This window comes from Hemicordylus capensis, chromosome 2, assembly GCF_027244095.1.
Source record: "Hemicordylus capensis ecotype Gifberg chromosome 2, rHemCap1.1.pri, whole genome shotgun sequence".
In the NCBI taxonomy this organism is placed as follows: domain Eukaryota; kingdom Metazoa; phylum Chordata; class Lepidosauria; order Squamata; family Cordylidae; genus Hemicordylus; species Hemicordylus capensis.
In genome coordinates, this window is record NC_069658.1 from 343487695 (window position 1) to 343631873 (window position 144179).

Sequence of the window (144179 nt, forward strand, 5' to 3'; positions counted from 1 at the left end):
AAATGTTCAAGGGGGTGTATACTTTCTATAGGCACCTTTATTTTAAGGCTTTGCTGTTTCTCTTAACATGCTTTTCATGCCCCAGCATTAACTTCTGGCAGTTTCCCTTGAGAAGGGAAACTGAAGGAACAAGCCATTTGTTTTGCAATGCTCTGTCACACTGAGGGCCAAAACCCAGACTAGCACCATACTGGCAAAAGAGCATTTTCTGCAATGCGCAAAAGAGAGAGGTCATTTTTGCTGATCCCTCCTTCCCTCTGCAGCTGCCTCCATCTCCACAAAATATGTTCCTGGGGGTAACCCAACTCTGCAGAGGGAAGGTGAGGAAAAATGAGCAAAAGCCATTCTTCTCCACTGTGCAACAGAAAATGTTCTTCTGCCAATGTGACATTAATCTCGATGTTCATCACTGTATAGAGAATATTACAATGCTATTTTATTTCCAATTATCAAAAAGCCAACACAATTTATAATGGTTAGGAATATGAAAAACTAGAAATATTTTTATTTATTCAACATATTTTTATACTGCCCAAAACTTTATACCTTCAAAATGATTCATGTTATACTGATCCTACAGTGTGTTAAGTTTTGTATGCAGAGTTGTTGGGGTGTGTTTTTACTTTTAAAGCAAAAAGGTGGCCTCACACATCAAGTGGTCTTCTCACTATTGGAATCAGTCTGAGAACAGAAGGGAGAAAATTAATCTTCTTTTCTGTCATGAAATGGGAAGGGAATTTAAAGAATCAGCTTCAGCTTCATTCAGCAGCAAAGATGATGCAGGACTCTGATGTTCAGTTCAGGTGGTATTTCAAACATCACAACCACTTGTTTAATACACTAGCAAAATATTTATTTTTATAATGACAAAACAGAAGTGAAAGATTTCTTTTTGGTGTGCCACAGTAATTGCAGTTAAAGAAAAAGGGGATTAATGGGCTCTTTACATTTCAATGACCAAAAAACAGGATCAAATTTCAACTGTTCAACATTTAAACAAGTGTAAAACTTATAACCACCCCCCGACATATATAAAGAATTATTGTTTTAAAATCTATAAAAAGTAAAAAATATACACTCAGAAGATCTAACTCTTATTCAATCTTTAATATAAAACTGTAAACATTTATTTACACAATGAAAATGTGTAGAATAGAAAACTGAGCACCCTTTTCAATCGAGTTATGGGGTTTTTTTGGAAGGCAGTAGATATCGAACAGTGACATTTTCACCCCTTTGCAACTGTCCATAACTACAGTTTATAAATAAAGCCAAGGCAGCAGGCTAGATAAAGCTCAGGGGAACCACATCTTATTGCTCTGAAACGGCAGAAAATGGAAAGCCCAAGTGCATATATTAATTTATGAATTGCTACAAGTAGGGATGTGCACGAAATGCGATTTGGAGTCGGAATCATGGCATATCCCTTTAACACTACGGTATTACATATCCCCCTTAACATGGAGGAGAGCAGGTCCATACCTGCTCTTCTGCTGCACACCGCCACTTCTATAATCATGACATTCCCCATAGCTATCAAAATGTGCCAGCAGCACTCACCCCTAGCTTCCCCCATGCAACGCTGGCACGCACATGGCTGCTGCACATGCTGATCGCTGGGAGCGGAGGCCATTGCGAGCCAGCATTGCATGGGGGCAGCTCTGGGAGGGAACCACTGGTGCGCACTGTTGCTGGGGCAGGGAGCACCGTGATTATGGAAGTGGCAGTGTGCAGCGGCGGAGAAGGTATGCACCTGCTCTCTTTCATGTTAAAGAGGATGTGTAATCCCTCCATTTTAAAGAGATGTGCCGTGATTTGGACTACGAATCACATTTCATGCACATCCCTAGCGACAAGTGACTGAAGGGCAGCACTTGGCCCTTCCCCATGCAATCTCCATGGTCAATGATCACTAAACAGCACCTGAATATTGTTCCACCAAAGCTACATTTTAAAGATCTGGACAGTTTTACATGATCAGAACCAAGGTGGCTATTGTGTGTTAGAATTTAAATCCAAGTTTGAAAGGGGTTTGTTTACACATGCTAGTCCAAGAATATTCTAGGTCAATTAACTTGATCTGAATAGAAATTAAACAGCACAGATAACATGCACACAACAGTGAAGCAATTTCCGCTGTGTGCGCGCATGCACACACACACCCGACCCCTGGGCAAACCTTCACTGTCTCCTGGTTTCCAGATTCCTTCTTCCTCCAGCAGCCAACTAGGCTGTATGCCACACTTGTCCCTCAAGCCCCTGGAACAGCTTATCTGAAGGTGGGGGCTCAAGAGACTGTAGCAAGGAGGAAGGGGTGGGAAAAATGTATTGCGCAAGTACCACCCTCATGTGTCCACAAATGACAAAGCCCTATACATTAAGAAAAAGATAGGGAGGAGATACATGCCATCAGTATTTTACTGGGCATCAAAATCTGATTGTAGTATTATAAACACAAGGAATTGCATTTTGAGTAAAATTCTAGTTGGGACATCCACATAGAATATCATAAATTCCATCAAACCTATTTTCATTTTCAGTGTGCCTAATGGGGAAAATCAGCAGAATCCAGACAACAGTTAAGAAATATGGAGGTCCTAAGCACCTCCAATACGAAAAGAAGGCACACTGGTGCAAAATTCCCAAAATGTCTACAAAACAAAGTAAAAATCTGCCCCCACCCCCTTACCAGTTCCCTGGCCAAAAGAGCAGCTACAAGGATTAAATGGAGATTTTCCTGATGACATTCAACTTGGACCAATCATTTGATTAAACCAGGCTCACTGAACAATTCAACTCAATTGCTGACTTATGGACAAGATTAGTAAATTTAACCCTAATCTAATTTACTAACAATATCAGTGATAATGTTTCATTTATTAAATTATTAACCTCCTAGAAAATGTTTTTAAAAAGCATACAAACAATGCAATTTGCTTTAATTTGGACATCCAGCAAGGGAACCACACATCAACCAACAACTTTACCATTTATCTCCCATCAACAGTCCATTATGATACAATACAAAAATTTGTTTAGCACAGCATATATAACTTGCTCATGAGTGGCAATCATAACACAGAACTAATGACCATGTGTAATTCGGGAAAAGATTAAATAAAAAGTAGTGTTAAAGCAGATTCTTTTTCCCCCCAAAGTGCACATTTGAGAAAAAACACTGCAGTTACAGTAAAAGATTTTCCTTCCTATTATTCAACTGTTTTGTCCTTTAACTGTTCCCCATCCTAAAATATTCCAGATGCAACTCTTACGTTCTCATGAACAAATGCATCTGTTGTAAAGGAAATTATTTGTTTCTCGGGTATGGGTTTGATGAAATAAGTAAGGATGCTTATAAGTGGAGGTAAACAGTACTGTTCATTAAAGAACAAAAACAAGAGAGTGGGGAAGAGAGAGGTATCTGTGCATCTAAAACAACTTTTAAATTTATTACCTTTATAAACTAAAGGTTAAGGCAAAAGGTGGCTTGTTGGCAAGCAGAAGAATTTTTGGTAAAATGTCAAGGACAGTTCTCCCCTTTCCTTGCCCTGTATAGGACTGAACTACACATCCAGGAGTGGATCTTCAATGATTATGATGGAATAGCAGCATCTGCTTCACTGGAAAGAAGTTTAGGTATTTCAAGAGAGATGAAGCCATACAGTTTTGAGCTATCTCCCCTGGCTCCCTCTGCCATTATTGCAAAGGCGTCAGTTAAGCAACAACTTTCAGGGCACAAGGCTTCCTTCATATGCCTGACCAAAAGTAGCAGGTCCTGTGCTTATTGGTACAGCATATGTGGGATATGACCAAAAGAACAAAACCCAAACAATTGTTAATTATAAATGCCCTGTGAACTGCAGAGAAATAAGCTGTGATCGATCACATATGAATTGATATATATGATTTCATATATGAATGCTGGAAAGCAGATAGAAAAGTGCACACACTTGATCTTACGTCTGATTCTCTGATTGGGGGTGAGGGGACCTCTAAAAAACCAAAAGCTCAGTTGTCCTCCTCAGCAGAGTGCAAATTGCTTAGCCATAAAGCCAATTAAGACTGAGGTCCCCAGTTTATGTGTATAGGAAACAACTGCTGGACAGGTTTTAAAACTTCACAATCTCCAGCACAGAAAGCAATTAGCTATTATTACTGTGAAATCACACATCTTACTGGCTGAAAATGCAAGCACTATCATTGGTGATCAGAAGACTGTCTTCTCAAAACTAGAGAGGATTCTGCAAAGAAACAGGGTTGTGCATTCTCGCCTCATAGAAGGATGGCAGGTGCTACTTTTACTAGATGGCAGACCAAGTTAGAATCAAGAAGCTGTTGAGTACTAAGCTGCAGGAAAGACTGCCTTAACACTGAATATTTGTAGTCTTTCTTACTTGTTTACTTTCTACACCATCAAATGGGTCTGCAATCAAGTTTTTGATTTCAAAACACGATAAAAGTGAGATTTCTGATGGGCTGGCTAGGATGCACACCAAACAGACTGAGACTGTTTTCATGTGCAGTGTTCCTGACATGCTACAAAAATGAACAAACTTATTTCCTATCCAACTGGTGTGTCATTCTCACATGTTAAGCCCAGAAGGGAGCAGCTCCAATATATTCCCACTAGTGCCTGTGGATCTGCTCAATGCCACAGGTATTTGGTCCAAGGATAGTTTATAATTATTTATTTAAAAAAAAAAAAAAAAGATCCAGGAACCCACCCTCCCAAAAACCTTATTTTAATGATTCCCTAACAACTCATCCAAGTCATTCATCCACTCTTCTGAAGTCCTGTTTTTCAACAAAGAGTCTATGATGTCCGTATCCCCTGTTAAGCTCTGCAGTCCATTGTTACCAGATTGGTTGCTGTAGGCAAAGGGCAGTTCTTGACCGGCTGTCCTCACTGGGTAACCTTGACTACAGTGCAAATTGGCTCTGTTGGGTAGTTGCTGATTTTGATTCTGGCTGAAAGTAGTCAGGTCTGGGACAGCTTGACTCATGCCCGGCAAGACCTGTTGTGATGGGACCGGCTGTTGGGTAGGAGGATTTGTCCTCTGCTGAGCACTTATGGATGACAACATCTGTCCAGAGACAGCAGAGTTCATGGAGGCCATTGGCCTGCTGGTGTTGAGGCTTACCTGAGGCATCCCTTGCGCAAACTGCTGATTGGTCATCTTTAGGTGAGTCTGCTGCATATGGAAAGTGGAGCTGGCAGTAAATGTTCCTAAACCACTATTTCCTTGTGCCTGGTTGTTCATGTTTGACCTACCTTGGTGCTGCCATGAAGGGTTTTGAGCTCCAATAGCTGTTGGCATTCTTGCCATCTGGGGCTTGGATAAAGTAGAATTCAGTGCTCCTTTACTATGTTGATGAGAAATGCTTGCATTTCCTAGGCTGCTCTGTCCATATCCAGCAGGAAGAGCAGTGCCCTGAGCCAAGCCGGGTTGTCTTTGCATCTGTGGCTGTCCATTGGCACTTGGATTTGCATGCTGCGGAACCATCTGTGTCATACCAGGTGCCATGTTATACAAACCACCTCTCTGAATGTTCTGCATGCTGGTATATTGAGTCACACCTCGATCCTGCTGAGCAGAATTTGATGAGACAGAACTGTGCCCTGCTCCAATCTGGATCATGTTCTGGGTTTGAGGAAACATGCGTGGACTGCTGGAGTTCGACTGGCCTAAATTATTTACCCCTGCCATAGCTGGAGATGAGCCTGTAATACAAGAGATTTTCCATATTATAAGTACTGACCCAATGCCTGACATTATTACATGTGTATGAAGCATACATTACATTACATTACATTACATTACATGTGTATGAAGCATACAACATTCTATAGTCATATTTTAGTATTCACAGCAGAGATGGACATTCCAGCTTCAGCTCTACAATAGGTCTGATAATACTTTACTATGCTGCCAAGTTCTGGCTGTTACAGGCAGAGCTTGGTCTAGATCACTGTCAAAAAGCTATCCCTCCAGGACTAACATCTAAGGACCCAAAAGCCACTTCCAGAATACTGGGAGCACACAGACAACACAATGCAAGAGAAGAGGGAGAGCAAGATACACTGAGCCTCAAGAAGATGGTGTGATCCCACTGTTTTAAAAGCCCACTCTTGATCCCACTTCCCTCATTTAACACAAGGTGACAGATGTCGGCTCCTGGGCTTCCCTTGCTGCCTTTAAGAGGCAATGAAAGACCGTGCTGTTTATCTAGGACTTTGACCCTTAAGAAGTGCTTCTTTCTCTATTTTTGTTGCTTCTGTTGCTGTATTTTATTGTTTGTATTGATTGTATTAATTTGATTTTTATGGATGTTATAACTGTATTTTTATCTTCTGTGAACTGCCTTGGGATAAAGTTTATGAAAGGCGGTATACACATTTAACTTTAAATATAAACAAACAAACGTAGATTCTTGCTCTAACCTTTTTTAGAAATATAAGTCATCATCCTAATATACAACTATATGTTTTATTGGCAATATGCCTTTTCCATCCACATAATTCCACAGCTCCTGGGTGAATGATGCCCTTCACACAAGATTAACCACAAGGATGTTGAGTAAACAGCACATTATGGTGCAAGGACAGAATCAAGTTTGTCACCTATGAACATCGTTAGCTTCTGCTCCAAATACATCTGGCTGTTTAAAATTTATTCCAGACATATGGTCAATTCAGATTGTGACTTTCATTTACAATGTGTCAAGATATTCTCAACTATGAAACTTTACATTGGAAAGTGTTATTAAATACAACTGTAATTATTTTCTCGACTGTAGCAGCCATTTTTCCAGATGCCAGAACCATGGGAATAGTTAACAGTGATCTTACACTGTGTTGCTTCATGAACACGTGCCCAATCACAGACTAGGACTGTTCACATGGAGGGGAAATTATCTGTGTGAATCAGCCCATAGCTACTAAGATATGTGGGCTCCCTGTTGGTGGGGGTAGGTGGGAAGACAGCGAGCGAGCGCGCACACACACATGCACTTTTAACATATAGGAGAAAGGGCACGGACCAAAACACTAATGACCCCCCAAAAAGCCATGAAAAGACAAAAGTTTACTACAACACTGGAAGACGCACTTTGATAGCAGTGGAGGGAGAAGGGGCACTGAGATCTGGGCAGCCTGCCCTATTATTTATCCTTATGCACATTCAGTAGGGCTGTTATTGTCTGCTGCTAGAAACAGAAGAAACTGCTGGGCAAAAGAGAGAGCACTAGACAAGAAGCAGAGTCTCATGACCACGTTTGTTTACCACTACCACCAAATGAGGGCAGGGAGAGAGAAACAACAACGGTGGTACTAGGCCCTGCCTGACTCAGTTGGCAGATGGCCATGTTGGGACATCAAAAAGAGAACCAGGGGGGCTCTTCTCTTTAGTAGTGCTTGCAGTAATGGGAGTATTAGTAATGTTCCGGGGGGAAATGCAATCCAACATTTGTGTGCTCTGGGGTAAAAGTAATTCCTCTGTGGAATGCAGCTTTAAAAAATACACACCTAAACCAAGAATACAGGGTTAAGAATCATGGTAACCAAACAGCATTTGTATTAACTAATGACCAAGTCCAGAGATTTTGAAGAAATTAGCTTGTGTATACACACAGCCCCCCTCCCAGGGACACTTTCACACACAAAAAATGCCACAGTCACATTTACCTGTGAACTGCCCGACCTGCTGTTGGTATGGATTCTGGGTCTGGTCTTGGTACTGAGGTGGAGGTCGGGTCAGATGCCTCTGGAGCTGCTGCTCCTGATGGTGCCTTTGCTTCTCCTAGAGCAGAGCAGATGCAAGGTTGTTAGAACACACAGTCTAAACATCATGACCAAAGTCTTCAATGATTACTGTGGCTTTAATACAATTTAAAGCCAATTCAAGAAGAAGAAAACGCTACTTCTTTATAGGTTAGGAAATAATGTGTAATTCTTTGTTCTTTAAAACAGAATACAACAGAATGTATCACACAATGTTGTGGACAGAAAAGGAAAAAATATATGACTATAATAGTGAAATACAGTCAACTATAAAGCAATGCCATGCTTATAAGAATTTAAAAACAAAGTTCAATATTTCCACCTGCATAGAAGAGATCACCCTTCAACAGCAATTGGCTTGTGGATCAAATATTCTTGTCTGCTACATCTACCCATTCAGGAGGTGGCACGGGAACATGCTATTTTGAAGTATTTAACCACATTGAAATCTTCCCTCTCACATCATTTTACTCAAGGGAAGTAGGAAGAGTGTGCCATTTTCATCCTGAGTTCATTCATCATGCTTCAGCACAGTGAGCACATCCCTTTGGGATTCCAAAAATATACTGCTCATCCCCTTAAATAGATTTAATGGAGACATGGCAGCACACTACGAGAATGACTCAGTTGTATGTTGTTAGATCTCCTCACAAGCAAATTTACTTGTTACGGAGGTTCATTTTTGGACCATCTGGACACACCTACACAAGTTGTCTGGCATGGAGTGTTTGGTGCACACGTGTACTCTGGGTCCAGGGAAAAGCCATGTTTACACTAAGGCAAAGGAGTAGCTTAAGGAATGAGGCACAGAGGAAAGCACAGTACTGACTCCCTGTAAAAGTCTGAAAAAGACCCCCACCTCACCCAGAAACACTCAAAAGAGTCACCCCTGTATAGCCACTCTGAGCCATTTCCCGAGACCCAGCTCGCCACAGAGGCCCAACTCTCCATAGACTAGAAATCTCCAATACACTCCAACGTTGCTTCACTGTCTCCTCCAGATCGCAATCTCATTGAATCACCTTCTCAGGACCCCTTTAAGCCCAGAGGCAAAGAGGATGCCTCCCAGATAAAGTTAAGAATATCAAGATTGATTTGCCTCCTTAATATCCCTCCCCAAATCCAGTTTGAATCACCTGGTCAGGCAAACATCCTTTTTGGATTTTTCAATTCCAACTGTTTGGTTTTAATTTGTCTTTGGTCCTCCTCAGGAAATGTTCCCAGGTATGCTCTTTGAGATCCTGGAATCAACCCTCTAAAATATGCCCCGCCCCCATATTGGCACAATCTTTCGGATTCATTCTCAAGACTGTCTTCCTTCTGGGCTTTTCATCCGTCCCCAGCATCCTTCCTTTGGAATCCTGGCTTGCTTGTGCTTCACCAGACGGGTAGTTTAGGAAGCCACAGCCCCTCCCTTCCATGCCTCTGGGAGCTTATTGTTTGTCTTCCCCCAGACGCTCTTCCCACCCTCTATATTAATGGGTGTGGGGCGGGGAGAGTGAGTGAGTGAGTGAGTGAGTGAGTGTGCATGCACGTGTGCGTGCGAATGAAGGTACAATCAGCTAGATCAGGACCAGGGCTTCCCTCAAGCAGGCAAATTTCCCCAGCCAGCAACCTCTCTTTAAGGGCCAGTGGGCCTCAGCTTTTTCTGCCAAGTGCATTCCCTGAATGATAAACTCCTTTTAAATTGAAAATAGTTCTCCATTCCAACCCTGGCGCTCACCTGACAAGCCAGGGAGTACCTCTCTCCAGACCAGCCCAGAAATGATCACTTCCACCCTCTTTACTGGCCCCCAAAATCAGAGCATAGCTGGAAAGCCAAGCCACAGCCTGGCCCCAGAATTAGGGAGCCGTTTCTCCTGACATTCCCTGTTTAGTTTGAGTGGATTTCTCTCTCAGATTTGCCCCACTCTTTCCCCTGGAAGTCCAGCAGGACCAGTTTTGATCTTGTGCCCAAGTCTTTTCGGGTGTCTTAGAGTCTAATTCAGTGCTTCCGTCTCCCCCCAAGGAGTTGGGCTGCGGTGTCTTCCCAATGCCAGTTAGTCTGCTCTGTCTTTCAACTACTTCTCTTGACCCTTTCTTGTTTGTGACTTGTCTCTGCAGTCCCCTCCAACTTTGCTCCACTTGCCCTCAGGGAGTCCAGATGGGCTCAGGCTGTCATGGCTCCCCAAGCTTTGCCAGTGTATCTGGCCACTGGTCTGGGTACCCATGTGGTCCTCTAGTCTGACCCACACTCTCTTGTTCCCCTGATGTTGTCTCTATGTTTGTCTTATTCCCTTCCTCCAGTCCCTGGATTCCCTCTGTGTCCCTGGACTTGTTTGGATTCAAGATCTTTTCACCTTCCATTCTGTACTGACCCTTCTTGCTCTCTCTTAACTCAATTCAAGCTGGATGCTGTTAACCCTGTCTTCTCTTTGGCCTCCCTTCCCTGCTCCCCCTCTCCAGGCCTTCCTGGGCCAGAAACCCAAAGCTAGTCGGGTTCCCTTCTTAAGAACACCCAGCTGGCCCTGTGGAAGTCCAGATGGACTCAACTTGCTCTCGCTTCCTGGACTTGTTCAGAAATGCATTGCCAGTTGGTCTGGTCCCACATGTGGCCATCTAATCTGACCCACATGGTCTTCCTCCATCTAATGTTGCTCTGTACATGCTCTGTTCTTTTCTCTGGTTTCCTGACAGACTCTTTGCCACTCTAGGGACCGGAGTTCACCCAGGTTCAATGTCTAGCTTCCTCCTCTGTCATCCTGGACCTGTGTACTGACCCTTGCTGCTTGTATGCCTGATTTCTCTCTCTAACCCTGCTTGTCTTGTCTTCCCCTTTTCCCTTCCCCTACAGACTGCATGTAGTGTAAGCACATGTGTAGCTAGCTACATGTATTCATTTAATTAGCCAGGTAATCAAAGGTGCAGGGCAAGCAACAGCACCTAGACATGTGTGTTTCATCTTAAATGTCCAGTGTGATGTGAGGAGGACCCTCATGGCCAAATCATTCAAGCCTCATTCTCTCTATTCAATACAATCTATTATTATACAGTTCCTGATTGTTCAGCCAGTTTAAAACAAAACCTGTTAATTACTTCACTAACAGGTAATTAAAACCTGTTAATTACTTCACTAAGAGCTGGGGCAACTTGTTACACTCTCATGGTTGAGAATTCTGAATGCCCCCCGCCCAAAGCTGAACTGAAGGGAATTGGAGTCCCATGCAAGGAAGAAGGAGCTTCCGGCTACCTTTCCCCATCAGTTATCTCCACTTTTCTCTCTCCTTAGCACTAATTTTGCCTAGGACTGTGGAGGGCAGAGAAAATTTAAGGGATGCTAATAGTGCTGAGGGAAAACAAACATGAAAATAAAGAACAGATAAAGAAAGGTGACGGGCCGAGCTCCGGCTCCTGCATGTGGGATACCATCTCCTCCAGCTTGTAGCAGGAAAAGCCAGGAAAAGAATTCTCAGGCAGACAGAACTGGGCTGCTCTAATGGTGAGTATAACATGCAGCCTGGCCATAGCAAAGCAGTATTTAACATAAGCAGTTAAACAAGGGCTTTGCTTCTATCGAAACAATAAGACTGACACAAAAATAAAATACTATGCTATCTCATTCTGATGCCCCTTACCTGCTCAGCAAGAAGTTGCCTACGTCCCATTAGAAACTGTTTCTGTTGCTCCATTAACAAATGCTTTTGTTGCTGTTCCCGCTGATCTAGCAGCATTTGGTGCTGCTTCATTACAGCTGCTTGTTGCTGATTGTTGAGATAGGCTGTGTTACCATGGTTACCTGCCATGGAAACATTGGGAGGCTGTGCATTCACACCAGGGCCAGGAACAGAAACAGGAATGCGAGGAACACTCGCAGAAGGATTCTGATCCTACAAAAGCAGAGACAATGTTGGATAGTTTACTTCAAACACATAGTATTAAGTCTATGTTTCTGTTTTTAAGGGAGAACATAAGATACACATAGTAGCATAGCTGTTTGTCAAAAAATGAAGTGAGGTTCAGTGCTGCTTTGATTCCAACCGACATTCTCTTGATCAGAACACCACCTCCCTTATGCATTGGCACAAAGCAGAACTGGACAAAAATAATGCTTTAAATAGTAAGTCATATTTTCATACACTATGAAGTCAAGAAGAAAACACATACATTTCTTGCCTTTCAAGTACCTTTTAACACTGATTTATAGCTTAAGGCAAACTAGATGTGAACTTGAGTGGCCAAGATGACAAATGAATACAATTCCTTCTTATTACATTCTTGGAGATTTACTCAGCTTCAGATCTGCGGAGACTAAAAGCTGCTCTTGATGATGCAGTCACTATACATACCGGCAGGTACACAGAAACAAAAACCACACATCAGAGCCTGTTCCCAGACTAGCCAATATACAGAAAATGGCTCAGTGTGTGGAGCATCTGCCACCCAGAGGCAGTTTTAAGGAAGCTCATTGTGAGAAGTAACCCAAAAGGTTCCTATATTAGATATGAAAAGGAGTCATTAAACAGTGGTAATACCCCCTATCCCAATGTGCAGGAAAACCCAAAAGACAGAGCAGAAACACAGCACACACCCTTTCCATCACAGCACAGGAATTCACCTCCCCTTCCTGTTGCCCTCTCACTGAGACCCTAGCCTAGCATAACAGGTTACAAATAGGAGAAAGGGCATATGCAGACATTTCTGGCTATGTGTTTAAGGAGGGGATGAAATACAGAAGTACATTACTTGATCTTTTCTTATTACATGCTCCGTATATTTACCAGGCAGGCAAGAAATAGGATGCTCAATCAAATTCCACACTGAATAAAGCAGAGATGGGGATTTCTTTGCCCTCCTAGGTTCTAGAAGGTTTAAGGCAGGGTAGGCAACCTTGGCTCTCCAGTTATTGTTGAACTACAATTCCCATCATCTTCAGTCACAATTTATTTTGGCTGGGAATGATGGGAGTTGTAATTCAACAACAGCTGGAGAACCAAGGTTGTCTACCCCTGGTTTAAGGGATCAAATAGCACCAGTAATATTAGTTCTGGCCCCCGGTTTGAGAGGGCCCTAAGCAAACTGCCCTCCATGGGTTCGCTCCTACTGAATGGCCCTGAGAGAATCACTCTGCTGCTGCCACCACCACACAAAAGTAAAAGGGAACAGAGATTATCTCCGGGACCAGAAATAGGCTCTTTTGAGGGTCCTGGGCAGCTGCCCAACAATGTCAACCCGACAGCATTCCCAAGTTATATAACAGTTCCAACACGAACTGTTTTGGTCACATCCATAGTCACAACCTCCAACTACAGTCAACTTCCCATGCAATTAATAAGGACCCAAAGGAGAACAAACCTCAATCCTAGGCAAGCCAATTCAAACAGAAGGTCTTTTTAAATACAAATTGTCTTCTTACAGTATTTAAATATATTGTATTTCACAGATCTTGAAGAATTTTAAGTTACCTTTAAACCTCAATTTAATGGCAGACTGAAACATAGTGAACATTTTAAATCAGAATCTATCTATCATGAAGTTACTTATTTAGAGGAAACTAGGAACAGCATATTTATCTCCCAATGAAAGACTAGTATGGTTATCATTGTCATTCTCCTCTTTACAATAAACCCCAACACATGCAATTAAACATGTACCTAGTTTACACAACTGCGCCATATATTCTCACCCTCTCTCATTTACAATAGCTTACTACTACTATAGGCACTTACCTGACTGTGTGGTACTAGAGGTCTATAAGCAATATTTCCAGGTTTCTGCTTCATTACAAACATCCCATTCTGCTCATCATTCATATGGGGTAATGTGGGTTGTTGACGCTGCTGTGGCATATATGCCAACATAGGAGTCTTGTTCTGTCCAGGTATAGTCACTCCCTGACCACATTCTTTGTAATGGGAAAGAGGTTTCGTGTTCCCATAGTCTAGTACAGAGCTTTGACTAGATACAGAAGTCTGGTTCAAGCTGTTTGGCTGATGACTTAGCATATTTCCACCATGGAAATTGCCTCCAGCCCTGGGAGAACTCTTGTTTGGCATATTGGACATCATGAGTTTCTGGTTACTGAAGTCCTGCTGGTAAACTGAAGGACTAGTTGGATTTTCAATAGTGTATGGGACAGCTAATGGACTGTGAGATGGTCCAGACTGCTGCCAGCTGGAAATCTGGTTGGGTTGGTGGACCTGTTGTTGGTTCTGTAACAGCTGATCTCGCTTCTGCTTGGCAGCGATCTGCTGGAGCTGTTTAGCAGATGACATCTCTTTGGCACTCCCCGTACTCTGTCCAGATAGCAATGAACTAGATAGAGGTCTCTGCACGTTTTGAGGCTGGTTTGATGACTGCATCATTGACTGGTTGGGATTTTCAGTCACTGACTGATTGGAAGGCTGAAACATACTTTGAGAATTACCAGCGGCTGGAGAAGCAGCACTAACAGGTACGGAAGAGGTCCCCATGTATGTTGTGCCAGAAGAAGAAGAAGATCTGACTTGTGGAGATCCCATCTGCTCTTGCTCAAAGTCTGCTGGGGAAAATTCAGTCTTTATAATGATGTCTTGTGGTAATGGAGTTTGTGCAGCTGAATTTGAAGGATCAACATCCTTCTTCTCCTCAAAGTCTTCAGTAAATAGATCTTTCATGTCTTCATCAGGCACTGATCTGTTAAGTTCATCAATGAGTTCCTTCCACTCTTGCTCATTAAGGTTAAGATCAGACATCAAGTTGTTCTGAGATATAGAACTTCCTGCTCCGGCAATCATACAAGGAAGGTCATCTGGTTCTTGTTTGAGCTCCTTGTTAATAGCTATAGCGAATGAGTCATCAGCATCATTGCTTCCATTCAACTGAAGGTTAGGGTCTGGCAGACACTTTTTGCTAATACCATCTAGCCCCATGGAATGTTTTCCATTAAGCTGTAAAGTGTCTCCACTGGAAGATTTGCTGTCAAGCTGGTGCCGAGGTGAAACAGGAGGAATTCCATTGGAAGAGCCACTCAATCCACCAAGACCATCATCATGGCGCAATTTCTTGGGCACAGAAAACATGTCCCCATAGCCATTCTGCTGGTCGCCATTCTGAGGGGAAACTGAACTATCAAGTTTCCTTTTCACTGTCTCATGAAGCTGCTGAAAAAGAAACACAATTTAAATTAGTTTTTATGCCTCCCAGAATGTGATTATCTTTGTTTTCTAGGCTAGCAGTCAGTCTATTAAGTTAACATTCAAGAGCAGCCTTGGACATATTTCTGAGAACACAGATGCTTCCTCAACCCTGCTTTACCCACCTGGGCTCCATCTCCTCATGCCTCCACCCTTGCTCCAGTGCTACGGAGTGTATTAAATGAACTTGCAGCCTAGGAACCCATGAAATGGTAACCTAAGCAGTTATGAACCTGACAGCTTGCTAGATGGGAGATCACTGAAGCCGCATGTAAGAGCAGGAATGAAAATAAACAGTCTTATACAAGTCCCCTTGTTGTCTTAAAGCCATTTGGGGAATCGTCTCCCCAGGGAAGCTCATGCAGCACCTACTTTGTTATCCTTTCAGCACAAGAAAAAAAATTTATTTTATTTTTCCACACTTCATTCCTTAGTGAATTGTTTTAGTCCTGCTTTCATCTGCTGTCCTCTCTTACACTGTATTATGATTGGCTGATGTGTTGTACTGTTTTAACTTGACAACTGCACTGGAAATATTTTATCAGAAGTGGCATATAAATTCTTTTTTAAAATGGGCTAGTGGTTGCTAGAGACTAGAAGAGAGTGCTATACATGCAGCCCCCACAGTGCTGCCTTATGGTTAAGAACAGTAGTACATCACTCCCCTTGTCACTCTCGTAGCCTTAAGGGGTTCCTCACCCCTTGCAGCTAGAAGAGAAAGCACCATATTCATTCATTCATTCATTCATTCATTTGATTTCTATACTGCCCTTCCAAAAATGGCTCAGGGCGGTTTGCACAGAGAAATAATAAATAAATAAGATAAGATGGCTCCCTGTCACCAAAGAGCTCACAATCTAAAAAGAAACATAAGATAGACACCAGAGGCATTGTGTTGGGGGTGGATAGGGCTAGTTACTCTGCCCCTGCTAAATAAAGAATATCACCACGTTAAAAGGTGTCTCTTTGCCAAGTTAGCAGGTGTTATGAGCAACTGCCACAGAACAGCGCATGTAGCAAGGAGGCTGCATGTGATATTAGTGCAGTTTCATTCATTCATTCATTCAATTTCTACACCGCCCTTCCAAAAATGGCTCAGGGCGGTTTACACAGAGAAATAATAAATAAATAAGATGGATCCCTGTCCCCAAAGGGCTGAAAAATGAAACACAAGATAGACACCAGCAACAGTCACTGGAGGTTCTGTGCTGGGGGTGGACAGGGCCAGTTACTCTCCCCCCCTGCTAAATAAAGAGAATCACCACGTTAAAAGGTGCCTCTTTGCCAAGTTAGCAGGGGTTAGCAGTTTGTCAACAAGATACTCAGCTACTACTCACCCCAGTGAAGAAACAAATTGTATGGTGTCCAAAATCTGCCTCTCAAGTACCATATATTAGATCATCCAGATCTAATAGATTGCCTATTAGATAACTAATTAGCAGATACTTACAAGTATAATTCACTTCTGAAATTCCAATTTCTAAAAAAAGAGGGGGGGGAACTACACAGAATAATGAAGCCTTTTAGTCTTCAAAATTTTTGCTCTAAAAGTATAGCATGCAATTAAAACAAATTGCTTTGCAGCAGATGTGTGTATTCTCAGAAACTGAAAAACTCTTGAGCAGTATTTGTAGCTGGGAAAGATGGGAATAGTTCAGCAACATCTGGAGAACCCTAGGTTGGGAACCACTGCTCTAGACCAATGTTTTTCAACGTTTTTGGAGTCATGGACTGGTACATTCATTGTGAGCAGTTTCCTGGACCAGCAGTTAGTAAAATGTAAAGTGGTCACACACCCCATAACAATTTCAAGCCGGGTGGGGGACACACTGCTGCTGGGAGGTCTCCAGAGCTCATTTCTAGGCAGGCAGCACTCGCTGCTGGGATAACACTCATTTAGCTTCCTCGAAATGAACTTTATCCCAGCAGCGAGGGCTGCCTGCCTAGAAATGAGCTCTGGAGAGCTCCCAGCAGCAGTGGCCCCCACCAGCTCGAAACTGTTTTGTGGGGGGATTAATTCCTCATGGACCAGCACTCAACTCCTCACGGACCGGAACCAGTCCACGGACTGATGATTGAGAAATACTGCTCTAGACCATCAATTATAGCTATGTCTACTTCTGAAGTTTGGCTCTAATGCACACACTGCTACATAATCTCAAAACAACACTAGACCTGAAAATTCTATCAAGGTACATACAATTGCACCTATTCGTTTCAGATGGCTTCAAACCTGACAAAGACATTGAAGAGCAAACTGAATTCAGGAGAATATATTGCACAACCACAATGGAAGGCTGTCCTGAAAACCATTTCCTCATAATATATTGACCTATGACTTTGGCTTCTTCAACAGAAAATTGTATTTCATATTCCCTGTTCTAAAACATTATTTTGTGCACTTTTCAAACTGACAAATGCTGAAATGCAGCTGTTCATAAGTTACTGTACCCTGCATGTTTTGGAAGCACTCATTCTATTTGGAATGAGTCATTGACAGAATCACTTTAGTCTTGCCTTTGAAGCTATAATTCCTATTCAGTCAACTTATTTTGGGACACATTCTTACAACTTGATCACTTCCAAAACCACTACTCATAGATTTCAACGTTGTTTGTAGCAATACAAAGGAAACTGTATCCACCACTAAGTTCCACCTATAATTGATTACTGCTTTAGAGAGCTTCTAGATCTATCCATGAAAAAATCCATAATAAAAACATTTCCATGATCAAGTAATTCAGTTCAAGTACTTGGTTACTTAAAAATCTTTGAGATAAAATGAATATGGTATAGTGTTTTAGTGTTTGACCTGTATATTTTGTAAAAACATGGCAAATCAGATCACATTTTATTTAGGGCATCACAAAAATTACATTTGCAAAATTTTCTGAGAAAAATGTCTTATGTAAATTTTGTACAAATAATTTCCACACACACACAATTTCCCCCAACTGCAAAATTTCCAGTAAACCTCCATCAATGATGAATAAAAATTATATACCATAGTCTAGAGAAATTCATCACAATGTGGCAACCATTTCTAGCACTGTGCTCCAACGAAATAATAATATTATACTCGCTTGTCTAATTCTTGCCTATATGAAAACACAGTTTGTTTTTCTTTTTTCCTTTTAAGGTTGATGGCTGTTTTATTTCTCCACTAGGTTTGACTTTTTTTCATCATATAAAGTCAACTATATTCACTTAGTGATGGTTTGGGGAGGAGGAGAGGCTTGCTAACTCAGAAGATATGAGAACTGCTGACTTTAAAGGATTATACACTCGAGATCTTATGTTGAATCACCAATCAGGGAGGGATATGGGGTTTCTGTGTGTGGCATGCTATGGTATTATCTTTACAATGAGTTAAATTAGTCATGACTAACTTAATCTGGATCCTGCCCAATATATACAAGAAAGTGTAAAAGCACTTTTTTTGTGGGGGGACAACATTCCTGACCCACTACAAATAATTTGAGAGAGCAGCTTTTACTATGTATCTTTGGGTTTATCTAGAAGGGACTATAAATTCACTGGTCAATGTTCCTGTATAACATGATGGATGAATTCAAAAGAACATTTCCCCCCAAGGCAATAGGTTTTGTGCTCACCTGAGCACACATGAACTCTTACTTTCTAGTGCCCTCTAGAAATAACTAGAGGGAACAGCTTCAAATTATATTTAACTTTATAAGCACAAAATGTTTGTTCCCTAGTTCCTCAAAATTACAATACTAATACTATAGAATCTCCTTGCCTATGCATCTATCATGAATAAGAATTCTCTGTCAAACACAATGAGGTTATCATGGGATCTTAGAATGTGAAATAGAATGTCTGCTTCATATAAACAACAAAGAGACTTGTGACACCTTAAAAACAAATAGATGTATTGTGACATAAGCTTTCATGAACACCCTCTTCATCAAATGCATGAAGTATACTCTTTGAATGACAGATTATAGACGTGTGTGCACACACACTAGATATAGACAAGAAAAGTGTAAAAACGGTGGTACCAAATAGTAGGCCCATGCACATAGGAAATTGTTGGGAGGGATCAACATGATCACTCAAAATAATAGTCAATTTTTCCAACATTCCGTCGGGCAAAAGAGAAACTACATTCTCTTTCATCTAGTTAAACAGCCAGCCCAGTGCCTCTCAATGGAGAGGTGCTATAATGGACATTTAAAAATTAAACAGCCCTTCTGGTACCTCTCAGCTGAGTGGCACCATGCAACAAATGGTGACCCACTTTTCAGCTGGCTGCAGTCAGCAGAGAAGTGGATTGGCATTTGCAAGGTTGGGATGAAAAAGGGGGGAAATCAAACCCCCTTTACCTTTTACATCCTAATCCTGCAAATGACAATTCACTTCTCTGCTGGCTACAGCCAGCTGAGAAGCAAGTTATCATCTGCATGGTGCCTCTCAGCTGAGAGGTGCTGTGCACGCCATATGAAAATTAAATTGCCAGTGCGCTGCCTCAACGTGATCAGACAGACAATGTTGGAACTTAAATAAAGTTCCACCATGACAGGAGAATTTTAATCAGAGTTCTGGAGGTCAAGGGTCCCTCCTGTGGTGGTGGAACTCCTTCAGATAACGCTTGTTGGGGCTGACATATCTGTCAGACCAATAGCTGTCAAATACATGGCAAAAGGTAGGATATATTGTACAAGACAGCTGCTTTTGTTGCAACAGATTAACATGGCTATCCCTCTGGAAGTTATCTCCATATAACCTGATAAAGAACTTTAGCACAAATAACACACTAGGAACATTGGTCCATCTAGCTCAGTATTGTCTACATAGACTGGCAGCGGCTTCTCCAAGGCTGCAGGCAGGAATCTCTCTCAGCTCTATCTTGGAGATGCCAGGGAGGGAACTTGGAACCTAGATGCTCTTCTCAGAGCGGCTCCATCCCCTAAGGGGAATATCTTACAATGCTCACACATCTAGTCTCCCATTCATATGCAACCAGGTTAAACCCTGCTTAGCTAAGGGGACAAGTCACTTGCTACCTAAAGACCAGCTCTCCTCTCCTAGCCCTACAGCTCAGGGATGGTGCACAGTAGTGGTGTTGTCCAAAACCACCTGCACTACTTTCCCTTCAACAAGAAGTCAGGAGGATTTTAGAGCTAGAAACAGTGCCAGAAGATCCAAGCAGTTTAGGTGAAGGCATTGCTGCCTCTCTGTCAATTTGTTGCTTATTTTGTAACCTTGGCAATGCATTTCCTATCCACTTAAGGAGGCATCTGATGTTGCCCACCAGTGTGGGCATGGGGGGCTGAAAGGATATCCTTACCTTCAAGTTTCTGCTCTCTATCCACCATAGCAAAACATCATACACTGTGTCTGGAATTATCAGCTTCAGTTATGATTGATTCTGTGACTGGTGATTGTACACTCTCAGGAACTATGTCTGCAGTGGCCAGGGGCAGAGCCACCATTGGGCCAACGGGTTCTAAGAACCTGGGCCACGCCCAATCAGGGCCCCCGACACTCCCCCTGCGTCTGACATCAGACGCGCGGTGTGTGTGTGTGTGTGTGCTAGTTTAGCTCCTGAGCGGGGGCCACATGACCCCGTCGGGAGTTGAACTTCAACTCCTGAACGGAGCCTCAAGGCTCCATTTGGGAGCCAGACCACGCACCCTGTATCTGAGGTCAGTCTGGGGGCATGGCTAGCCCGCGTCTGACCTCAGACGCGGGGTCAGTGGGGCAGTCGCCACGGCCACACACGGGCTGCCGTCGGTCCCGCTCCGCACCTGGCAGTGGCCACATCCTCAGTTTCACATAGAGCACAGTGGCTGTACATGATGCCATTAGATCTAGCAATATCCATTGTAGCATTTGTTTCACGTTTGCATCAAGTACCATTTGTTTCGTGTTTGCATAAATTCTGCTGTCTGCATAATTCTTAGTTTCTACCTACCTAACCCTGCAGGTAGGCCCTTTTATCTTTCCACATCCAATATTGCTCCAATGAATTTTATTCCTTTCACTGGTGTCAATTGGGGTTTTTTTGTAATTGATTCTTACCCTAGGATCTTCCAACAGTGAAGTCATACTGTCTAAATTTGCCTATACTTCTCCTGGCATTTCTACTGTCATCAAGCAGTCATCTAAATATGGAAATATCTCCATACCGTCCCCTATTAAGTAAGCCACTACTGTGGCCACACACTTTGAGATAACCCAAATGAGAACACCTTGTACTGATATACCGGATGTCCCACTGTGAACTTAGGAATTTCCTGTGTTTGGGGGCGTATCTGAATATGGAAGTACCACATTATTGAGGTCACAAACCTCCGGCTTCCCACAAGTAATGGTAATACTGCGTGAATAGAAATAATTCTGAATTTTGTCATTTTCACAAATTTGATCAGTCAGATCCTGAATTGGGTGGATACTTCCATTTTTCTTGAGAATCTGGATGTATCTGAAGTAGGAAACCCACCCCCTGGATCATCTTGTTTTGGTAGTGCCTCTATAGCATTTTTCTCCCGTAAAGATACTACCACCTCTAAAAGAGTTGGGGTAGGGTGTGTATACTTCACTCCCTGGAATCTTGGTGTGGAGTGGAATTCTATTGCATAGCCTTGTTTAATTATGGCCAACACCCATTCGTCCACTGTGATTAACTTCCAATTCTTTTGGTACTCTGCCAAATTCTGGATCTTTGTTGTGTATTATGTTGTGCCATTTGTTTCACTGTTGTGCTATCAAGTTGTCACAGATGTTGTTTTTGATTGTCTTGTGTCTTTGGTGAGACATCACTTGCTTTAACTTCTGTGAGTAGTTGTGCCTTGGATTTCTGTTCCCTTTCCCTCTTGTCCTGTGACGATTTATATTGTTGGTTATACTTTTTGTAGTTTTAGGAATAAGTTTGCTTATTTCTAGAACAATATCCTTGTTGACTTAATATTGCAAATGATTTTGCAGTAAATTTTGATTTTTTCCAACTTTTTAAAGGTTTCATCTGTTTCTGAACTGAATAATCCCTCACCATCGAAAGGCAAGTCTTCAGTTTTCTCTGCAGATATGAGGATTGTAATTTTAAATATGTATTGCTAAGTAAGATGTGGAACAGAATCTTCAATCCATACCATCTAAATTCCTTCACTCTTTGTCTACAGGTGCAGAATGTTCTTGACTAGATAATGAGGAGGAATGACAGGTTGCTTACCTGTAACTTGAGTTCTTCTAGTGGTCATCTGTGCTCTTATACGAATGGGCTTTGTGCCTGGGCAGAGACCACATCGGAGCTTCCAAGCTAGAGTTCTTAACTTTTGACAGTAACCCTGCCCCCTCAGTAAATAGGCAGCCGCGCGGGCTTCCCTCTCCAGTCTTCTGAGTCCGCAATCTGAAAGAGACTAACAGAAAAGACATGAGAAGAGGGGAGGATGGGTGGGCATGTAAGAGCACAGATGACCACTAGAAGAACTCAAGTTACAGGTAAGCAACCTGTTGTTCTTCGACAGGTCTCTGTGCTTTACACGAATGGGCACATAGCAAGCTGCACCCACGCCATGCTCACCTGGAGGAGGGATCAGGCGAAGATGGATTGTAGCACTGCCCTGCCAAACGTTGTGTCTTTTCTGGCTTGGACACCCAGGGCGTAGTGTTGTATGAATGAGTGCTTTGATGCCCACGCAGCCGCCTGGCAGATGACGGGTCTGGATAGAGGTGAGTGAGTCCCTTAAGGAAACGCTTGACAGTAGAGTGTTTGAACCATTATGGTGTGGAGGGTGGAGAGTTAGCCACTATGGCTGCGAGGTGAACCCGCAAGGAAGGCATCTTAAGTCCGGCCTCCTTGAGAGATAGCAAATATGAACAGACATGTTCTACAGAGACGGAGTGTATAGGAGTCTCCCTGTCTTTTAGGAAGTTTTGAAAGCATGTCCACTTATGGGAATAGGAGGTGACAGTAGAAGGTTTACGCGAGGCCTGGACTATTCGTTGCAGGTCTGCAGGCAGGTTGGGACTATGTGCCAAGCTGTGAGATGGAGGCGCTGTAAATCTGGATGGAGAAGGCGACTGCCTTGCAGGGAGAGGAGGTGAGGCACGTGCGGGAATCGGTGGTACCGATGGTTGGATAGGCAGAGGAGTCGGGGAAACCAGGGCCTCCTGGGCCACCATGGGGCAATGAGTATGCAACACAGGCGGTCCTGGGAGATCTTCTGAAGGACTCGAGGAAGTAGAGGAATTGGAGAAAAGGCATAGACCAGGAGTCTGGTCCAAGTAATGGCAAACGCATCCCCCAGGGAATTGAGTCTGATCCCGGACCTGGAGCAATATTGGTGGCATTGCACATTTGCCTTCGACGCGAAAAGGTCTATTTCTGGGAGGAACCAGCGGTGGAGGAGAGAGTGGAGCGTGGGGGGATGTAGTTGCCATTCGTGTGATGTTGTTTGAGTCCTGCTTAGCCTGTCCACCAGAACCACATTTCCATGGCCAGGAACAGGAGAGAGCTGGAGGAGGTACCGCCCTGTCTGTTCAGGTAAGCTTTGGCGGTAGTATTGTCTGTTTGGACGAAGATGTGGAAGCCTCATATCAGGTGGAGGAAGGCTCTCAGGGCCTTGAAGATAGCTAACAGTTTGAGATAATTGATGTGGTGGGCAGCTTCGGCTGGGGACCAGATGCCGTGGATGTTGTGACTGTTGGCGTGGGCACCCCAACCTTCCATGGATGCTTCCATGGTGAGTATAAGAGCAGGACGCGGGGGCTGGAAGGGGAGCCGACGCTGAGGTTGGCAAGGTCCGTCCACCACAGCAGGGAGTGTAGGACCCGAGGCGGGATCCTTAGGGTGCTGACAAGGAAGTCCCTGTGTGGAGAGAACACTGAAAGGAACCAGTGTTGAAGAGTCCTGGCCTGTAGACGGACATGAGGGAGGACGTAGGTGGTGGAAGCCATTTGTCCTAATAGGCACTGAATTGTTTGTGCTGACTGACGTGGGTGGTAGAGGAGGTGGGATGACAAGTCCAGGATGGCTTGAGTTCTGAGCTGAGGCAAGAAGATTGACTGAATGGAATCGAAGAGGATTCCCAGAAATTCCATTGTTCTGGAAGGGGTGAGCTTCAACTTTTCGTAGTTCACCTGGAGGGCCAGGTTGGAAAGGAGATTGGTGACCGTGTGAAGGTCTGCAAGCAGAGACTGCGGATTGTCGGCTACCACAAGTCAGTCGTCGAGGAACGGAAAAATTTGAATGTTCTGTTGTTGCAGGGCTGCCACCACCAGGGCTATGCATTTGGTGAAAGCCCAGGGTGCAAATGCCAGTCCAAAGGGGAGGGCGCAAAATTGGTAAGTGTTGTCCGCTATTTGGAAGCGGAGGAAACAACGGTGCTGGGGTCTGATGGTGAAGTGATAATATGCATCCTTGAGGTCTATAGAGACGAACCACTGGTTTCTGTGCAGAAGAGAGATAATAGTGGGAATAGTGAGCATCCGGAACCTCCGGTACGTGATGTAGTTCAGCTCTCAGAAATCCAGGATAGGGCGAAGGGAGCCGTCCGGCTTGGGGACGGTGAAATAACGGGAGTGGAAACCCGGGGACTGTGGATTGTGAACCAGTTCTATTGCAGATTTTGAAAGTAGAGAGTCAACTTCCGCCAAGAGAGCCGGGGTGGGCGGAGTGGGTAACAGAGGGTTGTATGGGGGGGCGGATACAAATTCTATAGCATAACCGACCCTCACGATGGTCAGAGCCCAGGAGTCCATGGTGATATTTTCCGAGGTGGGAATGAAAGGGGAGAGTCTGGTGCCCCAGTGGGGAGGAGGGTACAAGTCATTGTCTTTTGGCTGGGGGCTGAGATCCTTTGGATTGCTGCTGTAGTTTGGATCCGGCGAAGTGAACAAGCTTTCTGTAAGGTTGGTACCTGGCGGAATGAAAGGACTTGTCTTGAGGTTGATAGTATTGATTGGAAGAGTATGGTTGTTGCTGCCATTTTTGCGGTTTATAATGACGGGATGTGGACTGTTGAAAACCCATGCAACGGGCCGTGTTATGAAGTTTCCACACCTTTTGAAGAGTATCATCTGTTTTCTCTCCGAATAGGGAGGAGCCATCAAAAGGGAGATCCTCCACCCTGGATCTAGCGTCAAGCGTGAGGCCAGAAGATCGGAGCCAGGCGTGGAGATGGAGGGCGACAGAGGTCGCCATCAGCTTAGCGCCCCCTTCCGTGGAGTGGAGAATTGCATGGAGCAATATGTTACCAAAAAAAAAGACTGATATCTGGCGTAGTAGGCCTGGTAATTTGTAATCCTTGTTAATAAAGAGGCAATAGAATACAAACGCCTTCCATACGTATCCAATTTCTTTCCTTCCTTGTCGGGTGGGATGGAGGAGGAAGACTCCACAATAGAATCAGTAGACAGGTGTTTTTTCAGTAAGGAGTCATCCTGATCTGTCAAGGTGTGAACTTTGTAGAAGGAGACAAGCCGCTTAGATGTTTGGGGAAGAGAGGAAGGCTTGGTCCAAGAGGCCTTGGCCACCTTGAGAATGGATGGGTTCAATGGGAGTGATACTGATGGGCAGGCATAATCTTCGATCAACTGGAAAAGGGGGTCAGGTTCGGATTTATCCCCGAGAGAGTTAGACTCCCAAGGAGGCCGCCATGCGCGAGACAAAGTCTGTGTAAATTCGGAAATCTTCCGATGGAGAATTAGGCCTAGGATCCAACAGCAGAGGCGGTGGCGAGGAGCCCAATGATATTCTGCCGGATAAGGATGACTCTGGGCCCTCCTCATCCGAGGACGAATCCGACGAGTCTGTAGAGACTGGAGGTGGAAGTGGTTGGATTTGGAGCAGAGGAGCTGGTCTGGAGTCCGGGGCAATGGTGGCCGTAGGTGCCTGTACAGGTGAATTTCTAGGTGGAACCCGTGGTTGTAAGAGAGATGTAGTTTGGGGTGGAGGTGGAGAAGGAAGAGTTGTCAGTCCCGAAAGAGGATTTGTGATCGAAGCCAAAGTCGAGTAAGGCGGTACCGAAGGGCGAGGAGATGCAGAGCGCCAAAGGGGCAGCTCCACAGTGGTCGAGGCCCGATGGCATTGGCGAACCTCCTGATGAGTGTAGAAATAGTCCACTTCTTCCTCCACTTGCCTGGCGTAGCGCTCGTCCAGAGCAGCTTCAAGGTCCTGATTGGCCCAGCAGCATGGTTGCTCTGGAGGGAGTTCCTCGAGTTCAGAGTCATGCTCAGACTTGTACACAGGATCGTGAGGACTAGAACCGTAGACCACTTCGGTATCTAAAATAGTCTCTGTTTGTAAAGTACAGGATCGATGGTCGGTATCATGCGTCAACTTCTGCTTCTTTGTTGGTGGTTTGGAAGGGGCGCAGCAGTCCTTCTTTCTCTATTTCTTTTTGGTTGGCTGGACAGAGCGTGGCTCAATCAATGCCGCTGTCAAAATAACACTGCCACTGAACTCCTCAATACCTGAGCCACAGGATCGACCGTTATATTCACCTCGGGAGTGGTCACCAAGACTCCTGGAGGGAACGAAACGGGCTGTAAGCCCCGGGCTGCAGGAGAGGCATTGGACGAGGCCTGCATAGTGGGCAGTTTGTCCGAGTCCGTACCTTTGAACGCTTGTCCCCAAAGCCAAGAACAAAGCTGAGAGGCCCAATTTTTGTGTGCCTGTTTGGTAAAGGCCACACAATGCAGACAAGAGCCAACCTTATGGGATTCACCCAGGCAGAAAAGGCAGAGTTTGTGGCTGTCAGTCGAAGGGATTTTAGATTTGCAGCGACCACACTGCTTAAAGTTTGTAGTCTTTGCCATAGGCCGAAGAAGATACCGAAGAAAAAACAGAGGCAAGAAGCCGTATCACGCCAGGCCCGAAGGCCACGACGGGATGGAAAACGAAACTTCGAAGGAAGGAGGGGGGTACCGGGGAAGAAATAAAAATGCTAATGAAGGGGAGTACTGAACATAGGGGGAAAGGTGATAAAGCAGTACTTAGCAAAGATCTAGCAAGGAGTTGCTCAACGATGTGTCTTTGATCACGGACGAAGAAAGACTGGAGAGGGAAGCCCGCACAGCCACCTATATACCGAGGGGGCAGGGTTACCGCGAAAAGTTAAGAACTCTAGCTTGGAAGCTCTGATGTGGTCTCTGCGCAGGCGCAAAGCCCATTCATGTACAGCACAGACACCATGTCGAAGAAGCACAGTTAACCACCAAAGAATTTGAATGCAGGTGTCTGAAGAGGTATGTGCAATTGTATTCCTTTATCTTATACATATTCTTCATTTATTTATTTATTTTGGTTGTTGATGCTACAGATGAAGGTTTAGGCCATGCCTGTTCTGAAGTTTGCAGCAGCACTGGCAGCATCGGTAAAGATGCAGACTGTGATGCTACTGATGTCACTGGATCCTGGATTGGTTCTGTGTCTTGCTTTATGTCTAGTCCAAACACCTTTGCCATATCAAGCACTAAGATTGTAATTGCACATCTCTTCAGTTGATATCAACAAAGTTTTTTTAAGCACAGTCTCATCTGGCAAGGGTTCTGAGATATTTTCCATGGATAGTTATTCCTCCTCTGATCCTGAAGTGGTATCTGTTTCAATCTCAGAAGATTCTTTGTTTTCTTCCTCAATCTCTTCATGAGTTGCGGTCTCTTGTGGTGTTGGTACCGTCACATCAGTAGTCATCCTTGTGGTTGTGGATACCACCAATCTTGGTGGCGGCTGTGGTGGTGGTGGCGGCAGCACCTGCTTCTCTTGCATTAAATTTGCTGTAATTTGAGGTTCCTCATGAATTATCTCATATGGTTTCATTATTGTATGCATGGACTTCTCTTGTGATCTTGTTATGGTGTGCGATGCAACATGTAGTATCTCTAAAAGCTTTAAAAATATTGTCTCTTCTGAAGCGTCAACATTGCTAGCATAGCAGATCAGCCGTATAGGTTGATGTTCATATCTCCTATAACAGGGTTTCTTAATCTTGGGCCCCCAGATGTTGGACTACAACTCCCATCATTCCCAGACATGGCCTTTGTGGCTGAGGATGATGGGAGCTGTAGTCCAAAAACATCTGGGGGCCCAAGGTTAAGAAACCCTGTCCTATAATGTGACACCACATAGTAGCTCACTGCCAACTATGGAACATACAATTTCTTGTATCTTGCAAATTGTTTCTTGTGATAATGTACTCTAGGTGGTGTGCTAAGGGGAAGAAAAGTGTCTTGGAGGAATATGTGATTTGTAGCATGACTGTATTTTCCATTGACATTCATGCCTCCAAGCATACTCCCTTCCTATCTCCTCCTCTCTTGGTGATCTTTGTGGTGCTGGCAACAGGGGTGGGGTTTTAAGTATTGTAATAACTTCATCTTCTACCTCCATTTCCCCCTGGAATGAGTGAGACTCAATGCTTATGGAGATGCAATGTGATCTCCATAAACTGCATGCCCCACTCCCTAATCGAGAGAATACGTCTAGTTCCCTGTGTTGTGCTCAGCATCGATGTTGGAGCCGTCAAACAATAGAGGGTTAACATTGGCTTTGCCATTGACATGAGCAAGGGAATTGATGTTGCTGTTCCTAATACTGGATGTGAATTTCAGAAGTCAGAGTGACTGTTGGTGTTGTTTTCTGTCCATGTCACCATCAAAGTGAAGACTGCCTCCCTACTTGCACATGAAGTCAAAGGGACGGTTGTCAATGCCGAAGATTGTGCTGGTGGTGTTGACTGCAAATCAGTAAGCATTACATTGTTACCTCTCTCTTTCAGCAAGCACCACTTCTTCTGTGTTTGCTGAGTATGAGTCATGAGATCTCTTTTTAAATGTAGTTTTCACTCTCTCCCACCCCCACCCCCCGTATTCTGTCGACATCGATTGCGCTGTCGACAGGATAAGCTTAAACACTGAGCACTCTTACTGTTGATATCAACTGAGATGATGCCATCACCATGGACTGTTCTGGTACCTGTGGGGAAGCACCTGCTGAGGCTAATAATGACTACAGTCCTGGTGTTCATGGGACACAGGTTGTTGGGCCCGATTCAGACTGGCATAGCTTTTGTAGGCTCTAGTGTTCGAGTGTAAAAAGCATCCCGCAGCCTCAGCTCCCTGCTTTTCGAGTACATCACTCATCAGTGTGAATACACACTGGATCACATCAACCATTAAAAAGAAGAGAGAACCTGTGCCACCTCCTGAGCAAATCCCTCAATAGATGATAGCACCTGTTTTAGAATTACACAAAACACCATCTCCTACAGTGTCAGGGGTGAGAACTCTTTATCATCAAAGAGCCCTTGGGAGGGTTCTCTCCCAGTTAGTCATACATTTCTGAAAAAGATAGCAAGCAAAGACTGTCAACAATATTTAAGATAAGTCACAGTACTCTTCATTCACTATTCTGAGCAAGACAGTGTGTTCATGCTTTTGGTCACCATACAGAAGAGCATTAGGGTAATAATGGTGATTTGCACTAAGCTGTTTTATTTGAGGGCAGTCTGCACTGATTTGAGCTGTAACCCTTAAACTAAAAGGGGCTTAGACAAATTCATGGAGGATAGGTCTATCAATGGCTACTAGTCTGGTGGCTATAGGCCACCTTCAGCCTCAGAGGCAGGATACTGCTAAATACTGGTTGCAGGGGAGCAACAGCAGGAGAGAAGACATGCCCTCAGCTCTTGCCTGTGGGCTTCCCAGAGGCATCTGTTGGGCCACTGTGTGAAACAGGATGCTGGACTAGATAGGCCTTGTTCTTATGAATGGTCATTTGACAAGATATTTTGCTACTCTGATCTTTGTTCACAAAACAATACAACTTGCAAAGGGTTCTCACTGCAGTGATGAGGAGAGGAGAGCTGGTCTTGTGGTAGCAAGCATGACTTGTCCCCATAGCTAAGCAGGGTCTGCCCTGGTTGTATATGAATGGGAGACTTGATGTGTGAGCACTGCAAGATATTCCCCTCAGGGGATGAAGCCGCTCTGGTAAGAGCAGAAGGTTTCAAGTTCCCTCCCTGGCTTCTCCAAGATAGGGCTGATGAGAGAGATTCCTGCCTGCAACCTTGGAGAAGCCGCTGCCAGTCTGTGAAGACAATACTGAGCTAGATAGACCAATGGTCTGACTCAGTATATGGCCATTTCCTATGTGCATCAAAACCTTTACATGGACATGTGTCACAGCTGTTGATGGAACTGCCTTGAGGATGATTGTTTGACACTCCCAGTTCAGGCGAATGTGGGGGATTTAGTTCAAAAGGGGAGACAGTTCCAATCCGCCTTAATTTGTGCAAGCATATGAACTCAAGAAAATCAGCTTGAGAGAAAGGTTTTAATTAACAAAAAGGAGTTTATTGACAGAAATAATAAGAGCAATAGACTAAGTTACTAGGTGATCCAAATGTAAAAGCAATACAAATATGTTTTTTAAAAACAGACTATTAGAAGGCACATTGAGCTTAAAGTTCCAGATTGTGTATAAATTCCCAGGCAGGCTAGAGAGAGGTACTTTAAGATAGAGGGGCAAGGTTTCAGAAATAAGAGAAAGGGATAGATTCAACCCTGAAGGAGCCGGGCAAGAGGCTGTATCACCTGTCCTCAAGAAGATCCAACTCGGGTAGCTGGAGACTAGTGTCCACCCAGGGAGATGAAGTGGAAAGCATGAGAGTTGAAGGAGTCATTAAGGTTGTTCAAGAGGAAAATTCCAGCGTGCTGCAAGCTGGATAGATCGGCAGGGGGAGCGATCTCAAACCAGACACAATAAGCTGAGCCTAGGCGTGAGGGCAGTGAATTGGCCAGGCAGGTAGTCATTTCAGCTTGGGTGGCCCCAATGATGAGGAAAATACCAAGGTGGTTTGCTGGAGTTCTTGTTGCAGTCTGATGGGGCCCCAAGTGAGAGGCACAAGTGAACACTGGGATGTTTCACAGTGGGAGTCCCAAGTATAATACACAATAAGCTGGAAGAAGCACACTGAGTCATGGAGTTAGGGATACTTATATCCTAAAATGCGCCTTGGGGGCACTCTGCTGTTGTCATGCTCTGCTGGATAGGGGAGTCCATACAGGCTCTTTCAGAATGCATTGTGTCTGATTTCCCTTCCTGGGAGAGAAGGTATGTGAATCGCCTGTTGTATTAAAGGCCGATTGTAATGAAATTTAGAGTATGCAGGTGTGTCAAAAGAGTATCCTGTGTTGGGACTGATGCTCCCAATAATTCTATCAAAAGTTTCAATGGGCACCTCTTCAAAGTTACGTCACTGACTCATCCCTATTGTAATGGAGGCTGCTGTTGCACTTGTCTTATCTGCCTTCCCTTCCTGGCCTAATTGCTTCGTTAGCAACAGGTGTTCTCTCTCTTGTGAGAGATGAGGGGAGTTTAGATTTCATTCCAAGGCCGAAATGACCTTGAATGCCAGACACTTGCAGTAGCTAGTTCTGAAGTCTGCTTAGCTGGGGCCCCCTCATAGAAAGAGGGAGTGTGAATCTAGACCCTTTTCCAATTTATGGTGCTTTTAGCCAAATCTGGGGTGACCAGTCCACTGCCAACCAAGTGACTTGTCCCCATGTATAACATAGACTGGGAGCTCACTTTGCAGAGCAGCTCCTGAGCATAGCAAAGGTGCAATCTCCAAGCCTGCAGATGCAGTTACAACCAGGGAGGCTTCTGAGAGCAGGCAGAATAAGCTCAGCTGCTAACACAGCTTACAGTTTACATATGGTTTTCCTACATGGCACCAACATCTTATAGGAAAAACATCTTGTGCGGAGTGGCTCTGATAAAGCAGTTTGACTTCAGCAAAAATGTTGTGGAACAAGTGGCTTCTGAAGTATGATCAATTCAGATGGCATATTCACAGACTCATTTATGCAAATATGAAGTAGAATCCTGGTGCCATCTTGATGCAGCTTCAGCCAAGACAGCAAAAATTCAAGGACCTTATCAAGCCTCATGTAGGCTGCCAAACACAACTCATGGGCTGCATTTAGCTTGGGGAGGCCTGATTTAAATAGAAGAGGTAAGTTTGACAAATGCAGCATTTCCCATCATAATACTATGATCATTACAGAGACTGAAGTTGACAAATATTCCCTTCTACACAACTCTTAGAAGAAAAACGTTTCTTATTTCGCATCACAAAACCACCTAGCAAACTGTGTACCATGAATTCAGCCTTAATTTATCTACCACATGAACCAACAATTATTACTAGCTCTAAAGTACCCAGCCAGAAAATGTAAAATTTTACTTGCAATTACTCTTAGGTTATCTAGAACACTGTGGACATCAGAACAGCAATCCATGCTGACCTGCTTTGCACGTACTTAAACCTTATATTTATTTGACTTTTTAACTTTTGCTAAGAATCATATCAGGAAAGCTATGCAAAACGGACAAAACCTATACTTTAACATGTGCAGTGCTCTCAAAAGAGAAGTTTACAAAAGCCTGGCCAATGAGTCAGACAACAGCCCCACCAAAAGTAGTCTCAAGGCAAGAAAAACCTGTTCTCAGATGAAATCTCAAAAGAAAGAGACTGAAAAAAATCAGTACTATCTGCCAACATACTGAGTACTACAAATCTAAAATTTTATTTATTTAGTACATTATTATACTGCCCCATACACAAGTCCTTGGGCAGTTCACAATCTAAAAACTATTGAACTAATAAAGGCTATTGGACAATTACACTGAATTACAAATTAGTGAAATTATGTTTCTGGCAGCATCTGCACATTTAATTTCCTAGTAAACCTTTCTGAAAAAGATTCTAGTAACCAACTGCTGGAACACTAAAAAAGAAAAGAAAAGGGAAATATAGGACAAGAGGTTTAATGGTAATCAAAATGCATTTGTTTAATGGCAGTACTCTCCTTGTCAATTATTACATGAACTACAAGGCAGGTTTAATTTGTAGGATATTATGAACAAAAATATTTTAAATTCCATATTATTAGGGCAAATCTCAATGAATGGTAATATTGCACAAACATATTTTCAGAACTGTGCTAATAAGTTTATCATCTGTGCACAAAACAAACCATCTACCCCATCTCAAAGACAAAATCAGTTTAACCAACAGATTTTCATGAAGGGGCATTATTATTGAGAGAAAGCTTATTTGGTACAGTTGCACCTATACAGCATCTGTCTTAGGAAAGTAAGTTAATTCTGCAGAAAGTTTTCTGCTGAATCAGTAGTACTGTACCGTGTATAACAAAAAAATCTGGCTTATCCACCTCAGTTTTAACTCAACAGCAATACCAGTAACTCCTAGTTTATAACCCAGAAGAATTTACTACAATCAAAAGTGTTTAAACTTTCAAGAACACAGCAATATTGTGCCAGGAAAATACAGAGTCATGAAAGAAAAAACAAATGTATCTCAACTGGTTTTGCAATAGGTTAACTACATCATTAGTAGAAACATTACTGACCCACTGAAAGCACTTGTGGGTGTAAGCCCCAAAAGTACTCTGCTGACATTCCTGTCCTCCCATCATACCAAGTCCCAATAAACCACAGGCATTCCTGGGAGCTACCCTTCAGCCATGCAGTTTCCACTGCTCCTGCAATGTTCCTGGCTCTAACCAGCTGCAAAATCCCCCAACCAGGAATGGTGAACTACTTGAGGAAACTGCATTGACTATGCAGCACCCGATTCCCAGGTATGCCCAACATTTGCCCAGGTGTGGCTGCCTCTGCTGGGGGAGGAACTGAGGTGGGCAACAGCACTCTGTAGGGGAGACTACTCTACTGATAGATTTAGGTATTGCCATTTCCCTGGTCAAAAAACATGTATGCATATGACCAGTGGGGTTTTTTGGCCATTTAATGGCACAGTGGGGAAATGACTTGACTAGCAAGCCAGAGGTTGCCAGTTCAAATCCCGGCTGGTATGTTTCCCAGACTACGGGAAACACCTATATTGGGCAGCAGCGATACAGGAAGATGCTGCATGGGAGATGGCAATGGTAAACCTCTCCTGTATTCTACCAAAGACAACCACAGGGCTCTGTGGGCACCAGGAGTTGACACCAACTCAACGGCACATTCCAGTACTGAGTACCGGCACCTACTGGCACTTTGTCCTGCCTGGGATCACAGTGGCAGGGAGGGCTTTGCCTTCGTTCCTTGCAGGGACCAAAGGTGAAGCCCTCCCTACTGCTGCGATCCCTGGCAGGGAGTGAGTTTTTGAGCGCCATGCTGGGCGCTTTCAGCACTTCGGCACACCCTCTGCTCAGACTGGACATCACATCTCATGCCCTCATGGTGTGAACACCATGGGCTATCAAATTTCCTCGCTTTTTGGAGCTGCCACATTAATAACTATCCCTATAAACTTAAGGGTTCCCCCCCACACACACACTTTAATTGAATTTGCTTGCTCTTTAAAACGGAGGATTCTATATGTGCCACACTCAGTATAACTGTGATTAGAATACAGAAAGTGAATAATACTGCTTTATCATTCCCAAGTATAATAAACAGGCAAACATCAGTGCTTGGTTTTAAAACAAGTCATAACTTTATTTGTCAAAAATGGGAAATATAGTTGGCAAGATTGAAACATAATGATCATTTTTATAGCTGGAGCATTACTTGCTTCCACCATGCTTGCTGCTCTATGTCTAACAGCTGAATGGCAGACATAAACTCAGTCAGTGGAGTTCCCCCCAACATTTGGAGATGGGAACTGCACCCACTGAAGTTCTGACTACCAAGCAGCTGAAACACAGGCAGAATACCAATAGGTGTTGCCTCATATGCTAGGCAAAGTTGCACTCGGTGAATGCCTGACTGTCATTCAACTGTTAAAAAGTCCTGAGCCCTCTGATCCTTATAAGGAACTCAGCTCCCCAGAAGAAACAAAGTTGGAGGGTGATAAAAGCTGTACAGGAGCACAGAGGCCTACCAGTTCTGGTAAAATGAAGCAAAATAGAAGCAGCCACAGCTAAGAAGCCAAGGCCTATGTGACTGAGCCTGTTTCTCCTATCTATCCCAAGACACGAGTCAAACTATTCAAGTGTAATGCTTACCCTTTATTTTATAGATATTTCAGCTTCTTGGGGGTTAGGGTAGATTTCAACAGCCAGCCCTGACAGAGGCCCTTCATAGCTGTTTCCAGGACTAAAAACAACAGGCGAGGCTGTTTGTTCCCCCTTCTTTATCTTACCACTCACTCCTTTCCCTCTACCCTTTTCTCCTCACGGACATTCTGAATGAGCTGAGCATGTCAGAATTGGACATGACCCTACAATCTATTTTCTCATAGAAATTCAAAACATATGCTCTGGCAAACCCATGAAAGCACATTGCACAGAAGTCACCATTAAAGACACCTTTCTCAAATAACTGAGTCAGTCTGAGCATCCCTATTTAGATGCAGAATATCCCAATATAAAGATAGAGGGCGAAAGGACCCAAATGTAATCTTGAGGTTTCATGTCCACTTTTCAACTTCTGCTCCTCATAACCTAGCCAATTTCCCCCATGGATTCAATAAAAAACTGACACACTTGTTCAGTAGGCGATTCTGAGCTTAAAGATGTCCCTTCTAGCACCAATAGTGCAAAGGGTATATTTTGAGAAGCCACAGAAGGCTGGGGGAGGTGGGAGGTGAATGTGACAGAATGATGTTTTACCTCTCCACCCATAATACACAGGCACTCCTGTGCTTGTGTAATGTAGTTTCTCTTGTCAGAAATTTATCCCATGCAATGACAAATTCCTAAGCACTACAGCAACATTATTTAAATCTTTAAAAGGATCATTAAAGCAAACCATTTATAATATGCCCAGCAGATAATGTAAAGTCCAAATTAGGTTTAGTCAGGTTTTCTGAACTTTATGCTTCCCCTTTGACAAGGAGATTGAAATGGCAGCATCCCCTGGAAACAAGAGATGTGGAGTGAAAACCATTTTTGTGGAAAGATTTTCCAAAACAAAAAATTCCAGAAATTTTCTCATACTTAATTTATTATACTTAAATGGAAAATCCCAAATATTTTCCACTTCTAGAATTTCTATTTGAAAAACATTAGTGATACAGTGAGGGGAAATTAATATGGTGGTGATTTTTAAAAACTGTATAAATAAGTCAAATAACATGCCAAATCAAATCACAACCTATTAATGCATTGCAAAGAGCATCTGCGCCTCAAGTTCTCCCCTCGCCTGCCTGTCGCTTTCTTCCCTGGCCGCTGCCATTTTTCTCCCCACCCCACACCATCTTTCCCACCTTGCACACAAGCCTGTTTGCCAGTGCTGCCACTTTCCTCTACCCTGCTGGTAGCTCACTCACAAACTCTCACGAGAGATGCCACACATGGGATTAGAGACAGGTACGCCTTAGAGAAATATATATAAAGATAGTTTGAGGGGGGAAATAATGTAAATTTTATCCAAATGAGGGGGAAGTCTGCATAATAATTTTTTCCCCCAGAAAAAAATTCAAATTCAAATTTGCCTGAAAATAAGCAGCGGAAAATGAAATTTACAACTACAAGGTTTAAGGAAAAATGTTGAGCTACAATATATTCATGAAAGGTAAACAGAGGATGTACTATCCCTCAAATATTCCTAAGTAGGTTGGCCTGGAAATACAGTACCAGTGAAAGGAATACTTTACTGGAGATCAAGATATGACTGCTCTTTAAAGTTTTTATTTTCGTATAATAAAACCTCTATAAAATAAAGTCACCTAATCTTGCTTGTAGCTGTTTTCCTCTTCTTAAAAAACAACAAAAACTGCAAGTTAAGGACTCACATTTAGGAGAGTGCCAGAGCACAGCAAATTCTCATAACCTCTGTGTAGTCAATTATCACTTGCCATGGCCAGAAAAGATTAAGGAGCCCCATCTTTTCTGAGTATATGTTCTATCCAGTCAACATCTAAACAGAGGAATGACTAATGGAACAGGCACACTAAACTTCTGACTCTGCTCAATGCAAAGATCATAGCAAATTAAAATGCCATAGAAAGTGGATACTTATTTTGGCTTATCTTTTCATATCTGAGTTTACAGGGAATATCAGGACCTTTTTAGACTTATTTCTCAGATACAGTAATAGCACTATAGCAATAACACTTACATTTATATACCGCTCTATAGCTGAAGCTCTCTAAGCGGTTTACAATGATTTAGCATATTGCCCCCCAACATTCTGGGTACTCATTTTACCGACCTCGGAAGGATGGAAGGCTGAGTCAACCTTGAGCCCCTGGTCAGGATCGAACTTGTAACCTTCTGGTTACAGGGCGGCAGTTTTACCACTGCGCCACCAGGGGCTCATAGGCATACAGGTCTGAACTGCCTGACAACTTACTTCAGTTGGATAGCAGACCCAGTTACTATTAGGTACCCCAAGAAGAAAGTAAAAGGGAAACCTAGTAAAGAGCTATTCATACAGTAAAATCCTTTTGTTTTGCAAATCAGCTGGTGACAGCTTCCTATGCAAACAGGTTCCATTCATATTTAGAGTGCACTTCAAAACTACATTGCTGTTAAGATCCCACATTTATAATGCAAGCTAATGAGCCAATCCACATTCAGGACAATCTGAAGAAAAACCAGCATCAAAAGCATTCTATGCTTTCAATTGACCTATCTGAACAAATGGCTGAGATTCTAAGCAAAATTTATCTGATTTAATGCGAGCTGAGTAACTTGCCTAGGGAGCAAGAGGTTGCTGGTTTGAATCCCACCCTGGTATGTTTCCCAGACTATGGGAAACACCTATATCGGGCAGCAGAGATATAGGAAGATGCTGAAAGGCATCATCTCATACTGTGTGGGAGATGGCAATGGTAAATCCCTCCTGTATTCTACCAAAGACAACCACAGGGCTCTGTGGTCATCTGGAGTCAACACCAACTCGATGGCACAACTTTACCTTTTTAAAAAGTGTTAATTCTTAAAACAGTTTCAAAACAAGAAAAATTTGTATTTAAAAAGTGGTTACATTTACCAAGCTATAACAATGATCTCAAATAAAAACATCCTGCATCCAATGTTGTGTTCTCAAATACAGTATACTTTGCTCTTATCCCTAAATATGAGATAACATGAGATGGGGAAATTTAAATGCAAGCCTATATGCAGTTAACTGGAAGATCCAGTGAGAAAATGATCTACTACTGCTAAAACTGATGATTGAACACACTTATATGCAAACTTGGGAAACAGATTAGAATCAGTAGTCTTCCCAAAGCATGGTCTTGGATAAAATCCAATTAAATGTTAATTTGAAAGCATTAGAAAAATATATCAAACTGTATTGTTATCTAACTCCATATAGGTTAAAGCACATTTATAATTTACCAAGTAACTGCTGGCACTGTAAAAACTCAACATGCCAATCTCTTGAACATTTTCTGGTTATGCACAGTGAATAAAAATTTTCTGGAAACAGACACTTGGTGCAGTTAATAAATAACTGGATATATTTTATTCAATGTAATGCCAACATTTTAATTTTGAATTGTTTTAAAAATGCTATTGCCAGTTATGATGTTGGATTAATATGACTACTAGCTGGACTACTAGTTCTCCCCACCTGGCCACCTGCCCTTGCCACCTTTCCTGTCCTCCCCACCATCGTTTCCTCCCACCCACCCCGCCTTCTCCCCCCTCCAGTCCCACCCACCCCTGCCTTCTCTCCACTCCCGCTTGCCGGCACCCGTTGGAGCCATCATTTTCCCGCCCACCATTTCCTTTCTTCCTCCCCGCACCTGTCTCTGCTGCAGTTTCCTTCCTTCCTCCACCGTCATTTCCTCCCCACCCACCTGCTGGCGGCCACCATTAACTCTCAGGCCTGCCAGCCGCCGCCATTTTCTTCCCCTCTGTCCCCATGCCTAACCTATCCAGCAGCTCTCCAAACTCTCACGAGAGCTGCCACACATGGGATTTGCCATGGGTATGCCTTAGCGAATTATATATGAAGAAGAAAGATTTTAATGGCTGCAATGAAAGTGTATATTGTTTGTTAGGGTAAAAAACCAACAGCTAATAATTAATAGATTGCTGCAAATGAGTTTAGGGTGGCTATATTATTGAAACTGAAGAAGGGATTCAGTCCAATAGGTTGCTGGTGGGGAAATCTATTAATTAACTATATATTGCGACAAGTACAATGATAATGTTCAACCACATCCACTGTTTTCTATATTGTAATTACTTTCTAATTGCTTTTGTACTAATTTCAGTATTTGAATAATAAAGAACTACAAATGAAAGAATGGAGGATATCTCTGAAATATAGTGTCATTGTTTCAGGGCAAGGTTCTCTCTTTAGGACTGGATGAAACATCACTCAAAAGGACAAAATTATATTATGTTAGATAATGATATTATTTAGAATATTTACATACTGCTTTTCAAGGAAAAAAAATTTCAAAGTACACAGCAAAAGAAAAAAAATATGGTGTTATGTCCCAAAAGGCTTCATAATTCAAAAATGTATTAGAATTACATACATCATTCAAACACTCACTTGAGGAAACAACTCTGTTATGTGTTTCTTGTGGGGTTCCCCCCTTTCCCACCAGAGCTGTAAAATGAAGCACAAACTGACATGGCCCAAGTCTATGCTGTAACAATTTTAGTTACTAACAACTTTATAGCATTCCACATCTCCAAGTGTATCTTGAGTGATATTTTGAGATTTCAACACAGAAGCTACAAGTCTTCACATTTCAACAGCAGGTCAAAACTTTTATGTAGTTTGGGAGAGGCCATAGCTCAGTAGCAGAACATATTATTCAAGTGTACTAGGTTCAATCACTAATACTTCTGGTTCAAGAATCTCATGAAGTAGGACACAGAATACCTCTGTTTTATACCCTGGAGCAGGGTTTCTTAACCTTGGGCCTCCATGTTTTTGGACTACAACTCTCACCATCCTCAGCCACAAACGCCATGTCTGGCGGGGGGATGAGAGTTGCAGTCCAACAACATCTGGGGGCCCACGGTTAAGAAACCCTGCCCTGGAGCAGTCGCTAGCTTGAATTGACAGAACAATGGGATATAGGAAGCTGCCTTGTACCAAGTTAGACCATTGCTCCATCTAGCTCAGTACTGTCTTCACTTACTGGTAACAGCTCTTCAAGGTTACAGACAGGAATCTTTCCCAGCCCTATCTGGAGATGCCAGGGACTGACCTGGGACCTTCTGAATGCAAAGCAAATCCTCTACCATTCAGTTACAGCTCCATCCCTAAGAAATACCAACTACACAGGTCCAAATCTGTATAAAATAGTTCTTTAAATTCTTACTTTTGTTGCTGTAGCCTGAATTTTTTAAAATTGTAATCAAGACCTACCGTACCCAAGGCAAAAGCAAACATCTCTAAGTGAACATGGAATGAACACACACCACTATTTGGGGGGAAACACAGTTTGCTGTAGTCTTTGGGTTTTTAACATTGCTCTCTGATATTTTGTGAAAACTGATGTTAATTATTGAATAATACAACTTGCCCTAGGCTCACTCTGTTGGCCATTCAGCAAGTCTTGGGGGGGGGGAATCAATAAAACCCACTCTGATGTAAAAAAAGGTTTCTTAGCACATCAAATCCTGCAGTTTGTGAGGGACAAAGAATAAATCTTCTACATACTCTGGAATCTTACTGCTCACATAATGTATTGATTCATAATGATCAATTGCTTAGACAGCTTAACCAGCCTAGCCTGCCTGTTCTATATATCTAGAACAAACTGTGTAGTGTACATGGACATACACACACACCATATATGCTATCAAGTTATATCCACCCGACCTCTATTAGAGGCTTTACATATACATATATACAAAAGAGAGACATTGGTTCTCTGTATGCAGTGGGTGACCTTGGGCCGGACACATACATTCAGTCTAACTTGCAGGATTGCTGAATTAAAATGCAGTAACCCCCATGTACACCATCCTAAGCTTTTTGGAGAATGAGTATGATGTACTCAAACCGCCTAGAGACTTCAGTAGTGGGTGGTATACTCAGTAGTGGTGGTATACACATTTATTAAATAAATACATATAAATGTGAAACAAATAAAAAGGGTCTTGTAGGAGAGGAGAGCTGGTCTTGTGGTAGCAAGCATGACTTGTCCCCTTAGCTAAGCAGGGTCCACCCTGGTTGCATTTGAATGGGAGACTAAATGTGAGCACTGTAAGATATTCCCCTCAAGGGATGGAGCTGCTCTGGGAAGAGCATCTAGGTTCCAAGTTCCCTCGCTGGCATCTTCAGGATAGGACTGAGAGATTCCTGCCTGCAACCTTGGAGAAGCTGCTGCCAGTCTGTGTAGCCAATGCCGAACTAGATGGACTAATGGTCTGACTCAGTATATGAGTCTGCCTATGTTCCATGGTTTGCTGACAAATTACGATCTGCACCAGGTGTGAGTAGAGCACTGACATTTCACCATCCCCAAGCCCTATATAGATTCAATTACCTGCTTACATGCATCACATTAAAATTAGTGACACATTTAGCTGCAAAATGAAATAAGAGTCATGATATCCATTTTGGAAAAGAGATTTAAAGAACATTTAAAAAATCTATTTCTTTTTACCTTATGGGAATACAATTGGGAGTGTATGACTTACTGCTTTTCTTACTCATTCTCCTAGAGGGCCCCTTTTTAACTATCTGGGAATTTTTAGTGTACCTAAGTTTAGATTATGATAATGTTTGAAGGGACTGGAACACACTATGCCTAAAAACAATGAAAGCAAATAATAATAATGATCAAGTTTTCCTTTTGTACGAAGTTGAGAAAGAGGAGAAAGACCAACAGATCTCCTCCTACTTTATCCCGTCTGGGGAATTCAGATATAGGGGAAACAGTTATCTCAAATGTTACATCTACAAGTATTCAACTTCAGAGGAAAGTTCGATGTTTCAAAGCACAACTGCTCGGCGCACCGACACTAGTTCTCATCACCAAGAACTGCTAATACTACTATACAGGATGAGTCCACCACAGGTCTTTTTAAAGGGGCGATGCACATGTTTCAAAACCAAAGCAAGCTCCAGGGCCACCTGGGTCCCTATCAGCTGAGACCTTACCGCGATAAGAGCACTACTGCGGCCGTGCTGCTGCTGCTGCTGTTCACCGCCCGCGGTGTCGGCATCCAGGCCGTTGATTCCGGGCCTGTCGGAAGAAGCAGAGGTAGAGCCCACGGCACCCGGGGCTGGAGCGGGGAGAGCAGGCTGCGACGGGGCCGTTGGCTGGGGTGCTGCCGGCGGAGGCGGCTGGCGGTGCTTCCCGGCCCGCTTGGCCTTGGCCTGCAAACAGCGCTGGTGAAGGGCGAAGGTTTGCTGGCGCTCCAGTTCCAGGCGCTCAGGAGACACGGCCTGGTAGCGGGACTCACAGGCGCTGTGATGCCGCCGGCACAGCTCGATCCGCCGGCGGAGCCGCTCCATCACCGCGCTATGCCGCGGCACCACGAACTCCGCCATCGGGCAAGGGGGCAGAACCATGAGCCGAGAACTGGGTTGGGGGAGAGAAGAAGCAGGACTCCGCACCAAGCAGGCTGCTCTTCACACCGCCATAGCTGGCGGCTCGGGACGGGACACCGGGCGGGCAGTCTTCAAGCAACTTTCTTCGCCCTCCTCTGCTGCTGCCGCTGCCGCCCTTCCCAGGCGGGGGCGCCGCACTTGCCACCGCACGCGACCGAGCTCCGTTTCCTGGTTCAAGCCTGGAGCGCCGCGACCAGCCTTCTCTCCCCTCCCCTGCCCTCAGCTCAGGCCCAGAGCCACCCAAGCCTCCCGCTTCCCATTGTTATCCGCGCCTCAGTCGCCGCCATCTTGAAATTGTTTCTCTCCCTCCGCCTCCCGGAGAGCAAGCCCAATTCACAGGGGGCGGGCTTTCCTAGTTGCTGGCTGACGTCACAGCTTACGCACTCCTTGCTGGTGGGAGTTGACAGACACTCGAACGAATCAGCAGGGCTTTAGGACGGAAGAGAAAGGAAGAGTGGGGGGGGGGAATATTCTCTCCCTCTACCCCTCCCCCGCCATCTCTTCACTGCCCCTTCCCCCACGACCTTTCCGGAAGAGCATAAAAGGCGGAGCTTCGTGCTTGACAAATGGTGCCCTACTTCTCGTTGCCTATATTGTTGATAGCACCTCCCCATTTTAATAAAACGTTCAAGCAGCTCAGAGTTTTACACTTAGGAGGATTTTAGTAGATACCGTCCGAACTCTTTAAAGGCGTTTTCCCTCTCGAACCGTGTCGTTAAAAGGCGTTTTTAAAATTCGGTTTTGGGCCTTTAGTCAACCTACAATTAACTTTACATGTAACACCACCCTGCCATGCTGTTTTTTGGCGTCCTCTTTTCATGCAAACCAGGGGTCAAAAAAACCTCACCCCGAACAGGCGGATTTTGACCTGTTTAAGAAAGGTTAAGTAATAGTTATCAAAAATATAAACGATCTAATGATAGCTAAAACTAAATAGGAATATTACAGATGGTTGCCAACTGTGACAGAAGCTATTCCGCTACTGTCAGGGGCGTAACAAGGCTGGAGTGGGCCCAGAGACAAAATTTTAAAATGGGCCCCTCGCTGATAAACACACACACACTTCACAATATATAGTCATGTGACTTGCATCTGGGGGGCCCCTCGAGGCGTGGGGGCCCCCAGGCAGCCACCTCCCCTTGCCTAATAGTAGTTACGCCCCTGGCTACTACAGTATTCCCCTCCCACCCCCATTTTTCACATTATCAAGCTGTTAAATAGGGACTTAGATTTGAGACATCAGACCTGTCCTGGAGGGCTGACACTACAGGCACTAGAGTTCTAGCCATTTCTTTTCATTTTGCTTGATGAAGCAGAACTACAGGTTCCATTGATTTTCTCAGGTGTGCAGATTTAGGCTAGCACAGCAATTTCTCTCAGCATTCTCAGAAGTGAATGCTATATAGAGTAAGGCCTGGTTATCATGAATGTTGCATAAATTAAACTCCATGTTACCTATATGAAATATATGTTTACAAACATTTATATGCGGCCAGATATTACATAGATTAATTATTTCCAAGCAATTTTTTGTAGCCAGTAATACTTTTGCAAAAGAATGGCTTGTATACTCTTGGAGAATTATGGTGCACCAGCAGAAGCTCTTTGCTCTCACCACAGGAGACCTGCACCTATGCACTGACCATTCCGCACATGAAGTTCACCTCTGGCAAGCAGGAACTCCCAATTCTGCAAAATGTTAGGATAATGTTATGACAGGCTGAAAGCCCCCATCCCCCCACCTGGATGAAAGGTCTTTTTAAAAAAAATTTAAAAAAATGCTTACAAGTTCAACTTCCTTAATCTAAGCAAGGAGATGCAACTCATAGAACTGCAATTCTTCACTTTGACAGTCAACACTGTAGTGCATTTCAAAACAATATATTGCAAAACAAACAAACACTACACTATATAGGCATGATATTCTTCCAGTATTGGTTAGTTTCAGTTTCCTTAAGGACCTAGTGAATCTTCTGCCCTTTAAATTCAGCCTTACTACCAAAGATCAAAACATTATAGTAGACTAGACAATACATAAAGTGATTTAAGTTTCTTTATTAATCAGAGTAAGCTTACATTTGTTTATAACTTAACCAATATATTTATATACTACATCTTCAGTGTTCCCCCCCCCCTTAAATAACAGTCAGGACTTTTCTTGTAGAAAAAGTCACAGCCTTGGTTACCAACACTCAAGGGGTTTGAATCTGAAACTTGAATTGAGGCAATACTGGCATTTAGAAAACTAAGGGGAGAGAAGGCAGAAGGGTGCCAAGAAATGAGTCCTTAGCACCATATTTACTGCCACAGATTGTGGAGTCAAGCGCTGAAGAACCAGGATACCTTTCCCCATTAATGACTAGTTGCATGAGACTCCCTTGTCATCTGTAACATTTGAGATTGTCAGTACATTTTATATCACAATTTCAACTTATGCAGTGTAAATATTATTTAAGACCACTTGTTCATTGAAAAGTATTATCTTGTTTAAAAGCATCTACCTTTCACCCACACTAAATCACCCACAGATTACTTAAATGTCTTCCTAAACAGATAGTCTTAATATCCCATTCAAGTCATCCTGATGTTTTCTTTCAGTAGGAAGATTTCTTTTTAAAAATCTTCATAAGAGCACTAATGCAGTCTAGGTCTAGCTTCCCACTCCACCCCAACCCATTATCAATTCGATGGTGTCTGCATAAAATATATGTTCTATTAGCTTAATACAAAACATGTTTTCTCTGAAGTCTTTTAAAAAATTAATCCTCAAGGTCATGCAGAATTAGAACCTCAGAAACAATCGATTTTGTAATCTATGCAAATTCTTGCTTTATTCTGAAATAACTGATGCAACAGTCCTCTCCCAAAGTGGCATATTTCTTAGTATGGGTTCACAGACACCGGGCTCAAGGTTTTTAAAGTGGTACATTTCAAGCAATGACTTTTAAAAGTGTTGTTGTAGTGCCTTTTCAAATTTCACTGACATCAAAAAAAGCCAAAACATGCAGACAGGAAAGCTTTCTGAAGAGGTCCTGTGGAAGCCAGAAAATATATTCCCTTGGGTTTAATTATGTGTCACCTCAAGAGTTTCAGTCTGAAAAGGAAATTAGAATTTCATTCCTCACAGTATTCTGGAAAAAGGGGAACACGTGTTCCACAGGGTAGGGGAGGGGGATTGTTGTAGTAGCTTAGTCACAAGACAGATAGAACTAACAACTATATTAATATTGTACAAATTGAGGTGTTAAATGGCAAATGCAAATCTCTGTATGTAGGGAAATAGACTAGAGGCCACTATGAACAGCAGTTCCATTATAATCTGCTGTCAAAAGTTTAGGTCAGTGACTAAAAGGATCAAATTAAAACAAGCAATGCCTAGAAACTCCGCTTCCAATGAGCTAAGCAGCACTATTTTGGAAAGGTCAGGTATTAGAAAGTTTTACAAGGTAAATAAAGGTTTCAAAAAGTGAAGTGGTCCACAAGTACACGTTACATTTGTTTGAAAAACGCTATGCACTAGCCAATTTGAAAAATTCTGTGGGGCATTTGTGGTCACAAATCTGATCAGGACAATCCTACCTCACAGGCAGCAAAAGCTCTCTCAGTCACCAGTCAGTCCTAAAATGTTTTCAGAATTCACTTGAGAATATTTTATCCAGAAGTAAAAAACCTAGAGTGCTTTTATTCAGTGCACATAAAGCAACTCTGTTTTTTAAATGCTTAAACAGAGGGCAACAGGTAATAAAACATTCACTCTCTCCTCTTACTTCATGTCTTCCAATACAGCGTTAAGGAATTACAGTTATCCTTATATAGAGTAAACACTCTATATTCCACACAAAAAGGCTTCCAAATTGCTAGATACTCAATGCAGCACATTAAAAAAAATTTATTCAGCTGGAATTGGAACCCCCTACATTCACAATAGTTTGATACATGAAGAGCAGGTGGAGACTCAAATTATTACATATATCCAGTAAGTCTTTACATGCTCCTTCCTCAGCCACAAATACTGACGTATGCTTTTGGTGCAAGTCTTCAGGATCAGCTTGCCTGAGCTTTGCTCACTTCATCTCTGCGCACGAGCGTACGTACAATGGCAACGATGAGAAAGTTAGCAACACTGTTTTCTCCACAGTGTTTGGACCTCAAAGAAAGTACATTTTAGACACGCAACTTAACAGTGAGCTGAGCGTATGTATTCTACAGCAGTGAAGCTGTATTCTGAAGGAACTGCATAGTAGCAGAGGAAGCTGGAAGAGGAGGAGGGAGTTTAAAAACCACAGGAAAAAATATAGAAAACAATCCCAACACAATGAAAACAATTCAAGGACTAAAGCAACAAGACATTCAGTCTTAGTTTTAGTACCCTAAATCAAAAGCTGCTCCCAGATTCAGGCCACTTGAATACTGTTTCAACTGGGCAGTACCCATGACCAATGTACATATTTCATGGCCTCACCATGTTTTTTCTCCAGTGAGAAAGAAGGAAAGTTATTTGAGCACTTGATATAGCTTCTTAAATGGATTAAACTTTCTTCATCATCCTCTCTCTCTGACTGAAGTGGAAATATTAATGTAGTTGGTAAGTTTGCTTTAACATGATCAAATGAAGAGAAATACGTGGTGTATAAGAATGTCCATGTTTGTAAAAAAAAAAAATTATAAAAACTGCATATCACCTAGCATTTTTCTAAGCTTTGCTGTTCATATCCATTGATAGATGAATACATTAATTTAAAGCCAAGGTTTTAGGACTGGCAATTCTATCATTCTATTTAGAAAGAAATTTTTTTTTAAAAAAATGTTAGTTCTTGTAACATTCCAGAAATTCATAGCTCGGTTGTGTTAAATGCATTCTCTTTCTACAGGAATACTCTATTTAAAAAACACAATTGCGAATATTTGACTGCTAAACACTCATTTACATTGAAGAGTATCTGACAGGAACCTGTGGATGGTGAAGTCTTGAGGTTTTTCTGAGTTTCAGCAAAAGGTATCCAAGGTCCTCTCCCAAAATCATGTTGGGGAAAATTAAACAGATCAAGTTCTTAGGATATTTTAATCTTTTCTTGGTCTTCTGTTTCTGGGGGAACTATTCACAGTTTCTTCTTCCTATAAAAACAAGCCACATTTTAATATAAATAAAGCACTAACCCATGTGAATTTCTTCTCTAGAAAAAGCTTTAAGTTCATTTGTTTGCTGCAACATGCACTTGCAGCTCGAATTCTGCATCCTGCTACAACTGTAAATCCCACTGCTACACTGACATATGAAGTCGTGTGTTTGTCTCTTCAACTGCCAGTCAAACCAAACTTAACAGTAGCTGCACATGCAGTTCTTCTCCAACAGACTTAGGAATTTTTCAAATGGACGCAACTTCTATTTACACATTTTCAAGGTACAGAACCATGTTTATTACTAGGACACAGGTCAGATGACAAAATCAAACCGACATTTTCCGTAGATTAACATCCGATGTAATCTTGAAGTGTGCTAGTAGATGTAACATTCAACTCAGCAACTGTCAAATCCACACATTCAAACTTTTTTTTTTAACTTAAGGTTACATTGGCCTCTCAGAATTCACATAATTGGCCACACAGGCTAAGGTCCACGGGCTATAGGAAGGAGGCCCATGGAAGATGTTGCAGTTGCGATTCAGGACTTATGAAAAATAATGTTACAGTAGATCACAAGCTCCCTCTCCCCCCAAGTGCAAAGCTTTGCAATTAAATGTTTACCTGTATAATGCGTTTACTATCTTCCTCCTCCTCCTCCTCCTCCTCCTGACTGTCGCCATCTGCATCACCATCACTCCTCTGCTTCTCTTCTAAAGTATATATAAGTTTGATTATTACAAAATGTAACTTGCCTTTCCTGGCCTCATGTTTCCTGCAGACCACATCCATCCATCCATTCATCCTCCAATGATGCCAGCTTCCAATTATAATTTTGCAACTTTTCACCTAAAGCTTTAGTGATTTCTGGGCCACTGAATAGGGTTTATTTTGTTTACCTGGCTTCTCATCATTTATTTCCTCTTCTTCTTCTTCATCATCATCTTCTTCTTCATCTTCTGCTTCTCCCTTGTCCTTCTCCTCCACCTTCTCCTCCTCATTTACATCAGGTTGAGGGGCATCAGTCTTCTTATATTCTGCAGCACTTGGTTGTTTCTGAAATAATTGTCAAAGGAGTTCCACAGTTAAGTTTATCAGATGGTTCACTTCTGTTTTGATCCTACCAAATGTTTTGAAACTTGGGAGGGCTTCAAGCCATTTCCAAAGCACATACCTTTCCAGAGCAACAGAAGAGGACAACAAGAAACACAGGCAGAGCTACAGTTAAGATGTAGACTACCCAAAGCCAGGGACGCTCTTCAGCTGCTGACATCATCTGACCCACAATGCCAGGCTAGAAGATAAACAAAAACTTTAAGTAGCAAGTATTCATTATCATGCAATCAGGCAGGACAGCTGCCAAAGAAGTCTAACAGTCAGTATGTTCATATTTCTCTCAATTACCACAGGGAACTCAGAATCTGACTACATGAAATAATATATTTTAAGTGTGAATTAGTGCATTAGCAGATATATTAGTCACAACCAAATTTCTAAAATCTCTATAGTATCAAAATTCACAAATAGTGATTTCTAACAAAACTATTTCAATATGGTTTAATAGCGCTTGCTCTAAGCGAGTTAATGAGCTTTGCAGAATATTAACCACAGAGATTTGCCAATAATGGCTTACCACTACAATTGTGTGGATAACACTACAGGTCTTTGAATAAAAGACTTTCAACTCAAAAGATCTACTTTTTGAGCAAAAGCAAGACCATCCTTTTGCCCAGGCCTCTAATCTGTAAAAACAGAACACACTTACCTAGCCCAAAGGGATTTAGGAAAGAGTTTATTTAGTAGCATACATAAACTTCCTAAAAGTCATACCATGCAATAACACACTTAAACACTGCCCTAGGTTTTCTTTTGAACAACCAACAAATATTTATATACCACTTTTCAACAAATGTTTCCAAAGCAGTTTACAAAGGGCTCAAATCTAAAAAGAAACATAAGACAGACACCAGCAACAGTCACTGGAGGTACTATGCTGGGGGTGGATAGAGCCACAGTTACTCTCCCCCTGCTAAATAAAGAGAATCACCATGTTAAAAATGTGTCTCTTTGCCAAGTTAGCAGGGGAACAAAGACACAACCAAGAATTTGTTGAAAAGAAACACAGAATGGGAAGAATTAGCAAGTACTGGATTATGTTTTTTTGCTGATTTGCATCAAAACTATACAAAGAAGCCAGTTTTCAATTCTCACCTCAGCAGCACCATCAGCTGCCTTCTTCAGACCCCATCCATCATTACCCCAGTCATCTGCCACTGCCCGATCCGTACAGATGATGAAGTTATCAAAGAATATGTCGGAAGTCATAGACCATAACTCAAGTCCCAAAGCACTAAAAGGAGTCATTTTGAAAGGCTCCAAGTCTTCAAAGAAGTCTGGGTTTGGAATTTTCCTTGGCTTCCAAATACCCTGGAGAACACACAGATATCACTCAGTCAGTTGTAACACAGGCATTCATTTTCATCGCTCCTTCAGAGACTCTTGAATGGATCTGAATACTCTGACAAATCACTACAGGTGCATATTCAGTGAACAACATTCAGACTAGTTAGATACTAACTAAGCACAATCAAAATTAATGAGACAAATTGGTCATGAGCAATAAGTCCCATTAATTTCAATGAGACTTAATCATGACTAACTTAGCCTAGATGTTGCCCAGTATGTATTGATGAGATTAGTATTTTCCAATGATACTTTTTCCAGTCCATATCTACTTTTTACCCACATTTGCAGCAATTTTCTGCCCATATCTCAATAGGGGAACACAGGATTTGCATGCACAAGGTCCCAGGTTCAATCCCTAGTATCTCCAACTAAAAGGGCCTCACACAGCAGCACTGGGAAATACCTCTTATGAGACCCTAGGGAACTCTGCCAACAACAATAGATAATACAGGACTAAATGCATCAGTGGTATAATTCAGTTTCATATTTTCAGGTGATTATTATTATTATTTTTTTAAAAAAACTAAATCAACCAAAATCCCTCCCCCCTAAAAAATGCAGCGTTAAGCATACTTTAAGTATTTTATTCTAGCCATTCCTTACATTTAGAGGTTACATATTCCTTACATAAGGTTTAGACGCAATGGCGGTCTAAAAGAAACTGAGGAAGACACGCCCAACTGCCTTGTTTAATGGAAGCACAATCACATGCAGGGCAGTTGGAGGCGGCATGAGGAGCTAATCAAGCGGTCCGTGAGGTCCCTGCACAGGCACAGAACCCCATTCTTTATTATTCTTATTATTCTTATTATTATTACATTTATATCCCGCTCTTCCTCCAAGGAGCCCAGAGCGGTGTACTACATACTTGAGTTTCTCTTTCACAACAACCCTGTGAAGTAGCTTAGGCTGAGAGAGAAGTGACTGGCCCAGAGTCACCCAGCTAGTTTCATGAGCCAGTAACTTTATGAATGCAACGGATCACTATCCAGATTATCTAGTTAAATCTGAGTAACTGAATAAACTGGTACAAATTAAAATATACAGAGTCTTAGAAGCAGAGTTGATAATATAAGGAAATCTACCTGGTAGTTAGGATTATCAATCATGGGAGGCTTCCATTTGCCTTTATAATTGGGATTGTCAATTGTAGGTCGTTGCCAAGCACCACAGCCAGGAGCCGACTCGCATTTGGGATTTGCGATCTGAGGTGCCTCCCATTCTCCATCCATATCTTCATCCCTGGGGGGTTGGAAGGAGAGAAGCCCATTTTAGGACTCTACTTTCTATGTTTCTCTCTTTTTAATATACAAAGAAAATTAGGAATGCATTTAACAAAAGAAAAGTTTTAAGGGTAATTATTCTAGTGTTGAAAAGCAACACAAAATATTAAGGAACTATGCTAGAAATCCATCTTTGTAGCATAAAAGCCAGGAACTGGAAATCAGAAGTGGACATTTTACCATTGTCACATCTGTCAGTGGCTCGTAACCTAAAAATGCTTTCAATTCATTCATAGCATAAGAATCAGACAACCTTTGTGCTACAATCTAAAGTTAAAATTTAGATGTAAGCTATCTAAATCAGGGGTGTCAAACTCAATCGGGTGGTGGGTCGTATTTGATGCTGATGCACTTCCAGAAGGCCACACAGACTCACACCACCTTCTGTTGCCTCGTATCAGCTACTATCCTCCCCCTCCTCCTCTCTTTCTCTTCCTTTCTTTCTCCCTTGCCCTGCCATTTAAATTAGCTGAATGCACTACTTTTACACCAGGATATGCTCGGGAAAATTAATTTTTTTGGGAAGAAATTCTGAATATCATAATTCCTGATTGCCTACAGATATCAAATTTTGCATACACAATCCTGCCAGTGAAATTAGCTAAATGCACTACTTTTTACACCAGAATTTCTCAGGGAAAATTTAAATACTTGTTTTTATTGAATAAAACTGAACATAACCAACATAGTTAACTGTTAATGTCCTCAGATTTTTAACACTCAATAAGATCAATAATTTCAAAGCAACATCATACCCCAAGAAAAGTGGAACCTCTCTTCCCCTCTCCTTTAACCTCCACTCACCATTATTTCTTCCTTCTCCTCCCTCCTCAGTCTTTTCCTCCCACCCACCCACAAGATAAAGTGTCCCACGCCGTCTTCGGTTTTGTTATTGTCGTCATCTTCCTCCCCTCCGCCCTTTATCTCTGGCTCCTCCTCTTCTGGGATAGCACTCTTTGCACTGAAAAGCCCAAGGGAGGAGGAGGAGGAGGAGAGAAGAAGGAAGCAACTCAGCTTCCAGTGCCACGCATGGGGTATTGGGGAGAAAGAGAAATACCAGAACTGGTGGAGGTGGTGGAGAGGCAGGCCAGGGAAGGGGAGAGAAGAGAAGGAAACCTGCTGGTCGGTTAGAAATAAGTATATGTGCCACCTCTTCACAGCCTCACGCGAGCCAGTCAGCTGACCTCCATGGGCCTGATCTGGCCCATGGGCCAACAGTTTGACACACCTGATATAAATCATAAAAATATTGGCTTCTTGAAGAAATAAGTTACAGCAAGCACCTGATTTAGTGAGGATATAATATTTTCAGACCTGTTCCACTTACTCCACTAGGGTTGCTAGATCAGCAGCATGGAAAATCTTTTCATCTATAAATCAGCTGACGGCGAGATAGGGCAAGAGGAAGTACTCAATTGCCACACTCTGCCACTGAAGTGGCTGTTGAAAAGGACATCTCTTTGGCCAAGCTGCCACTTAGCAGCACTCAAATATCTCCCACCTCACTGTCTACAAGCAAAAGGAATTTTTAATTCTGATCTGGCAACTCTATATATGCTACACATCAGCTTAGGTGCATAACTGAGCAAAAAGACTTTACGCTCATCTATTATCTAATTCCACCATTGCTGCCATCCCCAAACATAGATTGTTTTCTTTTTATCATGATTTCAAAGAACAATTTAGATATACGAAGGGGGGGGAAGGAAAATTTATTATGAATAAAAAAGTCCATCAAGTTAATCATCTTGCTTCCAACAGTAGCCAGCTAGATAAGAACATAAGAACAGCCCTGCTGGATCAGGCCCAAGGCCCACTGAGGGCATGTTCTGCTCTTATTCTCCTGCAACTAGTATTCAGAGGCATCCTGCCTCTGAGGCTGGGGTGGCCTATAGCCCTCCGACTTGTAACCGTTGATAGACCTCTCCTCCATGAAGTTATCCAAACCCCTCTTAAAGCCATCTAGCGGGAAGCTGATAACAGAATGTGGTGACTGAAGTGGTCCTTTGCTGTGTGACTTCCCCATTTCCCAATGGTATTCAGAGGAACACTGCTTCTAAATCTGGAGCTTCCATTTAGCGATCATGCTTAACACTCAGTTAAGCAGACTTGTCCTCCACAAATTTGTCAAATCCCATTTTAAAACTATCACCATAACTTGTGAAAGCAAATTTCACAAATGAATTATGCACTATGTTAAGTAGTACTGGCATACATCCAGACTGGTGTTGTACCAGTGTATTGAGAGAAGATACACGCCCCTCAAAGCTGTTTGCAACGTTGTTGCACTACTACTAGCAGAACACCTTCTCCAGGACATAGACAAGGTTGTGCAACGTGTCGTCATCTTCCAGCAGCAAAATTAGTTTGAAACAGAGGTTCCTTTCTTTGCACAAAGCTATTATGCTAGTGCAACACCAGTCTGAATGTAGATCAGGGCTGCTCAACTTCGGCCCTCCTGCAGATGTTGGCCTACAACTCCCATAATTCCTGGCTATTGTCCACTGTGACTGGGGATTATGGGAGTTGTAGTCCAAAAACAGCTGGGGGCCTAAGTTGAGCAGGCCTGAAGTAGATTGTTCTCTTTTTGACTGTGCTGAATCTCCTGTCAATAAGTGTACTAGATCCTAAGTTCCAGTACTGAAAGAGGGAAAACGATCCCCTGGGTTCACTCTTTCCACACCATGCATAATTATATGAACTTCTATCATATCCCTCCTTAGCTGTCTTTAGCCTAACCAAACAGTATAAGGCAACCCAGGAGTCTGTGGAATGTACAGCAAGAAAATAAAAGTTGCAAGTTGCATATTTTTAGTATGGTAGTGTGACGGACTGGAGGTTACTCTATACTTCCCTAGGCATCTATCCAGGGATTGCTCTGATCCAAATTAGGAGCACAATGCTCCTTCAAGATAGGCTGCCACCAGTCGAAGACTAATCTAACATCACTGACCAGCTCAGACATGGATTCAACAACCTAGAACTGCCTGGCTTGGAGTGCAGCCGGAGTCCGCACAACGCAGCTCCACTCTTCCCTCTAAGACATGTGCATGTACACATGCCCACAAGTTTCTTGGTGTCTGCTTAGTTAATTTTGAACCTGCTCAAATTGAATCAGGAAGGCCCCACTTTGAATGTACGTGCATGCATACTGCCTTGATACTGCTGCCTAGAACAAAACTCATTCTGCATATAGATGGAAATTTTTTTAGAGAATATTGCCCTGCTCTAGACAGACCAAGATATTAATCTGAAAACTCCTCATCGTTTTCATTAGCATAACCTTACAAAGCACATAGTGAAGAGTTTTGCAAGTAACCCTTCAGAAATTTTAAACCAGACTGAAGCCAAAAGAACCTAAGAACAGCCCTGCTAGATCAGGCCCAGGGCCCATCCAGTCCAGCACAACTTCACACAGTGACCCACCAGCTGCCTCTGAGAAGCCCACAGGCAAGAGGTGAGGGCATGCCCTCTCTCTTGCTGTTGTACCCCTGCAACTGGTATTGAGAAGCATTGTGCCTCTGAGGCTGGAGGAGGCCTATAGCCACCAGATTAGTAGCCACTGATAGACCTGTCCACCATGAATTTGTCTAAGTTCCTTTTAAAGCCATCCAAGCTAGTGGCCATCACCACATCCCGTGGCAGAGCATTCTATAGATTAATAATGCACTTTGTGAAAAAGTTCTTTTGTTGGTCCTAAATTTCCTAGCCATCAGTTTCATGGGATGACCCCTAGTTTTAGTGTTGTGAGAGGGGAAAAAAAATTCTCTGTCCACTCTATACCCCATGCATAATTACCTTGATTATGTCTCCCTGTAGTCGCCTCTTTTCCAAACTAAAAAGCCCCAGATGCTGTAGCCTTGCCTCATAAGGAAGGTGCTCAAGGCCCCTGATCACCTTGGTTGACCTCTTTTCCAGTTCTACAATGTCCTTAAGATACGATGACCAGAACTGCAAGTAGTACTCCAAATGTGGCTACACCATAAATTTGTGTAAGTGCATGATAATTTTAGCATTTTTATTTTCAATCCCCTTCACAATGTTTCCTAGCATGGAATTTGACTTTTTCACAGCTGCTGCACACTGAGTCAACACTTTCAATGAGCTGTCCACCATGACCAAGATCTCTCTCCTGGTCAGTCACAGAGAGCTCAGATCCCATCAGCGTGTATGTGAAGCTGGGGTTTTGTGCCCCAATATACATCACTTTACACTTGCTTACACTGAACCGCATTTGCCATTTTGTCACCCACTCACCCAGTTTGGAGATCCTTTTGGAACACTTCATAATCTGTTCTGGATTTCACTATCCTGAATAGTTTAGTGTAATCTGCAAATTTGGCCACTGCTGCTTACCCCAACTTCTAGATCATTTATGAACAAGTTAAAGAATTGTCCTTATTCAGTAACAAAAGGGAGGCATGTCCCCCATTCAGAGCACTCAGGGTAGAGTGTAAGTGTAAGATATTCTTGAGCTAAGCTGGAAATCTGAGTTTCATCACAAGTAGCAAAACTACTCTGTCCTTAATACTGACTACTTTATAACAAACATACGAGGAAACCTAAAATATTTGAAAAGTCAGAAGCAAACCAAGAAGTAATCTTAAAATCAAAAAGCAGAATTCTGTAACTGTAGCCTATGAAAGAAGTGAGCTATAAAATACAGAATGTAGGGAGTCAGTGTTCAAACTAGTAAGAGTGGTAGTAATAGTAACTAGCTGGCCCGGGCGCAGAACATCTGCGCCTCTAGTTTCCCTGCCGTCATTTTCTCCCCCGCCGTTTTCTTTGCCCACCCTCTATACCCCGCACCCACCGCTTTCTTCTCCTGCCCGCCCCCCGGCTGTTTTCTTCCTTACCCAGCCACCCACAAGCCTGTCTGGCGCCACCGCTTTTCTCTCCCCCTGCCGGCAGCTAGCTTGCGAACTCTCGCAAGAGCTGCCACACATGGGATTAGTGGTGAGTATGCCTTAGAGAAAAACAGATAGATAGTCGACATAGAGGGTTCACAGAACAGGCATTGAGAAGTCACACAGAGAGTTCAGGATGAGACACAATCCTGGAAACAATTTTGTTCCTGAAATGATCACACTAACTTCAACTTTGTGTGTCAGTTGTTGGTGTCCTCCTACCTCCTTAAGATCAGCAGAGCCAACTTCCTAGTTTAAGAGCCAGCGTTAACTTACCAGTCTTCTGGTTTCTCTGCATCAGGGTCAGCTACATATTCTGGCTCATCATCTAACCAACCTTCAGGCTTCACAGCATCCTCATCTGGAATCTTAGCAGGAGCATCCTCATCCCTAAACACAGCAGAAATAGTTATCAGTTTTAACTTTGTTAATGTAATGGTGAAGAAAACTTGCCATGATCAAGAAATCTTTCAGTCTCAGATGAGACGCCAACATTTTATTTCATGTTTGTGGTCGTTTGAGCAATTAAAAAAATAATTCCCTCCTTCCACGATTTCTCTCTCCCCCCTGTATGTGCAATTGGGAGCTGCACAGGATTGGTTGATTGTCTTCAGTTCTTTAGCTGAATCATGGTGTGGAGTTGTATATAAGAACAAAACTAAGCCACCTCTGTATAGCACTTATGATGATGTCTTACATCAAAACATGATATTGGCAGTGGTCCCCTGTATCCCAGTTGGTCAGCAGACCTACTTCTGTTGGTGAAATCTCTCTAGTTGGGCAATGCCTCCCCAGCTGGGAGCAGCTGCCTCAAGGGAGGGATAATAGTCCAACCATTAGAGTGCAGCACCTTGTGAGCCTTGCGACCAAGGACACTGACCCAATAGTGCATAACTTCTTTGCAGTAACTACAATTTAACCTCTGATGGTAGAGGGCACTTGGGGAGAGGTTTGGGCAGAAGGTGGCCCTTCAGATATCCAGGTGCTAGACTATTTAGCCTACTTAATTTCGCTGATAAAATGTGTATGCTTTGATATCTATAATATAAAGCTGCTTCGGACTGATTGACTCTCACTCACTCACTCCTGAGACCAAACCACAGAAGACAGAAACATACTGTTTTCACAGATAGTCTGGACAAAGTATGAAACCTAACCCCCCAAAAAATCCCATACCCTGGGGGGAAAAATCATTATTTCTCCAGAAAATCCCCCCCATTTGACAGCATGGGGAATGAGACTTCACAGAGTTATGAAAAGACTAGCATCAGAGAGATAAGATGTGAATACAGTACACTTGCAAACTGCAAGCTGTTTTACTAGTATGTATATAACATTCTTGCTGTATTGTAGTGAGACTGGATGTTACAGCTAGCTGGTAGAAAAGACTCATGAGCTACCAAAACTAATTACAATATTTGGACTCCCACTCATATGCACACTGAGATAAGCACAGGGCAGTGTGCGTGTGCCTCAAACACAGCACACATGGAAATTTGCAACATGACAATAATACGTCATGCCAGCGTGGTGTAGTAGTTAGAGTGCTGGACTAGGACCGGGGAGACCTGAGTTCAAATCCCCATTCAGCCATGAGACTTGCTGGGTGACTCTGGGCCAGTCACTTCTCTCTCAGCCTAACCTATTTCACAGGGTTGTTGTGAAAGAGAAACTTAAGTATGTAGTACACCGCTCTGGGCTCCTTGGAGGAAGAGTGGGATATAAAATGTAGTAATAATAATACATACTACGCAGAGCATGCAGACATGCGATATGTCTGCACTGTGTATGCACATGCATTTTGGCAATCTAGTGTTTGCACACACCTTTAAGTCTGTGCTACTGTGGCAGTTGGAATAGGAAGAGGTTAGGGCAGGCAAGGGTGCATTATACAGAAGGGTAGAAATGCCATCAGTAAGCACGCTCCATTCCACTATACAGAGACTCCCACCTCTTCACAAGCAGCAGTGGCTGACCTTCTGGGGCCCAGTCAAGTTCAGGGACAAGTTAGCAGGCTGGCAGATGGACAGCCTGGTTTGTACATGTATTTTTATGGCCATTATAGCTAATTGGCTTAGAAGTGGGAGGCATCACAGATAGATAGGAGCCATATCTTGGGGGCGGGGGGGAATCCCGGGGACCAAATCCAAAGTTCCCAATTGACGTGCCTTCTCAGCCAAGTGAGAGCTATAACAATGGCAGCAACTGCAACAAGTTCATTCAAATTTCACAGGCCTGCGCAGTAGCCACTAGGACCAGTCCCTCCCCATATTGTAGCCAGATGCATACATATGCATTTGCACTCCTCCCAAAGCCAATACACAGCTCCAAATAGTGCACTTTGCCTGAGCTTTGACCAAGCACAACACTGGTTAGAGCAACCATGAGTTCACCTCAAACTTTCTCAAAGGTCAACTGCAAATCGACACTCTGCCCATCCTGATGTAGGTAAGTAACATGTTAGAATTATAATAGCTGGCACATCCAATGATGTGCTACCAAAGCCCTTGTATTTATCTCTTCATGCCAATATCTGACAAACATATCACAGTGGATTATTTGGCTAGTGTTTCTCCCAAGGCTCCCCAAACTACAACAGCTACTCACCAATCATCTGGTTTAACAGCATCTGGATCTGGAATCTTGGCTCTCTCATCCCAATCCTCTGGCTTCTCATCATTTGGGTCCTCTATCTCTCGTGGAGGGTTCACAGGAGGAGTCATGTCAGTCAGCAGATTTCCACTGTTTACAACCGTTTGATCAACCAGGATTTCAAAGCTGTTATCTGGGTTCAGAACTAGGACAAGCCAGACAGTGAAAGTAAAATTGTTACTTCTGAGGCGAGTAAAAGCATTCAAGCTCTGTTTTCTCACTTCAGTCTATTGTCCTTTTCAAATGTCAACCAGAAACTAGCTGATGTTACTCCTTTAGCTAAACAATATTTTCCTGCAGTGTACCTGACAGGATACATCATCTTCAAATATCACGTCACCCAAATTACTTACTTACTTACACACACACACACACACACACACACACACTCTCTCTCTCTCTCTCTCTCTATATATATATCTACTGCTCATAAGGAAGTTAGTTACGTGATTTCTATTCATATTCGGTTATATGAAAATCCATTCATCTCCTAGGTTCCCTAGTTTCCTCTACAAGGGTGCTGTGTGTATTTTTTGCTGTGCTAGCTATGCATTGTTGGTTACAAAATGGTGGGCTTATTACATTGTAACTGCAATTGACTATTTTTGTTGTGCACTGCCTTGAGTTCTAACTTTTGGAGGAAAGGCAGTTTAAAAATTGAATAAATAAGAGCAGAATAAGGTTGCAACATCACTCAAGGTTTCTTGCATAAGAAGTATAAAGGCAAAACATGTTATTCACTTTCTTCTTTACAAAGAACCCATTGGTTCCAGTTAGAGCTCTCACATTCCCTTTCCTGTCTCTAACAAGAGTTTTCAACACAGACACACACCACAGAGCTGTTGTTGCTTTACCCAGTGTATAAAGATGAGCCTTCTTATCAGTAAAATAGTTCTTCAAATCTGCATCAGGACGCTTTGCATGCTTCTCCTCATATTTGCCAGTCTTGGGACTCTTGTGTCTGAAGATGAAGTGCAGTTTGTAGTCTTCCCCACATTTGTCAGGGCCAAACATGATTGTATATGGAGTTTTGTCATGGAAGTGATCCTTTAACACAAATACAGCTAGAGTTTCAGAACACGACAAACCTCCAAGACAAGCCCCTCTTTTACAGCTTCTGGACACAGATTCTACCTAAACCCAGTTCATAAAAATCATGAACCAGACAATGAGTGAATCAATAGAAGTGGCAAATTCCAAAGCAGAAGATTTTCACTGTTAAGAGTGTCTCTTCTGCAGAAAGAGCAGTGCAGTTCCAAAATGAAAATTCCAATTTCCTCCATTTACACAGTACTACAGAACAACAAGTAAGAGATCCTTAACCAAAAAGTGAATTTCAAGTTACTGATATCCAGACGTTTTAAGTAGGGCTGGCATTAGAAATTTATGCTCAGTGTGTTTAAAAACATAAAAAAGCAAGTGGTTGCACCATTTTCACTGGAAACTCATTACACATCATGAGACTTGTGATTAACCTAAATTGTAGCTATGTAAAAGGACAGACAATGGGCGTGAGGTTCAACATAGAACATTAAGATCTAAACCTGGGAAGGCAGCACTTGTTTAAATGAAGACAGCATGCACACCACTCACCAAGTTCAACTCAGCAGCTTTAGTAAGCAACTTCACATATGCACCACCACATTCAATTCCATTTTGGAAACTGACTTCATACCTAATTTAGTTTGGAAACACAAGAGGATACACTGTCACAAGAAGTACACCCCTCATTTCCCCCTGAAAAATGGCTGAGTTCAAACGTAACAGTCAGACATCTAGACATATTCTCACACAATGGTGGGAGCACAATCTATTTTCTACAACACTCTCTTCCTCACTGCACCCCAAAATGCCACTGCTGAGGGTTGGAAGCTCCTTGGGAACTGCACAGGATGTGGTGCAGGGGACTGAAGTGGGTGGGCATAGTTCTCTGGAAGGAAAGCATGAAGCATGGAAGGAAAGCAAACCTTTCATGAGCAGCTTGTGAGGGGTGGATGCATTCACTTCAGTCCTCTGCACCATATCTCATGCCTTTCCAAAGCATCTTCCAATCTACAGCAGTGGCTTTCAGGGGGCTGTGTCATGGATCGTCATATCAATATTTTAGGTATATTTAATGTGTTTGCTTCCAAAAGTAAAAAAGAACCAGATGCGAAGCCAGTAGGAGCCATTTTTAGTATTCCTTATATAAAAAGTTTGTATTTTTGCTGACACATGATATTTTGCTTGCCCTCTTATCTGTGGTACAAGGCAGACCAGTGAGCTCATCCACACCTGTTAGATTCAAGGTCTCCCAAGTTTCTAGAAAACATGTTATGAAACTGGTAGGACAAGAGAGTGGAAAATCTTTTAATTAAGGCCTGAAACAGTTTGTTGTTGCAGATGGGAGAGAATGCGTGGAAACTAAAGCAGTTTGGAATCATCTGGGATGGAGTGGTCAACTCTGCAAGCTTTTTCTAGCAAGCACTGAGAGAGGGAGAGAGATTTGAGGTTTGCCTTTAGATCTTTTGCAGCATTTGGATTTTGCCTTATTGCTACTTCTACCTTTTGTAACATAAAACCTCTGCTGAAGGTTTAGCCAATATTTTTTAATTATTTTTTACAAATAAAGATACAAAGGAGAAACAAATCCCATCTTTTTTTTTACTTGTCTGGACAATCCTTGGCTTAACATAGCTTATCATTTTGCTTGGAGAGGAAAGCTTTATATAAAGTATATCTACTTGGCAGGCATATATATCCTAATCAAAGGCACTTGAATGCAACTGCTGTGACAAGGAAGTGGAGAGCGGAAGATTCACTGTGTAAATCTGGATCCATCTCATGCTTTGGCTCTCAGGACTGTGCCTCAGACTGGCCACTCTCTCCATCCATTGCGTACTCCAGCCCCATCTGTCACTTCCTGGTTTGCAAACCACAGTTTGTGCCTGTTCTCACGCGCAGTTTAACATGGGCTAGAGACGCCAAGCATGGGTTAGGCGGTGTATGAGAACTGCTGGGATTGGCCCGATCCCAGCAGCCCAGCGCCACCTGGCCTGGATTTTGGGAGTGAGCGCTCCCTCACCCCTGGCTATCTGCTCATGTGAAAGCATGGGCTGCTTCCAGGCTGGCCACACAGACGAGCGTCTAGAGCAGGCATCCCCAAACTGCGGCCCTCCAGATGTTGCTGAACTACAACTCCCAGCATCCCTAGACACAATTTTTTGTGGCTGGGTATGCTGGAAGTTGTAGTTCAGCAACATCTGGAGGGCCGCAGTTTGGGGATGCCTGGTCTAGAGTATCCCTCTCTGGGGAGAATCCTCCAGTGCAGAGCACATGTTGCACTCTGATTGTGGGATTCACAGAGGCCGGGACAAAGAGTCCCGGCCTCAGATCAATCCGCCCTGCTCAGCACTTCATGGAACAGGGCTAATTGTGTGGGAGTGCAGACCACATCCCACCAGGATTACAAGGATCATCAGGGGTGGGTGGGGAGAAGGCAAGGTTTGGGAAGCCTTCCCCTGACCAACTAGTAGGTCTTGTGAATCATCCCTTTGTTTGTAAACCAGAACTGGAAACCCATTTCAAACCTCTCTTTCCAATTCTTGCTTGGAGGCAAGTTAAGACTTGCTTAGTTAAAATGTTATGGTAAACTATGGTTTGCCTGAATCAGGAAGTGAGAGGGAACCTAAGGCACATTCCTATGGTTTCGGCCCATATTTCAGTTTTTAATGAAGGCAAGACAACTTGATCTAGGTTTCAGAAAACATGTAATGGCAGTTTCTGTCAATTATATAGAATTGCCTGCTTCTGCTATAAACTACCAGAATGTTTCCCCAAACTCAATCCTTGTATGTCCATATATAAAATGGGAAAACTTTACTATCCAGTATATTTTTGTACATATGTATTCTGTGTACACATTTCTGCACAGACTTCTAGATACAAAATGAAAAGGTCTCAAAAGCAGTTTTCACTTACTGTACAATGAGCGGCTTGGTGTCAAAGACAAAGGGCTTGTTAAGTTTAGCAGAGACTGCATGATGTTTAGCCCGGTCAGTTAGCACAAGCCCTTTGTCCCCTGGTAGTTTAGAATCCCTCATTTCCTGCACTTCCCATTTGCCTACAAGAAACAGACACAACATTTTAGGAAGCCTATTTCTCCTCTGACTCTGCTTTCTTAACAAAACCTATGAAAATCCATGTGATTTCCAGTCCTCATATTTATATTAGGAGAGGCTTGATAGTGCAAACTAACTAATTTTACTAAAAAGCACCTATTCACAATTCAGTAACTGCCAACTGCACTAAATCTATAGATACAGTTCTGAGTAAAAGCACCTGTACACAACACGTTGCTTTGCTCAGAAGAGTTACTCATCCAGGGCTAAGCCCAACTGCAATCTAGTAGCACAGTGCCAAATCATGTGTATACTAAAAACCACTTTGTAACAAGCAGATATGCAAGGTGGAAAATTTATCATTTCTAAAAACAAGATGTCCAACATCTAGCCTAGCACTGAAAGTTCCAGACTACTGCTGTACTCTCTGGGGAAGGGGCAATTTTTGCCACTCACTTGCCTTCTGAAGCCCACTGTGCATCACCAGAACACATCCCTGAGGGCTGTGCAACCTCAGACACATATTTGGGTGATGCATGGTGGGGGACTGGCAAAAATCATCCTTTCCACTACTCAGGCACAGCACAGTGGATCTGGAACTTGCACTGCTGTACATACACAATACTAGTCCTTATGTCAGTCATTGTTTCATGAAATTAACAATGAATGGATGCCAATGCTATAAATAAAGAGTAGGCAAGTCTGGCATTTTCAAATGGTAAGTCATGTTTTTCAGGTGATTATCCCTACAGTATGTGAAAGTTTTATTGTTTTATTGATTTGAGTATTGCAATAAAATTTCTTTCCACATAAATCTTTGAAATTGTTTCACTATAACATTTAAACCACATTAAGTGTTTGTATTGATTTCCCAACCCCTATAAAGTATTTCAGTTAAACTACTTGGCTGCTTGAAAAATCTTTGAGATACAGCGTAGGAATGTGGTGATGGGGGGCGAGGGGATGTTACTATATAAACAGGTCAAACATGCCATGTCAGATCACAATCTATTTAAGGCATAAGGAAAATTAGCACAGGAAAAAACAGAAAATGCAAACGAGGAAAAAAATTGCAATTCAATATTTTTCTAAAATCCACATATCTGATAACTAGAGCAGACAAAAAGTGCTCTAAAGTTCTGCTTTAGTGCAATATATGGCAAAAGCTGAAATAGATCATGTGGACATGAGCCAGTGTGGTGTAGTGGCTAGAGTGCTGGACTAGGACCGAGGAGACCAGAGTTCAAATCCCCATTCAGCCATGAAACTAGCTGGGTGACTCTGGGCCAGTCACTTCTCTCTCAGCCTAACCTACTTCACTGGGTTGTTGTGAAAGAGAAACTAAAGTATGTAGTACACCACTCTAGGCTCCTTGGAGAAAGAGTGGGATATAAATGTAATAACAACAACAACAACAACAGCAACAATAACAACAACGTGGAATAGTTCAACAACAACGTGGAATAGTTCAACAACAACGTGGAATAGTTCAACAACAACGTGGAATAGTTCGTGGACATGTGGAAAACCAGATTCTAATTTCAACTGTTCTGTTCAAGATTGTTCACTGAAATACTGCATTGACTATCAATTCTAGCATAGTTGTTCCTATGCAAATAATACTGCAAGCTGTCCTACTGAGAAAGGAACATTGGGCTTACCTGTGAAGTGTCCTTTTTCACTGTAATCAGAGCCCATCCTGTAGTTGAGGGTATTTCCTATGTGCATCTAGGATCGACAGGAAGTTACACAGCCCAGAATTCTTGCGTGACCACACAGCTCCCAAATCAGTTTCCGGTTGTTTTTGTTGTTAATTCGATTTCTATACCGCCCTTCCAAAAATGGCTCAGGGCAGTTTACACAGAGAAATAATAAATCAATAAGATGGATCCCTGTCCCCAAAGGGCTCACAATCTAAAAGAAAGATAAGTCAGACACCAGGAACAGTCCCTAGACGTAATGTGCTGAGAGTGGATAAGGCCAGTTACTCTCCTCCTGCTAAATAAAGAGAAACACCACATTAAAAGGTACCCCTTTGCCAAGTTAAGCCAAAGGATGTCTGGCTGAAGGATGCTGCAAATCTGGCTGTAATTGGGAGAGAGCTCATTTTTCTGGAATTAAAGATGACACATGAGCACTTTTGACCTTGCTCCTCCCTGGTTGTTCACATGTGATTTCGCTGTGGTGTTGTCCATGTGGATGTGCACGTGGTGGATTTTGATGTGAGGTAAAAAGTAGATCAACGCAAGGCGTATCGCTCTGAGCTCTAGTAGGTTGATCGACTTCTTCTGCTCTCTTGGGTGCCATCTTGCCTGCACAAAGTGGTGTCGGAGGTGGGCTGCCCACCCCCCGATACTTCAGTCTGTGGTTATTGTGATTCTGGTTGGCACACTGAATGGAAGGCTCAGTGACAGGGCCCTGGATTTCCACCAATGAAGGGAGACCCGTACTGCCAGGGGGACCCTAAGACGTATCTGCGTGCGTGTCGTGATCTCATCCTGGTATGGTAGAAGGAACCACTGAAGGCTGCGGGAGTGCCACCTGGCCCATGGTGTGCACTCTATGCATGCTATCATGCACCCCAGTAGCGTGGCCAGTGTCATGAGGTGAGCTGAGCCCTCTCTCAGTATTGTGTTGGAGAGTAGGACTATCTTTGTCCTCCATTCTGGAGACAGAGATGTGCCCCTTTGCCATATCCAAGATCGCCCCCAGTTGCAGAAGCCTCTGCATGGGGTTCAGGTAGCTTTTTTGATGGTTCACCACAAAACTGTGTTCCTGAAGGATTGCAAGTGTCTGTTGTATGTCTCTTTGGGCCCTCGAAAGTGATCATGACCTGATGAGCAGATCGTCCAGTTATGGATGGATGCAGACCCCACTGGGGTCTGATGTGTGCAATCAGCGACTCTGGGCGCTGATGAGAGGCCGAAGGGCATTGCCTGGTACTGGTAGTGGTTTCTGTTGAAGGAGAACCTGAGGAAGTGCCGATGGTCTGGGTGGATCGGGATATGCAGGTAGGCTTCTGACAGATCCACAGAGGCCAGGAATTCCCGGTTCCTTATTGTTTCCTTGATGGTCCTGATGGATTCCATTCTTAACGAGAGCTTCCTGATGTGGTTGTTCAGGGGTCTGAGATTCAGCTCTGCCCGCCAAGATCCATCCTTCTTTGGAACCAAGAATAAGAGAGAGTAAACACCCTGCCCTATCTCGATCATAGGCACTGTCTTGATAGCCTGGATCTGAAGGAGGTGCTGGATGGCCTGTGACATTTGTGTTCTCTTTTCTGATGATCAGGGCACAGGTGTGGTGATGAATTTGTCGGGGGTGTGTGTGAGAACTTCAAGGACAGGCCCCTTGAGACCGTCCGGAGTACCCATTGGTCGGAGGTGGTTGCTGACCAGGCTTTCCTGAAGAACAGGAGCCGGCCTCCAACCAGAGCGGAGTCATTGCTTTCGCTGTTGGAAGGAAGTGTAATGGAACTGCTTGTTGTAAGACTAGCGGTCTGTGCCCCTGGGCCATTGCTGCCAATGGGCTCATCTTCCTGTTCTTTGGTTAGGGTATCTGTAGTCATGAAAGGAACTGCTGGAGGAACAGTTCGATTGTCTGAAGGCAGAGTGAAAATTCTAGTGGTAGGGTCCATTCCTGAATGTCTTGTGGCTTTCCGCCCTGGTGGTTGGCATAGCCGCCTTCTTGTCCCTGGTTTCCACAAGTATTGGTTCCAAGGACAGTATTGGTTCCCTGAATAGTTTGGACCCCATGAAGGGTGCTGAGGCAAGGTTCAGTTTTGACTCGGAATCCACCTTCCAGTGCTTCAGCCAGAGGCAGCACCTAACTGCTACTGCCAAGGACATGGCCCTGGAGACCTGCTGTATGCAATCCAGACTGGAATCCATCATGAATGCTGCGGCCTTAGCTATCTTGTTGATGCTTTGGTGCAGCTTAGTGTTTTCGGGTGGGACCAGCTGGACCAATTCCTTGGCCCAGAGGACCATCGCCCTGGCAAAAATCCAGTTCACTGCCGCTGCCCTGACTACGTTGGCCGAGGCCTCTTGGGTCTTCTTGAGGAGGGACTCACACCTCTTATCCTCAGGGAGCTTTAGATGTTCCTCCCCTTCTTTACTGACTATGGCCCCTGAAACCAGCTGTGCAATCGGGGTATCTACCACAGGAGGAGCCAGCACATGTTGGATCCTGCTTTTGAGAGTGTGTATAGCTTGGTATAGAGGTGACTCATTGACTTATGTGAAAAAGGGGTATTCCATTCCTCCAACATAGTAGAGAGGAAAAGTTGGGGGAAAGGGACCACAGGCACGGCATTGGATGTGGAGGGAAGACCTCCTGGTTCGGGCCCTGGTTTGGTGGTTGGGGTCTCCAGTGGGGCCACCATGTTAATTGTGCACCACGCCTTAACCAATAATACCTCCAATTCAGCTGAGAGGAACAGGCATGTGGAGCTCGCTGCCTGCTGGGATATCTCCCTCTGCTCAGAAATTTCCCCTTCTTCAGAATCAGAGGAGGTAGTATCAGAATTTCACGGGTGCTTGGGTTCGGGGGGTGGGACTGGTTCGCTTACGGGCCCAGTAGGTGGCACTGCCTCAGTCCCCTCCGGAACCCTGGGCCAGGAGACTGGGACTGAATTCCCTCTTGCCCCCACAGGAGTGGTGGTAATCTGGGTAATAGGGCCTATGGGGGCCTCCTTCGGTGCTCTCTTCTTGGATCTACCCTCTGGGGATCAGGAGGAAGAGGATGAAGGGGAGCAGCGGCGCCTCTTCCTAACTGCGGGAATATGGGGGAAGAAACAGTCTCCCTCTCTCTCTGGGATAGCCCTTCTAATAGTGGCTGAATCTGGGGAAGATGAGTCATCGCTGCTGCGCTGAGGTCTGTTAGATTGCAGGAGCACTGCCCTCGGAAGCCAGAGAAGGCATCAAAGCCCTAAACTCTCTGGCGATGAACCGCTGCAGCCACTTGGCCCCCTCCTCCGAAATGGGAGGATCTACTGAATCCTGCCGTTTGCGGGGCTACTCACATGTAAGATGTCTTCTGCTGGCATTTCTCAGGCGGGAGTAGTGTTGAATAAGGGAGGGACCTGATTGCCCTCATTCCCCAAAAGCACCACACTCTTTGAGTTTAGGGGCAGTATGATGGTGCCCGTCGCTGCGCCAGCTCCATTTTCACCATGTGCGCCCATTGCCGAGTCAGCGCCTCTGATCACTCCCCGGTGACCTAGCAGTCGTGGTGAGGGGATCTTTCGCAGCTGTCTATGCTGGCAGACCGCTTTTAGGAGGAGGCACTGACTGATCCTTGAGACCAGCTTATGTGCTTTTCGGCGGCTCCCAGTAGCGTTCCCGGCAGTGCAGGGATGCTCTAAGCCGAGCACGGTGCGTTTCTCCTTCCTCCTTGACTTCTTTGCCTTTGTGTGGCGCAGTTTTCTCCCCCTTCGAGGAGCTTGCCCTCCTCTCCCCCTTTGAGGGGCTTGCCTCCCTGTCCTGGGAGTGGGCTTCTGCCCCTTGCGCCCCTTCCAACAACGAGCCCATGAGGGCTCCTGTGGTGTGGGCACGCTCCATGTGCAACTGAGGGGAGGAGGTGGAGCAGGAGGAAGTATAGCCAAGAAAAAGGCAGAGAACACACCGAGGGACTAAGTCCCTTAAGGCAGGAGGGGTGGGAGAAAGAATGAGGCTTAAGGAAGAAAAGGAGAGGTTTTTTTGAGGAAAAGGTTTGGAGGAGCTCTCTGCCTTTGCTGCCAATCCTTAGGTGACAGGAAAAGGAACTGGGGATTTGGGAGCTACATGGTCACGCAAGAATTCTGCGCTGTGTAACTTTCTGTCGATCCTAGAAGCACATAGGAAATACCCTCAACTACAGAATGGGCTCCGATTACGGTGGAAAAAAACATGCAGCAGAAGTAGCAAGGCCTAAACAAGAAACCATTTGGTTGGTGGTAACAGACAAACAACAGATTCTCTCCACTTCCACTATGTTTACAAAATACCATGAAGATTTTTATTTTTATTTTTAAGAGCTACAAAATGGCTCTGTACTGTAAAATAGTGACCGGAAATTACTTTGCAGGTCATTTATGGCCACTCAGAACTAGAATAGGCAAATTTTAGCCTTTTTTAATACTGCGGATAAAGAAACCAGGTCTCTAAGACATGTCTGCGGATACACGAAACCGCAGTTGTTGAAATCACAGTTAACAAGGGCCACCTGAACTTATGTATAACTCTGTTCTAGTGTCTGGGCTATACTGCCTACATGTGGGGGCTGAGAACTGAGAGCTCCTCTGTACAAAGATATTCCCTCCATACAGAAAGCTAGTATGTCAAGAAGAAAGCTAGATAGTGAGGTCATTCTCATGAATGGGTGGGTGGGGCGGCTGGCAGGAAAGGCTGCAGAAGCCCGCCTTACCCACATACAATCTCCAAGGACAATCCGGGCACGCAGATCACATGCCCAGATGGTCCACCAATGACCCAAGTAGCGCATAGGCTGGGATGCATCATCCTGGCCCCCAGAAATCACACAATGCACTGCGCAAGTGCACTGTCAGGATCCCCCCAGTGACAGGCAGGCATCCATAAGTGCTTCAGCACCAGCTACAAGCAGCACACAGTGGCACGCCATCAGGGAAATGCAGCTAAGGGAGCATTCGCTCTCTTTACCTCATTTATAAGACAGGCTCCCTACACGGGTTTGCCGCCGAGGTGCTGTGTGCCTCCTGGCAGTTCTTACAGGCACCCAAGCACAGTCTTGGCTGCTCATGAGAACAGCTTCTACAACTAGAGCCTAAATGCACTAAAGTTTTAGTCACAAGTCCTACTGAAAACACTGCAGAGGTTAACTTCAATTGACTTAATCATAACTAACTTCTGCTGATTGGGATTCATGTTTAAAATTTATACCTGCTTTCCCCTAATAAATCAAAATGACTCAAAAATTAGACTGTTGCATAGATATTACAAAAAGCTACCTAAAAATATTAAGAGAGTGAGTACCACATTTTGATCTACAAATAAATCCTTCTGACAAAGAAACATTTGGCACTTGCTGTACACGTGCAGCAGCTATAGATTTTTATGGAACACAAGTTTCACATGAATATCTTCTCCATTACATTATGCTCACTGCAGGGAAAGTTTGACAAAGTTTATGTCTCCAAGGTTCAAAGTCTTGCAACAAAGAATAAAGTTTTTACCAACATCTAGTTAGCAACTATCCTTAGTAAAAGGCTGGGGGGTGGCAGCATCTAAAAACCTCAGTGCTAGTGCCCAAATGTTTTAAGTTCTTCTAGCCTTGTTCATAGCACACAGCAAAACAAGATGCTATACTGACCATCATATTTGGCAATCTCATCATCTGTATCTTCCTTCTTAGCTTTGGAAACAACCCATCTGAAATTAAAATCCAATATTATGATGAGAGCATAGCAAAAAAGGTTTAAGTAAGGCTGATCACCAATTATAGAATGTAGTCAATTAGTATGCATTTTACTAGATTACATACATACGTGCATACAGGAGAACGTTGTTATTCACATAACCGCTACTGGCAGTTCTGCGTATCTGTGGGGAGTCTAATAGACACCTGTTTCCAGTATCCTGGGATACAATAGAGTTAAGACCCACATAGCTACAGTTCCTAGAGGGCTGCAAGTGTCTCAAGGAGCCATTTTGTGGCTCGCTGCTTCCAAAAAATCCAACTCCTCCATGCGATTTTTCAATTTTTTTGAGGCATTTCTTCCTTGGGGGGGCTTTCTGGGCACATGGGTGACCAGTGGAGCACACCACAGTAAGTTCTGGGCCATTTTTTAATTATTTCCCCCTCCATCCCTTTCCCCGTAGCCATAATGCCTCATTACTCATGGTTATGTTACTCGTGATAGTAGGCGAAGATTGGAACCTCCCCCAAGTAATGACGTTCTCCTGTATTACCAAACTTCAGTCTTTTGAAACACTGAAGGAAGCACAAGAACTTTCAAACACTCATTTCAAACACTCAAGAGACCAATGTTGTAGTGTATGTACTTCTATGCAAGACACACTTTTATCTGTTAAATCGACTGGTACCTTTTCAAATTAGCACTTACCCTTCAAAAGTTCCTTTATCAAAGTTCTCAGCAAAATAAACTTCTCCTGTTGGGACTGGGGCCTTGTAAGTAACCTGATGGAGAAAATTTTCGATATACCTTGTTAACTGACATCTTAAACAAGATTTAATTGATTCATTTTAATTATCCAGGTAAGTTGAAATCTACATTATTGATTTCCATGTCAATGTTTTCATGGTGGCATTAAGTACGATCAAAATAGCTGTTCACCCCAACAACGTCTTACAGGTTATTGTTCACCTTGCTCCACTTCCTGTTGCAGGGCATGATTCAGACTAAGCTAGTTATGACTAAATCAGACTGAAATTATTGGGACAAGTTAGTCATAACTTGTCTCATTTATTTCAGAGGTGTTTAGTCACAAGTGAGTCACGCCAGCAGTTCCCAAGCTGAGAATGTAGTGCAGTGCTATGCTAGGAGCTCAGGGTTTGATCCTGATGTTCCTTTTGTCTAAAAAGGGCTGCAGTCCAAAAGGCAAGAGTGCAAGAAAGCTAGGCACACAATCAACACAAAGCTATGCTTCATATTTGGCCTGTTGCTCAGCATAGCTGTGTGTCAGTCATGTGCACAGCCAAGATAGCTGCATTACACTTTCCAGCCAATGCTGATTTAGAATGAAGTATAAACAGTTTTAATGTACAAAAAGCTACTGTCCTACAATACTCGCTCTAAGTAGTCTAAGCTTTAAAGAGCCAGAAAAGCGTCTCTAAACAGTGCAGCAACTTAAGCAAGAATGTTGTACATCTGCCACATGTCTGCTTATCAGGAACAACTCCTACTTCCCAAAGCCAACCAGCAAAATGTATGTTTGTTCCAGATTCTCAGACAATAGGCTGGTTAGCAACAACCATAAACTTATAGCTAGAAAGGTGCAGACAGGCCCGTCTTTTAAGTGGAGCAAGCAGGCCTTTCGCCTCCAGCCCTGCACTCTCCCAGGCCCTGTAGCCAGGCCAACCACTCAGCTGCCCCTCCCCCCTCCACTCGCATAAGCAGGTCCAAACCAGGCAGGTCAGCAATGGCTCCTCAGCCCCCGATGCTGCCAGAAGCTGGAGCAGCAAGAGCAGAAGTCCATTGGGAGCCATCCCCGCCCAGGGCAGAGGTTGCTGGAGGGAGACCGAGGTCAGTGGGCTACAAGAAACCGACCAAGGATGTTGGAGGGCTGGCGGGGACAGCAGCAGCAGATATTCCCAAGGGAAGTAGTGCGCAAGGGAATCAGTGTGTGGTGTGTGTGGGGAAGGGGTTAAATAAGAAGTGTGGAAGGGGGCTCAGTCCCCCAAAGACAGGAACTGATCTTGGCTGACAAGATGGGCAGCAACATGAGCAGGACACGGCTGGACACCCCCTCTTTTTATCTGAAAGCAATCAGTTGGGTGAGGGGGGATCCAGTGTATGGCGGGGCAGCAGTAGCTGTACTGAGCTGCAAGGGGGAAGCAAACGTGACTCCTCCTCCATGCAGGACACTGGGACAGCCGCGCACATGTGCACCTCTCATTTAGTATCCTGCTCATGCCACACTGGGAAATTCTCTTGCCGCTCTCCTTGCTGGAACGAGGAGGGAGACGATCAAACTCCTTAGCACTATGTGCACTATAGGAAGGCAAGGAACACTGGAAGAGTGTGCTGCTTGCCCCTAGCCCACACCCTCCTAGGGATGGCCCTGGCTGCAGATATAACGCAAACTTCCTAGTGAAGGAAACTTACAGAATACTAATCATTTTCTATAGAACACTACTGCAATCAAGAATCCAACCAAACCTTTGGGAGGGGAGGAGGAGTGCTGGCTTCATGCTTCAACTCTTCTACCTCTTCAACACCATCATCAAGGTCATCATCAACATCTATTACATCATCGTGGTCGTGGTCGTGGTCATGGTCATGTGCTTGGATGACAGAGATTCCAACTAACAGCAATGCTGTACACAGTATCCACTTTTGTTTCATTGTCTATAGATAATTGTAAGGGGGGGAAGAACTTAAATGAAACTGTGCTCAGCCTGACAGCAAAATCAAGGAACAATCCTAAGCCAACACACATACCCACACTATCAAAGTCTTTATTCATGTTTATCATACATAACCAGCCACTACATGAACAAGTAACACATGGGGACTGAGCACATATAGCAAGTAGTTATGCAAGTGTTAAAATAGTTTAAGTGATCTGGAGTAGTTACTGTACCACTCAAGATTAACAGTGTAGTTTAAGCTTTTTGCAGCATAACTGATACTACATACAGGTGCTCCTTTCCTTATTAAAAGAATTATAAGAGATTCTGCATAAAGGTAGTAATTGTAGGTGGATTACAAAAGCTATGTATGAAATATGAGCTTCTCAGAACTAGGAATAAAATAGTCATACAGCAAAGAAGTGCATCAATTTCTCCAAATTTCAAAACAGAAATGATATTTTCCTGTTTTGATGGCACTACTCTGTGCTACAGCAAGCCCTATATTATATGGAAAGTCCTGTTCCCTTCCCTCATGTTCTGTTCTTAAGTAATGATATCAAAAGATGTAAAAACAGGAAAGATCTGAAGTCCTTACCTCTAATATACAGTTCTAAATGCAAATGATATTTGAAGGGTCTCCTGCCAAAATTACATTAAGAACAGAGAATCCTAAGAGATACAAATATTAACATCCTAAACTATGTGCCTAGAGTGTCTCGTGCAAGTTATTCCATTAGAAAAACAAGTGGTTCTAGTAAGAACTAATCTGCCTACTTTCTTTTCATTATCTCTACAATTGGACTAAATTTGGTCCAAATTAGTTAGGCAGTTCTCATGTTAGCCCACTTGAGCTTCAATGTCCATGTGTCTGCCATCTTGAATTGGGGTGGATTACATCATAACAAATTACACTACTGAGGTGTCCTTATGTGTCCCTACAACTGTACCTGATTTGGTTCATATTGGTTTACGCATTATGAAGTTGATGGGGTGGCACACAAATGGTGATCTCCTAAGCCTACTGGAAAGTAGGCAAAAAACCTAAAAATGTATACTTTATTCTCACTGAAGTATTTGGGCTCACCATTTCAAATCATGAAAAACACTGTCTCCAGGTACAGAGTTGGACTTTACAAACAAGTACTGATCTTGGGGAGCATGGCTATGGAGCTAATCAGCAACTGGGAAATGACTAGCCGACACATTCCTGTCCCCCTTTACCTATGTACACTGTACCCAGTTTGAACAACTAAACAGGGTCAGAGACCTCTAAAAAGGTTTTTCAATGCATTCTAGACATTACATTAGAGTACTCTAGTCATGAAGAAACAGCTGTAGCCATTATTTAAGGTTTTAAATACCACTTATGTAAAATCTTGCTCAATACACAGTTGTTTGATCATAAACATCACACATTTAAAAGACACTTCAGCCTCACTCACTGACTGGCATATTGAAATGATTAGAGTACATCCCCAAGCAAAAGCCACAGCAGCTAGGGATTCTGCGAGTTATAGTCAACATCATCTGGGAATACCTGTTAGAGGGAACACTGATCCTCTCCTGCCTGCCCCATACTTCCTCGCCCACCCAGAGCCAACCTTCCTATCCCAAATCTGTCTTCTCCAACCTCCATGCTGGCTGGGGGAAAGTGAGAAATAGAGGGGAAGAAAGAGAAGGAAGGAAAGGCAAGGAAGGGGAAAGAACACACAATTTTGTATCTATGAATAAAAGGCTCTTATATCTACAGCTCAAGAAGTGATCCCAAACTTCTTACCATTTATCTGATTTGTTTTGCATGTGCTGCTAGTTCAAGCAGATCATGAATCCAGTCCTCAGTCCTGGGGGCATGGGATATTGTCCTGTGCCACAGTTTTAGTCTCTTGGCCACTATCAGGCCTCTCTATAGCTATTGTTTGGAACACTGATTTAGTCCCAAGCAACTGGGACATACCCCAATACTGCATGCAAGTCCACCAACTTAAGAGATGTGTTCACCACTAAATTGATTCTGATATTAAATTCTTTCCAGAAGTCTTGCGCAGTGGGACAATCTCAAAACATATGTACTAAATCTGTTTGTGGATTATGGCATCTTCAACATTCACAATTTGGTTTAAGTTTTAAATGCTCAAGGTGCAAAGAGATCCAGTAGGCCCAGAAAATGATCTTCTGTTGAACTGGATTTTTTTTTTAAAATTTGACAAACAAAACTTGGAGCATAAGGTCTACACTTTGGGGCTGGCATCAACTGCCCCCCATATACACCCCAATATCTCTCTACTATCTTACGTGGTATTCATGAGAGACTTTAATTGTATGAAACTTCCTTGGGAGTCTATCTTCATTTAAAAGCAGGTATATATAAATAAATACTTAAGAGACCAGCATTCCCAGCACAGAAGCCATAGATCTATGCAAGCTTTATTTACTAGGACTTGTGTAAATTGTATAACAAGCACTTTGGAGTTTCTCAGGTATTGACATTGTTTGGTTTGCTAGAAAATCTGAAAAAAAGTTACACATTTCTCCCCAAAACTAATTCAAATCGTACCTGAAAACAACTACACTGCTCCCACACTAACATCAGTGAAAACTCCAGCACCAAGAACACCCAGGCAATTACTAGAAAAGTATGAAAATGAGACATTCTTGAATCTAATGGCCAAAATGTGGGACTCTACATTTACCTTGTAAAAGGTCAGGATTGCAGCACAAAAAAGCCAAGCAGCATGAGGAATAGAATGCTAGGCAGTGGAACTCTGATTATTCCCTCACCTTTCAATCAGACCATGATTTACAGTGAAGGAGAACTTCCAGGTGTCTATGCTTGCAGAACAGAAGTTCCATGTTCTAGTACAACTCAATGCTACAAGGAAATATAGCTTAGCTGGATCAAATAACCCAGCCAACACTAAGTACAAGACAATCTTATATACTGTAAAGCTCTATTTTCCTTGTTTAAAAAAAAGAGTTCTGATACATGTTTTTCTGTGTGGATATTACTACATAGTGTTTGTTCTCCTTAAGGCATTCTTGCTAATTAATCTAGCTGCTCACTTTTCCACAAGTTCTGCTTTATAAACATGTTATTCTACTTTGATAAGCATTTGCCATTTGCACCCTACAAATGAAAAGAAAATTAATATACTCAAGTGGTAACCAATGCCTCCTATCTTCTGTAATTCTGATATTAAGCTGTTAGTGGAAATGGATTCATTTTAATAATAATAATAATAATAATAATAATAATAATAATAATTTTATTTCTATACTGCCCTTCCAAAAGTGGCTCAGGGTGGTTTACAAAGAGAAATAACAAACAAATAAGATGGCTCCCTGTCCCCAAAGGGCTCACATTCTAAAAAGAAATATACCAGCAACAGTCACTGGAAGTACTGTGCTGGGGGTGGATGGATTTTAAAGTCAATATACCGAAAATTGCTTTTGTATTAGAACTCAGGATGTTAACTATCAAGCACATCACAGTTTATAGGCCCTACAGAACAAAACATAATTCTGACAGTTTTGATAATGTAACTTCCATGATCAGAGGCAGTATTCTGAACATGGAGTGTTTTCACAATGGAGGGGAGTAAGAAGTGGGGTCCCCCAGGGATCTGTACTCAGACCGGTGCCTTTTAATTTAATCATAAATGATCTAGAAGTTGGGGTAAGCAGTGAGGTGGCCAAATTTGCAGATGATACCAAACTCTTTTGGGTGGTGAAAACCAAAACTGATTGTGAGGAGCTCCAAAAGGATCTCTCCAAACTGCGTGAGTGGGAGACAAAATGGAAATGTGGTTCAATGTTAGCAAGTGTAAAGTGATGCACATTGGGACGAAAAACCCCAACTTCAAGTATAAGCTGATGGGATCTGAGCTGTCAGAGACTGACCAGGAGAGGGATCTTGGGGTCGTAGTGGACAGCTAGTTGAAAATGTCGACTCAATGTGTGGCAGCTGTAAAAAAAAGGGCAATTCCATGCAAGGGATCATTAGGAAGGGGATTGAAAATGAAATGGCTAATATTATAATGCCCTTATACAAAACGATGGTGCGGCCACATTTGGAGTACTGCGTTCAATTCTGGTCACTACATCTAAAAAAGGACATTGTAGATCTGGAAGAGGTGCAGAAGAGGGCAACCAAGATGATCAGGGGCCTAGAGCACCTTTCTTATGAGGCAAGGCTACAACACATGGGGCTTTTTAGTTTAGAAAAAAGATGGTTGTGGGGAGACATGATAGAGGTCTATAAAATCATGCATGGTGTGGAGAAAGTGGATAGAGAGAAATTCTTCTCCCTTTCCCATAACACTAGAACCAGGGGTCATCCCATGAAATTGATTGCCAGGAAATCTAGGACCAACAAACGGAAGTACTTTTCCACACAACGCATAATCAACTTGTGGAATTCTCTGCCACAAGATGTGGTGACAGCCTACAACCTGGATGGCTTTAAGAGGAGTTTGGATAACTTCATGGAGGATAGGTCTATCAACGGCCACTAGTCAGAGGGCTATAGGCCACCTCCAGCCTCAGAGGCAGGATGCCTCTCAATACCAGTTGCAGGGCAGTAACAGCAGGAGAGAGGGCATGCCCTCAACTCCAGCTTGTAGGCTCCTAATGGGCATCTGGTGGGCCACTGTATGAAACAAGATGCTTGACTAGATGGGCCATGGGCGTGATCCAGCAGGGCTGTTTTTATGTTCTTATTCCTCTGAATATCAGACTCTGGGATGAACAATAGGGAGGGCTGTTTTAATGCCCTGTTTGTAAGCTTCTTAGAGACAGCTGACTTACTGATGAGCAAAAGAAAGCTGGACAAGATGGACCTAAATCTGATCCCCAAAGTGGTTCTTATGAGATGTGTTTAATTGCAGCTCTCCAGCTGTTTTTGGCCTATAACTCCCATTATCCCTGGCTACTGGCCACTGTGTCTGGAGATGTAAGCCAAAAACAGTGGTAAGTTCACAGCTAGACACCCCTGTTTTAGAGGATCCAGAACTTCCTAGGAGATCAATCAATCTTTATTATAGTCATAGACCAGCATAAAGAACATTTTAAAACCTAAGCAGCAATAGATTTAACACTAACAACACACTACCATCATAAGATGATTTAAAATATACAATAAGAAATATAAGAGACACTAAATACATTATTAGCATAAAATGATTTAAAATGTAAAATATAGGCATAAGACTGCACTAAAAATCTAGCTACGGCTGGAATAAGAGACATAGTAGACTCTGGGCTACATTTTACTACTAGTATAAAATGATTTAACTACAGCTGCAATAAGAAGCATAGGAATAAACCACGTAGCAGTAGCCTAGATCACACTGCATGCTTATAAAGAAAAGATTTTAAAAGATTTAAAATACATAAAATCATGACAGTCATCACTTTTAAAATAATAAGCACTAATATGTGTTAAAAGGATACCATATAATAAGGGCATAAAAGGTACACAGAAATATAATTAAAATCCAATACAGGCAGTCAGGAATGAACCAGTTAAGTAGTAGCCAGGAAATGATGGGTCTATAGGTTATTGGGCTGCCACACTAAGGCAGTAGAAGGCAGTCTTCTCATCCATAGAGGTGGGCTCTGGGCAGTCATCGTCCGCCAGATATTAATCGCTGCTACACAGAACCTGGTGACATTGTAGGTGTCAGCAGGGTTGCTATTGGAGAGCAGCAAAGAGGTGTAAAACTGGTCTGTTCACTCAGGATAGCCATGTAATGGTGGTAAGATGAGGGAGGCACAAATGTCCCTGTAGAACAGGCACTGCAGAAGAATGTGTCCTGTTGTTTCTACCTGCCCTGAGCCACAGGGGCACTTGCACTCTGAGATTGGGATCTTCCTATAGCGACCTTCAAGTATGGCTGAGGGAAGCAAATGGTAGCGCGACAGCATAACGGCCCTCCTGTGCTTTGGGACTTCCAATTGCATTAGGTATGGCAAGGGGGAGCTGACATACCTGAGTCTTTCACTGACAAGGAAGTTTGGGGTCTTGCCTAAGTCAGATTGGTGCTCTATATCTGTAATACGTTGTTTGATGAGTGCCTTGGCTGGGTCGTACCCCAAGTTAAACTAAGTGAAGCAGAGATAGGCCCAGGGACTTTATTTTATTCATAGTTGTCTGTTTCCAACTGGATTGGAAGCCATCACATAGCGTTGGGGGGCTAGGCCTGAGGGGGAAAGGGAGAGCTTTAGCCAGTAGTTCAGTATGGTCATCCATACCCTTGCCTCCACTTTCATCAGGTCTGCCTCTAGTCGCAGGATAATGTTAGAACCACATCTTGGTACCTGAACTTAGGAGAATTTGTTCCAGGGAGAACTCTGGAGATACTATTTTATCCAGGTGCCTTGCCTGACTTGATGCTAACCTACACAATACATCTGATTCCATTAAGTTGTGCAGTTCTGATAACATGTGCTACCACATGTGGATTCATGTCAGGTTTAGATGCAACAGCTCATTGCTTCTGAAAAAGACTACAGCCTTTCCTTATCAGGGTGTGCATATTCTATTACTCACAGTAACAGAATCTGAATTTAGCAATGCACTGGGAGGTTTTATGTTGTGAATGGAGAACAACTGAGTATGGACCCACAACAAAATGTTGCACTACATCCCTGGTGTGCACGTGTTGCCTAAGCCTTGTCAGTAGCAGTGAACTGTTGCATCTGCTGTTAGGAAATTCCTTCAAAACTTGCCCACCAACACCTGGGAGGGCAATACTTCGTAACACCAATAGATTAAATGTGTCAAACTCCTTCCCCTCCTGAAACAGAGCAAGACTACTTAATTGCTGAGGGAGTCACAGAGTTTCAGCATTTTCTTCTGTGGAAGGAAGTTTTCCCCTCAGAAGGAATCGTTTAAGCCGGGAACTTTTCTGCTCTTTTTGCTGAAGCTCTCTCTCCCGCTCCCCCCGCCACCCAACAGTGGACTGAACCTCAGTGGAGTTCCACCACTGAGTTCCATTATCTCCACCAAAAATGAGCTTAACTGCTTGAGCTAATGAACATTCTATCCCACTGAGTAACATGGGGACTGAGTGGGTTCAGTCCCCTTTTTTCTTTCAGATTTTTGTGAAACTAATACAGGTGAAACTCTGAAAATTAGAATATCGTGCAAAAGTCCATTAATTTCAGTAATGCAAATTAAAAGGTGAAACTGATATATGAGACAGACGCATTACATGCAAAGCGAGATAAGTCAAGCCTTAATTTGTTATAATTGTGATGATCATGGCGTACAGCTCATGAAAACCCCAAATTCACAATCTCAGAAAATTAGAATATTACATGGAACCAAGAAGACAAGGATTGAAGAATAGAACAATATCCGACCTCTGCAAAGTATAAGCATGCATATGTATTCAGTACTTGGTTTGGGCCCCTTTTGCAGCAATTACTGCCTCAATGCGGCGTGGCATGGATCCTATCAGCCTGTGGCACTGATGAGGTATTATGGAAGACCAGGATGCTTCATTAGCGGCCTTCAGCAATTCTGCATTGTTTGGTCTCATGTCTCTCATCCTTCTCTTGGCAATGCCCCATAGATTCTCTATGGGGTCAGGTCAGGCGAGTTTGCTGGCCAATCAAGCACAATACACTGTATACTTTTTAGAGGTCCGATATTGTTCTATTCTTCAATCCTTGTCTTCTTGGTTCCATGTAATATTCTAATTTTCTGAGATTGTGGATTTGGGGTTTTCATGAGCTGTATGCCATGATCATCACAATTATAACAAATTAAGGCTTGACTTATCTCGCTTTGTATGTAATGCGTCTGTCTCATATATCAGTTTCACCTTTTAATTTGCATTACTGAAATTAATGGACTTTTGCATGATATTCTAATTTTCCGAGTTTCACCTGTATATCTGCTGGTACTTCCCACTCACTTGCAGGTACTCAGTTTATCTGTCCATAAAGACTGTACCGTTTCCAGCACTTACAGAAAGTGCAGAAATTTTTGCATAGTAACTTGGAAGAAGGAGAATAAAATAAACCTGCCCAACTATTTCCTGCTTAGGGATCAGGTTGCCCTTTAAGTGCACACACAAAAATATTTTTTCAACACAAAGCTCAACAGGCAGTCTCTACATGAGAAAAAATTGAGGATTGTATTTAGTACGCAATAAATACTGTTCAAAAACCTTTTTTAAAGAATATGAAACATATGCTCATAGGTGGTTACTAGGATATTGTGAGTCTCTCCTTAGCAAAGTAATTAGAACAGATAGAAACACACACATATATACATACATACACTCACATACATACAACTGAGAGAGACCATCCTACTGAAGATCCTCATCTCAAAGTTCATCCTAAATTGAAAGCAGCAATGGTGCTACAACATCCAGAAGCAAGACTTCTGCTTGTACATTTAGCACTCTGCTCCTGTTGCTGCCAAAGAGAATGTTCTACGACTGAGCTAGTCCCTCTCTTTACAGTTCATAAAGGGATGCAAGCAGAGAACTCTCCTGTCAAAAGCAACAAAGAAGAGGGTACTAAAACATATTTTAGTAATACTGCTCCAGATTTTACAAAATTTTAATTGTAAACCGCCCAGAGACGCAAGTTCTGGGTGGTATAGAAATATTTAAAATAAATAAAAAATAAAAACACCAGATGAAAGCAGAGAAGGCTTGGTTGATTCTGGGTGCAAGGCAGAATCATCAGCCATAAGGGGATTTTGTTTTTCTTGGGGACTCCCTGTTTGAAATTGTGTTACTTTGGTCCTTGCTTTGTATTGCTTTTGCCCATTATATACTCAAACTTATTTATTGGGTATTGCTGCTGCTGATTTCATTGGTTGATGTAATTGTTTCATTATGTATGAATGACTATATATTAGTGGTTGGTGACTCTGGAGCAGTATTACTGTCTTAGCGCTGATTCTGATGTGATTTTTGATGGCTATTGTTAACCGAAATTAATTTTGACGACTAGATTTTTGCCAAATAACTTCATGGATTTTATATACTTATACTGCTTTATTTGAGCCTGCTTTTTGCTACACTGCTTTGTTATATTGTTTTGATATTCTGTATTCATTCTCTCTATGTGTGTTATTATAGTAGCTACCTTGGGTTTCATTCAGGAAGCAAAACCGGGATAAGTAATAAATCACAGCTTTAGGAAAGGCTTCAGTGTTTAAGGGAAAGGAATACGACTGCGAGTCAGTGTCATTCAGCTATTCAAGAAAGCACTTCCCACATGCCAATGTGTACTTCCCTTTGCCAGTACTCCAGAACCCTGTTTGGTGTTGGAATCTAAGAACCAAACTATGGCTAGCTAAGAACTAAGCAAAGCTGGCTGGTGAATTTAAGGTCATGTTTAGCTAGTAATATCTAACCCATCATTTCACACACTGGTGACCAAGCTGGCTACTATAAAGCGATAGATCTATTATCACACGCCATTCCTGACCTCTTAAAAGCAAAGATTAAGGACAACTTAACTTTGATTATGGCAAGTTTAAACCATACTTGTTTTTGTAAACATAATGTCACCTGGGTTGATCCCAAGCTGACTGACCTGTTGATGTTTAGTGACATTTATCAGCATTTTGCCATTCCACACTAGTCAAAGCAGTCTCCCTTGACAGGTATGAACAGCCCTGATAGATCAGGCCCAAGGCTTATCTGGTACAGCATCCTCTTTCACACAGTGGCCCACCAGATGCCTCTGGGAAGCCCACAGCTGAGGGTATGCCCTCTCTCCTGCTGTTACTCCCCTGCAACTGGTATTTAGAGGCATCTTGCTTCAGAGTCTGGAGGTGGCCTATACCGCTCAGACTAGTAGCCATTGATAGACCTGTCCCTCCATGAATTTATCTAAGCCTTTCTTAAAGCCATCCAGGCTGTTGGCTATCACATTTTGTGGCAGAGAATTCCATAGGTTAATTATGCATTGTTTAAAAATGTACTTCCTTTTGTTGGTCCTACATTTCTTGGCAATCAATTTTATGAGATGACCCCTGGTTCTAGTGTTGAGAGACAGAGAAAAATTTCACTCTCTCCTCACCATGCATAATTCTATAGACCTCTATCATGTCTCAGTTGTCTTTTTTCTAAACTATAAAAAGCCCCAGGTGTTGTAGCCTTGCCTTGTAAGGAAGGTGTTCTAGGCTCCTGAGCATCTTGGTTGCCCTCTTCTTCACCTTCTCCAATTCTATACCCTTTTTGAGGTATGGTGACCAGAACTGTACACAGTACTCCAAATGTGGTCGCACCATAGATTTATATAAGGGCATTATGGTATTAGTAGTTTTATTTTCAATCCCCTTCCTAATGACCCCTAGCATGGAATAAAAGTTTCCAAAGCAAATCAATCACATTTTTTATCTCCCATGGTTTATTACTATTCCTATGCATACATACTTGGATTGTCTCCTTGGAAATCAATGCCACTAAGTTCAAGTGAACATGTACAAGGTGGCTGAGCTACAATCTTGCAATAAGTATCTACTGCTGCTTGGCAGCAAACATGGTGCTAGAATGGGCTAGTTCAGAGGTAACTAGCCCACTGGGTAGTTCAGGGAACCAATCGTTTCTCAATAAATGATTGCGACTTCTAATCCTGAGTTTAAAGCTGTGGTTTAAGTAAACCAGAATGCTATCACAATTCTGCAATGGAGCAGAGAAGATAGAGCAATGGGGGAGAAGGAAACAGAGTTGTAAAATTAGAAGCCATATCCACATAGCAGGAATTCATGCTTTTTCATTCCAGCTGAACTGTCTTCCCAAACTAATGGAGGACTTGGAACATGGCAGCAGCTAAAAATATGAACATCTACATGGGCATTGTGTTTGAAGAGACTGACCAAAAAAAGGAACTAAAATGCTTTCCAGTAACATACAAACTGAGACCAACTTTGTTATGAGCCAGAACAAACATCACAGAGTGATGTTTCGGGAGACATCACTCAACTAACCAAGTAGGGGTGTGTGTGTGTGGGGGGATTATACAGACTTGAAATAGCTACTAGTTGCAGTAGTCCATACAAGATTTCAGCTTTCACTTTTATTAAAATTTTATACAGCAGTAGGGAACCAGATGAAATTGATTTAGACATTATGTGGCCCATCAGGTTAGAGGATGTCAGATTCCACATACAGCATATTTCTTAGGCTGAAATGCGGTGACCTGTATATAAAAGCATGCTCTGTGTGCGTGCGCATGTACACACACACACATCCCTACCTTCTCCAGTTACCTAGAAATACATGAAGTATAAACACAAGTTATTTCCAACTTTTATCTGCTTTGAGAATACAGCTTAGTCATTTAGGAGAAGTATATTACAAATGGAGAAAGAGGACCTTCAACTGCCTAATAATGGGATCTTGCCTATAGGGTAGGGGATACATACCCTCCATCAAACAGGAAATAGAAAAAAGGAAAATTGAGTAGTAAGTAGTGCACAACCTCGCATTAATCTCCAGCTCTACTAATATTAGAACTATTACAGTTCTCTTTACTTCTGCTATCCGCCTCACTATGTGGGTCCAATTAGCAAACCCATCTAAACAACTTAATTTTTACAGCAAGAGTGTCCATTATTTCTTCCAGTAGCCTTTGGTGCAAACTTAAGATATTTATTTTAATTTTTTACACCCAGTACGGTCTATCAAGTTAAACCTATATCTCACATAACACAATTTGTGCTTTCCCCCCATTCTCATATTTTCCTTCCTTTTTCCACCCCTCCCAATTTTTTCCTCCTTAACATCCAGCCTGAAGAGTTTTGGAGCACTCAGAGTCATTCACTATTTTGTTATGTTTTAGTTGGTCCTAATAAAAGTGTCATGCTACTGTTATACTGAACTTTTTTTCTATTTCAAGTGTAGTCATCAATTTATTCCATTGCTGATAAGCAATCTAAATAATGATGTAAATCACTTTACAGAATCCTCAATTTTAATGACTTAAATCAAATTAAATCACTAGTCAAAAAGATTCTACTTAATCCTCATTTTCTAGTAAAAGTACATTCTTGTTGTCTAATATAATTTTAATACATATTCAGAGATGCAGATTTCATTTTTAGAAGGTAGGTACACACGTCTCATAATTCAGGCAACCAGGCTTTGCATTTCTCTGTTGCACTGTTTGCATTTTGCATGCATGCCTGTCTTACCCAGAGGTACAGGAACTTCATTAAAATATTCCAAAATATTCCTTTTACAGCCTGGTGCCATGATCAGTTTCCCTTCAAAAATGGAGAATATACTTGGAAAGTTTCCTCAGAACAGCATGACTACATTCTGTTCACTTTTGGTTTTACTTTCTATTTCGCTCCATCCCTTGCATTCATATTCCTCCTTGCTCAGCTCTACTCCATCCCCCCAAATCCTCTATATCATCATCATCAATTTTATTACAGCCACTGGCCAGCAGAAATAGAAATAACAAACATAGAAATTCTCTATATTCATTCACTGGCCTTCTTTAGCCCAATTCAGACATTATGGTGTATTAGTGTAGAAATGTCTGTACACTTGTACATGTTTGTGTGAATCACTGTGTCTGGTTTCATTTTAAGAGTGAATCTGGATATAAGCCCTTCAAATGCATGATACACTTAGAAAATATCCTGCTGTACCTGTGCTCAACCTAACATGTGAACAGGATGTGGTGATGGCTACTAGCTTGGATGGCTTTAAAGGGGATTAGACAAAGGCATGGAGGACAGATCTATCAATGGCTACTAGTCTGGTAGCTAGAGGCCAACTCCAGCCTCAGAGTCATGATCAGCTAAAAATCAGTTGCAGGGGAGCAACAGCAGGAGAGCGCGCAAGCCCTCACCCCCTGCCTGTGGGCTTCTCGGAAGCATCTGGTGGGCCACTGTGTGAAACAGGATACTGGACTAGACAGGCCTTGGGTCTGGTCCAGCAGGGCTGTTCTTATTTCAACCATACCCTTGTATGAGTGTTGAACATACTGTGTGAATGGGCCTAATTTCTTTGCACTTTTGGGGGAGGGGGCAAGGGCTAGAGAGAGAGTGTGTGTGTGTTTGTGTGTGCATGCAGAATAGGACTGATCAGGTCTGTTATATCTCATTCCCATATACTGCGGTTAACAAGTTCACAGAATATATTTAGGAGTTATGATTAACATTCATGATGATCTCTTTGAAAATTCTCTTTTATAATTTTTAAATTAAAATCCAATTTAAATTAAAAAACCAATTTAAATTTAATTTAATAGTTGTTTTTTTTAAACATCAATTTTTATCAACCCTGTTGATAGTACATTGTAGTACTCTGGATCATAAGATGGATAGCTTTGATGACCATTTAGTGAACTTACATTACTATAAGCTTGCAAATAATAATTCAGCTAATTACCTAGTGCAAATGGAAGTTGATTATAGGAAAGCTAGTTCTATGCAGAACCTCTGTAACTTTGCGTGATGGTTCCCTCTCTCTTCACAAGCAGAAGAACACACAGCTTTGTTTTTAATGGGGATTGCATTTTGAGGTGGCATGAAAGACCTTTATAATGCAGCCCTCAGGATAGGTCTGTGCTATGAATACTGCAGCCCAACTTTAGAGCTATAAGCTCTAATTGTGGAGGGGTAAGGAGAATAAGAGTACCAACCACCATTAGAACTACATCACAGTACATTTTGTAAGGTCTATTTATATTTGTGTAATTTCTACTGTTTAATTCAGATTAATAAATGTCTTAACCCCTTCATCCTCCCTCCCCTCTTTCTGTTTTTGTCTCATACCTCCACCTTTTTCTTGCAATGATTTTATTACAACATGGAACAATCTGAATAAAATAGCTAATTATAGAATTGCATCAGGGGACATTACTACAGTAGCACTGGCAGCTGCCCATCACTGTCAGTAGAAGGGAATATGAAAAGGGAAGAAATATAAGCAGGCAGTGAACTAGGTGGGTGGACTCATTCCTTGAAACTTTGTTCTCAGGGTTGCATTGCTAGATATACTTGCCATCATGGTTTTATATTGGAATTACATACTTTGTAAGTATATAAAGTGGTACTCTTTACACTAATCAAGCTGCCCATAATACTTGTACTGGCTTCCTACAGAAAATGAACTGAATGTCATATCAGAGCCCCTGTTTACCTCAGCATCAAGGCTACTATCCAGTGTCACTTCCCCACCTTCTCCACACCAGAGATGACATGTCTTTAACCTTCCACCGTATTGTTCAATCAGTTTGCTTTGCAGCTTGGTTTCTAGCTCTCTTTTTAGTCAAATTTAAATGCTAAATACACTACACATAGCCCAATATCCAGTGTTCTATATTATACTCTGTACCACTAAATCCAGAAAGTTGTTTTAAAAAGCAATATACCAGATTACCTCAAGTTACTAGAAAGAAATAATTTAAGTAATGTACTCCAATGTAGGCTGTATGGGAAATAAATCTTCCTGCTCTCATCATCAAAAGGAATTATCTCATCACTGGAAGACCTCTTAGGATATGGCAGAAATTTCAGTTTTTCTGTGATGATGTTAATGCCATTATTAGTGGACATAAGCCTCACAGAAACTCTGAATAATACTAAGGCAGCTTCTCATCTATAAGTCTGTTCTGTGCTTCCAGGCAAATGCTTTTGTTCCTTATTATGGAGATTGCCACCTTTAAACTTATTATATCCAAGTAATATTTGGAGCATGAAAGCCACCTCAAATATTGAAGCTAGCTCCATTATGAAGTTAATTGACAGTGTCCCTTGAAGAAAAAATATATTTGAAGTTCAGTATTGTAGCACCCTCTTTTCAATTGCATGATAAACGTTTATATATGTTGGAGATGCAGCTCCTGATGACATCGACTCTTAGCACCAGCAACCCTATTGACCATTAGGGGCACTGGGGTAGAGATAGTAAGTAAGGGAATCCCCTCTCTGACCTGGCTTTCTCTGCTCTTACTTCCCCTTTGTTAGATAGTCTCAGGTTTCATTCTCTCACCTGAGAGACAGATTCCCTCTTCCTGTATGTAGCAAGTAACTAAGCATGTAGGGTTACCTATCTCCATGGTGTATTTCCTAAATAAACTACTTTACTTAGAACTGTAACTCCATGTCTCCAGATGATATTGACTAGCAGTGATCTCCTTATTTGTGCACTTCTACTACAGATGGGGTAGAGAAATAATCTCCCCTCCAAATCTCTCAAACAATATATAACTTCAGAGTGCTCAACATGCTTCTTACAGCTCTCTGTAGGAACAGCTAAGTGTGTAAGGTAAGTCAGTATTATCTACATAATGCAGATTGAGGGTGAAAAAATGCGGCTTGGTTAAGGGAACCTACAGGTTCATAGAAAAGAACTGAGCTGAGTATCTCCCTAACTTCCCACATGTTGCTATAAATGTTGAGTCCAATCTACTTTAAAATCCTATCCAGACATCATTCATGTCCCTGCTAACTGGGCTGAGAGGCACTTTTTAAAATGGCGTGTCTTTCATATTTAGGCAGGGATGAGCAACCAATCACAGGACAGGATCCCTCCAATGACTGTTTCTTTTTAAACTGAAAGTCCTTTCAAAACATGGAACTATCTTATTCCTTTTTTCTATGCAAGCCACTTTGAGAACTGGTTTTGTTGAAAAGTAGTAAATAATAATGTTCTGTGTGTCTACAGGTTTCTGTACACATGTACGTGTGTGAATGACTGCATATGCATTTATTTTAAATGTGAATCTGGATATCGCTCCTGGAGATAGGAGGTTTTACTACTGTGCGTGCATTAAGACATGTCTGAATAATTGTACATGTATACAGATCTCGACATGTATACACTGTTACATTGTGTCAGAGTTGAGCAGAATGTGTGAATAGGGCTTAAATAATACTTGTTTTTTTGCACTAGTATGCCTGTTTGTCTTGTGCCATAAAACCTTAAGCTACTAGGTTCATAAAAGAAATTTGATCCAGCAGTGTCACAGCTAGATATAAATACAGTTCTTGGGAACTTTTTGTGCTATGCAATACTGAACAGTTATTCTCTGTCTGCTCTTCAGATCTATTTTCACAGATTTCAGAGTTAAAATACATCTCTTGTGTTAGGAACATTCCTTATTTATAAACATCCCCCATCCCCCCTATTTTCTAACCCTCTACACTCAGAGCACACAAAGAGTACTTCTGTCACTCCTATGAAACATCAATCTAGAAATACTACTATCACCTTTCATAGTACGTCATTCTTCATACAAAACAGCTTTCAGTTATTTTGTGACACCACACCCAGTAGCTGCTTAACCTCATGTCAAATAAAAGCAGTTAATCACGTTTTAAGACAACACACAAATCTCCCAAGTACATGCACTTTTAAAAAAGCTATTTCCAATTCTATATAACTTTATACAAAATATATTAGTAGTATCTAGTTGCTATTATTTTACAAGGGTGCTTCCTTGTATTACATTCCTATTACCCATGCATAAAGCAGTAATATCCCATAAACCTCAACTCCTTTCACATTACAGTTATTTTGGTTTTAAAGTATTTCCCCAATATTGCACAGAGCTGCACTATCTACAAAAAAAAGTTATGAACAGTTTTTAGAGGCCCTCTGTGCAATAATTGGTCCCTCTTAATATTAAGAGCACAGCACCAGGCCAAAGATGCCCAACATCAGCCACAAGTTTCAGACATAACATTTAAGTAAGCTACTACTATGAAGTGTACTGATGTACAAAATGTCAAAGAGTGAGGAAATGCCTAGCTTTTATGGGATTATTTTATCTTCCATTTTGAAGTTCACCTTTGTACTCTTACTACCACATGGTGCACTGCTATCACTTCCTTCTTCACACCAGGCATGTCTTCTACCCTTATCTTTTTGAATTACTCAACTGCAGCAAGTTTTTCACAGTTTCTGCTTTGTAGATTAAGTACTACCTCAGTCTTATTTAGATTTTATGTTAACTTCAAAGCTACAAGCCTAGGAATATTATTTCTTTTAAATAGTCTGGTGCTTTACAGAACTTGTTTAGTACTAAGGTAGCTTCACAAGATACAGTTCATTACAAAACACACAACAATAACTGTGTAAGTATTCCTTCATCTAGCTAAATGTTCTTAGGCATTATATATTATATTAAACTGAATTGTGCCAAGTTTACTCACAACTCCAAGTTCATTCCTTGTTTCAAGCAGTGCTAGAACATACTTCTTGCACCAAGCCACAAATATGCTTAGATTCAACAGGGTCAGAAGGTCTCCTTGTGCACAAATCATTTATACCATAATTATTGTTGTAAGCCCCCATGAAGTCATGTATGAAGAAAGGTGGCCTATAAGTCTTTTAAATTAATTAACTGATTAATCAATCAAACATTTATTTAACTGCATTTCACGAGGCTAACTTCCCCACACAAAAATACAGTTTATTTCACGCCCCCCCAATGCAACATGTGTCCAGCCCCCAACTCCGAGCCTCTAGAGCTGACCCCCAGTCACTCCAAAAGCTAAATGATTAGTCATACCATCCACGTGCCGCTCCCCGTCAGATCTGCAACGTTTCCACACCGGTCCGCATGCCTGAACACCGAAGGCCCGCCTTTCCCACTCACTGTACGTCCTTGTCGTCTTTTACAACCCCCGCCCCACTCCAGCCCAACACGGTTCGCCTAGGACCCAAGATCCCTGTGTGAGTGACCTAGCCTCATTTTGCAAAAAAAGGAACCAGCCTCTCATCTTCCGATCCCCCCCACCCCTTCAGGCCTTAGCACCCGACCCACTGATGTCCCCGCCGGCCTCCCCTCACCACGACCTTAGGCCTTCCTTCCTTCCTTCCGTCTCTCTTCATCCCCATGGATCTCAATAGCCATTCACATCCATCACCAGCCTCCACCTCTCCCTCACCGCCCCAATACCCACAAGACTTACCGCCATTCCCTCACATGTACTACCCGTCACCCCACTTCCCGACCCTCCGCCACCCCCGGCGTCCCAGTACGCCCCGCGCAAGAGCGAGCCGACCGGCCAACGAGCTTCTAGTCCCCTCTTGGGCTCGGGACGGGGTGGGGGGGGAGGGGAACGGAGCAGCACTCACCTCACACCCCACCCGCCGCAGCACTCCAGGCAGCCCCAGCGACTCCTGTCACGTGCCCCTCCGGAGAGCCACCCACTCCTCACTCACCACCTCTGCCCAGCGTCGGCTCCGCCTCTACCGCTCCGATGCTTCCTACCCCATTGATTCAGACGGCCGCTGCCCTCCCGTCCCTGGCTTCATCTCGTGATCCGATTGGCCAGGCGGCGTTGTCACTTACCACGGCTCTCATTTTAAGCCACACCCCTGTGTCGCTACCCTTCGTGGAGGGTCTTCATTGGCTACTTAGCCTGGCAGGAAGTGCCCGCGGATTGGCAAGGCGAGCCGGGAAGGGCGGAGTCCGAGCGAAGAAGATTCCGATTCATTCTTAAAGTGACATTGGACTCCCTAAATGGGTAGTCATCGCGGCCGGTTGGCAAATTAGCAGTGGTAGGGCACGCGTGTATGTGCACACGCCTTCTCTATTGTTAAGTACGTAGCTTATACCCTGGTCTAATTATTGCATAGTTAGAGGACGTGTTTAACATTGGGAACACTGACGATTTTCGTTTTAACGGAAGTCCTTTCCCTGTGCTCATTCTGCCCTTTCTTTAATGATATTCGGACGTCAGCTAAAGACAGTGCTGTTTGCACAGACAAATAATTGAGTCGAAAAGCCCTTGACTGGGTTTTCTGTGACTCTTTTTAAAACTGTCGAATGTATTTTTTTAAATGTTATTTTATTTGACATATTTTTATACCGCCCAAAACTTATGTCTCTGGGCAGTTTACAACAAAACAAAATAAATGACTACAGAAAAAATTAAAACATTAGTCAAAATAAATGACAGCAAAAAAAGTTAAAACATTACTACAATTTAAAATTTTCACTATTGCCTTATTTTTGATATTGGGCTTTTGTTTGGTAGCTTGATATATTTTTAAATTTTGTAATGTTTAAGCTTCAAAGTCCAGCTTTCGCATCCATAGAGTGTCACGGGAAAAATCATTGTCTGAACGATTCTAATCTTTGTAGGTGTAAATGCGTCACAGCATCTAAATATCCTTTCCAAGGCCTTCATTGCAGCCCTACCAAGTGCTAGTCTGCAGTGTATTTCTTGACTGCTGGATCCTTTGCTGTTGACAGTCGATCCTAAAAGGCAGAAGCTATCCACCTCTTCAGTGTCTTCATTGTCAATTTTGAGGCTGGTTTCTGTTAGTGGTGTACATGGTTGGAAATTCCCGCGGTCCAGCACAGGGGGGGAGTTTCTCTTTAAGGGGTGGTGGTGGTAGTACTTACCCCTCCGCCGCTCTTCCCCCTCTGGCGCTGGCGGTTTTCAAAATGTTCTTGGGGCGGCAGAGTTCCTCCCTGCCGCCCCTGCCCCCGTCGTTGTCCTTGCTAGCTTAAAAGTAGGCAGAGCTGATGGCGCGCATATGCCCTTTGCGGCGCGCGTGCTTGTCTTCGCTGCTGGGGCGCGCGCGTTGCATATGTCACACTGCGCGCGCGTGCCAGTGGCGAAAACGAGCGCGCACGCCGCAAAGGGCGCATGCGCGCCACCAGCTGTGCCTACTTTTAAGCTAGCAAGGACAACGACGGGGGCAGGGGTGGCAGGGAGGAACTCTGCCGCCCCAAGAACGTTTTGAAAACCGCCAGCACCAGAGGGGGAAGAGCGGGGGGGGGTAAGTACTACCACCCCCCCTTAAAGAGAAACTCCCCCCCCGCCCTTCCGAACCGGGGGAATTCCGGACCGGTCCGGAGGCCTTGTCAATGGCCTCCGGACCGAACCATGCACACCACTAGTTTCTGTACCCATTATTATTACACCTACAAAGATAAGAATCCTAAGGCAATGGTTTTCCCGGGACACTCTATGGATGTGAAAGCTGGACTTTGAAGAAGCAAGATAGAAAAAGCATTGATGCTTTTGAACTTTGGTGCTGGAGAAGACTTTTGAGGATACCATGGACAGCTAGGAAAACAAACAAATGGATCACAGAACAAATCAATCCAGAATTTTCACTCGAGGCACAGATGACTAGGCTCAAACTATCATTCTTTGGACACATTATGTGAAGACCCAGCTCCCTCAAGAAGTCCATAATGCTGAGAGTTAAAGGAAAGAGAAAAAGAGGATGACCAGCAGCAAGGTGGATGGACTCGATTACGACAGCAATGAATGCACCACTGTGAGACCTTAAAGGCCAAGCTGATGATTGACAGATCATCCTGGAGAGAATCTATCTGTGTGGTCACTAAGAGTCGACACCGACCTGACCACTTAATCAATCAATCAATGTTTAAGCAGCCATAAAAGTTATGATTTAAGAAGTGGGGTATAAATATTTTAAGTAAAATATGTTTTACAACTTGTAAATAACCACACAACTATTAATTTTTAGCAGGTTTCATTTTTATAGATGAAAGTGGCAGAGGGAGAGAAACCTTAAGCTTGTGCGTGTAGTGGTTAAGGCTACATTTCTGTGCACATTTACTTAAAATAAAGTCCTACTGAACAATGTAAAAGTTCTGAGTGCAGAAACGAAGTTTGGGGTGGTATACAAATTTGATAGATCAGTAGATAAAATCAATGTGCATGGACTGGGTTGCACAAGTGTGAGCCAGGAAACCCCTATTTCCAACACTGTCTCAACCATGAACTCACAAGATGGCCTTGGGCAAGATTCCATATCTTTTGGCAAGCCCCCATCTGCAACATGGGAATAATAATACTGACCAATAGGCTGACAGACAGCTGTAAGGATTATTGAGAACCACTCCAAAGTAGGGTCCCCAGCAGGGGATACTCGTATCCTAATGTATTCGAAGGGCTTCCAGGAACTTTTTAAGGTTTTTAATTTTAATTTTTAAAAAATTAAGGTTTTTAATTTGTAGGTGATTTTAAAATTGTTAAATTGTTTTAAGTTTTTGTATATATTTTAACTTGTTTTATGCTATTGTTAACCACCCAGAGACAAAAGTCTGGGGCGGTGTACAAATTTGATGAATAATAAATATAAATATAATAACTTTTACGCACAGCAGGTTTCACCGCGAGTTTATGGGGAGGCTTTACTGCAAACCTGAAGTTGTCCCAAAAAACTGCTGCAAATTGGGTTGTACTCTTAACACACAGTGAAAACCCCGAATTATGTGTAAACTGCTCCCCAATAACTCTCAGGGACTTTGGGGTGAATCTAGCCGATATGTGAATGCACCCCCTCCATTCCAGAGGAGATGCATATTAAAGGGCTTCAAAAGCCCCATGTGAAAAGCTTCCAGGGAGTGGTACTCTCCTGTGAGAGTGCTCTCCTGCCTCCCCACATTGCAGCCACACTATTTGTTCCCCTTCTGAGGATCACCAGCTTGAAAATGAGGAATCCTCAACAATGTGTCTACTGCAGGATGGAAGGAGGGTGAAGATTCTCCTCTGAGCCTGCTGATGCTCAATACTCTCTTCAACTTGATTGATAGGCTTCAAAAAATTAGCACTGAGTACATCCAGTGAAAGCCACCTAATGGCACAGTGGGGAAGTATCCTGCCTAGAGAGCAGGAAGCTTGGTTCGAATCCCTGCTGGTGTGTTTCGCAGAATATGGGAAACTCCTATATCAGGCACCAGCGATATAGGAATATAGGAAGGTGCTGAAAGGCATCATTTCATACTGTGCAGGAGATGACAATGGTAAACTCCTCCTGTATTCTACCAAAGAAAACCACATGGCTCTGTGGTCACCAGGAGTCAACTCAATGGCACAACTTTTACTTTACAGCCATTGAAATCAATTGATTAATTTCAGTAAGACTGCTTGCTTGCTTATTTATTTATTTAAAATATTTCTATACTGCCCAAAACTTGAGTCTCTGGACAGTTTACAATTAAAATCATTTAAAACGTTAAATCAATTAACAAAACCATTGAAAACATTGAAAATTATGAATTTAATTAAAAGCCTGGGTGAATAAATGTGTCTTTAGTGCCTTTTTTAACGTTGCCAGAGCTGAGGAGGCTCTTATTTCAATAGGGAGTGTATTTCAAAGTCCAGAGGCAGCAACGGAGAAGGCCCGTTTCTGAGTACCCGCCAAACGAGTTAGCAGCAACCACAGACGAACCCCTCCAGATGATCTTAACAGGCAGTGGGGCTCATGGCAAAGAAGACGTTCTCTTAAATACCCAGGGCCTAAGCTGTTTAGGGCTTTATAGGCAATAACCAGAACTTTGTATTTTGTCCAGAAACGTATCGGCAGCCAGTGTAGTTCCTTCAACACAGGAGTAATATGGTCTCTCCTAGATGACCCAGAGACCAACCTGGCCACTGCATTCTGGACCAACTGCAGTTTCTGGACTATGTACAAAGGCAGCCCCACATACAGTGCATAGCAGTAATCCAGCCTAGAGTTACCAGCATATGTACCACTGTTTTGAGGTCGTTCATCTCAAGCAACGGACGCAGCTGGCATATCAGCTGAAGCCGATAAAAAGCACCCCTGGCCACCACCTCAAACTGGGATACCAGGGAAAGGTTCGGCTCCAGAAGCACCCCCGGACTACACACCTGTTCCTTCCGGAGGAGCATGATCCCATCCAAACCAGCAGGTCAAAATCATCTCCCAAGTTCCAATCCTGCACAATAAGTACCTCTGTCTTATCTGGATTCAGCCTCAGTTTGTTATCCCTCATCCAGCCCATTACAGCCTCCAGGCAGGCATTTAGGGAGGTTATGCCTTGTCTTCATGATGTTGACATGGAGAAATAGATTTGAGTGTCATCAACATATTGATAACAACCTGCACCAAATCTCCTGATGCTCTCTCCCAGCAGTTTCATGTAGATGTTAAACAACATTGGAGATAATATGGAGCCCTGAGGGACACCATACGAAAGTTCAGATTTGAAAGAACAACAGTCTCCAAAAGACACCATCTGGAATCTGCCCGTGAGGTAGGAGCGGAACCACTGCAAAGCAGTGCCCCTCACTCCCAACCCCCTCAGATGTTCCAGAAGGGTACTATGGTCAATAGTATCAAAAGCCACTGAGAGATCCAAAAGGTCTCCTCGGTCTCCATCATGGCTTTTAGAAAACGTGAAGACTGTTGGAAGTGAAGGACTCTGCACTGTCTCATGTCTCAATGACAGAGGGGGACAGATTAGTGAGTCAGAGGGCTAGAGCGGTCAAGACATTGGTCATCCCTTCTCTACTGCTCTGACACTATGATATGTAGACTGAAACCCTTTGATATGTAGATTGCTACTCTCAAGGACTTCCTGCCTGCCTGCCTGGCCACTTCCTCTTTCTTCCTTTCTTCTCCCTTGCAGCACCCACGCTCCTCTCTCCCTGCACCATGTGTGCAGAGATGCAGAAACCATCCCTCTGCATACAGCTAGATAGATAGATTAGAGATCCTATCTCTCCACTTTACTATTTAGAATGGAGTTCACTAATAAAGACTCCTTATATTGATTTGAAACTATGAACTGGCTCCAAGTTGATTTTACTCTCAGCATACACGCATGCCTAGGCAGACTCCGCTGTGTTGTGCCTCAGTGCACTCTGCTGTAATGAAAGGGTATCTCTTACCAGAGAGAATTCCCAACAGGTTATGGGCCCAGAGCCTTGAGCTGCGTGTACTGCAACTAAAGAGTTAAGTTTGTTCCTGGAGATCCAGTGAGATCTAGCCGTGGGCACTTTGAATTGCTGATCTACAGCTGCTTTTACGGAGCACAGTGAGGATGGCTACTTATCTAGAAGGAAAGCTTAGGCTGACTGTCCTGAGCCCAGATGATTATTTGGAATGGCGAATTTGACTGCGGTTTGCATTACGAGCTGAAGGACTACAGAAGGTCACTGAGGAGAGTGCACCAGCATATGGAAACACAGCTGCGGACAAAATTGCTAAAAAGGCTTGGGAACTGAACAATGCTAAAGCGCAAGCTCTCATCACTGCTTCTGTGAGTAGAAACTATCTCTCTACCATATGTGATCTTGCTACCTCAAAGGAAATGCTAAGCAAGCTAGATTCCTTGCATATGAAAAAGGGGTGGGCATACACCTTTAACTTGAGAAAAAATGCAGAATCTCCAGTATAAAGACGGTGTCAGCAATCTGGCCACCCGGTAGGAAAGTCTAGAATGAGAGTTAGCAAAAGACCAGTCTGGGTTGCAGACGCGAAACGCGGCTCGAAAATGTCTCTCTCTCTGGCTCTGGCTGAAGGCTGTCAACACTAGGGATGACATATGTAGACGTGCTTTATAGTCCAAGCTGATAACTCTCAGATGGCAAGAATTCAAGGCTTATCAGCCCTCTGCAAGAGGCGCTTACTTCTTCTGATGGTTTCCAGCTGTGCCTGCCGCCTTGTGACCGGCCTCTGCTGTGGAGTCAGTGGGGGTTGCCTGTGCAGCTTATCCTCCGTTTCGTCAGTCGCTGTCTCTGCTGCCTCAGACTGCTGTGCATGCTCTGAGACATCAGCCGGACCTGCCTCAGCCGTCTCTTGGGAACCGACAGCCGGGCTCTGCCCCTCAGGCAACCCTGAATTGGCTGAAGGGCTATCAGCATCCCCTTCCTCCTCGCTATCTGAGAGCGAGGGCGTGACAGACGGGGGCTGTTTTACCAGCCATGTAGGACAACTACGGGACTATTTTGCAGAATTTAAAGCAGCAAGAGAGGAATTTAGAGAGAATCAGAAATTGGAAGCTCTGTTTCTAAGCATGCCTCCCAGTTACAGTAATATTATTGGGCAATTGGAAACCCACACCGCTCTAACTTTTGAGAGAGTAGTAGAAACTATCTCTGCTGAGGCAAGCAGAAGACAAGTTTTGAATTCTCGCTATGAAGATGAACTGGCAAGAAACTTCACTCTTAAAGCAACACTTGGCCATGTCAGAGATAACCCAAGGTGGGGAGGGAAGAATGATGTGAGAGGAAATCGCAGGCACCCCCATTTGCATACCAAAAGCTCTGGCTCCATTGCCAAGGGAACACAGTCCAGAGGGAGAGGTCACATGACCACCAGCAGGGAGACTGCTCCTGGGATGTCTAGAATGAGCCAACTGGGACTAATGCCTTTAGATGTTTTCTGTGCAACCAATTCGGCCACATGGTGGTGAACTGTCCCAAGAATCAGACAAGAAGAGTTGATTTTACTGAGAGAGATTTAAATCACAGCTATAGCCTGTCCCTGTTTCAAGAAAATGGAGGATTCATTCTAGACAGCAGATCCACAATTCATATCTCAAATCACCTGGATTTCTATACTGAACTTTTTGATATTCCCAAAGAGACTGTTCATTTGTGCAATAATACTACAATTAAAGCAAAGAGGAAATGTGAAGGAATTTTGTATTGCAAGTTACCAGATGGATCCATTAATGAATTTCTAGTGAGAGATGTTTTGTATATCCCTGATTTCTCAAGCTCCTTGCTTTCATTATCCAAGGTAGGGAAACAAGGCTGTGAACTGTATACTAGAAATGGACAATGTGTTGTTACCCAGAATGGAGAAGTTTGCCTAGTAGGCTCTGAATGCAAAGGCCTGTACAATGTGCACGAGCAACCTGTGCCAAAGACAGACAGAGAAAAACCAGCCTGGTCCAAACCTGAAGCATACCAGCCCAATGAAGTGAACCTTGCTCAGTCATGCTCGCATGAAAACTGCTTGCAACTGTGGCATAGACGTCTAGGACACAGGAGCTTGAAACAATCCAGAACATGAAGGAAAGGGGATTAGCTGATGGCATTGATTTTGTACCATGTGACATTGTGACTAACTGTGTTTGTTGTTTTGAGTCCAAAGCAGTTAATAAGCCATTTCCTAAGCAGAGTGAAAGGAAGACCAGAAGACCTATAATCCACAGCGATATATGCGGACCATTACCAGCAACCATAGGTAATTTCAGATACTTTCTAACGTTCACTGATTATTATCCGTGATATACAGTTGTCTTTCTACTAAAGGAGAAATCACAGATGCTCAAGAAACTCCAGGATTACGTGGCAATGGCAAGCAACACATTTGAGCGGAAGCCAAAGATCCTGCGCACAGACAATGGAGGAGTGTATATGTCCAGTGCCACACAGCAGTTCCTGAGAGAACATGGAATCGTGCATCAAACCACGATAGCTTACAACCCATCGCAGAATGGAGTATCAGAGAGAAAGAACAGAAGTCTCCTGGACATGCTAAGATGCATGCTTGCTGATGCACATCGCCCACAGAAACTCTGAGGAGAAGGCATCATGACTGCTGCATACATACAAAACAGAATGCACAAAGACTGTAGGAACAACACCATGTGAACTTTGGAATGGTTATAAGCCGTCCATGACTCATTTGCGTGTCTTTGGAAGCATGGCTTACTCATACATCCGAAAGGAAAAAAGGACTAAGTTAGGAGCTAGGGCCACAAAGGGGATTTTTGTAGGCTACTCAGCGCAATCCAAAGGCTACAGAATTCTGGATCCTGACACCAACAAGATAACCATTAGCAGATCGGTGTATTTTGGTGAGAATGAAAGAGCTGCGTCTTCAGAGGGGGCCTGCACCAAAGCAAGCGACCACACCAAACACCGTGACAACTGGATTATGCTTCCTGATCTCAGCAGAATTGAGGAGGAGGAGACAGCAGATCCAGATCCAACTACGCTCGACAAAGAGACCTCCAGTGATCATCCATCAGGCCGACCAAAGCAGTCTCCACCCGAAAGCCAAATTGAAATGGGTCTAAGTTATGAGTAACTTAGTGTGGATGTGAGTCAGTGACTGTAATAACCTGTCTCCCTAACTGTAACACTTAAATTTGTGTTCATGTATATATACCCACACGTTTAAATGTTACAGTTATGAGATGGGCTACATCAAATTAAGTTACTCATAAGCAGTTTTACTGAAAATAATGGCACAAGTTTACTTGTCCTCTTAATTTCAATGGGAGTACTAATCAGTAACAGTCTAGATGTAAGCCAGTGACTGTAATTATCTGGCCCATAACTATAACATTTAAATGTGTGCATATGTGCATACACTAAAATCCTCTAAGGGGGTACCTAAGCTGAAGGTTTCAGTTTTTAAAAGTATACTTGTTAAAAATTAGGGACCCTGCTCTTGTTATAAGACTACTGTACCCTTCCGCATCACTGATGCAGTGATGTGGAGGGGTACAATAGTGTTATAACAAGAGCAGGGTTCCTAACTTTTAACAAGTGTACCTTTTAAAACTGAAACCCAGATGCTAGTTTGTGTCTGTGTGTCATACGAAAGGACTGTACCCGGGACTATATATATGTTCAAAGCAGTGTTTTCTCACAGTGTTTTACATAGGGCCCCTTCAGTACTGAATGGTATGGCTTAGATAGGCCCAGCAAGAAGGTGTGTCTCATGGGCTATCCCTTGGAAGACCTTAATTGTGCATCTTCTTTCTGTCTGCGGCTATGCAGCTAGATATTGCTCTGAACACCCTAGCTGGCACTAGGGTGTAGAGAGGCAACTTTTAACGTGGTGGCTTTCTCTATTTAGTTGGGGGAGAGTAATTGTCCTTACACAACCAGCAGTATTCCTGTTCCCAGTGTTCTTTCAGTGGTTGTTCGCTTTTCGGGTTGTGTTTCTTTTCAGATTATGAACCCTTTTGGAACAAGGAACCATTTTCCTATTCTTTTTGACATGTGAACTGTTTTGAAAATTTCTATATACTGTTTTGAGAAGTTTTGTTGTGTTATACTGCTTTATTGTTGAAAAGTGCTACATATTGATATGTACCACAGTACTGTCCTGTACTTTTATTCTGTTTTCTCTGCCTTTTACATCCTACATTATTGTTGCTGCCAGGCCACAGGACATAAAAAGCAGGTATTACCCTGTGGAGGCCACATCTCCCTAATTCACTGCTTTTTCCCATCAAGGTACTGGCTAGCCATATATTGCCTGCTATTGTCTGTCTTCTTTGTCCATACAGCTCCCCTCTCTAGCCAAATTTTTGTTCTCGTCTGTAACAAAATGGACAATGTGTGTATAATTTCTGTTAAGATGTGCTTAAAATGTTATAGGTTGCAAAATAAAACCAGTCATACAGATGATTGACAGGGTAGAGCTCCTACACATAAGCATGGAAAGCCCTGTCCGAATTGGGGGCAGGTGGGCGGAAAGAAGAGGAAGCTGGCAGCTAGAGAAGAAGGTTTCCAGTCTAGGGCTTGAGAGTAAAGAGAAAGGATACTGTTGCTTTCAGCAATTTGTTTGGAAATGTATCCAAATAATCTTAGGTAATATTTTGTTCAAAATAGATATTTACTTTGGTATAACTTGATCATTTGGTATGATCTTGTTCATGTCACATGTCTAAAAAATCACGTTATCAGGCTAAAAGATGCAGTTTAAAGAAGTTTCTGACTGGTGGCAGTAGATACTTGAAACTTAATAGAGCTGTTCTGTCACACCCTCTTGCAGGCATGCTGTGTACAGTATTATCAGCACTGTGTTTTTGCAATTCCTGACCCTACAGTGGAACTTAAAACACTTTTCCTTCGAGTCCTGCAACATATAGGTCTTCATGCAAGCCAACACCCAGCTACCAGCATACAAAGCTAACTGACCGCTTTACTTCTGTTTATTTGTTTAAAAATTTATAGCCCACCCTTCAATGTAAAACATTTCTAGAGGAGTTTGCAAGGACATGTTTTAAAAATAACGAAAAGGTAAGTATTTGGAATGGCAGTCTTTCATTGAGGCATCATCTTTTACTGCCACCTTGGGCTCTAGTCCCCAACTGTTTTTCCCTGTTAAAAAGGGGGCTGTTTGCAGAATCTTGCTAGCTATTTGTGCTGACAAACCTCGGTCTGATGGGAGTCCTGCAGCTTGTAGCTGCAGACATCTATTGCTGCCCTCCAACACAGGGAGCACTGACTGAGGAGTCTTTGTGCAGGATACGGTGATATCATCATAGTGGCATTGTGCCCATTCTTGTGTGTTAATGCCTTTTCTACATAGCTGATGTACGGTGTTGTCAGTGTCACAAGTACAGAGTAGCAGCAAAATTTCAAGAGCCAGCGTAGTGTAGTGGTTAGAGTGCTGGACTAGGACCGGGGAGACCCAAGTTCAAATCCCCATTCAGCCATGATACTAGCTGGGTGACTCTGGGCCAGTCACTTCTCTCTCAGCCTAAACTACTTCACAGGGTTGTTGTGAAAGAGAAACTCAAGCATGTAGTACACCGCTCTGGGCTCCTTGGAGGAAGAGTGAGATATAAATGTAAAAATAAGAATAATAAGAAGAATTTATAGGGAGGCTGTAAAAGTTGCTATCTGTAAAAGTTGCTACAGCTACTGTTCTGCCATTGCCTTTGCTGCTGCAAGTACATTTGATTGTGCATTTGCCCTGATATAGCAACAGCCTAAAACTATATGATTGTTCAGTCTGCTAATTTAATCTACATGAGATTAAATCTAACTCAATCTACTTGCACCGCTGGACTTGGAGGCCGACGTCCAGGACCTCCACATCCCCTGGGGCCCCCCAAATGCTCTTTAGTCTGTCCTGAGTGGTGTGGTCACCAAGCCGTGCTGCCAGCCTATGCTGCGCCAGGCAGCCAAGTATGACTGTGCCCTGTGCCAGATGCTTCAGAAGCAGGGGTGCGGGGTGGGGAAAGAAATATGTGGGATAGCAATATATTGTGTGTTGAAATGTTGATGCTAATGCATATTTGCATAAATATACCTGTTTTATATTTTTACATTCTTGTGAATTCAGGCTCCAAAATTACCTAGATGCACCTCTGTACATGAGTCTCAACCTCCTTTTGGTATAATTGCCATGATTTCAGGGGAATTCCATCTACTTACAGTGATGCAACTCAGAAGATCATCAGACTTGCTTCCTTCTCAAGAAACAAGCTACAAGAAAAACAATCTTCTGTAATCAGCAGACATCATGTAACATTTTATTATATGAGAAATAAATATGTTCCCATTGTCACTGTCTGGTAGCTGAACACTTTAGAGTATTTGATCTATCATTCTACATACTAATATCAATAAATTTCTGATTCATTTCTGCTCCAACATTTGGAAATGAATGGGGGATTTTTTGTAAATGTGGAACCCCAGCCATGTGATGGAGCTCCCACAGCCATAAGCAGAGAAGTGTGACAGTAACGTGTTATCTGTATCCACCGAATACATCTTCTATCACACATTTGGCAAAGAAGTTCTAATTTTAATGTTTTCATTAACAGACTGGTGTGTTCAAGTGGAAATATTTAATAAAGGTTTCTGTATAAATGATGATGATTTTGTAAAGATAGAACACCTTTTAAAGAAAAAATAGTATGTAGATTTTAGACATCTAAATAATGATCAATGTTTGATTTTTCAGTCATGTTCTTGCATATCTATATGCTATACAATTCAGTTCCATATTATATTTTTGTTATTGTTTTATAAATGTACAGTATGTACATATTACACACATGCATAATGGAACATCCATCTCTATCTTATTTTTATAAATATACTGAATGGACTGATGAGAAGTGGAATATTGCCTATTGCTGTCATTTTCTGGCTGGGTTCCTGCCTTTAATCATTGCATAAGCAGAAATTCAACAGAAACTCTTCCTGATCTTACAGGAGAGGAGAGCTGGTCTAGTGGTAGCAATCATGACTTGTCCCCTTAGCTAAGCTGGGTCTGCCCTGGGTGCATTTGAAAGGGAGACCACATGTGAGCAGGGGATGGAGTTGCTCTGGGAAGAGCACCTGCCTGCTTGCATGCAGAAGGTTCCAGATTCCCTCCCTGGCATCTCCAAGACAGGGCTGAGAGAAACTCCTGCCTGCAACCTTGGAGAAGCCGCTGCCAGTCTGTGAAGACAATGCTGAGATAGATGGACCAAAGGTCTGACTCAGTATATGGCAGCTTCCTATGTTCCTATCTGTAGGCTAAGAACAATACCTACTGAATTTCTGTTTATGTAGTTACTTAAAATAATGTTATGCTACTGTTTATATTGTTTCTGTTTTTATGCTACTGTTTTTATTATTTTGTGTATTTTAATCTGTGATTTTTAAACATTTTAAATTTTGTATACTGCCATATCAGGTGATATAAAAATATGATTGATTGATTGATTGATTGATTAAATACATGTATTTACCCAGCCATGATACTAGCTGGGTGACTCTGGGCCAGTCACTTCTCTCTCAGCCTAACCTACTTCACAGGGTTGTTGTGAGAAGAAACTTAAGTATGTAGTACACCGCTCTGGGCTCCTTGGAGAAAGAGCGGGATATAAATGTAAAAATAAATAAAAATAAATAAAAGCAATGGCCCATGTTTCTAAACTTTTTTTAGTTCTGCTGATTTTAGTGAGACTAAATACAGAGCTCATCATGATAAAAACCCCAAAGACTCCATCACAAATCCCTATAGGCAGGTTTTGACAGTGAGTACTTTGTTGTACTACAAAACTGACTTATTTCAATTCTTATTGCTAAAATTATTCCTGTTCTATGATGGTTTTAAAACACTTGTGTTCATATCATTTTTACTTCTGTGAGAGATCATGTGGAAATTGATTTGTGGCTTGCAGTCAGTCACAGTAATTTTAAGACAACTAACTATGTTGTCTTAAAATTGTAAATGAAGGAAACATATACATTGCAGCAACTGGTTTAATAAATGTGCTCCCTAATTTAGAATTCCCTGGCGTCCTAACAGAAATATTTATTTATTTTATTTACAACATGTATACCCCTCCCCTCCAGTGCACTACTACTGGGGCGGCTCACAACAATAAGATAGATACAAGATACAATAAAATTAATAAAATCAACTAAATTAAACAAAAACGTTGTCAGATTAAAAACCACAATAATAATTAGGTTCAAATTAAAGGTTATTTTAAAAGCTAAAAACTGAAAATTATAAAAAGCTAAAGAACCTACCAGATATAACAAAAAAAATTATGGAGCATTAAAAAACCTCCTTTAAAAGGTGTGTTTTAAGATTTAAAAAAAAAACACTGAGGGAGGGAGCATGGCATATATAAATATGGTTACAGAGTTCAATTTTTTCCAGTCAACACACTTTTAATCCTCTTTCTCTACCGCAAGACAAAAGCCTCCCCTGAATGTATAGCAACTGGGGATATAGCTGATGCAGCCCTATTATTAATTACTAGCAGTTTTCAGCCCGTTAGAATAACGGGCGCTAGTAGACCGCCCCCGCCCCCAACGTCTCCCGCGGGGCCGAGTGCGGCCGCCAGCGGGCCCAGTCCTTCCCAGTCTGCGGCATCCGCCGCCATCGGGGCCAGTCGCCCTGCCATGGGCCACCACCAGCTCTTGCTGAGGCCGCGGCTCCGCTGCTGGCTCGCCTGTAGTCCCGCGGCGGCGGCAGCCGGCATCGGGGCCAGTTGCCCCGCTGCGGCCGCCTCGTCCGCACTCTTGCTGCGGCGGCCGCCGCCGCCATCAGGGCCAGTTGCCCCGCCGCGGCCACCGCCGCCTCGCCCGCACTATCCTCCCGGCGTTGGCGGCGGCCACTTTTCCTCGGCCCGCCGCTTCTCCTCCTCCCGGCCCCAACATGGCCGCCCGTGTCTGGATGGCCGTATCTTTCTCGGCCGTTCTGGGCATGCGCTCCGCTCCGCGCATGCCCAAAACGGCCGAGAAAGACACGGGCCGGAAAAGGACATGGGATCACGCTCAAGGATTATAGAGGATGATTTATTTATGAATTTTATATACTGCCCCATCCAAACAGCTCTGGGCAGCAAAAACAAAATCCACATCATGGTAAAAACAATCAGTTCAAAACAATTTTAAACGCAGTTTAAACCCATTAACAATTAAAACATTAAAAACAGTTTTAAAACCCTGGAAGGCTAGGCCAGACAGATAGGTTTTAAGGGCTCCTTATTGATGGCCAACAAAGAACTCAAGCTACGCATTTCTGCAGGGAGTGCATTCCACAGCCCAGGAGCAATTACAGAGAAGGCCCGCCTCTGAGTCACTAGAGACAGACAGACCTCCTCAGATGACCTTAGCACACAGTGGGGATCATGCAGAAGGAGTTCTCTAAGGTAACCCAGACCTAAGCCATGCAGGGCTTTAAAGGTAATAACCAGCACTTTGTAATGTGCCCAGAAACTATTGGCAGCCAGTGCAACTGTTTTAAAACTGGCATAATATAGTCTCTCCGGGTTACCCCCGCCCCAGACCAGTCTAGCTGCCACATTTTGAACTAACCGGAGTTTCCGACCCACGTTCAAAGGCCCCACGGAGAACACATTGCAATAGTCAAGCTTGGAGGCTATCAGCAGATGCACCATTGCTTTGAGATAGTTCTCTTCGAGGAAGAGCTCTACCAGTTTTCCATTCAATATTCATCGGAGTCTACTTATGTTGCGGGAAAAACCTCTAGAATCTAGCCTTCCTGTTTGATTCAGCCACTGGCTTTCATCCTCCTATCGTGGATAGGGAATGGGGCATCTTGCCAGAACCAAAGAGGATTAGGCTCAATTCCCGCCGATATACTTGCTGTCCAACTAAATGGAGTCAAACAACAAGGGTGCATTGCTCAAAAAAGCTTTTATTTCATGTCATGAAAGGCACGAGTATCATCAGAGAGCATCTGGCTGATACTGCGTGCCCGAGCCATGCAGTTGGCTCATTTTTATAGGTCTCAAACATACAAGTATATCAACAAAACGATTAATACACGTTATTAGTTATTAAACTTACATATTTCAGAGGTGTCATCTACAGCCTGAGAAGATGAGTTACTACCTGGCTTTTATGACAACTATGGTATCTCTTTGTATCTGCAAAACCCTCTTTCTGCTGACTGAGGAATTTAGCTAATGGCCTGTGTTTGACCACTCCTGGTACCTGTTATCTCTGGTGGGCTTCTCAACCCACATTCTTGAGAGGCGGCCTCCCGCTCTTGACTTTGGCCTCTGTTACTGAGAGGCTTCTCAACTCTAAATAACCTGCTAGCTTTATATTCCATTAGGAATATGAACCAAACTTTTGAGTTATACTTTGATACACACTTTTATATACTTATTTGTAGGCCTGGATTAAACAATTCGTTATCACTTAGTTCTGCTACTCAGTTTGGGAGGATTATATGGCTGGGGTATATTTCTGCGATCACTCTGAGTTCTTCATTTCAAGCACAGCAAAAAACAAAGGAATATCCTTTTGAACTACCTGAATCCTCTCACCAGATGGCACTGCAGACAAAGTGCACTACTATTGCTGCACACACGTCTGCACGACTTGAACAAAATATCTCCCGGAAGTTGCTATTTTCGTAATTAGGGTGGATCCAAACCCTACTTTTTCTTATCTGCTGATAATCATGATATCCACGCCTTATGATGTTACCGGTTGTTCTTACTCTCTACCCCACTTCCATCCCCCCGCCCCCAAGCGCGTGGCTTATGGTCAAACTGGATATGCAAGCAAATAGTGCACAGGAGCCTGCTTCCAACAGGAAGTGCTGCTGCTGCTGCTGCTTTCAACCGAAACAACCGTGGGGAGGAGATTGAAGCCTGACCGCGGGAAGCAGGGACAGAGAAGTTTTTATTTCCCGCCATTTTCCTGCCGAAAACGGCTCTCGTCTCCCCACCCCCATTTATTCCCAAAGCAGCTATTTGCAGGAAACGGGCAGTGTACTTCGTCTGGGCTGGCTCATGGAATTGTAAAGGCTTAAACTAACACTGCCCAAGTTCCGGGTTGACTTGGATTTTTTTGTTTCTCGAGACAGAAGCACAGAACGTCTGCGTGCAAGCAAGTCGGTAGAGGAGAAGCTTTTGCGTACAACTCAATCCTGGATGAAGCTGCAAGAGCCGGGGGAGTGTCTCGGGTCGGGAAGCAATTTAGCTCTGGAGGAGTTCCAACCCAGCAACTGACCGAAAGTGACGGGGGTGGGCCATCTTCCAACTAAAACATTTAAAATATAATTTAATAATTCTGAGTCTCAAATACAGCAGGTTGTGTTTGTTTTGTTCAGAGAAAAGTAGCCATGAGCGAGCTGGGGCTCCGTAAAGTTGATCGCATCAGGGGGTGGGGACAAGGAGGGAGGAAAGAATTGCATTAGTATCTCATGCAATAGAAATATAGAAATGTATTAAATAAATAATAAATAAATGCGTCATGGACCACTTTTGCCGTTCAAATTTCCTCCCCTTCTTACTCTCAAGGGGGCAAATTGGGTCTCCCATCAGTAGGAAAGCAGGTGGGCCTGAAAACGTCTTGCACAGAGAGAGAGAGTCAAGCCGCTCCTCCTCCAATATCGCTGCTGCAGTGCAGCAGAGTTGTAAGCTATTCTCGCTTTTAGATCCCTTCCCCAATATGGGTATAACAGCGCGATTCTACACTGTAGGATTGTTGCAACCCTTTCAGCCCCAGATATATACCCAACCTACAATATGATTAATTACAATAGATTTGCATTGGTAGACGCCTTTTTAATAATATTTAAAAACTGAACACACACATACATTTAAAACACGAATCAAGATGAACTAAAAAGTACGTGAACTTCCATCTTTGCTTCTGTCTTTTGTTTTTTTGGACACGCCGATTTGCTAAAGCCTCGGACTTCATCATTGTTTTCTATAATTTATAGACAACTGTCACTTCCGCCCTGGAGCGGGGGGAACCACGGGTGACGGTTAACCAGGAAATCTTGTATGCATCAATGGGGTTATCAGTCTACGTTTTATGTAGGTCTATGGTCGGGGCCGAAGTTCATGTTCCTTTTCTGCTATTGTCACACGTCTTCCTTCGTAGAGTCTTAGCGGGAGGTGATTGTTGCGTTTTGGCATATAGTTGCACCTAGTCAACCAATAATAGATGTGTATTTTTTTAATTTCAAGTCTGCCCTCAATTAAAACATGTTAATCTTGACATAAATTCATCGATTGCATTTGGATATGGATAAATATATATATTTTATTTTATTTATTTAACATATCTTTATACCGCCCAAAACCTACGTCTCTGGGCTGTTTATAACAAAATAAAAACAAAAAGTAAAACATTAGTTAAAACGAAAACAAAAAGTTTAAAGCATTACAACAATTTAAAATTTTTTAAACAATATTTCAAAACAGCATTAAAACCATTAAAACAATGTTAATTAAAAGCCTGGGTGAACAGATGCATTTTTAATGACTTTTAAAAGGCTGTCAGAGATGGAGAGGCTCTTATTTCACTAGGGAGCGCATTCCAAAGCCTCCCGTCCCTGAGCGGCCACCAGATGAGCCCCCATGGCAAATGCAGATGGACATCTCCAGATGATCTCAGTGGGTGATGGGGTTCATGATGAAGAAGACATTCTCTTAATTACCCAGGGCCCAAGCTGTTTAGGGATTTATAGGTTATAACCAACATCTTATTTTATGCCCGGAAACATATCGGCAGCCAGTGTAGCTGCTTCAGTACAGGAGTAATATAGTCTCTCCGAGATGACCCAGAGACCAACCTGGCTGCCGCATTCTGGACCAACTGTAGTTTCAGGACCACATACAAGGGCAGCCCCACATAGAGCGCATTGCCTAACCGCCTTGGAATTTTTTTAATGAAAGGCGGTATATAAATGTAACAATAAATAAATAAATAAATTGCAGTCATCCAGTCTGGAGGTTACCAGCAGATGTACCACTGTCTTGAGGTCGTCTAACTCAAGAAACAGATGTAGCTGGCGTATCAGCCAAAGCTGATAGAAGGCACTTCTGGCCACTGCCTCAACCTGGGAGACCAAGGAGAGGCTTGGATCCAGAAGCACCCCTAGACTGCGTACCTGTTCTTTCTGGGAAAGTGTGACCCCATCCAGAACAGGCAGATCAAAATTGTCTCTCGAGTTCCGACCCCACACAATAAATACCTCCGTCTTATCTGGATTCAGTCTCAGTTTGTTATCCCTCCTCCAGCCCATCACCGACTCCAGGCAGTTATTTAGGGAGGTTATGCCCTCTTCTGATGATGCTGATACGGAGAAATAGATTTGGGTGTCATCAGCATAATGATAGCACCCTGCACCAAATCTCCTGATGATCTCTCCCAGCAGTTTCATGTAGATGTTAAACAACATCGGAGACAATATGGAATCCTAAGGCACACCATACTGAAGTTCAGATTTTGAAGAACAACAGTCTCCAAAGAACACCATCTGGAATCTGCCCATGAGATAGGAGCGGAACCACCGCAAAGCAGTGCCCCCAACTCCCAACCCCCTTAGTCGCTCCAGAAGGATACTATGGTCGATAGTATCGAAAGCTGCTGAGAGGTCCAAAAGGACCAACAGAGTCACACTTCCTCTGTCCATTTCCAATTGGAAATCATCCATCAGGCCGACCAAGCCAGTCAAGAATGGGTCAAGATTAAATGGTATAGTTATAAAATAAAAGGCTTACTTTTTTCGTTTGGGAACATTAGCAGTTCATAATTATCTTTTTAAAAGAAAACAACAGGAACACAATCCTCTAACATCTAGCTATCATTCTAAGACTGTGAGCCTCTTAGGACACGGACTTGTCCTTCCATTAATTCTAAAGCAACACCATGCACTGGGGGGTTATGCAGTGGTGTATCGGGGGGAAACGGTGCCCAGGGCAAGCTCTGGTCCTGAAATGGCGCCCCCGGCCCCCCATACCTGTGAGGGCACGGCGGCGCCCCCCAGGTGGCAGATTGCCGGCGGTGGCGGCGAGTCGGCGGTGGCGAGTCGCCCGCCGAGTGCGGCGGCCTGCGGGCATGCAGCGGCGATTTGGCGGTGGTGGGAGGCAGCGGTGGCTGGCGGCGAGCTGTAGCGCGGCCCGAGCGACGGCGGCGGGTCACCCGCCGAGGAGTGCAGGCAGAGCGACGCCGAGCCTGCCTTCTGGCCCGGCGTCGCTTCCCAACTGCGCAGGCGCGCCTGCACAGTTCACAGAATGAACTGCGCAGGCGCGCCTGCGCAGTTGGGAAGCGACGCCGGGCCGGAAGGCAGGCTCGACGTCGCTGCCTGCACTCCTTGGCGGGCGATCCACCGCCACTCGGGCCACGCTACAGCCCATCGCCGCCAGCCACCAGCCACCGCCACACTCGGCGGGCGACCCACCGCCGCCAAATCGCCGCTGCACGCCCGCCACCACACTCGGTGGGCGATCCACGGGGGGCGGGGGGAAGCCACTTTTTGGTGCCCCCCCACGTGACCCGCCGGGGTGGCGCCCAAGGCACGTGCCCTTCCTGCCCCCCCTATCGTTACACCCCTGGGGTTATATTAATAACAAAGATTCTACTACAATTTCAAATAAATTTTACTAATTCACATTAATTTAGACATTTTACTGACTGATTGATTAATTAAGTGCTGTCAAGTCTTATATTTATTTATTATTTCTCAGTGTAAATCGCCCTGAGCCATTTTTGGAAGGGTGGCATAGAAATAGAATAAATAAAATAAATAAATATAGTTGGTGTCGACTCTTAGCGACCACATAGATTCTCTCCAGGATGATCTGTCATCAACTTGGCCTTTAAGGTCTCTCAGTGGTGCATTCATTGCTCTCATGATCGAGTCTATCCACCTTGCTGCTGGCTGTCCTTTTCTCTTCCCTTCAGCTTTCCCCAGCATTATGGACTTCTCAGGGGAGCTGGGTCTTTGCATAATGTGTCCGAAGTATGATAGTTTGACACTAATCATTTGTGCCTCGAGTGAAAATTCTTGATTGATTTGTTCTATGATGCATTTGTTTGTTTTCCTGGCTGTCCATGGTATCCTCAAAAGTCTTCTCCAGCAATAAAGTTCAAAAGCGTCAAATGTTTTTTTTCTATCTTGTTTCTTCAAAGTCCAGCTTTCGCATCCATAGAGTGTCAGGGGAAAACCATGGTCCGAAAAATTCTAATCTTTGTAGGTGCAGACACGTCACGGCATCTAAATATCCTTTCTAAGGCCTTCGTTGCAACCCTACCGAGTGCTAGTTTGCGGCATATTTCTTGACTGCTGGATCCTTTACTGTTGATGATCAATCCTAAAAGACAGATGCTATCCTCCACTTCAATGTCTTCATTGTCAATTCTGAGGCTGGTTGCTGTACCCGTTGTCATTAGTTTAGTCTTCTTTACATTTAATCTTAGTGCCATTTTTTTCACTGTGCTCCTTGACTTTCATTACTAGAGCTTGCAGATCATCCGCGTTCTCAGCTATCAGACATTTTACTAATTCACATTAATTCAGACTATTCAGACTAACAAGCAGAAGGCTGCCAGTTCAAATCCCCACTGGTATGTTTCCCAGACTATGGGAAATACCTTTATCGGGCAGCAATCATATAGGAAGATGCCGAAAGGCATCATCTCATACTGTGCAGGAGGAAGCAATGGTAAACCCCTCCTGTATTCTATCAAAGACAACCACAGGGCCCTGTGGGTGCTAGGAGTCGAAATTGACTTGACGGCACATTTTACCTTTATCTATTCAGACATTATGTTATTTGTGCATACTGGTCTGTACATGTTTTTGTGTGAAGGATTATGAAATTCATTTTTGTGTGAAAATGTATATATTCATTTTAAAAGTAAACTTTAATAAGGCGCCTTTCATAGTGTGATATAGGTAGGAAGTGTACTACTGTGAATAGCTGTACATATGAACACATCAGTACATACACACACTGTATGCAGAAACCCAGTGCAGATGTTACATAAAACAGGGACACTACCTGAGAGCACACTTAGAAGCCCTGCCCATACACTGTTTGTTTGAAGAGAGAAATGCTGTGTACAAGGAGAGCTCCTCTCCATGATGTGGAGCACTGATGTACCCCAGCATTCTAATGATGAGAAAAAAACTCTTCATGCGTGGCAGGGCAGGGCTTGCCAGCACACTCCGGGAATGCTGTACATGAGAATAGGGTCCTTATTTTGTACAATCCCCAACAGGGCTTGTGAACAGAACTATTTGCAGCACAAGATCAGAAGAATATTTCAAATCTGGGCCTAGGTGCTTTCCCTTTAAAATAAATAAATTTGGAGGTGACACAACTCAACATGTGCACAAATATTTGCCCTTCTAAAATTACTAAAATAATTTAGGGCAATATCATTTGATTTCAATGTTGTTTAAATGTTCTGTTTCATAATTATATATGAATTGTGTACCATTCATGTTCTTGGATATTTTAATTAGGTTATGTTTTTCTATCTTTTTGTTGTCACCTGATGTTATGTGACAGTATTATTACTCTGTATTTTTAATGTATTAAAACACATTAAAATGGGGAAAAGTCTGTTGACTCAGTTGTTCAGTGATACCTTTTCAACTCATCAAAAATATTTAATCAGTCTGACTAATTGACAGCACATTCAGCTCTATTCATTTTTTATCTAGGATAAAATCTTTGATCATTTAGTTCACATTTGCAACCTTGCCAGTGTACTCTAGCTGTGAGTTGTCAGAGCTAATCTAGAATCAAGTAGCTATAAACCAAGATTTTCTGTCACGTGTTCTAATTAATCCCTTCATTTCTACCCCAGCATACGAATCCAGCTCACCAGGCCCACAAATATTAGAGACCTGCTGTGAAAGATAAGACTACTTTAAATTAACCTCTGTATTTCCGCCTTCCTCAGCTTTTAGCCATATATTCTTGTTTGCTGTCAATTCTCTTTTCTAGTTTTCCTTCCCTAGTCAGACTTTGATTCCTATCCTTCTCCTTTTGTTCTCCTTCCTTTCGATTCCAATTCTGTGCCTAGGCTCCTCTGCTTCTCTTGGCTTGATGCCCTTCTCAGACCAAAGGCAGCCTGAGATTCTTCTCCCTGCTTAGAGACATTAGTGTGCAGCTTAGCCAGTCACTGCCTGACACTTGATCATCATAATCACCAGCATAAAATATTCAAGTGTATTACAGATAAACCTGATGAAAATGGTATTTACAAATTAAAAGGACTTCCTCCCATTATATGCACAAATAAAGTTGGCAACAACATTTATAAAGGGGAAAAATCAGCTATATTTACTTTGAAGCAAACAATTTGATAGTAATTCCCAGTAAAGAATGAGAATATTAGAATGGCAAGTGTTCAGTCAATTGTACTCTTATTATGGAATGCATCCCATTTAACTCACTGGGACTTCTGAGTAAACATGCATAGTATCCAGCTGCAGGAGAGATAAGTAGTATCTCATTGTTTAAAATTCATTGTAACACTCAAGACTGTTAGAGAGCTCAAGAGGGGAGATTTCTTTATCTGCCTCAGCTACAGCAGAAGTGCACAAACATGGGGGCATTACTAATTAATGTTGTCTGGAAACATGGGAGTTCCAAATAAATAGTTTGTTTAGGAAATCCATCAGCAAGATTGATGGGGACCTACATGCCTCATTGCTAGCTACATACATACAGGAAGAGGGGAAGGGAGAAGTCTCTCTCTCAGATGAGGAAATGAAACCTGAGACTATCAGTGTAACAAAGCATCTTTCTATATTTTTGCTGCCCAATATAGGTGTTTCCCATAGTCTGGGATACTCCCATTGAATCAATGGGAATGGTCCTATTGATTTCCATGGGAATACTCATGAGTAACTTAGCCTGGATGTAAACCAGTGACTGGAGTAGCCTGTCTCATAACTGTAACATTTAAAATTTCTGTATGGCCATCTAATGGTGCAGCAGGGAAAAGACTTGACTAGCAAGCCAGAGGTTGCCGGTTCAAATCCTGGCTGGTGTGTTTCCCAGACACCTATATCGGGCAGCAGCAATATAGAAAGATGCTGAAAGGCATCATCTCATCATCTCATACTGCCCTGGAGATGGCAATAGTAAACCCCTCCTGTTTACCAATGGTAAACCAAAGACAACCACATGGCTCTGTTGTTGCCAGGAGTCGACACCAACTTGTCCTTTTACCTACACAAAAATCTCTATGGGGTATAAAGCAGGGTTTCACAACTTTGGCATCCAGCTGTTGTTAGACTACAACTCCGATCATCCAGTAGTAGTTTGTCCAAACAAGCCAGGGGTGTGCCAGTGAGCTGCCTCTGATTACCAGAAGCCTCTCTCTCCCATCCTGCTCAACCCCAGCATTAAGGAGAGCCATGTTGTCTACAGGCTGACCATTCATCAGGTAGAATTGCACCAGATGGTCAGTGATTAACCAGCCCCTGATGAATGGCCAGATTGCAGGCAGCATGGCTCTTGTTAACGCTGGGACAGGGTGGGACGGGAGAGAGAGAGTACTGGTAACCAGAGGCAGCTTAGTCTCACTTGGCACCCAGCCACCCACCCCAGCTCATTAGGATGAGCTGCTACTGTCATCATCGCCAGCCATCATCATGGCCAAAAGTCAGGGATGATGAGAATTGTAATCCAGCATCTGCAGGAGGGCTGAAGATGTACAGTCCTGGTATGAAGTATTTAGTTTTGCTGCTCTTTCCCCAAAGTGATGGTCACCTCACATAAAGTGTTCTTGCAGTTGAGTGGTATGTTGGGGAAGCCCTCAGTCTCTGAAGAAAGAAGGAAAATAATGAAATAATGAGGCTATTCCCACGATCAGCCGAAATCAGGCTAGGGGAGCCTAGCCCGATTTTGGCCGATCGTGGGAGCCACTGGGCTCACAGGTGAGCCCAGTTGCCTCCCGGCGGTTAACCCACCAAACAACCCCTCCCCTTAAACCGTTTTTGCGGAACGAGTGCTCTGCAAACCTGTTTTTTTTTAATCCTGACTAGCTGCGGTGCGGCTCTGCGCCGCACCATGGCTACTCACGAGTAGACCCCCGGAGGGGAGGCGAAAAGCCGCCTCCCAGCTCTGGGGGTCTCTGCAGTATGCCCTGCGTGCTCGCGCAGGGCATACTGGAGCTTCTGGGGGCCACATGGCCCCCGATCCTCCCAGCCCCCGCCAGCTCCATCATGGAGCCGGCAGTCGTGTGGGCAGCCAATCCGGCCGCCCAGGGCTCCCTCCCTGTTTGTCTGTGGGGAGAGCGGGCCTAGCCCACTCTCCCCGCTAACCTTCACAAACCGGGTCTCACTGATCGTGAGACCCGGCTCAATATGTTTTCATGCTTCACAAATGGTGGGTATTGGAGAAGCTAGTTGTGTTTCCCTGGACAGTATGGAAACATAACTAGATGTGTTTCTATCACATATCCAAGGGATAGATATGTGATGGAAGTATCCAAATGATGGCTATTTTAAGTGATTACATATCCAAGTAATAGGAAACATAACTAGAAGCTAGTTGTGTTTCCCATCACTTGGACGGTATCTAATAGGTACTCATGACACCTACACACAACCACATTATATTTATCACTATTGCTGCTGAAGCAGTAGGTGGTAGAAGATGTAGGGATCCATATTTCCCCAACAACAAAATATTGTGGCTCTGTGTGCTGAATAAATGTGATTCAGTCAGAGCTAGTGAAACATAGTGGCCAAGCTGCTGAGCTGTTAACTAGAAAGCCCTTTGTTTTTCAAACCTTGCCTCTATCAGGAACTTAGTATGGACTTTGCCACTATCCGCATAGAGGGTTGTTGTAAAGATTACTAAGCTAATCCATGTTTAACACCTTGAACACTCTAATAAGCTAAATAAATGCTCAAGTATAGTTATTCCACAACAGAGGTGCAATATCTAGGAAAGAGGTCTGGATTCCATGCAACTGTGCTGTAATACTTGTACATCTATGGTATAAAAGAAACAGTCTGGAAATGATTTTAACTGCCCCAACGCAGGCCATATGTACTTGCCACTTCTGGCAGTAATCACAAAACATTTGGTTATACCCCTATGAGTAATCACTCATGTCCAAAGTACCTGAATGACAAAGGATCATGGGAGTTATTAGAAATGATAATAATTAATAGGGAAATATTTACACACACACACACACACACACACACACACACACACACACACACACACTGTATCAATTGTTTACCCTGCCGGAACACCTTAGTATATCAACCAGTGTTATTCCACCCTTGGTATAGATTCCAGTAACTGTCATTTGGATTTCAGTTTCTGGATCAGAAAAATATTAACAGATCTTAAGGTTGCTAAGAATAATCTGGGTGACAAGTGTACTGATTCATTGTGCTCAACACCTACAACCACATGGGCCCTGTGTCTGATTCCCATTAGTGTAGCCAGCAGTCACATATATTAGTTGGTTCAGTCCAGTCCAGAAAAGGAGGTTGCCCAGAAATTGTTCTGCAAAATGCTGAATATATGTATATCTTCATAGTAATATTTCCCATGCTTCCAGTTCAGCAGCAAAGTCTGTAACCAGATGTGTGGGGAACTTCTGTCTAGATATCCCACACATCAATGTTGTTTAAACATGTTTAAACAATGTTGTTTTGACACACATGTAGAGGGGCAATTCAGATGAATGTCCCACTCATGCAATTAAGGGGTGCCCTGCGTCAGGACATCCTCCTGAGAGGTCAGGGTGGGTGTGCTCTTGGTGCGTACCTGACCTTATTGCTGTGGGCGTGCTCTTAGTGTGTACCTGACCATCCAAACTGGCCCATAATGTTTTACATATTAGTAGCAAAATGCCAGGATAGAAAATAGGCCAGCTTATACACAGTGCACAAGCAGATGTTATTATAATGTTATATAAATATATTTCATGTGAATATTATTATTTTTTTAATCTGGGTTAATACACCAACATGAAAAACCAAACCCAAACAATTTAATTGGTTTGACAGTCCACATATGAGATAAATGTTATTAACTTTTTATTTCAGCTGGCATTTTGGCCTTAAACTTCCAATATCATGTATACAAAATAACCTTAACAAAATCCTCTCGTCTACTCCCCCGCCCCATGTGTGTATGAAACTAACTTATATTGAGTCAGCTCATTGGTCGGTCTAGTTCAGTATAAGGCAGCTTCATACATTCCTATTGTTTACATTCAAGTTGTTCTCCTAGGTTACAGGTGCTCTCTCTGAACAATGCCTGAGACGGAACAGGGAACCTTCTGCATGCAAAGCACGGGCACTACCACTGAGCTAGGGGCCCATCCCCATTATTAGTATCCTAAGGCAATAGTTATTTCACTTTTATATTTCTGCATTAAATGGCAAAATGTGCCTATTTACCTCTAGAACCAAGGTATTTTATGAGTAGCATTGTATGTATAACTCAGTTTGCAAGCATCCATATCTTGCAAACAGCAGCTAATAGGTCATACAGTCACTGCTATTAGCAGTACTGAAGCCCTGATGCCATGGATTATAGAATTATAATTTCAAAATAAAGCAAGTCAGAATCCTCGATGCAGTGAGACATACTGAGCATCAGTGTACCCAGTGTGTGAACAAATAATCTGGCACAAGCATATGAAAGAGGGGAGGGGGGGCTACAGTGAAAACCACCACCCCCCCCCCCCGCCCCAAAGCAATGGAACTGAGTCTATTAAGCTCCTCTTTGTGATGCAGATGTGTTACAAGGGTTGCCATAGTAGCAGCATACATAACAAAAGGGGGCCAGCTGCAGGGCAGAAGTAGGTCAGACTGGTCTAAATAATACCCACTTTGATTGAAAAACATCCAGATCAGTGAGGGAAGAAGAGGAAGAGAAATCAGAAGGATAGTGACAAGAGCTAAGGATACACAGGTTTTATGTATGAAGGTTTGGAAAGTGCCTTCTTTTCAGGCCAAGAAACAGATTCAGAGTAACCTCTTAATGCTACATTTGTGTTATTATTTAAATTTGCCTTAGGACAAACCTGAAAACAATGTACGATTGTCATTGGACAATAATACCTGTAGTCCCCCTCCCCCCCCCCCGCCCAATGACTTTAACAGCCTCATTTTCTACAACTGACAGAGCCCAATCCTTTGTTTACTTTACTCAGAAGTCATCCCACACTGAATTAAATGGTCTTACTCCCAGTTAAGTGTATATAGAATTGAACCCCAGCTCATTTTGTTCCTTTTGTTTTCCCTCACAAACTAATAGGTTTTGGGTTTTGTTCAAAAGATTCTAGGTCTGAGTAGCTGTGACGGCAACCCAACCTAAATATTAACACTGTGGGCACCAGAAATAGGTATAAAGTGCAAGTTCTGTGTGATTTATTTATTTCATTATTTATGTATTAAATTTTCCACTGATATCCTGTTCTTCCTCTAAGGAGCCAAGAGCAGTGCACATGATTATGTACATCCTCACAACAACCCTGTGAGGTAACAGGCTGAGAGATACGTGAGTGACTGGCCCAGACTCACTCAGTGAGTTTTGTGACTGGTTGGGGATTTGAACTTGGCTCACCCATGGTTTCCCCCACAAAAGTTCTTTCCCTTAGGTGCTTGTCTTCTGAAGAGAGAAGAAAAGCATCTGTGAGGAGGAGGTCTTTAGAGGAAAACACAGGAGAAAAAGGTCACAGACTCAACTCACCTGCCCTTTCTCTGCCTGCAATCACAGAGAAGCTCCACTTACCTATTCAGCAGCAACGGCCATTCTAAAACACGGGCCTGTTGCTAACATGTCTAGGTAGATCCTCTGTCATTAACAGTTTTTGCCTTATGGGGCCATGGCTTAGTGGAAGAGCATCTGCTTTGCATGCAGAAGGTCCTAGGTTCAATCCATGGCAATCTCCAGGTAAGGTTGGGAAAGACTCCTGCCTGAAAGCTTGGAGAGTCACTGCCAGACAGTGCAAACCATACTGAGCTAGATGAACCAATGGTCTAACTCAGTATAAGGCAACTTCCTATTTTCCTAATCTCAGGATTTAGGCTGTTCCTACTGTACATTTAGCAGGTACCTGTATGTTTCCCACTAAAAATGCATTATTTGTGTTCCAAAACATATTTAAAACATGTGAAATGTGAGTAAATGCCCCCCCCAAAAAAAACCCCTAACCAACCACACGTTTTCTTTATGTAACATGTGAAATATTTTCCACTTCAATGCTGGCAGTCAGGTGACTGATCCACTGATAAAGTTTCCACAGTGTGGAATGCTGACCCATCATTTGGGAATCACTATTCTCAATCTGATATGAAAATCCAGTGTTGTTCTACACAGGAAGTCTGTCTTCGTCAGTCCTGCTAGAAAAGAGCATTCTGATTACAAGCATGTCACAAATAGAAAACAGGTGACAATATGAGCCAAGCCCATATTCTCCAATCTTTTTGCATATATGGAAAGAAGGATACACTTGTAACAACCAGTTCTCATATCAAGGATTAGTGCCCAAACTCCCCACCCGCTATTACACATTGCTGAAGAAGGGATTCCATCCGTTATATGCTGTGCATTGCATAATATACCTTGATGTTGTACACCCATTTACATGCTAGTGCACTAGAAACATGATGCATCTACCTACCCACTTGAGATTTAATTTCTAGAGATTCTGGAGAGAGCTTAATCTTGAACAATGGCAACTCTATAATTCATTGTGGGGAGAGAGGAGGAACATAGGAAGCTGCCGTATACTGAGTCAGACCATTGGTCTATCTAGCTCAGTATTGTCTTCACAGTCTGGCAGCGGCTTTTCCAAGGTTGCAGGCAGGAATCTCTCTCAGCCCTATCTTGGAGAAGCCAGGGAGGGAACTTGGAACCTTCTGCTCTTCCCAGAGCGGCCCATACCATGAGGGGAATATCTTGCAGTACTCACATACCACTAGTCATCCCCAAGAGGAAAACATAGAAACAAAACAATACCAGTAATTTCCCAGGGACAGATTCTAGACAATGGACTGTCCCTGGTAAATAGGGACAGTTGGAGCTGCATTTGGGTTGATATAGCTCACGGGAGTACCCTCGAAACAGTCATGGCAGAATACAGTTATTCATAATATGGTCGAGATCCATCAAGCTATTTTAGAGAGGCCTTGTGGGATTTTTGATGTTCTTCCATTCCATAACAAACCTATTCCATATCATAAACCACAAGTTGCTTTTTAAAACTCCCCACAGTTTAAAATATGGTTTGCCATGAGACATGGAGGTGGCTCTATGATCTCAGACTGAGCTGACCTGCAGGGCTCAACGGGGAAGACAAAGAACCCCAAGGAGACATCCTTAGTTGTCACTTCCACTCCACAGGCTTGGATGCCACCGATTGGGCTATTGGATAGGATGCCAGTCCCAGCTGAACCATCATTCCTCAGGTTTCACCTCACCTGGGGGTGGTGGGCAAAGCCTAGGTGAAGCCACACGTGCTGCACTTGATAAGATGCTGGGCTACACAAGTCCACAGATGGTGCAGGAATGAAGAGGAGGAAGGAGAAGTTTCCAGCTGCAGTCTCCAGAAAGATATTACCCAAAGATTAAGAGTTGCAAGCAAGACTAAGCCCCCCTGCAGGGAGAACTGCTAGCACTCTAAGGCTGTCCCTGAAGCACCGAAGACCATGAAGGAACATGTTTCAGAGTAGGCCTAGGAGTTGGGCAGGGTGAAGCCAACCTCTGCCAGTAACATACCTCAGTAAAGCACTCTACATTATGTATACCACAGTTGGACACCTCTGATATTGTACTGTATCCCAACCATCTCCCCAGGCCTTTAGATGTGGTATTACTCCCTTGCAGGGGAGGAGGTGCTGACAGGATCCTGTTTGAGAAAAATAATCCCAAAGGCCCTTTGAGCATATGGCACTACTTGTGCTGTTCTTTGGATCCAGGTCTGTGTCCCCAGTTCTGTTGTTTCTACTGCCGGTGGACTATATATCCAAAGTACTGTAACTTTAGAAAACAAAGTAAGGTGCAGCATGTTCAAGAGTGTTGTTGTTGTTGGGGAGTTCTTTTGTTTGGTTTCTTGCAAACAGAAATTAATCATTTTGAACTTTAATGTATCTGGATGTAGTCTGACTTCACATTTATTATTTTTGTACACTTTTGGAGATGTTAACAATATGTAATTTAACTTCCTTATTTCTTACTATTTTTGGCCAGCACTCAGTTTCCTTTTTCATAATGCCTCTCTTGTTTGTACAGGGGAAACAGAAGCAATGCAAAGCACACTCATGGGATAACAAAGGAAATGCCCATCTTCATCTGCCAGCTTCTGCATGTACAACTGCCAGTTAGGCAATGTAACCAGATACAGTTTCTGCTCTGTTATATTTATTATCTTTATTATTATGGATGGGGCATAGCTGAGTGGAAAAGCATCTACTTTGCCTGCAGAAAGCCCCAGGTTTAATCTCCAGGAAGGGCCAGGAAAGATTGCTACCTGAAACCCTGGAGTAGCCTCTGAGGCTATTCTCACAACCGCAGGAAAGTGGGCTAAGGGAGCCCAGCCCACTTTCCTGTGGTCATGGGAACTGCTGGGAGCCATGTGGCTCCCAGAGGCTAGCCCACTTAAGTCCCCCCCACAAATGAGGTTACCGGAGTGAGCACTCTGCTAACCCCATTTTGGAGATTGTGAGTCGCCACAGCACGTCTCCGCACCGTGACAACTTGTGAGGATACCCCTGCTGGGAGGCTGAAACAAGCCTCCTGATCTTGGGGGTCTCCCCAGGATGCCCTGCACACTTGCACAGGGCATTCTGGGACTTCTGGGGGCTGGGTGGCCCCGGATCCCCACAGGCCCTACCAGCTCTGTGATGGAGCCAGTAATTGTGTGGGCGGTTGATCCGGCCACCCAGGGCTCCGTGGGTGCTCGTGTGCGGGGAGAGCTGGCTTGGCCCACTCTCCTCCCCTAACCCCAACTGGCTCTCCACACTGCTCATGTGGAGAGCCTCTCTGTCAGTTAGTGTAGACCAGTGGTTCTTAACATGGGGCCCACAAGATGTTGCTGAATGTTGTTTGTTCAACAACATCTGGCAGACCCCACATTAAGAACCACTGCTGTAGACGATACTGAGCTACATGGATGGACCAGACTTGGTATAAGGCAGTTTCCTATGTTGTTCTACACTATATAATGAGGCAGGTCTCATGATCAGTGAGACTCGCCTCTAGAGGGTTTGTGGGAGCCCGTTCTCCCCACAGACGATCACCAAGCCCTCCCCGGGAGGCAGGATTGGCCGCTCACACGACTGCCGGCTCCGTCACGGAGCCGGTGGGGGCTTGGGAGTTTGGGGGCTGTGCGGCCCCCGGGAGTTCCAGTATGCTCTGCACAAGCATGCAGAACATGCTGAGGAGACCCCTGAGCCGGGAGGCTGCTTTTTAGCCTCCCGGTTGGGGGTCTCCTCATGAGTTTCCGCGGTGCAGAGCCATGCCATGGCAACACACAATCCGGAAACCCTGGTTAGCAGAGCTCTTGCTCCGCTAACCTGGGCTAAGGGGAGGACTTCGCGAGCAGGTTAGCCGCTTGTAAACCACCGGGCTCTCCTGCAAGCCCGGTGGTTTACGTGACCAGCAAAAATTGGGCTAGGCAATTCTAGCCCGATTTTTGCTGGTCATGAGAATAGCTTCATTATGTCTTTCCAGCATTTTCTCTGATTTATTATATACTTTTCCTAATAATAAGCATATTTTAATAGAAAAGGGAAGCATCTTGGGAGTAAATGCATTGGACTGTCATTATCATATAAAGTTTATTTTAAACATTACATGCTTTAAGCATTCCAACAATATAACTACCTTAGAGAAAATGTAGCTAATAAAGGGGGAAATATATATTCATCAATTGTTATAAAATCTGTGGGAGGAAGCCGTAATATTTGCAGAAGGTTGAACTGTACGTTCATATCCTTTTTAAAAGTATACATGTGTATACTTTTTGTGATGAGCATTCACTTTTAAGTGCATTCTTCTGATTAAGATGGGCCTGCAGAATTTTGATATAACAGAATTTTGATATAACAGAATTAAATATATTTGGGTTTTTTAAAAAAATCTATCTGGTCCTAAATCATTCAGATTGTACATAACTTATAAATTATCATCTTTTCCTTACACCCTGCTGAAGTCTCTATGGTTAGGAATTATAACTATATCTTGTTAGTACCCTCTCTGCATCAAGTATGAATAGTAAGGGTAGTACAAAGATGCTAAAAGATAAGCTCCTTAGGTCACTGTATGCCATAAGCATCTTTCAAAAGCATTGTGATATTTATTTTTATGTAAACAACTTTCACTGTTTACATCCAGACATTTCTATCTGAAGAACTTATTTAATTTGTTCCCAATATGTTAGTTCTACTCTTGGTTAAAGTGCTGAAGAATATACTCCCTACCATCACAGGAAAAGGAGTTAAAAACACATGTGGAAGATTTGGGGAATGATGATCCAGAGATAAACCTTTTAAAGCCCTTTAATTTCACTGTGAAAGTTGAACACCTACTTAACCTTTTCCTATTGAAATAATAGATGCTTGACTGAATTGTTCCCATTGTTTCCTTCTCTGTATTTAAACCAGTGTGATCTGGTAGACATTGTATAAGATTAAGATTTAGGTTGGAAATTAGGTTGGAATAAGGTTGCTTATCTGTAAGTTTACTACTTTGCCTTGAGCAAATAATGACATCTCAACTCAAAATGTAGCATCCGTAAAATGGCAAATTCATACATTAATCCACAGGTTCCTATGCACATGTCAGATACATGCATCATAAGTACTTTGCAAATATAAGTGCTATCTAACTGGTAAACTAAATTACCAGTTATCTCTAATCAAATCAGGTTAAAACTGAGTTGTCTGTTGACAACCAAGAAACACAAATATGTTCATTCAGACATCTTGCCTACAGAAATGTGGTTGGCCAAAATAGGAAAAGCAATTGTGAGACATTGCAGGCCACATGATGACATGTCAATCAACATGATGCAAAACATAATTTCAGGGTGTGTTTGTGTACTCAGAAGCACTAAGCAGTTCAGCTCTTTAGTCAAACTAGTTCATATCTGAGGTTTCAACAGAAGCAAGAAGTTTGACAAGTGGCTACATCAAAGTGGTGTCTGGTGAGCAGAGTATTTTGAGAACTGGAAGAAAATGGGTTTTTATGGCTGGTGGGTGATCTGCCTGCATATGTTTTGTTATCACACTTCATAGATGGGGCAAGACAGCCAGAGGCCATAGATTAGTTTTAGTGGAGGTGCCCCAAATTAATTTGCTTATTAGAATAAAATCTTATCACTTGATCTTATGTAGCTGAAATGCAATTCTCTTCCAAGTAGGTAGGCCAGTTGCTCTCACCACACTCGGTTGTTGTTGTTGACTAATATACATTTCTGCCAACTTTAGCAGCTCCTGTGGATTACTAGAAGGACACATGTGGAAGTGTGGGACCTAGCTTCCTCCCCATCCACTAGAGTAGTATTAGAAACCTTATCTGAGCACTTTTAGAAGAGCTGTTTCTGCATGGAATAAGGAGTATTCTAGTGAATGTGAAGGCAACTGGGTCCCACCCTTCTCCATTTGCATCTTGGAACAAATTAATAATTCCTTTAGCTTGCTAGGACAGGATCTATCCTGTCCTAGCAAGCATAAAGAGATTATTCATTTGTCACAAGATTCATCTAGGTTTGGTCTTCAGGCCAGTTCTCAGTGCCAGAGTACAGCATTAAAATATGTGAGGGAAAGTCCAGTCAACTATTTATTTATTTAAAATATTTGTACCCCGCCCCTCCAGTACACTACTGCTCGGGACGGCTCAAAACAATAAAATAGATACAAGACACAATAAAAGTAATAAAATTAACAAACAAGTTAAAAGTCAGGTTAAAAAACCACACTTATTATTAGGTTCAAATTGAAAGTTATTTTCAAAGCTAAAATCTGAAAATTATAAAAAGTTAAAGAGACATAATAAATGTCTCTCGCAGAGTGCCTCCAACTCACTTCCCTCGAGCAACCAAACGCAGCTTCCAGGAGTTGGGATTACAAGCCAGAACTTTAGGTCAGAGTTGGTGACTGCTGAAGTGGATTGAGCTCTAGCATTATCTCTGATTAGAAATTATCCACTGGGATGATCATGCTTACACTAAGATCCTTTCCCCAAATCCTCTGAATTACTATGTATTGGGCCCCCAATATATTATCAAAACAAAAGTTGAGGTTTATTTAATACACATGTTAATGGTTTGAGCTATGTCAGTCCCTTTACTTCATCTTGAGGTAGTATTCTTTTTTCCGTAATTCCCTCCTGCTGTCCAACTAGAATAGTACTTGAGCAAGGAGAGGGAAAGAAACAATAGAAAGGTGTTAGTGATGTGACAATGCAACTGTTAGTGTAAACCTGGTTCAGTGGTGTAACTGCTATCTTTGTTTGTTAATGAATCATCTCCACAGGAGAAAGAGAGGCAATGGACACAGGAAAGGGGGTACATCTATGTTTTAGCAGGATTTATAGTAATTTCCTCTCTACTGAGAATTCCTAGGAGGGAGCTAGGGATTCCCAGTGTCCTTACCAAACTACAGTTCCCAGGATGCTTTGAGGGCAGTCATGACAGTTAAATGAGAATAACACTAATATAAGTGTGTAGTGTAATATGATCAAAAGGAAATGGTGTCATTTGCAAGCAAACATTAGGCTTGTTCACACAACCAGGATTCGAGTAGGAGAAGCCACCTATCTTAAATTGGGAGTTGAATGTGCTACCATTTGCCGACCATCTGCAGCTTAAAACAAAGGTTGGATGGGGAGGACGTGGTGTCGTGTGGGTAGCAGCAGCTGGGGAGGAGAGCCTTGGCCTACCTAGCAGCTGTACTCAATTGCTGACTGAGGTAGGACAAGAACGTCTCCTACTCAGGAGTTTGAAGTTGCAGATGATCGGCAAACGAGAGTGCCCTGAGCTCCCAATTTCAGATAGGAGGCTTCTCCTGCCCTGATTCGGGTTGTGTGAACAAACCTATGACATTTTAATTCAATTGCTTAGAAAGCTGGGAATCTTACCTGGTTCTCTTTTCCAGTTTAGAGCATAGTTTCCATAAGATCCATAACAAGTTCGAGTCCTATTTATTCTAAAGTTATTGTATGTTTCCTTCACCAAATAAAAGGACATAAAAAAGAAAGACAGGAGTTTTTCAGAATAGTTATCCCAAGTAAGGACAGAACTACATATAATTTGTAGTAATCACATGTTACATATAGATCTGCCCTAAGTGACAGAGTATGGTGATCAATCTGTATTTCTTGGTTTGTGAGTTTGCCTATGTCATATAATACCGCAGCTTCCTCTGTAATACTGCACATGTTGGCTTTCTGTTCCAGAACTTTCTCCTGTAGGTCTCTTATTAGTATCCTCCATCTCTAGCTCTTGTCATGGAAACCATTGCTCACATTCTGCAGGATGTGCGTGATTATTGGGCTGATAATTTTTCTCGCAGATTTTTTCCCAGAAGGCCAACACTTCGCCAAACAACCTCTTTGTCCACTTTCTATCTGTTGGACTACAAAACCCGGCAAGCTGAACTGGGAATGGATTATGGCCCTCCATGTGCTCAGCTAAGCAAAAAAAAGTTTGTCTTCCAGGATGGGGAGTGGCAGGGTGACAGTATCCCTCAGCAGATGCCCTTACTGCAGTTATTCTCCTCTCCTGAGAAAGAGCAGCTTAACAAGAGTCTAAAGAAGGCAAACAAAGCCTTAGTAGAAGAGAACAATTACCTGAAGTTACAACTAGAGCTACTGATGGACATGCTGACAGAAACCACAGCCCGACTGCACTCAGTAGAGAAAAAGATGGACAGCACTTCGTGGCATCGAAAGATGAAGAAGACAAACAAGGTGCTGATGCTTCGGTCTTGAACATCTTGGACATAAGACCTGAGAGAATTGTATTTCTGAAGTAGTTTGGCTTCTTGTGTCCAGGCACTTAATAAAATCTTGAAGATAATATTACTGTGGTTTGGTCTTAGTTTCTATATTTTCTGACGATTCTATTCCCAATCCCTTACCTCTAGGTTGTGATTTTTATATCTAGATCGGATGGATCTAATTGAAATAAGTGTCAGGCCTTAGCAGAGGTTTGCTCTTGTCAGGTGTTAAGCCAAGGACTTGGTCCAAACAGGCAAGTCTGACACTTGAATTGGGAGGTCAGGGTAAAGAGGTCAGAGGCATAGTCCAAACAGGAAAAGCTGAGGATGGAGCAAGCAGGTCAGAGTCTGAGAGGCATAGTTAGGGCTGAGTCAAGAGAAGCCAGGCAGAACATCACGGTTGCATTGCACATAGCAACCAATGGGCCAGCTTTGTTGAGACTTGGCCTGAGGTATCCGCTGACAATCACTGCAGCCTGTGTGGTACCTTTGCATTTCAATGCTTAGTCACCTGGATTAGTTTGGAGAGACAGAAGAGTTTTGACGGTGCCAGGAGGTAAGGCTCCTGGTCTTGATTTCTAAATGAGCTGGTTAAAGATCCACCCAGTGGCTTAGACTATGAGGCTATTCACACGCATAGTGGAAACCAGGCTAAGGGAGCCCGGCCTGGTTCCCATCGTGCGTGTGAACTGAAGGGAGCCATGTGGCTCCCACCAGCAAGCCTGCTTAATTCCCCCCACCCTTAAACAAGGCTAGTGGAGCAAGCACTCAGCTAACCTCATTGTTTTGACAGTGTGCCACTGCTGTGTGGCTTCATGCCACAGAGACTCATGAGGAGACCCCCCTGACCGGGAGGCTACAACAACCCTCCCAGTGTCAGGGGGCTCCCCAGAATGCCCCACGTACTCGTGCAGCGCATCCTGGGACTTCTGGGGGCTGGGCAGTCCCTGATCCTCACCGCCCCAACTAGCTCCATGATGGAGCCGGTAATTGGGTGGGTGGCCAATTTGGCTGCCCAGGGCGAGCTGCCTGCTTGTCTGCAGGGAGTGCTGGTCAAGCCCCCTCTCCCTGCAGAACCCTCTTAGGCTCTCCACACGGCTTGTGTGGAGAGCCTTAATGTGTCCTTAGCCTTTTCCATGCGAAAAGGGAGGCTATTGGCAGTGTTTGGGCTGACAACAGATTCAGACGCATGTCTGAGAAAAGCCTTGGACTTGAGTTGCTGTTCTCCAACCATATATGACCTCTAATAAAAAGAGCCCCTGGTGGCACAGTGGTAAAACTGCCGCCCGGTAACCAGAAGGTTACAAGTTCGATCCTGACCAGGGGCTCAAGGTTGACTCAGCCTTCCATCCTTCCGATGTCGGTAAAACGAGTACCCAGAATGTTGGGGGGCAATATGCTAAATCATTGTAAACCACTTAGAGAGCTCCGGCTATAGAGCGGTATATAAATAAATGTAAGTGCTATTGCTATTGCTAACAGAAGAGGTGCTGCATGTTCTTCCTGGCACAGGAGAAGGGGAGACAGTTGAAATCCCTCCCCACACACACTAGCACCAATGCAGCGTTAGTCTGGAACTCTTCAGAAGCACTTGTGCTGTTCTGGGGCTTCTCCTCCAACTTATTTAGTCAGGATATCAGCCAGTGCCTCTTATTCATTCTAACCACAACACTGTGAAGTAATATTTTGCTATAGAGACTGGATATTCTAAAACAGGTGAACTTAATGAGTTGCAAGATCTTCTTCTTCTTCTTCTTCTTCTTCTTCTTCTTCTCCTTCTCCTTCTCCTTCTCCTTCTCCTTCTCTCTTAAAACCCCAAGATCTACCAGAGTCAGGTGCAAAATAGGGGCATGGGGGGCAGACATATACTTAGAAATTAAGAACAGGATGTGTCTGAACACATACATAGCCCAGGAATGTTTTCTCTTTTAAAGAGCTCATACACAACCCTTTCACACAAAAATCCACTCAATTTCCTCCCAAACCTTTCTCATTGCAGCTAGTGGGGCGGGGGGAAGCTTCTTGTTTGCTACTGATAAACTGAGACTGAATCCAGAGAAGATGGAGGTACTTCTTGTGCAGGGTTGGAACTTCAGGGGTGATTTTGATTTGCCAATTCTGGATGGGGTCACACTTCCCCAGGAGGAACAGGTACACAATTTGGGAGTGCTTCAGGATGCAAACCTCCCTGGTATGTCAGGTTGAGGCAGTGACCAGAGGTGCTTTCTATCAGCTGCAGCTGATATCTCAGCTGCTTACATTTATTGAGATGAATGGCCTCAGAACAGTGGTACATTTGCTGGTAACCTCCAAACTTTATTGCAATGCTCTTTATGTGGGGCTGCCTTTGTACATAGTTCAGAACAGGGGCAGAGCCACCACTGAGCTGACAGATTCAAAGAACCTGGGCTGCTGCCAATCAGGGGCTGCGCCTGGCGCCCCAGCCACAACCACTGCATCTGATGTCAGATGCAGGGGGCGTGGCTTTACTCCCAAACAGGGTGGCCGAGAGCTGCGTGTTCCTGGCCACACTGTGAATACGGCGCTGGCCAGCTTTTGCTCTCAAACGGGGCTGCGTGGCCCCGTTTGGGAGTGAAGCCACACCCCCTGCATCTGATGTCACATGCAGGGGGCATTGTGGGGGTGGGGGGTGGGCACCGGCAGTTATGCTGAACACAGGTACGGAACTACACTTCCTATCTGTACCATGCATTTGAAGGGCCTGTATCCAAGTTCACTTTTAAAATGAACACAGATACAGTAATTCACACACACATGTGTATGAATGGACAGACATCAGTATACTTGTACAGCATAATGTCTGAATTGGACTAGAGTTAAGCACATGCTTAATGTATCTTCTTCGGAATACAATCTCTTTATTATTAATAATTATCTTGGAATCTTTTACTGGGAATGAGGGGCACATCTACACTACAAACATTTACCTTAGTTTTATACCAGTTTAACTGTCATGGCTTTCCTTCATGAACCCTGGGAATGTTACTTTAATGAGGGCAAGAACATAGGAAGCTGCTTTATACTGAGTCAGACCACTGGCCAATCTATCTCAGTATTGTCTACACTGACTGGCAACAACTTCTTCAAGGTTTCAGGTGGAATCTTTCCCAACCCTACCTGGAGATGTCAGGACTAAACCTGGACCTTCTACATGCAAACTAGGTGCTACCACTGCCCCATCTTTAGAATGCTATGCAGTGCCAGTGGGAGGTACATTTTATGAAAAATGCCCAATACAAACATAGATATGTTAACTAATTAAACTGAAATCACCAACAGTTATGAATATCATGTATCGGAAAACACTTGTGGGGTTTTGGAAGAACGATGGGCCACACTGGAAAAAGTGGCCTCTAAACAAGCATATGGGTGGGGAATTTTGCAACTGAGATGTGGTCAGTGGGACTTTGTTTGACTGAGAACTCTCGGCTGCTTGGAGTGCAATTCATTCAAAGGCAGGGAGGGATGGCTGACTGACTGATGAGCTGGCCCTGCAGAGGCGAAGACAAAATTGCTGCAGAAAGAGCTCTCACAAATATATTAGCCCAAATGAAATCCAGTAAGAAATAACAATCTACCTCAACTTTTTATCATGCTTTATTATACAAATACCCCTTTCCAATCTAGCTGTTTGCAAATATGACTCCTGCTCCCCTCATGTTCATTTTTGCTGTTTTGCAACAGGAAATGGTTTTACTTTGAAAAATATTTTGAAACTTGAAGCTTATCTTTTCCTGATTGCCCTGAGCAGTGGCTTCTGTTTCTTCCTCATTTCAGATAAGTATTATCGAAGAGTCTGCAGTTGTGTTCACAGACATTCTAGTTCCTCTTTGCAGCAGATTGAATGGGCATATGGCAATGTTGCTGAAGACCGAAAGATGAAGATTGAAGGACAGCATCCGATCTGCCTACAGTCTAGTCTTCAGTTTGAGAAATAGAGCCCTTTCTCACGATTGCGTGAGAGGGCTTGAAGGCAGGTGGCAGCGAAGGCAGCAGAAGCTTGCCTTCCCCAGAGATGATCCAGGTGTGTTGAAGGGTCTGGGCATAAGGATCGCACACCCAGACAGTCTGTGGCTGCCATGGGCAATGCAGAGGTGGGGACGTATCATCCTGGCCTCCGGAAATTCCACAATGCACTGCATGTGTGTGTGGTGCATTGTGGGGATCTCCCTAGCAACGGGTGGCTGACCGTCAGTGCTTCAGCACCAACTAAAAGCAGCCAGCACTAGGGATATGCAAACTGGTTTGGGGGTTCAGTTTGGGGGTTTGATGGTTCTGGGTCAAACCGAACCCCCCCCCAGGTTCCCTCTGGACCAGGACCGCACCTCCCCACCAGTTTGTTTTATATCTATATCTATCTATCTATCTATCTATCTATCTATCTATCTATCTATCTATCTATCTATCTATCTATACCTTTCTTTCCAGGGGAGTTTGTTGGGGTGATGGTGGTGAGTCCGTGGAGGTTCCCCCTTCCCACACTGGCCTTAAAAATGCCACCCTCCAGCCCATTCGAGGCTTCGTATATCGGCGTGGTGGCCATTTTGGAAGCTGCCATGCATGTGCAAATGGCCTCTGTGAGGCCCTGGCCCATGCCAGGCATCATAGAGGCCATTTGCACATGTGCGGCGGCTTCCAAAATGGCCGCCACACCAATATACGGAGGCCGAGGGGGCATTTTGAAGGCCGGCTAGGGGAGAGAGAACCTCCGCAGACCCCCCCCCCCCAGCGCCCCCAGAGAGGAGAACGGTTTTTTTAAATTTTTTTTTTTAAAAAAACATTTTCACGAACACCCCCCCCCCCGCCCGAACCGGACTGGGGGTTCTAGGGGGTGCAGAACTGAACTCGGCCAGTCAGGTTCAAGTCTAGTTTGAACTCGAACAAAACTGGGCCAGCCGGTTCCATGCACACCCCTAACCAGCGCTGATGCACAGTCAGGTAAACAGGGTTAAGGGAGTGCTTGCTCTTTTAACCTCATTTAAGAGCCCAGCTTCGTAGCTGGATTTGCCGCTAAGACACCACAGGAAGCTGGTTGGCTCCCAGCAGTTTCCACGGGCAGCCAAGCCTAGGCTTAGCTGCCCTAGCTTGGTCTCGTGAGAAACACTGTTATAGAGATTTTTTAAAAATGTGTTGTTCTGTTAATATTCTACCAAAGTAGGTAGTCCCCCTGCTCGCTTCAACTAATATACAAATTCCAGTAAATTAAAAGTTCCATTTTATATTTTTCTTATTATTTGTTGCCTGCCACCTTGACAGAGGTAGATAAGGAAGCTGACTATTTAATACAGAAACAGAAAAAGATTTCTACAAATCAATTTATCTTTTACTTAATCAAATAACATTTTAGAAAATTTACTCTTGCACATCATTAGCACTTGCTTTTTTGAGGAAAATAGGATAATCTAGCCATAAATAAGTACGCTGAAGGTTGTAATCATATGCACTCTTACTGGGGATGTCCCATTTAATTTAGTGAGCTTAAAGGCAAAGCAAAACATACATAAGATAATTAATGCATTGTGAGTCCCTGCCTCAAATGGTGTGTAGGTTTGGGAACCACTCAGGCTAGTTCCACTTAGCATAGATCCTCAGTTTTGTCTGCTCTTTTTCTCCCAAGCACCTTGAAGGGGTGAGGAACCTCAACCTCAAGATAATGTACTAGCAGATGTGATTTTGTGCTCTTGCGGCTACACCTTGATCCAGAATGCCAAATGTTGTGGCACTATGAATTTCTGGATAGTAATCCTCCTGTCTCCTCCATACAGCCCACAAAAGTTCTAGGCCACAGTAATCAGAAAATTGGTTAGACTTAGATGCTCCTCTCTGGAACCTTAGATAGCCCCATCCTTGGGTCCTGCTGTTTTGGAGCCCCAACATGGTGTCTCTCTCTTGGAAAAGAAGCTGTTGAAGTAAAATTAAACAATGTTGCAATGGCTCTGATATGAGTGATGCTAGAACCCTGCTCCCTTAAAATCAGGGAGAGCTGGTGTGGAACTGCAGAGAAGCCCCTTCCATTGGTATTGCTCTGGCTGATGGACCCTTCTTATCAACCAAAATGATGTACTGTATTTCCCAGAAATAAAAGCAACTGGCAAATACAGCAACTCCAATTTAAATATAAATATTGCTTTTCTTGTTAGCTTTCTGCTGATCAGAAAGCCTCGGATTAGGAGTATAGCATAAATGGATGAAGGCGTCGACCTGGTATGTATTACAGAGACCTGGTTGTGGGAGGCTGGTGGCCCGGTCTGGTCCCAGCTTCTCCTTCCAGGGTACTCTGTTGAGGAGAGGGTGAGGGACCATGGGCGGGGAGGTGGAGTGGCTGTAGTCTATAATAATAACATCTCTCTTACCAGGATCCCTGTGGAAGTGTCGGACCATATCCAATGTGTGTACTTAAGTTTGGGGACTAGAGATAGATTGGGACTTGTGTTGGTGTACCAATCACCCCGCTGCTCAACAGAGTCTCTGAACAGACGGACTTGGTCTCAGGCTTGGTGTTGGGGTCCCCAGGCTTGTGGTGCTGGGGGATTTCAATGTTCATTTCAGGACCAATTTGTCTGGGGCGGTTCAGGAGTTCATAGTGGCCATGACAACGATGGGCCTATCCCAAGTGGTCTCGGGACCGACGCACGTCACATGCTTGATTTGGTCTTTCGTTCTGATCAGGGTGGTGTTCCGTGGGTGGGGACTCCTGTGATTTCCCCATTGTCATGGACGGACCACTACCTGGTTAAGGTTGGAATCACAGTTACTTCCCATCTTCGCAGGGGTGAGGGACTTATTAGGATGGTCTGGCCCAGAAGGTTATTGGATCCAATAGGATTTAAAGAAGCCTTGGCGGGATTTAACGTTGGCTCTGCTGGCGATCCTGTTGATGCCCTGGTGGAGAACTGGAACAGCAAATTCGCTGGAGCAATAGACATGATCACTCCTAAGCGTCCTCTCCGACACGCTTCAAAACTGGCCCCTTGGTATACAGAAGAATTACAGGGGCTGAAGCAGTGAGGTAGATGACTCAAGCGCAAGTGGAGAAAGACTTGACTCAAATCCAACAGACTGCAACATAAAGCACATTTGAAGATCTATGCTCAGGCGATACGTGAAGCAAAAAAGCAATTATTTTCTGCCCGTATTGCATCCGCAAGTTCACATCCAGTGGAGTTGTTCAGGGTTGTCAGAGGGCTAGTATGTGCCCCTCCTCCCTTGAATCAGAATCTAGAACCATCAATTATCCGCTGTGACATGTTTAATTAATTCTTTGTGGGGGAAATCTCTCGTATTCGGGCCAACTTAGACTCTACAATTACTTCAGTGTCTGACGTGGAGGTGTCCAGTGACTCCTCTTGTGTGGTTCAGTTGGATCAGTTCGTTTGTGACTCTCGAGGATGTGGATGAGCTGCTTGGAATGGTGCAGCCTACCACCTGTTCTCTTGACCCTTGCCTGACATGGCTTATACTGTCTGGTGGGGGGTTGTTGTAGAAAGCCTGGTAGAGATCATAAACTACAGGCCTGTCTCCAACCTTCTGTGGCTGGGCAAGGTAATTGAGAGTGTGGTGGCCTCCCAGCTCGAGACAGTCTTGGAGGAAACTGATTATCTAGACCAGTTTCAGACTGGCTTTCGGGTGGACCATGGGGTAGAGACTGCCTTGGTCAGCCTGATGGATGATCTCCAATTGGGAGTTGACAGAGAAAGTGTGACTCTGTTGGTCCTTTTAGACCTCTCGGTGGCTTTTGATACTATCGACCATAGTATCTTTCTGGAGCATCTGAGGGGGTTGGGAGTGGGAGGCATGGTTTTGTGGTGGTTCTGCTCCTACCTCTCGGGCAGGTTCCAGATGGTGTCCTTTGGGGACTGTTGTTCTTCAAAATCTGAATTTTTGTATGGTGTCCTTCAGGGCTCCGTATTGTCTCTAATGTTGTTTAACATCTACATGAAACCACTGGTAGAGATAATCAGATTTGGTTCAGGGTGTTATTAGTATGCTGATGACACCCAAATCTTTTTCTCCATGTCAACATCATCAGGAAAGGGCATAACCTCCCTAAATGCCGGCCTAGAGGCAGTGAAGGGCTGGATGAGGGATAACAAACTGAGACTGAATCCAGATAAGACGGAGGTACTCATTTTGCGGGGTTGAAACTCGGGAGATGAGTTTGAACTGCCTGTTCTGGATGGGGTTACACTTCCCCGGAAGGAACAGGTACACAGTGGGGATGCTTCTGGATCTAAGCCTCTCCCTAGTGTCTCAGGTTGAGGCAGTGGCCAGAAGTGCCTTCTATCAGCTTTGGCTGATACATCAGCTGCATCCATTTCTTGAGATAAACGACCTCAGGACATTGGTACATATGCTGGTAACCTCCAGACTGGATTACTGCAATGCGCTCTACGTGGGGCTGCAGTTGGTCCAGAATGTGGCAGCAAGGTTGGTTTCTGGGTCATCTCGGAGAGATCAAGTTACTCCTGTTTTAAAAGAGCTACACTGGTTGCCGATAAGTTTCCGGGGAAAATACAAGGTGCTAGTTATAACCTATAAAGCCCTAAACGGCTTAGGCCCTGTGTATTTAAGACAACATCTTCTTTGTTATGAACCCCACCGTCCATTGAGATCATCAGGAGAGATCCGTCTGCAGTTGCCACCAGCTCGTCTGGTGGCCACTCAGGGACGGGCCTTCTCCACTGCTCCTGCAAAGCTTTGGAATGTGCTCTCTGCTGAAATAAGAGCCTCCCCATCTCTGACAACTTTTTAAAAATCTTTAAAGACGCATCTGTTCATCCAGGCTTTTAATTAGTGTTCTAATAGTTTTAACATTGTTATAAAATATTTTTAAAATTAATTGTTGTAATGTGTCACTCTTTTCTGTTATCATTTATTTTGTTTTAAATTAATGTTTTGATTTTTCTGGCATTTATTCTGTTTTAACTGTTTTAACCTTTCTGTTGTAAACTGCCCAGAGACTTGAGTTTGGGCAGTACAGAAATATGTTGAATGAATAAATGAATGAATAAATAAATAAATATGAATTAGCCTTCTTTTGCACCCACAAACCAAGCTATTGCTGGTTTACTCAGAATTCATCTTCATATCCATCCTCGAACTTGCACCCTATATGGGATTTGACACCATACTAGATTGCACTTATAGGAAGAGGTTGAGTAGTTCATAGGAAGCACTTTTTTTGTTCTTCTAATAACTGGTGAGGTCTTTGTACTGTATTCAATTCTTCTGGTTGCCAGACTTCAAGAAGATGGAAAGAATTTGAAAAAGAGCAAAATATATTATTATAAGTTTAGAAAACATGACTTATAAGGAAAGACTGAAGAAGGGATAGTTTAGCTTTGAGGAGGAAAACTTAAAGGGAACTTGAGAACAATCTTCATATACATGAAGAGTTGCATATAGATCAGTTGTTGACTTTGGGCAAGTTTATATGTTCAGCTGAATTAAGTGGCAAAGCTTTTTCTGAACTGTTCCATTTCAGGTTGCTGGTGGAATGTTCTCATATGGATTGCAGCCTTATAGTTAGAAGTTGTTCCTGAAGTCTAGCCTAAACTTTATGTTTTGAAGATATGCTGTGTCCTGATCAGAGTAGATGAGTGATCAGTTTATACATGCAAAAATCAAGTGCTAAAGCCTTTTCTAGAATATAACACCAGGCTGCAGGTTGTGAAAAGTTGTGTTTACCTGTACACATGCACACACCCTCCATGCATGTGGAAAGCAAGCATGTCACAGAGAAAGGTTTAGCTTACCTTGCACAGAAGAAAAACAGCATGTCAAAAAGAAATGTAAGCTAAACTTTTCGTGATGACATGCTTGCTTTCCATGTGATATCCCAAATCAGTTAAGATATGCACTTGAGCACATAGTATTTAATCAAAAGTAGAAGGCTGGCAAAATTGTAAAGCATTACTACATTTTTGTTTATATCTCGCTCTTCCTCCAAGGAGCTCAGAGCAGTGTACTACATACTTAAGTTTCTCCTCACAACAACCCTGTGAAGAAGGTTAGGCTGAAAGAGAAGTGACTGGCCCAGAGTCACCGAGCAAGTATCATGGCTGAATGGAGATTCAAACTCAGGTTTTCCCGGTCCTAGTCCAGCACTAACCACTACACCACAATATAGAGATGGTAGTTTGAGGGTTGCTAGTGTTTGTCATACATACCAGTTCACTTGATTTGAGTGGTATTGTAGTTTAGCTGTTAAAGAAGCATTTCTTTTTCTTTTTCTTTTAGTTAACTGCATAGCAGTTGTGTCAGTTGTCAAGTGTGATGACATAATATTCATGCAAGTGCAATGGGCATGCCAGTGATGCATGTGTGAATGTGTGCACGGAATAGAATGCTAGGAAAATGCAAAAGAAGTGCTACTTCAAGGAAGAACAACAAATTAGCTTAATGTGGTTGGGATCTAGAAACTGAAACTGGGAAAGGCTTTTTAGATAATCTCCAGGAGCATATCTGCCACTGGGGATAAGGGTGCATAGTCCTTTGAGAAAGATAACTTGGGTTGGACTCCCCAGCTTCTGCAGGATTAAGACTTGGAGATCGATCCTAAAGAGGTTGACGTACTCCATTACTAAAACGTATTGAGTTCGATGGGATTTAATTCCTCGTTAAGTCGGGGACTGCAATCCTAGTGGCTTTTCAGTTCATTTCCAATATTCTGTCTGTGCTTAAAATCCAAAGACCATGGTACTTTAAAGGACATAAAACGGCGGGGTGGGAAGACTGCCTCTTCAGGGCCTTTGTAACCAAGCGATTGGTTGGCTGCACTGGACGGGGATGGGGAGGGGTTACTTAATCTGATGTCACAAGCCTACAAGTGGGGGAAGGAGTTATTTATAGAGGCGAAGAGCAGCTGCGAGGAAGCCTGGTGAGTGGAGGGGAAAGGCGAGAGGCGCGTGGTGGCGTACTTTATTTTCCTTCGCGCGGGCGGCCTTGCTTGGAGGGGAGTGGAAAGAGACACCCACGGGCGCTTCCCGGCAGGCCGGCGTTGTCTTAATAGCCTCCTTTCCTCTGCTTGTTGTTTAGCGCCCCACTCGATAGATTTGCTGCTTCCATATTATCCTTGACCGCCGACAACAACAGCCGGGGAAAAAATCGACCAGCCGTAATGGATCCGTGTCACTCCGAGGAGACCGGCCCAGAGATCCCCGGACTCGGTGAGCGGGCTCTTCGCCAATGGGGAGTCGTGGGGGGGGGGGGGGCGGGGGTTAGCGACCGTTAAGGCCGTTGCTGCGGGATTCCGAGCTCTGGCGCAGATCGCGGAGGGCGAGATCCGCCGCGCGCTCTGCCTCGGTAAGTCTCCCCCGCCCTCCCCTCGCCAGTGGCAAGCTGGGAGAGAGAAGGAGCACTGGATCGTGCCCCCCTCCCTGGAGAAATACCGGCCGCCGTGCGGCTTCTCTCTCTCTCTCTCTCCCCCCCCATTCCCGCTCTCCCCCTTCTTTCTTTTGACCACGTCCTGCCTCCGCCATTGTGGTGGGTGTTGCCCAGACGGCGCGTTGCGCTTTCGGCGGCCATTCCGAGGCCTAGGCGGCAGTTGCTGCAGCAGCAGCGTGGCCTAGGCCGGAGCGGGAGGAGGGAAATAAACGAATGGGGTCAACCCAGCTCAAGCGACGGCGACTCGCATTTGGCCAGGGAGCGAGGATTGAGCTATTGAGGAGGGGCACGCGAAGAGGCTGGCCTTCAGTTTGGGGTGGCAGAAAGCCTCGAAATGGAGGGGAGCGTAACACGTGACCGACCGATGGCGGTGCTGAAACGGGGCGGGGGCGCGCGTGTGCGCGCGCACATGACATGGTGGAAGTTGTCATGTCCCCTCTCAAGCCTTTGCACAAAGCCCGCCCCTCCCCCGGTGTCGTCTTAAAAACGGGCCTCTTCCTGTGTTGTCAGAGCCCTCGTAGGAAAGCCTTGCCACACTCTGCCCATCTTACTCCGGGTTTAGAGACCTGACTAATATAGACGCTGGTTACAAAGACCTCGGTAGTCCTGACACACGATTTTCTCAGGCTGCTGTTAAAAAACAGTTCTGTTTCCTCGGGGGCTATAAACCACGTCTGTCAGATACCCCTTATCGTCAGGCAAGGCCTGGAAATACGTTGTATTTAAGCTGCTTTAAGTTTCACATAATTTAGCAAATCAGACATGATAGTTCACAGTGGTGTATAAAAGTGAATGCTCCTTCACTTGTTAACTAGCTATGGAAGCAACTTTAAAAATTAAGGCAGCAATTCTGTGCACACTTGCTCGAAAGTTCTGCTGAACTTTTAAAAAAGTATTTAGAATAAGATCAGGCTGAAAATGTGTTAATGTTTCTTAAGTATTTAACACTTCTCCATAATCCCCAATAGCAGAAAAGTCTGCAAGCGACATTTATAGTACAGTCTTAGGCATGTCTAGTGAGACAACTTGTCCCATTAGTTTCAGAGGGATATAGTTCCAAGCAAGGGTATGTGGGATTGTAGAGATACTCAAGATTAACTGTATTTGGGTTGCTGGTAGTCTCTTCTGTGAATCTGTGGAACTCTGTTACCTAAGAAATGTGCTGAAGGATACTCTACATCCATTTTTCATTAATATGTATGGGCTCATATTTTCTCCACATGAGAAATCCTGATCTTCCTTGGTTGTATAGAAAAAGTTGGTATGTGTACCTGGTAATCACTAATTGTCACCAAACTAGAGAACAACTTTTTTTTTTAATAAGCTGGTGCTAGATGAAACACTACAGAAATCTGAATGTACAAAATAGTTTATTGTAGTTAAAGCATATTTAAAATACACAAAGGAAGATATCCAGCTGGACAAAGGCATTGGGACAACCTGTTGACTTAAAAAAGCAGTACAAATACTTTCAATAATGAGTTGATAAGCATAACTTGTTACAAAATGTTCACTTCTTGTACCATAAGTACTTCTGGAGAAACTGATCACAAGATGAGTAGACGCTTGCATCTGAATGTCTTTAGCAAGCAATAACGCTTGCTTTTACATGTGCTTAAAACTCCTAGATTGCTAGTTGGATAGCAGCCTCTGTCCTTTACACAACCAAATAAACACTCAATGCTTTTTCTCTATGCAAATAGTTTGTACATGCTAAAGAAATGGCAGTTTTCCAATGTCCTCACTGAGCAGTATCTTCAGTTGCTAAGTAGTCAAAAAAGTCTTTACCTGTGAAAAAGTATGTGAACAAGGTGATGAAAGAAAGTAATCTGAATCCTGCGCTGCTCTCACAGGGAGAACTGTCAGTGTGACATAACCTGTTATTTGACCAACATACATTCAGAATGTCAAAAGACCCTTTGGATTATAAAACTCTGAATGCATGGTTTGGAATCCAGTCTTACAATAGCATGCTTTTTGTATGTAGAATACTGTAGCCTCTGCTCTTCTAGTGTTTGAGAAAAAGTCAAGGATTTTCTTGTTAAAAATTTGGTGCATTGATACATATACCAAGTCTCCAAAAAATAAGGCATACAACTGAGCCAAAGCTATTGAGCCTGAACCCAGAGGGATTTTTCTTCTGACTCTTATCTGTAGCCCCTATACCATATCCCACACCATTCCCCAGGATTGGCTTTTTAGAGACAATGGGGTGGGGGCTGCCATCAAGATGGGAAGGAAAGCCATGAGTAGAACTCTGTTCATTTTTTTAATGGGCCATCCCATTCTAACTTTTTTTCAACCACATGAGCTCAGTTCACTTTAGTAAACGTAGTTTTTCAAAATGACAGCCTTGTAAGAAAGTAAAACTTCATCTGAGAGCTGGGCAGTCTTAAAACTGGGTATAAAGCAAAAGTGCTTCAGGTGAACTGAAACTGGAACCAAAACTGCTTAGATAAATTAAGCAATTGATTTGTTCTAAACTAGAGTATTCTGTTGAACCATCAAGTATAGGACAGTTGAGATAGTTAGCAACTATATAACATAGGTTAACTAAATCCAGTGGCATAGGGGGTTTAAAAACCAGAGGGATGGGTGGGAGAGAGGCAGGATACTTACTTTATCCAATAAATACTCTTGCTTTATTTCATCATGTTTGAAGTCTTCATTAACATCTAGAACCAAAATTGGCATGTCTCCCCAGTTGTCAAAATCCACTCTACAAAACAAATTGAATATGTAAGTCTGTAGCCCTTCAGTAGGCATGTTCTTGGATCATCCTGTTACTGGATATCTACTTGGAAATTCCATTAATTTAAGTGGAAATAAATCTCATCTTACAACAGTTACCCCTCATTTTGGTCATACCCCATTTACCTTTAATTTTAGAACTGCATGATGTATCCCAACCTTTGACTTCTGCAGCATAGACTAATCAATGCTAATTAGAATGATCTTGACTGCTGGAAAAATCTTACTGCTCATTTAAAACAGAATTTTCATTTGTGAAGATCTATGTAACTTACTGGATTTTAAATACCTACCCAACACCTTGATGTCTTTATTGATTAGAGTTTACACTTCGCATCTAAATCAGGTCTGCTCAACTTAGGCACCCCAGTGGTTTTGGGCTACAACTCCCATAATCCCCAGCCACAGTGGCCAAATAGCCAGGGATTATAGGAGTTGTAGGCCAGCATCTGCAGGAGGGCCAACATTGAGCAGCCCTGATCAAAATACTACTAGAAGTCTGTAGCTGTTGCTGTTATGAGAATTCTGGCATGGTACTGTATAAAATAAGATGTGCCAATGTAATCTGAGCCAAACAAGGTGGCATCCAGTTTCCCTTGCTGCAGATAGTACGAAGAAAAATGTGGATGCCACTCATGCTATTTTAGTAACCTGCAAAGTTGTGTTGGAGCATTAAGAATTTGTAGTAGTCTGAATAAATTCAGAGGTACTATTGTGCTAGAAAATACAGTGTCGAGCTCTTACTTCATTGTTCTCTCATGAAGCCAGGTTTCATGTTTATAGTGAAGGTTTTCAAGATACTCCAGTGGAATTCCTTGTTCTTCTTCTCTGCCTCTACGTTGCAGCCTCTCCATGCACTTCTATTTAAGTGCCAAAAAACATTTCGCAATGCTGAATAGTCATTATGCAATGCTGAACAGTGTTCTTTGCATCTTTACTTGCAATTTTTTATTTTTTTATCTCTATCTGCTGCGCAAAGCTACGACTTAATTTAGTGAGAACTACTTCAGCCCTATTAACATGTCCAACACATGTTATGTCTGCACCATGCACATTTAAGGGGCTTGTATCCAGGTTCACTTTTAAATGAAGGCAGGTACAGCCATTCACACAAACATGTATGAATATAGTCATCTTTTCACTTGTACAACAGTGTGAATAGGGCTTTGGATGTACTTGTTCCCTAAACACTACATGAAATTCTTTCAAGATTAGTAGAACTTAAATTTCAGTTGGATTACAAATGCTTGATATTTCAAGGATCTAAAAGCTTGCTTTTAAAAACAGACTGAAAACCTAGAATGATCATCAAACTTGCACAGATGCACCTCTCCACTGCTGTAAATCAATACAGAATTTGAATAAGAACCTTGCTGTTGTAGCTAATTCTGTTCTGGGTTTTGGTGGTAGTAGCAGGTTAGTATTCATAAACAAGTGTCAGTCAAGAGGAACAGCATATCCATTTAACATTTTAGAGTTAAAGCTTTTTTAAAAAATCCCGTCTATACTGCAGTATAGAGAATAGGTAGAAACGCAAACACAGGACATCTAGGTGGTTATCTAGTGGATATCTGAAGAGAACTAAGGCAAGCCCTGAAATTAATTTGCTTTAATAGTAGTACTTTAACGTAGCATTTCTAACTTGTGTATTCCATATTTAAATGAATAACCTACCAACTAGTCCTCCAGTGTTTCCTAGCAACAGTGAGTATTGTTGAGAATGTGGAATCTCTTGAAGTAAGAATGGTTGTTCTAGAAGACTTTAAAGGTCTTAAGCTTAGTCTTGGGATTACAGTTACCAGTAAGTAGGGCTGAGTTCTGTTCATACATATACCTAGAACCAATTGTTAAGGTTGAAGTCAAAAGTTACTCAAGTGTCACTGCAGTGACAAGGCTGGCTTGGCAGTGTTTAAAACCTGTTGCATAACCAGCTATCTAATCAAGCTCTAGAAATGGCTGCAGCCAAAATCCAAAGGGCTCCATGTGTGCACCTAGAGTGCTTTTATGCACACATGAGGATTCTTTCAATGTTTACATGTTTCTTTGGAAAGTATCCTGATCTTTCAAAGCAGCTTTTCAGGAGGATCTTGTACCCCAAAGAGTCCTTATTTGCATGTACTTCTTAAACTGTCAGATTGATACTAAACTTAATACATTCAAAAGGTGAACATACACTAGATATGAACTCTACATAGAGCTCCTTACTCTTGATATTGGTATTACATCTAAATGATAGCAAGCTGGGGATGGGGAGAAGCATACCTCTGGAGTTGTTCGAAGGTAGATCATACCATCTAGCTCTAGGTTAGATTCAAACTGGTTCATAAGCCATGTGTGCCAGTCCTGATAAATTGCCC

The 144179-nt window shown here is 43.2% G+C and overlaps 5 protein-coding genes across 18 annotated transcripts in view; 2 read left to right on the forward strand and 3 right to left on the reverse strand.

Moving 5' to 3' along the window:
• Nucleotides 1-828: 828 nt before the first annotated feature.
• Nucleotides 829-42839, reverse strand: MAML1 (mastermind like transcriptional coactivator 1). 2 transcript variants are annotated; one of them, XM_053300545.1, is made up of 5 exons: nucleotides 41966-42839; nucleotides 13486-14895; nucleotides 11395-11646; nucleotides 7685-7799; nucleotides 829-5722 (listed from the first exon to the last, which is right to left on the reverse strand). In XM_053300545.1, the coding sequence occupies exons 1-5, from the start codon at nucleotides 42377-42379 to the stop codon at nucleotides 4743-4745; spliced, it is 3171 nt and encodes a 1056-aa protein (XP_053156520.1). In that variant the 5' UTR covers nucleotides 42380-42839; the 3' UTR covers nucleotides 829-4742. The 2 variants fall into 2 exon arrangements, with proteins under 2 accessions (XP_053156520.1, XP_053156519.1); XM_053300544.1 differs by having other exon boundaries at nucleotides 13486-14898.
• A 3448-nt stretch (nucleotides 42840-46287) lies between these two features.
• On the reverse strand, nucleotides 46288-91293 carry CANX (calnexin). 4 transcript variants are annotated; one of them, XM_053295191.1, is made up of 15 exons: nucleotides 91162-91293; nucleotides 72807-72995; nucleotides 71031-71104; nucleotides 70277-70335; nucleotides 62808-62949; nucleotides 60441-60522; nucleotides 59702-59894; nucleotides 58803-58992; nucleotides 56472-56585; nucleotides 51091-51247; nucleotides 49751-49966; nucleotides 48714-48833; nucleotides 48439-48595; nucleotides 48164-48252; nucleotides 46288-47533 (listed from the first exon to the last, which is right to left on the reverse strand). In XM_053295191.1, the coding sequence occupies exons 2-15, from the start codon at nucleotides 72990-72992 to the stop codon at nucleotides 47480-47482; spliced, it is 1833 nt and encodes a 610-aa protein (XP_053151166.1). In that variant the 5' UTR covers nucleotides 72993-72995; nucleotides 91162-91293; the 3' UTR covers nucleotides 46288-47479. The 4 variants fall into 4 exon arrangements, with proteins under 4 accessions (XP_053151166.1, XP_053151165.1, XP_053151163.1 ...); XM_053295190.1 differs by having other exon boundaries at nucleotides 91075-91214; XM_053295188.1 differs by lacking the exon at nucleotides 91162-91293 and adding an exon at nucleotides 90909-91053.
• A 27220-nt stretch (nucleotides 91294-118513) lies between these two features.
• Nucleotides 118514-127745, forward strand: CBY3 (chibby family member 3). 6 transcript variants are annotated; one of them, XM_053298989.1, is made up of 3 exons: nucleotides 118514-118640; nucleotides 121958-122055; nucleotides 127124-127745. In XM_053298989.1, exon 3 carries the CDS (start codon nucleotides 127175-127177, stop codon nucleotides 127655-127657), a length of 483 nt encoding a protein of 160 aa, XP_053154964.1. In that variant the 5' UTR covers nucleotides 118514-118640; nucleotides 121958-122055; nucleotides 127124-127174; the 3' UTR covers nucleotides 127658-127745. The 6 variants fall into 6 exon arrangements, with proteins under 6 accessions (XP_053154964.1, XP_053154965.1, XP_053154962.1 ...); XM_053298990.1 differs by having other exon boundaries at nucleotides 118514-118633; XM_053298987.1 differs by having other exon boundaries at nucleotides 118515-118648.
• A 10686-nt stretch (nucleotides 127746-138431) lies between these two features.
• HNRNPH1 (heterogeneous nuclear ribonucleoprotein H1) overlaps nucleotides 138432-144179 on the forward strand; it is a 17276-nt gene continuing 11528 nt past the window's right edge. For 4 of the 5 annotated variants that reach the window (XM_053293779.1, XM_053293781.1, XM_053293784.1 and 1 more), the window contains exons 1-2: nucleotides 138432-138565; nucleotides 138724-138854. In XM_053293779.1, coding sequence (XP_053149754.1) covers nucleotides 138498-138565; nucleotides 138724-138854 — 199 coding nt within the window. In that variant the 5' untranslated portion in view covers nucleotides 138432-138497. Of the gene's footprint in view, nucleotides 138590-138723; nucleotides 138855-144179 lie in introns of all 5 variants that reach the window. The other variant, XM_053293785.1, reaches the window with a different exon arrangement.
• The window catches only part of LOC128344172 (deoxycytidine kinase 2), a 6644-nt gene continuing 2889 nt past the window's right edge, over nucleotides 140425-144179 (reverse strand). The window contains exons 4-7 of the mRNA XM_053293788.1: nucleotides 144085-144179; nucleotides 142567-142682; nucleotides 141691-141790; nucleotides 140425-140859 (exon numbers count right to left, since the gene is read on the reverse strand). The exon at nucleotides 144085-144179 is cut by the window's right edge and continues 53 nt beyond it. Coding sequence (XP_053149763.1) covers nucleotides 140836-140859; nucleotides 141691-141790; nucleotides 142567-142682; nucleotides 144085-144179 — 335 coding nt within the window. The 3' untranslated portion in view covers nucleotides 140425-140835. The remainder of the gene's footprint in view (nucleotides 140860-141690; nucleotides 141791-142566; nucleotides 142683-144084) is intronic.

Excerpts from the sequence above, each read along its gene's own strand:
- MAML1 (XM_053300544.1), bottom strand. The coding sequence starts at position 42,379 with ATGGTTCTGCCCCCTTGCCCGATGGCGGAGTTCGTGGTGCCGCGGCAT. Across the intron at positions 14,899-41,965 it reads GCAGTAGTGCTCTTATCGCG|CAGCTTCATGAGACAGTGAA; the intron begins GTAAGGTCTCAG and ends TTTCTTTTTCAG. Across the intron at positions 11,647-13,485 it reads CTCTAGTACCACACAGTCAG|GATCAGAATCCTTCTGCGAG; the intron begins GTAAGTGCCTAT and ends CTGCTTTTGTAG.
- CBY3 (XM_053298989.1), top strand. The coding sequence starts at position 127,175 with ATGGAAACCATTGCTCACATTCTGCAGGATGTGCGTGATTATTGGGCT.
- CANX (XM_053295188.1), bottom strand. Across the intron at positions 60,523-62,807 it reads ACCAAGCCGCTCATTGTACA|GTATGAAGTCAGTTTCCAAA; the intron begins GTAAGTGAAAAC and ends AAACTAAATTAG. Across the intron at positions 58,993-59,701 it reads GGCTCATCTTTATACACTGG|TTCTGAACCCAGATAACAGC; the intron begins GTAAAGCAACAA and ends GGCTTGTCCTAG.